The sequence below is a fragment of the Oncorhynchus keta genome, chromosome 21, assembly GCF_023373465.1.
Source record: "Oncorhynchus keta strain PuntledgeMale-10-30-2019 chromosome 21, Oket_V2, whole genome shotgun sequence".
Classification (NCBI taxonomy): Eukaryota; Metazoa; Chordata; class Actinopteri; order Salmoniformes; family Salmonidae; genus Oncorhynchus; species Oncorhynchus keta.
In genome coordinates this window covers 40,626,544-40,770,722 of record NC_068441.1, presented here as the reverse complement: position 1 = coordinate 40,770,722, position 144,179 = coordinate 40,626,544, and the positions used below count along the sequence as shown (strand labels likewise).

Below are 144,179 nucleotides of genomic sequence, written 5' to 3'. Positions count from 1 at the left end.
CCTCTAATTCCATAATTACACTAATGTACTCTGGACCTGATTACAGATCCAGATTAGATAAATATCTCAACATCAGGCTGAAATGACACACACTGAACAGTCCTCACACAAAATCTCAGTCAAGCATGCACGCTATATCAGAATATCTTGACCAAACTAAGAAAAAAGCAAAGGGTCATTTTGTGTCAGTGTATGTATCTGCCATTTGCAATGTGTGTGCTTGCGCATTCATTTCTCTCACTGTTGGCACGATAGAGTTGACATTGAATCTGATTAGTGCTGGACCATAGAAACACCGGGTTCTGCTGGCCCCCTAATCTCAGTGAATCTGATTTGTTGTAGGACCATAGAAACATCTGGTTCTGCTGGCCCCCTAATCTCAGTGAATCTGATTTGTTGTAGGACCATAGAAACATCTGGTTCTGATGGCCCCCTAATCTCATTGCCATAACCTCATCATCCAGTGGTCCTATTTTTAAAAAAAAATCAATTTCACCAACGCAGATGTTTGTTCGTTTTTGATCCAGCATTAAAACAGGGACTAAAGTCATAAATACTGGATGAAGAAGACTCAATTATCTATTAGGCCCGGGACGATACCAGTATCACAATGCTCGTTACTATAGTGGCAAGGAAACAAACAGGAAGCGGATTTCACTTCTTTTAAAAAATAGCCCGAATGTTGGAAAAAATATCGTTATGTTGTCATCCAGTCACATTTATTTATTTTCCATGCTTTAGCACACTATATTTTACATACAGCAGGTTTTTATAGGATGTAACGGTGTTCTTCGTTTGTTGAAAGAGAGTCGGACCGAAATGCAGGGTGGTGGTTACTCATGTCTTTAATGAAACAATCGCGATGAAATAACTATACAAATACAAAACAACAAACGGAACGTGAAACCTAATTACAGCCTATCTGGTGAACACTACACAGAGACAGGAACAATCACCCACGAAATACACAGTGAAACCCAGGCTACCTAAATACGGTTCCCCATCAGAGACAACAAGAATCACCTGACTCTGATTGAGAACCGCCTCAGGCAGCCAAGCCTATACAACACCCCTAATCAACCACAATCCCAATGCCTACAAAAACCCCAATACGACAATACAATAACCCCATGTCACACCCTGGCCTGAACAAATAATTAAAGAAAACACAAAATACTAAGACCAAGGCGTGACATAGGACCAATTGACTCTGCGTCGTGTTTTCATTTTTGCCATGGAAAAAATATTGCGATACTGGTATTGCTCTAGTAGCTATGTAGGCTTAGAGTGCTACCTTTAAAGAGGATAACACTGCCCATTACACTGTAATCCTATTGGGTGGCCCCCATGTAGTCGTTTAGACACCCCACATTTGCTTGGGTTTGTTCTGGGAACATTGCTGGGATGGTTTTCTGTGTTAATGTGATGTTTCTGTTTGAACAGGCTGAGATTTTTCTCCCTCACAAATCATCTTGTCTCAACTCTCAGTACGTGGCAGAACAGTCTTATTTTTGAGAATGTACTGAAATGAATGTATAGGAAGGCCTTATACACATCAGTTGCTATGGGGGAAAGTTTATTAGCATTAGGTTCGAGTTTTGTACCTAAATGGAGCAATGAGAGACACTCCTTGACACGCTCTGTTTATTGGTGTTGCATTCCCAATGCCCCAACAAACTGTGTGTGTGTAAGGGATTTCCTCCTCTTCTTCCGAAGAGGAGAGGCGAAAAGGATCAGAGGACCAATATGCGGCGTGGTAAGTGTCCATGGTTCTTTTAATATGTAAATGTACACATGAACAACTGAATACAAAAACAAGAAACGTGAAAACCCCAAACAGTCCTATCTGGTGCAAACACAGAGATAGGAACAATCACCCACAAACACACCTGCCTCTGATTGAGAACCATACTAGGCCGAAACATAGAAATACCCAAATCATAGAAAAACAAACATAGACTGCCCACCCCAACTCACGCCCTGACCATACTAAATAATGACAAAACAAAGGAAATAAAGGTCAGAACATGACAGTGTGCGAGTATCTGCCTGACTACCTAACTGTCTGTCTGTGTCTGCCTGCCTGCCTGTCTGTACCTGCCTGTCTGTACCTGCCTGTCTGTACCTGCCTGTCTACCTGTGTCTGTCTGTCTGTCTGTCTGTCTGTCTGTGCACGTGTGTGTCAGTATGACTCAATCTGTATGTATTCTTGTTATCTGCAGTGTTGGGAAAAGTCCGCAGTGCAGTGGGCAGTGCTCAGCTCCTCATGACCAAGAAATTTGAGCAGTTCAGAGGACTGTGTGAACAAAACTTGGTAAGTATCAACTCTCCATGTTACAACTCACCCATACACACATCACCAGACAAAACAACACCACCACAACACCATCACATCACCAGAAAAAAACAATACAACACCATCAACAGACAAAACAACACTACCACAACACCACACATCACCAGACAAAACAATACTACCCCACCACAACACCATTACACCATCACATCACCAGACAAAACTGCACCATCATATAACCAGACTGTCACGGTCTTCCTCCTCTTCATCTGAAGAGGAGAGGCGAGAAGGATCAGAGGACCAAAATGCGGCGTGGTATGTGTTCATAGTGAATATTTAATTAAAGAAAGTACTGAACACTGCATACAAAAACAATAAACCAACAACAACCGTGACGCTACAAATGAGACCTGTGCTGACACAAGCAACTAGCATAGACAATCACCCACAAACAAACAGTGCAACCCAGGCTACCTAACTATGATTCTCAATCAGAGACAACTAATGACACCTGCCTCTGATTGAGAACCATACAAGGCCGAAACATACAAATCCCCAAATCATAGAAAAACAAACAGACTGCCCACCCAACTCACGCCCTGACCATACTAAATAAATACAAAACAAAGGAAATAAAGGTCAGAACGTGACACAGACAAAACAATACTACACCATCACATAACCAGACAAAACAAAACTACACCATCACAACACCATTACAACACCAGACAAAACAAAACTACACCATCACATAACCAGACAAACAATACTACCCCACCACAACACCATTACACCATCACATAACCAGACAAAACAATACTACCCCACCACAACACCATTACATCACCAGACAAAACAAAACTACACCATCACATAACCAGACAAAACAATACTACCCCACCACAACACCATTACATCACCAGACAAAACAAAACTACACCATCACATAACCAGACAAAACAATACTACCCCATCACAACACCATTACACCATCACATAACCAGACAAAACAATACTACCCCACCACAACACCATTACACCATCACATAACCAGACAAAACAATACTACCCCATCACAACACCATTACAACACCAGACAAAACAAAACTACACCATCACATAACCAGACAAACAATACTACCCCACCACAACACCATTACACCATCACATAACCAGACAAAACAATACTACCCCACCACAACACAATTACACCATCACATCACCAGACAAAACAATACTACACCATCACATAACCAGACAAAACAATACTACCCCACCACAACACAATTACACCATCACATCACCAGACAAAACAATACTACACCATCACATAACCAGACAAAACAATACTACCCCACCACAACACAATTACACCATCACATATCCAGACAAAACAATACTACCCCACCACAACACCATTACACCATCACATCACCAGACAAAACAATACTACACCATCACATATCCAGACAAAACAATACTACCCCACCACAACACCATTACACCATCACAACACCAGACAAAACAAAACTACACCATCACATAACCAGACAAAACAAAACTACACCATCACAACACCAGACAAAACAAAACTACACCATCACAACACCATTACATCACCAGACAAAACATTACTTACACCATACAAAACAATACTACCCCACACAACACCATTACAACAACAAAACAAAACTACACCATCACATAACCAGACAAAACTACCCCACCACAACACCATTACACAATCATATAACCAGACAAAACAATACTACACCATCACATATCCAGACAAAACAATACTACCCCACCACAACACCATTACACATCATATCCCAGACAAAACAATACCACACCATCACAACACCATTACACCAGACAAAACATCACACCATTACACCATACAAAACAATACCCCACACCATTACAGACAAAACAAAACTACACCATCAACCAGACAAAAAATACAAAAACAATACTACACATAACCAGACAAAACAATACTACACATCCAGACAAACAATACTATACATGACCAGACAAAACAATACTACCCCACCACAACATCACCAGACAAAACATTACTACACCATTACTACACCAACACCATACAAAACAAAACTACACCATCACATAACCAGACAAAACAATACTACCCCACCACAACACCATTACATCACCAGACAAAACAAAACAATTACTACACCATTCACTACACCATACAAAACAATACTACCCCATCACAACACCATTACAACCCAGACAAAACAAAACTACACCATCACATAACCAGACAAAAATACTACCCCACCACAACACCATTACACCATCACATAACCAGACAAAACAATACTACACCATCACATATCCAGACAAAACAATACTACCCCACCACAACACCATTCACATCACCAGACAAAACAATACCACACCATCACATATCCAGACAAAACAATACTACCCCACCACAACACCATTACACCATCACATAACCAGACAAAATAATACTAACCACAACACAATTACACCATCACATCACCAGACAAAACAATACTACACCATCACATATCCAGACAAAACAAAACTACCCCACCACAACACAATTACACCATCACAACACCAGACAAAACAATACTACCCCACCACAACACCATTACACCATCACAACACCAGACAAAACAAAACTACACCATCACATAACCAGACAAAACAAAACTACACCATCACAACACCAGACAAAACAAAACTACACCATCACATAACCAGACAAAACAATACTACCCCACCACAACACCATTACATCACCAGACAAAACATTACTACACCATTACTACACCATACAAAACAATACTACCCCATCACAACACCATTACAACACCAGACAAAACAAAACTACACCATCACATAACCAGACAAAAATACTACCCCACCACAACACCATTACACCATCACATAACCAGACAAAACAATACTACACCATCACATAACCAGACAAACAATACTACCCACCACAACACCATTACACCATCACATAACCAGACAAAACAATACTACCCCACCACAACATCATTACACCATCTCATAACCAGACAAAACAATACCCCACCACAACACCATTACACCATCACATAACCAGACAAAACAATACTACCCCACCACAACACAATTACACCATCACATCACCAGACAAAACAATACTACAACATCACACATCAGACAAAAACAATACTACCCCACCACAACACCATTACACCATCACATCACCAGACAAAACAATACTACACCATCACATATCCAGACAAAACAATACTACCCCACCACAACACCATTACACCATCACATACACCAGACAAAACAATACTACCCCACCACAACACCATTACACCATCACAACACCAGACAAAACAATACTACAACATCACATATCCAGACAAAAACAATACTACCCCACCACAACACCATTACACCATCACATCACCAGACAAAACAATACTACACCATCACATATCCAGACAAAACAATACTACCCCACCACAACACCATTACACCATCACAACACCAGACAAAACAATACTACCCCACCACAACACCATTACACCATCACAACACCAGACAAAACAAAACTACACCATCACATAACCAGACAAAACAAAACTACACCATCACAACACCAGACAAAACAAAACTACACCATCACATAACCAGACAAAACAATACTACCCCACCGCAACACCATTACATCACCAGACAAAACATTACTACACCATTACTACACCATACAAAACAATACTACCCCACCACAACACCATTACAACACCAGACAAAACAAAACTACACCATCTCATAACCAGACAAAAAATACTACCCCACCACAACACCATTACACCATCACATAACCAGACAAAACAATACTACACCATCACATAACCAGAGAAACAATACTACCCCACCACAACACCATTACACCATCACATAACCAGACAAAACAATACTACCCCACCACAACATCATTACACCATCACATAACCAGACAAAACAATACTACCCCACCACAACACCATTACACCATCACATAACCAGACAAAACAATACTACCCCACCACAACACAATTACACCATCACATCACCAGACAAAACAATACTACAACATCACACATCCAGACAAAAACAATACTACCCCACCACAACACCATTACACCATCACATCACCAGACAAAACAATACTACACCATCACATAACCAGACAAAACAATACTACCCCACCACAACACCATTACACCATCACATCACCAGACAAAACAATACTACACCATCACATATCCAGACAAAACAATACTACCCCACCACAACACCATTACACCATCACATAACCAGACAAACAATACTACCCCACCACAACACAATTACACCATCACATAACCAGACAAAACAATACTACCCCACCACAACACCATTACACCATCACATAACCAGACAAAACAATACTACCCCACCACAACACCATTACACCATCACATAACCAGACAAAACAATACTACCCCACCACAACACCATTACACCATCACATCACCAGACAAAACAATACTACACCATCACATATCCAGACAAAACAATACTACCCCACCGCAACACCATTACACCATCACAACACCAGACAAAACAATACTACCCCACCACAACACCATTACACCATCACAACACCAGACAAAACAAAACTACACCATCACATAACCAGACAAAACAAAACTACACCATCACAACACCAGACAAAACAAAACTACACCATCACATAACCAGACAAAAAATACTACCCCACCACAACACCATTACACCATCACATAACCAGACAAAACAATACTACACCATCACATAACCAGACAAAACAATACTACCACAAAACCATTACAACATCACATAACCAGACAAAACAATACTACCCCACCACAACACCATTACACCATCACATAACCAGACAAAACAATACTACCCCACCACAACACCATTACACCATCACATAACATTTACATTTAAGTCATTTAGCAGACGCTCTTATCCAGAGCGACTTACAAATTGGACATAACCAGACAAAACAATACTACCCCACCACAACACCATTACACCATCACATAACCAGACAAAACAATACTACCCCACCACAACACCATTACACCATCACATAACCAGACAAAACAATACTACCCCACCACAACACCATTACACCATCACATAACCAGACAAAACAATACTACCCCACCACAACACCATTACACCATCACATAACCAGACAAACAATACTACCCCACCACAACACCATTACACCATCACATAACTAGACAAAACAATACTACCCCACCACAACACCATTACACCATCACATAACCAGACAAAACAATACTACCCCACCACAACACCATTACACCATCACATAACCAAACAAAACAATACTACCCCACCACAACACCATTACATCACCAGACAAAACAATACTACACCATCACATATCCATACAAAACAATACTACCCCACCACAACACCATTACACCATCACAACACCAGACAAAACAATACTACCCCACCACAACACCATTACACCATCACATAACCAGACAAAACAATACTACCCCACCACAACACCATTACACCATCACATAACCAGACAAAACAATACTACCCCACCACAACACCATTACACCATCACATAACCAGACAAAACAATACTACCCCACCACAACACCATTACACCATCACATAACCAGACAAAACAATACTACCCCACCACAACACCATTACACCATCACATAACCAGACAAAACAATACTACCCCACCACAACACAATTACACCATCACATCACCAGACAAAACAATACTACAACATCACACATCCAGACAAAAACAATACTACCCCACCACAACACCATTACACCATCACATCACCAGACAAAACAATACTACACCATCACATATCCAGACAAAACAATACTACCCCACCACAACACCATTACACCATCACAACACCAGACAAAACAATACTACCCACCACAACACCATTACACCATCACACACCAGACAAAACAATACTACAACATCACACATCCAGACAAAACAATACTACCCCACCACAACACCATTACACCATCACATCACCAGACAAAACAATACTACACCATCACATATCCAGACAAAACAATACTACCCCACCACAACACCATTACACCATCACAACACCAGACAAAACAATACTACCCCACCACAACACCATTACACCATCACAACACCAGACAAAACAAAACTACACCATCACATAACCAGACAAAACAAAACTACCCATCACAACACCAACAAAACAAAACTACACCATCACATAACCAGACAAAACAATACTACCCCACCGCAACACCATTACATCACCAGACAAAACATTACTACACCATTACTACACCATACAAAACAATACTACCCCACCACAACACCATTACAACACCAGACAAAACAAAACTACACCATCTCATAACCAGACAAAAAATACTACCCCACCACAACACCATTACACCATCACATAACCAGACAAAACAATACTACACCATCACATAACCAGAGAAACAATACTACCCCACCACAACACCATTACACCATCACATAACCAGACAAAACAATACTACCCCACCACAACATCATTACACCATCACATAACCAGACAAAACAATACTACCCCACCACAACACCATTACACCATCACATAACCAGACAAAACAATACTACCCCACCACAACACAATTACACCATCACATCACCAGACAAAACAATACTACAACATCACATATCCAGACAAAACAATACTACCCCACACAACACCATTACACCATCACATCACCAGACAAAACAATACTACATCACATATCCAGACAAAACAATACTACCCCACCACAACACCATTACACCATCACATAACCAGACAAAACAATACTACACCATCACATAACCAGACAAAACAATACTACCCCACCACAACACCATTACACCATCACATAACCAGACAAACAATACTACCCCACCACAACACCATTACACCATCACATAACCAGACAAAACAATACTACCCCACCACAACACCATTACACCATCACATAACCAGACAAAACAATACTACACCACAACACCATTACACCATCACATAACCAGACAAAACAATACTACCCCACCACAACACCATTACACCATCACATCACCAGACAAAACAATACTACACCATCACATATCCAGACAAAACAATACTACCCCACCGCAACACCATTACACCATCACAACACCAGACAAAACAATACTACCCCACCACAACACCATTACACCATCACAACACCAGACAAAACAAAACTACACCATCACATAACCAGACAAAACAAAACTACACCATCACAACACCAGACAAAACAAAACTACACCATCACATAACCAGACAAAAATACTACCCCACCACAACACCATTACACCATCACATAACCAGACAAAACAATACTACACCATCACATAACCAGACAAAACAATACTACCACAAAACCATTACACCATCACATAACCAGACAAAACAATACTACCCCACCACAACACCATTACACCATCACATAACCAGACAAAACAATACTACCCCACCACAACACCATTACACCATCACATTTACATTTAAGTCATTTACAGACGCTCTTATCCAGAGCGACTTACAAATTGGACATAACCAGACAAAACAATACTACCCCACCACAACACCATTACACCATCACATAACCAGACAAAACAATACTACCCCACCACAACACCATTACACCATCACATAACCAGACAAAACAATACTACCCCACCACAACACCATTACACCATCACATAACCAGACAAAACAATACTACCCCACCACAACACCATTACACCATCACATAACCAGACAAACAATACTACCCCACCACAACACCATTACACCATCACATAACTAGACAAAACAATACTACCCCACCACAACACCATTACACCATCACATAACCAGACAAAACAATACTACCCCACCACAACACCATTACACCATCACATAACCAAACAAAACAATACTACCCCACCACAACACCATTACATCACCAGACAAAACAATACTACACCATCACATATCCATACAAAACAATACTACCCCACCACAACACCATTACACCAGCACAACACCAGACAAAACAATACTACCCCACCACAACACCATTACACCATCACATAACCAGACAAAACAATACTACCCCACCACAACACCACTACACCATCACATAACCAGACAAAACACTACTACCCCACCACAACACCATTACACCATCACATAACCAGACAAAACAATAACTACACCACAACACCATTACACCATCACATAACCAGACAAAACAATACTACCCCACCACAACACCATTACACCATCACATAACCAGACAAAACAATACTACCCCACCACAACACCATTACACCATCACATAACCAGACAAACAATACTAACCACAACACCATTACACCATCACATAACCAGACAAACAATACTACCCCACCACAACACCATTACACCATCACATAACCAGACAAAACAATACTACCCCACCACAACACCATTACACCATCACATAACCAGACAAAACAATACTACCCACCACAACACCATTACACCATCACATAACCAGACAAAACAATACTACCCCACCAAAACACCATTACACCATCACATAACCAGACAAACAATACTACCCCACCACAACACCATTACACCATCACATAACTAGACAAAACAATACTACCCCACCACAACACCATTACACCATCACATAACCAGACAAAACAATACTACCCCACCATCACATATCCAGACAAAACAATACTACCCCACCACAACACCATTACACCATCACACACCAGACAAAACAATACTACCCCACCACAACACCATTACACCATCACAACACCAGACAAAACAAAACTACACCATCACATAACCAGACAAAACAAAACTACACCATCACAACACCAGACAAAACAAACTACACCATCACATAACCAGACAAAACAATACTACCCCACCACAACATCACCAGACAAAACATTACTACACCATTACTACACCATACAAAACAATACTACCCCATCACAACACCATTACAACACCAGACAAAACGAAACTACACCATCACATAACCAGACAAAACAATACTACCCCACCACAACACCATTACATCACCAGACAAAACATTACTACACCATTACTACACCATACAAAACAATACTACCCCATCACAACACCATTACAACACCAGACAAAACAAAACCACACCATCACATAACCAGACAAAAAATACTACCCCACCACAACACCATTACACCATCACATCACCAGACAAAACAATACCACACCATCACATATCCAGACAAAACAATACTACCCCACCACAACACCATTACACCATCACATAACCAGACAAAACAATACTACCCCACCACAACACAATTACACCATCACATCACCAGACAAAACAATACTACACCATCACATATCCATACAAAACAATACTACCCCACCACAACACCATTACACCATCACAACACCAGACAAAACAATACTACCCCACCACAACACCATTACACCATCACAACACCAGACAAAACAAAACTACACCATCACATAACCAGACAAAACAAAACTACACCATCACAACACCAGACAAAACAAAACTACACCATCACATAACCAGACAAAACAATACTACCCCACCACAACACCATTACATCACCAGACAAAACATTACTACACCATTACTACACCATACAAAACAATACTACCCCATCACAACACCATTACAACACCAGACAAAACAAAACTACACCATCACATAACCAGACAAAAATACTACCCCACCACAACACCATTACACCATCACATAACCAGACAAAACAATACTACACCATCACATAACCAGACAAACAATACTACCCCACCACAACACCATTACACCATCACATAACCAGACAAAACAATACTACACCACAACATCACCAGACAAAACATTACTACACCATTACTACACCATACAAAACAATACAGACAAAACAAAACTACACCATCACATAACCAGACAAAACAATACTACCCCACCACAACACCATTACATCACCAGACAAAACATTACTACACCATTACTACACCATACAAAACAATACTACCCCATCACAACACCATTACAACACCAGACAAAACAAAACTACACCATCACATAACCAGACAAAAATACTACCCCACCACAACACCATTACACCATCACATAACCAGACAAAACAATACTACACCATCACATAACCAGACAAAACAATACTACCCCACCACAACACCATTACACCATCACATCACCAGACAAAACAATACTACACCATCACATATCCAGACAAACAATACTACCCATCACCACAACACCATTACACCATCACATAACCAGACAAAACAATACTACCCCACCACAACACAATTACACCATCACATCACCAGACAAAACAATACTACACCATCACATATCCAGACAAAACAATACTACCCCACCACAACACCATTACACCATCACAACACCAGACAAAACAATACTACCCCACCACAACACCATTACACCATCACAACACCAGACAAAACAAAACTACACCATCACATAACCAGACAAAAATACTACCCCACCACAACACCATTACACCATCACATAACCAGACAAAACAATACTACACCATCACATAACCAGACAAAACAATACTACCCCACCACAACACCATTACACCATCACATAACCAGACAAAACAATACTACCCCACCACAACACCATTACACCATCACATAACCAGACAAAACAATACTACCCCACCACAACACCATTACACCATCACATAACCAGACAAAACAATACTACCCCACCACAACACCATTACACCATCACATAACCAGACAAAACAATACTACCCCACCACAACACCATTACACCATCACATCACCAGACAAAACAATACTACACCATCACATATCCAGACAAAACAATACTACCCCACCACAACACCATTACACCATCACAACACCAGACAAAACAATACTACCCCACCACAACACCATTACACCATCACAACACCAGACAAAACAAAACTACACCATCACATAACCAGACAAAACAAAACTACACCATCACAACACCAGACAAAACAAAACTACACCATCACATAACCAGACAAAAATACTACCCCACCACAACACCATTACACCATCACATAACCAGACAAAACAATACTACACCATCACATAACCAGACAAAACAATACTACCACAAAACCATTACAACATCACATAACCAGACAAAACAATACTACCCCACCACAACACCATTACACCATCACATAACCAGACAAAACAATACTACCCCACCACAACACCATTACACCATCACATAACCAGACAAAACAATACTACCCCACCACAACACCATTACACCATCACATAACCAGACAAAACAATACTACCCCACCACAACACCATTACACCATCACATAACCAGACAAAACAATACTACCCCACCACAACACCATTACACCATCACATAACCAGACAAAACAATACTACCCCACCACAACACCATTACACCATCACATAACCAGACAAACAATACTACCCCACCACAACACCATTACACCATCACATAACTAGACAAAACAATACTACCCCACCACAACACCATTACACCATCACATAACCAGACAAAACAATACTACCCCACCACAACACCATTACACCATCACATAACCAGACAAAACAATACTACCCCACCACAACACCATTACATCACCAGACAAAACAATACTACACCATCACACCATACAAACAATACTACACCACAACACCATTACACCATCACATAACCAGACAAAACAATACTACCCCACCACAACACCATTACACCATCACATAACCAGACAAAACAATACTACCCCACCACAACACCATTACACCATCACATAACCAGACAAAACAATACTACCCCACCACAACACCATTACACCATCACATAACCAGACAAAACAATACTACCCCACCACAACACCATTACACCATCACATAACCAGACAAAACAATACTACCCCACCACAACACCATTACACCATCACATAACCAGACAAAACAATACTACCCCACCACAACACCATTACACCATCACATAACCAGACAAAACAATACTACCCCACCACAACACCATTACACCATCACATAACCAGACAAACAATACTACCCCACCACAACACCATTACACCATCACATAACCAGACAAAACAATACTACCCCACCACAACACCATTACACCATCACATAACCAGACAAAACAATACTACCCCACCACAACACCATTACACCATCACATAACCAGACAAAACAATACTACCCCACCACAACACCATTACACCATCACATAACCAGACAAACAATACTACCCCACCACAACACCATTACACCATCACATAACTAGACAAAACAATACTACCCCACCACAACAACCATTACACCATCACATAACCAGACAAAACAATACTACCCCACCACAACACCATTACACCATCACATAACCAGACAAAACAATACTACCCCACCACAACACAATTACACCATCACATCACCAGACAAAACAATACTACACCATCACATATCCATACAAAACAATACTACCCCACCACAACACCATTACACCATCACAACACCAGACAAAACAATACTACCCCACCACAACACCATTACACCATCACAACACCAGACAAAACAAAACTACACCATCACATAACCAGACAAAACAAAACTACACCATCACAACACCAGACAAAACAAAACTACACCATCACATAACCAGACAAAACAATAATACCCCACCACAACATCACCAGACAAAACATTACTACACCATTACTACACCATACAAAACAATACTACCCCATCACAACACCATTACAACACCAGACAAAACGAAACTACACCATCACATAACCAGACAAAACAATACTACCCCACCACAACACCATTACATCACCAGACAAAACATTACTACACCATTACTACACCATACAAAACAATACTACCCCATCACAACACCATTACAACACCAGACAAAACAAAACCACACCATCACATAACCAGACAAAAAATACTACCCCACCACAACACCATTACACCATCACATAACCAGACAAAACAATACTACACCATCACATATCCAGACAAAACAATACTACCCCACCACAATACCATTACACCATCACATCACCAGACAAACAATACCACACCATCACATATCCAGACAAAACAATACTACCCCACCACAACACCATTACACCATCACATAACCAGACAAAATAATACTACCCCACCACAACACAATTACACCATCACATCACCAGACAAAACAATACTACACCAGACAAAACAATACTACCCCACCACAACACCATTACACCATCACAACACCAGACAAAACAATACTACCCCACCACAACACCATCACAACACCAGACAAAACAAAACTACACCATCACATAACCAGACAAAACAAAACTACACCATCACAACACCAGACAAAACAAAACTACACCATCACATAACCAGACAAAACAATACTACCCCACCACAACACCATTACATCACATCACCAGACAAAACAATTACTACCCTACACCATACAAAACAATACTACCCCACCACAACACCATTACAGACCAGACAAAACAAAACTACACCATCTCATAACCAGACAAAAATACTACCCCACCACAACACCATTACACCATCACATAACCAGACAAAACAATACTACACCATCACATAACCAGACAAACAATACTACCCCACCACAACACCATTACACCATCACATAACCAGACAAAACAATACTACCCCACCACAACATCACCAGACAAAACATTACTACACCATTACTACACCATACAAAACAATACTACCCCATCACAACACCATTACAACACCAGACAAAACGAAACTACACCATCACATAACCAGACAAAACAATACTACCCCACCACAACACCATTACATCACCAGACAAAACATTACTACACCATTACTACACCATACAAAACAATACTACCCCATCACAACACCATTACAACACCAGACAAAACAAAACTACACCATCACATAACCAGACAAAAAATACTACCCCACCACAACACCATTACACCATCACATAACCAGACAAAACAATACTACACCATCACATATCCAGACAAAACAATACTACCCCACCACAACACCATTACACCATCACATCACCAGACAAAACAATACCACACCATCACATATCCAGACAAAACAATACTACCCCACCACAACACCATTACACCATCACATAACCAGACAAAATAATACTACCCCACCACAACACAATTACACCATCACATCACCAGACAAAACAATACTACACCATCACATATCCAGACAAAACAATACTACCCCACCACAACACCATTACACCATCACAACACCAGACAAAACAATACTACCCCACCACAACACCATCACAACACCAGACAAAACAAAACTACACCATCACATAACCAGACAAAACAAAACTACACCATCACAACACCAGACAAAACAAAACTACACCATCACATAACCAGACAAAACAATACTACCCCACCACAACACCATTACATCACCAGACAAAACATTACTACACCATTACACACCAGACAAAACAATACTACCCCACCACAACACCATTACAACACCAGACAAAACAAAACTACACCATCTCATAACCAGACAAAAAATACTACCCCACCACAACACCATTACACCATCACATAACCAGACAAAACAATACTACACACCATCACATAACCAGACAAACAATACTACCCCACCACAACACCATTACACCATCACAACCCAGACAAAACAATACTACCCCACCACAACATCACCAGACAAAACATTACTACACCATTACAACCATACAAAACAATACTACCCCATCACAACACCATTACAACACCAGACAAAACAAAACTACACCATCACATAACCAGACAAAACAATACTACCCCACCACAACACCATTACATCACCAGACAAAACATTACTACACCATTACTACACCATACAAAACAATACTACCCCATCACAACACCATTACAACACCAGACAAAACAAAACTACACCATCACATAACCAGACAAAAAATACTACCCCACCACAACACCATTACACCATCACATAACCAGACAAAACAATACTACACCATCACATATCCAGACAAAACAATACTACCCCACCACAACACCATTACACCATCACATCACCAGACAAAACAATACCACACCATCACATATCCAGACAAAACAATACTACCCCACCACAACACCATTACACCATCACATAACCAGACAAAATAATACTACCCCACCACAACACAATTACACCATCACATCACCAGACAAAACAATACTACACCATCACATATCCAGACAAAACAATACTACCCCACCACAACACCATTACACCATCACAACACCAGACAAAACAATACTACCCCACCACAACACCATTACACCATCACAACACCAGACAAAACAAAACTACACCATCACATAACCAGACAAAACAAAACTACACCATCACAACACCAGACAAAACAAAACTACACCATCACATAACCAGACAAAACAATACTACCCCACCGCAACACCATTACATCACCAGACAAAACATTACTACACCATTACTACACCATACAAAACAATACTACCCCACCACAACACCATTACAACACCAGACAAAACAAAACTACACCATCTCATAACCAGACAAAAAATACTACCCCACCACAACACCATTACACCATCACATAACCAGACAAAACAATACTACACCATCACATAACCAGAGAAACAATACTACCCCACCACAACACCATTACACCATCACATAACCAGACAAAACAATACTACCCCACCACAACATCATTACACCATCACATAACCAGACAAAACAATACTACCCCACCACAACACCATTACACCATCACATAACCAGACAAAACAATACTACCCCACCACAACACCATTACACCATCACATAACCAGACAAAACAATACTACCCCACCACAACACAATTACACCATCACATCACAGACAAAACATCACATCACACCAGACAAAACAATACTACCCCACCACAACACCATTACACCATCACATCACCAGACAAAACAATACTACACCATCACATATCCAGACAAAACAATACACCCCACCACAACACCATTACACCATCCAGACAAAACAATACTACCCCACCACAACACCATTACACCATCACATCACCAGACAAAACAATACTACACCATCACATATCCAGACAAAACAATACTACCCCACCACAACACCATTACACCATCACATCACCAGACAAAACAATACCACACCATCACATATCCAGACAAAACAATACTACCCCACCACAACACCATTACACCATCACATAACCAGACAAAATAATACTACCCCACCACAACACAATTACACCATCACATCACCAGACAAAACAATACTACACCATCACATATCCAGACAAAACAATACTACCCCACCACAACACCATTACACCATCACAACACCAGACAAAACAATACTACCCCACCACAACACCATTACACCATCACAACACCAGACAAAACAAAACTACACCATCACATAACCAGACAAAACAAAACTACACCATCACAACACCAGACAAAACAAAACTACACCATCACATAACCAGACAAAACAATACTACCCCACCGCAACACCATTACATCACCAGACAAAACATTACTACACCATTACTACACCATACAAAACAATACTACCCCACCACAACACCATTACAACACCAGACAAAACAAAACTACACCATCATCATAACCAGACAAAAAATACTACCCCACCACAACACCATTACACCATCACATAACCAGACAAAACAATACTACACCATCACATAACCAGACAAACAATACTACCCCACCACAACACCATTACACCATCACATAACCAGACAAAACAATACTACCCCACCACAACATCACCAGACAAAACATTACTACACCATTACTACACCATACAAAACAATACTACCCCATCACAACACCATTACAACACCAGACAAAACAAAACTACACCATCACACCATCACATTACACCAGACAAAACAATACTACACCATACAAAACAATACTACAATCACAACACCATTACAACACCAGACAAAACAAAACACCATCACATAACCAGACAAAAATACAACCACAACACCATACACCATCACATAACCATCACACCATCACCAGACAAAAACAATACTACCCCACCACAACACCATTACACCATCACATCACCAGACAAAACAATACTACACCATCACATAACCAGACAAAACAATACTACCCCACCACAACATCATTACACCATCACATAACCAGACAAAACAATACTACCCCACCACAACACCATTACACCATCACATAACCAGACAAAACAATACTACACCATCACATATCCAGACAAAACAATACTACCCCACCACAACACCATTACACCATCACATCACCAGACAAAACAATACCACACCATCACATATCCAGACAAAACAATACTACCCCACCACAACACCATTACACCATCACATAACCAGACAAAATAATACTACCCCACCACAACACAATTACACCATCACATCACCAGACAAAACAATACTACACCATCACATATCCAGACAAAACAATACTACCCCACCACAACACCATTACACCATCACAACACCAGACAAAACAATACTACCCCACCACAACACCATTACACCATCACAACACCAGACAAAACAAAACTACACCATCACATAACCAGACAAAACAAAACTACACCATCACAACACCAGACAAAACAAAACTACACCATCACATAACCAGACAAAACAATACTACCCCACCACAACACCATTACATCACCAGACAAAACATTACTACACCATTACTACACCATACAAAACAATACTACCCCATCACAACACCATTACAACACCAGACAAAACAAAACTACACCATCACATAACCAGACAAAAAATACTACCCCACCACAACACCATTACACCATCACATAACCAGACAAAACAATACTACACCATCACATAACCAGACAAAACAATACTACCCCACCACAACACCATTACACCATCACATAACCAGACAAAACAATACTACCCCACCACAACATCACCAGACAAAACATTACTACACCATTACTACACCATACAAAACAATACTACCCCATCACAACACCATTACAACACCAGACAAAACAAAACTACACCATCACATAACCAGACAAAACAATACTACCCCACCACAACACCATTACATCACCAGACAAAACATTACTACACCATTACTACACCATACAAAACAATACTACCCCATCACAACACCATTAGAACAACAGACAAAACAAAACTACACCATCACATAACCAGACAAAAATACTACCCCACCACAACACCATTACACCATCACATAACCAGACAAAACAATACTACACCATCACATATCCAGACAAAACAATACTACCCCACCACAACACCATTACACCATCACATCACCAGACAAAACAATACCACACCATCACATATCCAGACAAAACAATACTACCCCACCACAACACCATTACACCATCACATAACCAGACAAAATAATACTACCCCACCACAACACAATTACACCATCACATCACCAGACAAAACAATACTACACCATCACATATCCAGACAAAACAATACTACTCCACCACAACACCATTACACCATCACAACACCAGACAAAACAATACTACCCCACCACAACACCATTACACCATCACAACACCAGACAAAACAAAACTACACCATCACATAACCAGACAAAACAAAACTACACCATCACAACACCAGACAAAACAAAACTACACCATCACAACACCATTACATCACCAGACAAAACATTACTACACCATTACTACACCATACAAAACAATACTACCCCATCACAACACCATTACAACACCAGACAAAACAAAACTACACCATCACATAACCAGACAAAAAATACTACCCCACCACAACACCATTACACAATCATATAACCAGACAAAACAATACTACCCCACCACAACATCATTACACCATCACATAACCAGACAAAACAATACTACCCCACCACAACACCATTACACCATCACATAACCAGACAAAACAATACTACCCCACCACAACACCATTACACCATCACATAACCAGACAAAACAATACTACCCCACCACAACACAATTACACCATCACATCACCAGACAAAACAATACTACAACATCACATATCCAGACAAAAACAATACTACCCCACCACAACACCATTACACCATCACATCACCAGACAAAACAATACTACACCATCACATATCCAGACAAAACAATACTACCCCACCACAACACCATTACACCATCACAACACCAGACAAAACAATACTACCCCACCACAACACCATTACACCATCACAACACCAGACAAAACAAAACTACATCATCACATAACCAGACAAAAAATACTACCCCACCACAACACCATTACACCATCACATAACCAGACAAAACAATACTACACCATCACATAACCAGACAAAACAATACTACCCCACCACAACACCATTACACCATCACATAACCAGACAAACAATACTACCCCACCACAACACCATTACACCATCACATAACCAGACAAAACAATACTACCCCACCACAACACCATTACACCATCACATAACCAGACAAAACAATACTACCCCACCACAACACCATTACACCATCACATAACCAGACAAAACAATACTACCCCACCACAACACCATTACACCATCACATCACCAGACAAAACAATACTACACCATCACATATCCAGACAAAACAATACTACCCCACCACAACACCATTACACCATCACAACACCAGACAAAACAATACTACCCCACCACAACACCATTACACCATCACAACACCAGACAAACAAAACTACACCATCACATAACCAGACAAAACAAAACTACACCATCACAACACCAGACAAAACAAAACTACACCATCACATAACCAGACAAAACAATAATACCCCACCACAACATCACCAGACAAAACATTACTACACCATTACTACACCATACAAAACAATACTACCCCATCACAACACCATTACAACACCAGACAAAACAAAACCACACCATCACATAACCAGACAAAACAATAATACCCCACCACAACATCACCAGACAAAACATTACTACACCATTACTACACCATACAAAACAATACTACCCCACCACAACACCATTACATCACCAGACAAAACATTACTACACCATTACTACACCATACAAAACAATACTACCCCATCACAACACCATTACAACACCAGACAAAACAAAACCACACCATCACATAACCAGACAAAAAATACTACCCCACCACAACACCATTACACCATCACATCACCAGACAAAACAATACCACACCATCACATATCCAGACAAAACAATACTACCCCACCACAACACCATTACACCATCACATCACCAGACAAAACAATACCACACCATCACATATCCAGACAAAACAATACTACCCCACCACAACACCATTACACCATCACATAACCAGACAAAACAATACTACCCCACCACAACACAATTACACCATCACATCACCAGACAAAACAATACTACACCATCACATATCCAGACAAAACAATACTACCCCACCACAACACCATTACACCATCACATCACCAGACAAAACAATACCACACCATCACATATCCAGACAAAACAATACTACCCCACCACAACACCATTATACCATCACAACACCAGACAAAACAATACTACCCCACCACAACACAATTACACCATCACATCACCAGACAAAACAAAACTACACCATCACATAACCATTACATCACCAGACAAAACAATACTACGCCATCACATATCCAGACAAAACAATACTACCCCACCACAACACCATTACACCATCACATCACCAGACAAAACAATACTACACCATCACATCACCAGACAAAACAATACTACACCATCACATATCCAGACAAAACAATACTACCCCATCACAACATCACCAGACAAAACTATACTATTCCATACTCTACACACACATCAAATAACCAGACTTAACAAAAGTTAACACAACCCAACACACTTACATTACCAGATAATCAACCCCACATACTTACATTACCTGAACCACTTACATTACCAGATAATCAACCCCACATACTTACATTACCTGAAAACCGCTTTTATTACCAGATAATCAACCCCACATACTAACGGAACATACAGAAAGTATTCAGACCCCCCGATTAAATACACTTTTTTCCCTCATCAATCTACAACAATACCCCATAATTAAAAAGCAAAAACAGGTTTTTAAAATGTTTTGCAAATGTATTACAAATAAAAAACAAGTACCTTATTTATAAATGTATACTTATTTATTTAAGTATTCGGACCCTTTGCTATGAGACTCAAAATTGAGCTCAGGTGCATCCTGTTTCCATTGATCATTCTTGAGATGTTTCTTCAACTTGATTGGAGTCCACCTGTGGTAAATTCAATTGATTGGACATGATTTAGAAAGGCACACACTTGTCTATATAAAGTCCCACAGTTGACGGTGCATGTCAGAGCAAAAACCAAGCCATGAGGTGGAAGAAATTGTCCATGGAGCTCCAAGGCAGGATTGTGTTGAGGCACATATCTGGGGAAGGGTACCAAAACATTTCTGCAGCATTGAAGTTCCCCAAGAACACGGTGGCCTCTATCGTTCTTAAATGGAAGAGGTTTTGAACCACCAAGACTCTTCCTGGAGCTGGCCGCCTGGCCAAACTGAGCAATTGGGGGAGAATGGCCTTGGTCAGGATGGTGATCAAGAACCCGATGGTCACTCTGACAGAGTTTCTCTGTGGAGATAGGAGAACCTTCCAGAAGGACAACCAGCCAGGCATTTATGGTAGAGTGGACAGACGGCAGCCACTCCTCAGTAAAAGGCACATGACAGCCCGCTTGGAGTTTGCCTTAAGGCACCTAATGGACTCAGACCATGAGAAACAAGATTCTCTAATCTGATGAAACCAATATTTCACTATTTGGCCTGAATGCCAAGCGTTTTCTGCGACATGGGACTGGGAGACTAAAACATTCCACGGGTAAAACGTTCCACGGGTAAAACGTTCCACTGCAATAGTGAAGGTGTAAACTTGGCAGTAGAAAATCTTAACACTATATTTGACCTCTCAGCTTCCCTATCAAATCTAAAAATCTCAAATAGAAAACCAAAGAAAATTAACAACAATTACAAATGGTTTGATGAAGAATGCAAAAATCTAAGAGAAATTGAGAAACCTGTCCAACCAAAAACATAGTGAGTCTACGCCTTCACTATGGTGAATCACTAAAACAATACAGAAATACACTACGGGAAAAAAAGGAACAGCACGTCAAAAATCAGCTCAATGTAATTGAAGAATCCATAGAATCTAACCACTTCTGGGACTACCAGAACCCACTGGATTCTCCAATTACCTTGAATGAGTTACAGGACAAAATAAAAACCCTCCAACCCAAAAAGGCCTGTGGTGTTGATGGTGTCCTTAATGAAATGATCAAATGTACAGACAACAAATTCCAATTGGCTATACTAAAACTCTTTAACATCCTCCTTAGCTCTGGCATCTTCCCCAATATTTGGAACCAAGGACTGATCACCCCAATCCACAAAAGTGGAGACAAATTTGACCTCAATAACTACCGTGGAATATGCGTCAACAGTAACCTTGGGAAAATCCTCTGCATTATCATTAACAGCCGACTCGTACATTTCCTCAATGAAAACAATGTACTGAGCAAATGTCAAATTGGCTTTTTAACAAATTACCGTACAACAGGCCATGTATTCACCTTACTCACCCTAACTGACAACCAAACAAACCAAAACAAAGGCAAAGTATTCTCATGCTTTGTTGATTTCAAAAAAGCCTTCGACTCAATTTGGCATGAGGGTCTGCTATACAAATTGATGGAAAGTGGTGTTGGGGGTAAAACATACGACATTATAAAATCCATATACACAAACAACAAGTGTGCGGTTAAAATTGGCAAGAAATACACAGATTTCTTCACACAGGGTCGTGGGGTGAGACTGGGATGCAGCTTAAGCCCCACCCTCTTCAACATATATATCAAGGAATTGGTGCGGGCACTAGAAAAGTCTGCAGCACCCGGCCTCACCCTACTAGAATCCAAAGTCAAATATCTACTGATCTGGTGCTTCTGTCACCAACCAAGGAGGGCCTACAGCAGCACCTAGATCTTCTGCACAGATTCGGTCAGACCTGAGCCCTGACAGTAAATCTCAGTAAGACCAAAATAATGGTGTTCCAAAAAAGGTCCAGTCGCCAGGACCACAAATACAAATTCCATCTGTTGCCCTAGAGCACACAAAAAACTATACATACCTTGGCCTAAACATCAGCGCCACAGGTAACTTCCACAAAGCTGTGAACGATCTGCAGGAGACAAGGCAAGAAGGGCATTCTATGCCATCAAAAGGAACATAAACAAATCCAAATTTGATAAACTCCCATATCTACTGGGTGAAATTCCACAGTGTGCCATCACAGCAGCAAGATTTTTGACCTGTTGCCACAAGAAAAGGGCAACCAGTGAAGAACAAACACATATATATAATATGACATTCTACCTCACTTGCTTTGGCAATGTTGACACATGTTTCCCATGCCAATAAAGCCCCTTGAATTGAATTTAATTGAATTGACTAGTCAGACTTGAGGGAAGATAAACGAAGCAAAGTATATTCGTGATAACTTGCTCAAGAGTGCTCAGGACCTCAGACTGGGGTGAAGGTTCACCTTCCAACAGGATAACGACCTTACAAAAAAACAGAGCAATCTATAATGCTATTTGGCCTTAAACAGAGAGTACACAGTGGCAGAATGGCACACAGCCAAAACATTGCAGGAGTGGCATGTCTCTTTGTATCACGCCACTCTACTGATCTCAGTACAGGGTATTCAGACTGACATCCCCAATTATTAGGATAAGACTAACCTCAGGTTGACGGTCTGCAAATGGCTGCATTTTGTTGGTAGCATTCTCTGACTGTTAGCTATTCTCAGTGGAAATTCAGTGTCATCATATTCGGAATGTATTATGTTCTCTGAAATGAGAGAGAGACCAGCAGTTATTCAGACAGAGGACCGACAATCTGTGGTTGTTAATGCAGTTTTAATGAATAATGATCATCTCGTCAAGAAGCTCAGTGTAAGTATCAGAGTAGCAAAGGCTACTGATTGTGTTGATTGAGTCGGTTATAATAGGAGTCTATTTTAATGCAGCTACAAGATTGAACTCATGTTTTGTATTAATCGTTGTGCAGTGAACCTTTTTGGTTAGCGATTAATTGTGAAATGATGTGGTATCCTGATAAAATTCAATGAAAGGGCACCTGATCCAAAATAAGTTGAACCATTGTACCATTGCAAAAAGAGTTTGACATCCAGAATAATGTTTTTCCTACATGTAAAAAAAACAAATATTTTGTATTTATGGACAATTTCCTATATTTCCCATATCATTACACAGAAAGTCACTCTTTGCATGCTAGTGCTACCATCTTTTGTTTTGTGTTTTGTTCTGTGTGTTCTCCTATTTGAAGATCCAGAATGCAGAATTAGCATGATAAAAATTTGGCGGAGAGTTGAGCCAAAAGGCTCTGGATAAGGGCTCAAACCCCAGTCTAGTTGCAGCTGCAAAGATGCTGTGTGGGCAAGAAACACAAGCAGACCCAACCATAACAAAGAGCATTAGTAACAGAATGAGTGAGTCAGGTGGGAGGAAAAACTATGGGTTTCCGTACGTGGCCCAGGTTCTCTGAAGGAAATTAGGGCGTTATCTCACTATGTGGAATGCTAGAGAGGGCGTGTCCCATAATGAGATGTCACACCGAGTCGACTGAAAGAGAACAAGTCGAAGTGTGACCGTCATCCCATCCATCTGCTCTGACTGACTTATTTTACATACTTTAAAGGGAGATGAGGTAAAACAGAGTCCCTCCCAATTCCCTACGGTTTATGTGAAGTGGTCAGTCCACCTTTTAAAAAAGTGTTGTTTTTTTCTTCACAGGGAAAAAAAAAAAAATCTATTAATAGTCCCAATAAAGCAGTATAAGTTTTTAACAGGCATACATTAAACGATAATACAGTAGCATCAACATCGGCACCTTCCAACATACACAATATTTACCCAGAATAGTCAGATGGAATTAAACTATTCAGTTTGATGAGGTCTCCTGTCATTGTGTTGTAAGACAGCTCCCTCTAGTGTCAAAAGTGGACAAAGCAACACTGAATTCATTTAAATCTCCTCTTTTCAATCTCCTCTTCATGCCTCTCTCCTTTTCTCCCTTTCTGTCCTTCTTCCATCCTCTCTCTTCACTATTTCTTTATTTTCTTCCACTTTCCCACACTTCTCTTTCTCCCCCATTTTCTCCTTTCTCCCTCCCTTCAGAATGTGAACGCCAACCTGAAGCCCACAGCCCAGGACCTGGCAGGCTTCTGGGACCTGCTGCAGCTCTCCATCGAGGACATCAGCCTCAAGTTTGATGAGCTCTACCACCTGAAGTCCAGCGACTGGCAGCCCCCTGCTGTGGCCCACTCGCCACCCGAGCGGAAGGTACTTCCCACCCCTGCTGCCCAGTGCACAGGCTGGGGTAGGAAAGCCGCTGTAATTGGCCTCTCTCCTCCCTCCCCACCTCCCCTCTCACTTCCCCCCTCCCTATGTGAAGTGAACACTAAAAGGGGCTTCCCAGCCCAATGTGAAGGGGCTTGGGAGAAGGCACCTCCCTTTACACATGCATGGGCCTCAATCTCAAAGAGGACAGTTTATGACTGTTTCTGCGGTTTAAGCCGCTCATTTAAAAATGCATGTTGGGGTACAAGACATGCTCTGCTCTGATGTCTCAAGTATGGTAATGGCAGAGCTGCATCACGTCACGGAATGTGGCCTGGCTTTACGCTCTCTCCTGTGTGTGTGTGCGTGTGCGTGTGTGTGCGTGTGCGTGTTTACCAGAAGTCCTTACAAGGATAGTAAAACAAGGAGAATTCGTACAAGGGGGGACATTTGGCTGGTCCCCACAAGGAAAAAGGCTATTTTAGGGTTAAGGTTAGGGTTATGTTAAGCCTCCTCCCTTGTACTTGAATGATGAATTAAGGTGTCTAATTAGTAAAGAACTCCCATCACCTGGTTGTGTAGGTCTTAATTTAAGGGAATAAACCAAAACTCACAGACACTAGGCCAGCCATGGAATGAATTTGACACCCCTGGTTTAAGGGTTAGGTTTTGGGGTTAGGAAAAATATGATTTTGAATGAGAATCAATTATTTTGTCCCCATAAGGATAGTAAAATGTGTGTGTGAGTGTGTGAGGGAGAGCTCTTTGTGACTGTGTGTATATGTGTGAATATATAGTTCATTTGTGTGTGTGTGCATGTCTGTTGTCTGTCTCTCTGTGTGCGACACTGCGTGTGGGGGTCGTAGGGGGGTGACTAGTTGGTATGATGCATGTGGGGGTCGTAGGGGGGTGACTAGTTGGTATGATGCATGTGGGGGTGGTAGGGGGGTGACTAGTTGGTATGATGCGTGTGGGGGTGGTAGGGGGGTGATTAGTTGGTATGATGTGTGATTAGGAGGATGATTTGGGAATGGTGATTAGTTGGGATGATGTGGAGGTGGTATGATGATGTGGGGGGGTGATTAGGTGGTATGATGCATTTGGGAATGGTGATTAGTTGGGATGATGTGGAGGTGGTAGGAGGGGTGATTAGGTGGTATGATGCGTGTGGAGTGGTGATTAGGTGGTATGATGTGTGGGGGTGATTAGGTGGTATGATGCATTTGGGAATGGTGGATGATGTGGAGGTGGTAGGAGGGGTGATTAGGTGGTATGATGCGTGTGGAGGTGGTGGGGGGGTGATTAGGTGGTATGATGCGGTTGGAAGTGAATAGGTGGTATGATGCCTTTGGGGATGGTGATTAGGTGGTATGATGCGAGTGGATGTGGTAGGAGGGGTGATTACATTTACATTTACATTTAAGTCATTTAGCAGACGCTCTTATGATGCGGGTGGAAGTGGTAGGGGTGTGATTAGGTTGTATGATGCGTGTGGGGGTGGAAGTGGTAGGGGTGTGATTAGGTGGTGTAATGTGTGTGGGGGGTGGTGTTTAGTTGGTATGATGCATGTGGGGGTTGTAGGGGGGGTGATTTAGGAGGTATGATGCATGTGGGGGTGGTGATTTGTTGGTATGATGCATGTGGGGGTGGTAGGGGGTGATTAGTTGGTATGATGCGTGTGGAGGTGGTGGTGGGGGTGATTAGGTGGTATGATGCAGATGGAGGTGGTAGGGGGGTGAATAGGTGGTATGATGCAGGTGGAGGTGGTAGGGGGGTGAATAGGTGGTATGATGCAGGTGGAGGTGGTAGGGGGTGAATAGGTGGTATGATGCCTTTGGGGATGTGATTAGTTGGTATGATGTGGAGGTGGTAGGAGGGGTGATTAGGTGGTACGGTGCGTGTGGAGGTGGTAGGAGGGGTGATTAGGTGGTATGATGCGGGTGGAGGTGGTAGGAGGGGTGATTAGGTGGTATGATGCATGTGGAGGTGGTATGAGGGGTGATTAGGTGGTATGATGCGGGTGGAGGTGGTATGAGGGGTGATTAGGTGGTATGATGTGGTATGAGGGGTGATTAGGTGGTATGATGCGGGTGGAGGTGGTAGGGGGGTGATTAGGTGGTATGATGCATGTGGAGGTGGTGAGGGGGTGATTAGGTGGTATGATGCATGTGGAGGTGGTAGGGGGGGTGATTAGGTGGTATGATGCGGGTGGAGGTGTTAGGGGGGTGACTATGTGCTAGGATTCGAGGGGGGGTGGTAGGGGGGTGATTAGGTGGTAGGATGTGAGTGGAGGTGGTAGGGGGTGCTTAGGTGGTAGGATGCGAGTGGAGGTGGTAGGGGGGTGTTGGGTTTGTAGATTGAGTGAAGTGGTACACTACCATTCAAAAGTTTGGGGCCACTTAGAAATATCCTTATTTTTTATAGAAAAGCACATTTCCCCCCCTTAAAATAACATCAAATTGATCAGAAATACAGTGTCTAGTTTGAGAATCAGATGCCTCACAAGTCCTCAACTGGAAGCTTCATTAAATAGTACAAAACACAAAATACCAGTCTTAATGTCAACAGTGAAGAGGCGACTCCGGGATGCTGGCCTTCTAGGCAGAGTTCCTCTGTCCAGTGTCTGTGTTCTTTTCCCCATCTTACTCTTTTCTTTTTTTTGTCCAGTCTGAGATATGGATTTTTCTTTGCAACTCTGCCTAGAAGGCCAGCATCCCGGATTCGCCTCTTCACTATTGACTTTGAGACTGGTGTTTCGCAGTACTATTTAATAAAGCTGCCAGTTAAGGACTTGTGAGGCGTCTGTTTCTCAAACTAGACACTGATGTACTTGTCCTCCTGCTCATTTGTGCACCGGGGCCTCTCACTCCTCTTTCTATTCTGGTGATTAACATTTTGCTCTATTCTGTGAAGGGAGTAGTACACAGCGTTGTACGAGATCTTCAGTTTCTTGGCAATTTCTCGCATGGAATAGAATTTATTTCTCAGAACAAGAATAGACTGACGAGTTTTAGAAGAAAGTTATTTGTTTCTGGCAATTTTGAGCCTGTAATCAAACCCACGAATGCTGATGCTCCAGATACTCAACTAGTCTAAAGAAGGACAGTTTTATTGCTTCTTTAATCAGAACAACAGTTTTCAGCTGTGCTAACATAATTGAAAAAGGGTTTTCTAATGATCAATTAGCCTTTTAAATTTTTTAAATTAAATTAAACTTGGATTAGCTAACACAACGTGCCATTAGAACACAGGCTATGGTTGCTGATAATGGGCATCTGCATGCCTATGTAGATATTCCATTTAAAAAATCTGCCGTTTCCAGCTACAATAGTCATTTAGAACATTAACCATGTCTACACTGTATTTCACTATGACTGCAGTGAATTAAGTGTGGTTCATCCAATGTCCGCATCATAAAATGTATTATTTCAGTACCAAACCAACCCCTAGCCCGTACCCACTAGGCACCAGGTATATTTGAGAAGAGGTTATTGTTGGTTTGTGATTCAGGGATCCAATATTAATTCAGTGTCTAGTCCAAGGAAGAGTTGCCATCAATGTCATATATTTGGCTACACAGTCATATGATGTATATCTTGTCGTAATTTGTCTAGATTGTCCATGTCAAGCCTACTTTGTACATATTTTGTAGAAACCATAATCAAACATCACTGTCAAAGATCCATGTCTACCAAATGAAACTCACTATGCTCTTTTTTTATAACCTCTGTGTTGCTTCGTTGCTTTCGGAAGAAAACCTTGCATCTCCAAAACTGAGCTTTTCAGGAAACAAAAAAGAGCTATATTTTACATACAAGCACAAAACTTCAGAAGTTGTTTTGAATACTTTTTCTTGGTCCTAAAGTCATAAAATATTCAAAGTGGGGAGTTACCCCTTTCAATTCATCAACAAAAAAAGGTTATTTCAACAGCAACAACGCCTTGCATCCTCTCACTCTCCCCCCCACATGTCTTTTCTGTTTCCTTGTGGTTGACGGTTGACTTCGTCCATTGCGGCCCTCCATCAACACCACCAGGAGGAAAAGAAAGAGCCCCCTCCTCCAGTGCCAAAGAAGCCCGTTAAGGGGAGGCCGATGCTGGGACGTGAGAAGAGCGTCGACTCCGCCTCTTCCACCTCTTCAGCGGAGAAGCACCGGACGGAGGCCCGCAGGCGACTGCTGGCCGCCAAGAGGGCCGCCTCGGTTCGGCAGAACTCAGCCACGGAGAGTGCCGACAGTATTGAGATCTACGTCCCCGAGGCCCAAACACGTCTCTGAGAGAGCGAGAGAGGGGGAGAGGGAGATAGGAGGAACTGCCTCTGAGATGGAGGGGAGGGTTGGGGTCTTCTCGCCATACACACACAGGGTAGGCTGGTCCTGGTGGCAGCAAATCTAGATTAAGTGAGAAAGAGAGGAAACAAGAAAATAAAAACTATTGGGCTGTAGACTATGGGGAACTCTCGTCTCCTCTCACGAGGCTGCCATGGAAAAACCTCAACCGCAAACTTTGTTACTATTGTTAGTACTCTTGATTACAAAAATTATAAAAATGGTTATTGATGATGATATTATCTCCTAAAGAACCTATATCAAGACTGTTTTAGATGTACCTGTATCTTGGCTGTAACAGATCTAATAAGCGGACAGAGTAAGCATTTGTGCTTTCCGCCGCTCCTCCCTGACTCCCTACCCATGCCTTGGCCAACACGTAGTTTGCACGACGCCACCATGTGGTTTAATGTACACACTTACTCAGAGGAGCACACACACACGCTTCAGACCCTCAGCTATCTATGTCTTCCTGGTGCTTTTTTGTTTGTTTTTATTTGTTTTGTAAGAGCCCCTTGCCTGCATTCAAAGCAGTTCTAGATTCTTAAGAGGTTTTGGAGAGCAAGGAACCGAGAACTAAGGGTGGAAATAACAAGTATCACCACTTGTATAAGTGAGATCTATTGAAAAGCACAATTGATGTTTACTTAGTTCATTTTTTGTTTAAAAAAAAGATGTATTTTTATTTTTTATTTATTCAACATTTTAGGTACTTTTTAACTGACTCAAAACATACTCAAAACATACTCACAAGTCACAATATTTTCTGGAATGTAATTTGGATATCCTATTATTCCATTGAGATTATATAGTTTTCTGCCATTTTAGTTTTAGGATGTATTCATCAGCCAATGTCCACAGTCCCATGACAATGGCCACGCTTTGTACATTAATTTCTTTGTATTGCTCTGTGAATTTATTTCTAGGTCATATTCATTATGCACTTAATCAGTTTCACCTTTTGCTACAGTGTGCCCTAATGAATAATATCATGGTGTGGGTATATCAGAGCAATTGAATATAATTCAGGTTTGAGTGAAGGATCAGGCCCCCATTGAGAACAATCCCACTGTGCAAAATGTGTTTAAGTCTGCATTGTTTCCTCGTTGTTTCAATATCCTTTACCAGCGTAATGATGTTGCATCATTGTGGCTATTTCATTGAACATTTAAAAAGCCAGTAGGTTTTTAAAGTAGGTACTTCCAGCAACTCAAGCTGGGTTGCAGCAGCAGCAATATCACAGGAATTGAAAGGTTAGAGGGCTTTCTTTCCCCCAACTTCTGCCCAGCGTCTCTCTCTGCAATGAACCTTTTGTTGTTTTGTCGTCACTGTATTTCAATGAGTAAATTAGTTGGCACGGATGCAGGTGCGTTTCCCACATGGGACCCTCACTCAATATACATGGAAAACATGTGGTCCATTCCACCGTGAAATTCCAGTCACTCCAACCATGATTTGAAATGCCCTCCTATAGAGAATTTAAATGGAATTACGCCCAATTTGGACTTGTAGTTAAGCATTAATTAACTTTGACTAATGGCTGCACACTGCACTCGGCAATGGGAATTTGATATTGATACGTTACACTGAATATTCGGTACTACTATAGGTATTTGCTACTGCAGGTAGCCGAGCGGCTAAGAGCATTTGGCCAGTAACCGAATGGTCGCTGGTTTGAATCCCCAAGCCGACTAGGTGAAAAAATCTGTCTGTGCCCTTTAGCAAGGCACTTAAGCCTAATTACTCCTGTAAGATTAAAATCATGTAAGTGTAATATATTTTTCCACATCATGGATCTTGACCAGACACCCTCTTGGAGACAAGGGAAGGGACTAGGAGAGGAAACCCTGTCTGACTATTGAGATGCTTCAGTGACACTGTGTGAAACCAGGAAGTTGTTATTTTATCTTCCTATTGGTCATATTTTGCACTACATCTCAAATGTCCATGACACTTTTGGAGGGAACAAATTCATCCTGGAATGAAGAAGAAACGCATAGTTTTTTAAAATTGTTCAACCATATTGCTATCTACCATTGTTGTTTTTGTTAAATATCATCCCCAAATGACTACACTTTTTTAAAATTGAGACAAATCATTAAATCTCTATTACATTACATAAATGTAATTTGTTTGCCATCCTTTGTTTTTGAAAATGCTGTTGTTGGTACAAAAAAAGAAATGCATTATCATTGTGCCTCTATGGGAAGTAAGTATAGTGATATCAAAGCTGATTCACTCTTTTAATAGGTCTGTGAAAGTGGAATGGGGTCTAATGCACTGCATCGTAGGCATCACTACAGACCTGGGTTCGATACCAGGCTGTGTCACAGCTGGCTGTGACCGGGAGACCCATGAGGCGGCGCACAATTGGCCCAGTATCGCCCAGGTTCGGGGAGGGTTTGGCTGGCTTGGAATTCCATGTTCCATCGCGCTCTAGCGGCTCCTTGTGGCGGGCCGGGCGCCTCTCTCGCCGCCTTCCTCCTACAAATTGGTGCGACTGGCTTCCAAGTTAAGCTAGCAATGTGTCAAGAAGCAGTGTGGCTTTCGGAGGATGCACTGGCTCTCAACCTTCACCTCTCCCGAGTCCGTAGGGGAGTTGCAGCAATGGGACAAGACTGTAACTACCAATTGGATATCACAAAATTGAGGAGAAAAAATTACAAATAAAAAAGAAAGTGGAATGGAAAATGGTTCCAGGCAAGTGATTAAAAAATTGTAATCTAACAAAACATTATATCAAATGTATGTATATAGCCCTTCTTACATCAGCTGATATATCAAAGTGCTATACAGAAACCCAGCCTAAATCCCCAAATAGCAAGCAATGCAGGTGTAGAAGCACGGTGGCTAGGAAAAACTCCCTAGAAAGGCCAAAACCTCAGAAGAAACCTAGAGAGGAACCAGGCTATGAGGGGTGGCCAGTCTTCTTTTGGCTGTGGTCGCAGTTGTAAATGAGAACTTGTTCTCAACTAGCCTACCTGGTTAAATAAAGGTGAAATATTTTTTTTTTAAATAAATAAAAATTACGACCTACACCGGCAAAACCCAGACCACACTGGGCCAATTGTGCACCACCCTATGTTACTCCCAATCAAGGATGGTTGTGATTCAGCCTGGATTTGAACCATGGTGTCTGTAGTGACAGCTCTAGGACTGAGATACAGTGCCTTAGACCACTGCGCCACTCAGAAGCCCCAACATGTGTGTTTGCACTTGTTCAATGGGGTGTAGTTAACTATATTGAATTCAGGAAATTAATATTCTGACACACAACACCATATTTGCGGACCAGCAGTGTATGGCAACAACCATGTGAATCCTCTTCAAATCAAATCAAATCAAATGCATTTATATAGCCCTTCGTACATCAGCTGATATCTCAAAGTGCTGTACAGAAACCCAGCCTAAAACCCCAAACAACAAGCAATGCAGGTGTAGAAGCACGGTGGCTAGGAAAAACTCCCTAGAAAGGCCAAAACCTAGGAAGAAACCTAGAGAGGAACCAGCCTATGAGGGGTGGCCAGTCTTCTTTTGGCTGTGCCGGGTGGAGATTATAACAGAACATGGCCAAGATGTTCAAATGTTCATAAATGACCAGCATGGTCAAATAATAATAATCACAGTAGTTGTCAAGGGTGCAACAAGTCAGCACCTCAGGAGTAAATGTCAGTTGACTTTTCATAGCCGATCATTGAGAGTATCGCTACCGCTCCTGCTGTCTCTAGAGAGTTGAAAACAGCAGGTCTGGGACAGGTAGCACGTTCGGTGAACAGGTCAGGGTTCCATAGCCGCAGGCAGAACAGTTGAAACTGGAGCAGCAGCACGGCTAGGTGGACTGGGGACAGCAAGGAGTCATCATGCCAGGTAGTCCTGAGGAATGGTCCTAGGGCTCAGGTCCTCCGAGAGAAAGAAAGAAAGAGAATTAGAGAGAGCATACTTAAATTCACACGACACTGGATAAGACAGGAGAAATACTCCAGATATAACAGACTGACCCTAGCCCCCCGATACATAAACTACTGCAGCATAAATATTAAAATGGTCAAATATCAAATGATCATAACATATTCTCTGTTTGTGGTTGAGAGATCAAGAAAGTTTGAGTCTCACTGTAGGTATTTGATTGTCCAAAGTGGTGTAGGGTGAAGTTGCTGAGTATACTAAACATTAGGACTACCTTCCTACTATTGAGTTGCAACCCCCCATCCCCTTTTGCCCTCAGAACAGTCTCAAGTTGTCGGGGCATGGACTCTACAATCTACAAGGTGTCAAAAGGGTTCCATAGGGCTGCTGGCCCATGTTGACGCCAATGCTTCCCACAGCTGTGTCAAGTTGGCTGGATGTCCTTTGGGTGGTGGACCATTTTTGATACACACAGGAAACTGTTGAGCGTCAAAAACCCAGCAGTGTTGCAGTTGTTGACACAAACCGGTGAGCTTGGCACATACTACCATACCCCGTTCAAAGGCACTAAAATATTTTGTCTTGCCCATTCACCTTCTGAAAGGCACACATACACAATCCATGTCTCAATTGTCTCAAGGCTTAAAAATCCTTATTTAACCAGTCTCCTCACAATCTACACTGATTTGAAGTGACATCGATAAGGGATCATAGTTTCACCTGGATTCACCTGGTCAGTCTATATCATGGAAAGAGCAGGTGTCCTAATGTTTTGTATACTCAGTGTATTTCTGTGTTACTTTCTTGGTTGTGCGAGAAAACACATGCGGTTTTCATGACTAGGGCATACACATGGCTAGGGCATACAGTAGTGGCTAGGGCATACACATGGCTAGGGCATACTCATGGCTAGGGCATACACATGGCTAGGGCATACAGTAGTGGCTAGGGCATACACATGGCTAGGGCATACAGTAGTGGCTAGGACGTACACATGGCTAGGGCATACACATGGCTAGGGAATACAGTAGTGGCTAGGACGTACACATGGCTAGGGCATACAGTAGTGGCTAGGACGTACTCATGGCTAGGGCATACAGTAGTGGCTAGGGCATACATATGGCTAGGGAATACAGTAGTGGCTAGGGCATAGTCATGGCTAGGGCATACAGTAGTGGCTAGGACGTACACATGGCTAGGGCATACAGTAGTGGCTAGGACGTACTCATGGCTAGGGCATACAGTAGTGGCTAGGACTTACTCATGGCTAGGGCATACAGTAGTGGCTAGGACGTACTCATGGCTAGGGACATACAGTAGTGGCTAGGACGTACTCATGGCTAGGACATACAGTAGTGGCTAGGACGTACTCATGGCTAGGACATACAGTAGTGGCTAGGACTTACTCATGGCTAGGGCATACAGTAGTGGCTAGGACGTACACATGGCTAGGGCATACAGTAGTGGCTAGGACGTACTCATGGCTAGGGCATACAGTAGTGGCTAGGACGTACTCATGGCTAGGGCATACAGTAGTGGCTAGGAATTACTCATGGCTAGGGCATACAGTAGTGGCTAGGACTTACTCATGGCTAGGGCATACAGTAGTGGCTAGGACGTACTCATGGCTAGGGCATACAGTAGTGGCTAGGACATACACATGGCTAGGACATACAGTAGTGGCTAGGACATACACATGGCTAGGACATACAGTAGTGGCTAGGACATACACATGGCTAGGACATACAGTAGTGGCTAGGACATACACATGGCTAGGACATACAGTAGTGGCTAGGACATACACATGGCTAGGACATACAGTAGTGGCTAGGACATACACATGGCTAGGACATACAGTAGTGGCTAGGACATACACATGGCTAGGACATACAGTAGTGGCTAGGACATACACATGGCTAGGACGTACTCATGGCTAGGGCATACAGTAGTGGCTAGGACATACACATGGCTAGGACATACAGTAGTGGCTAGGACATACACATGGCTAGGACATACAGTAGTGGCTAGGACATACACATGGCTAGGACATACAGCTTAATTTGTTTTCTTTACATTTCTTCTCCTTGTCCCCCCACATTTGTTGTGCTGCATCAAATGGCCAGCAAATGAACATTACCTTTCCCTGCTAATCAAATAGTGGTTCTTATGTTACAATGGTTCCGTCGTTTGGAAGATTGCAACACCAGGGTCTCTGCATGGGCCACATACTATGTGTTCACTTGAATAAAAAGGGTTGCTTGTTACCTAGTTGCTCCATGTCTCTTTTAAATTTGTCGTTGTATTTCCCCCCACCAATGCAAAGCTTGAGGCTTTGCATTGAAAAGGCCTGGCTGTATTGGCCATCATCCACTCCCTCCTGGGAAGAGATCTCTCTTGATTGCATGCTATTGTTTGCTGTTGTGTGTTTGCCTAAGCTGCTGATGGCCCCTTTACTCTGCTTAGTAAAAGGCTCTCAATGGCTCTGGCCCCTCCCTAGTTGAGGCATCTGAATGCTCCTCCATTTGAGCACGGCTCCAATCGTTAGCGCCTCCAGTCTTAGTGTGACAGTGGTCTGTCGTTGGTGTGATCCTTTACCAACGAGGGGGTTTGTGTGACTGCGTCTGTTAAATTGTGTTCTTGATTTGCTGTTGTGACCAACGAAGTTAGTACTGGCTATTTGTTTTTCCATTGCTAGTCCTGGAACAGTCCTAACTATTTTCTGATGTTCTTGTAGTCCAACGACATGTACTAGGATCTGGACACAATCTGTTATAACATATAACATGCTTTTTTTAACCATATATAGGATTCCCGCTAGATTGCAAAGAGATGATTTACATCGAATGGAGTTAAAAGAAAATAATGTAATTTCCATACAGGATTTACCCCTGTGTTTTACCCAGAAGGCTCAGACCTTTCTGTTTCCATCTACGTTGGCCAGCACCCGTGTTTCACTGAGTCATGGCTCCAGCGGACCTGCTCTCACTTGGGGCCAAAGCCCGGCCACTGGTACTTCTCAGCTGTCATTTACATAACAATGGTTAACTGTGGACTTTATTACCTTCTCATAAAGCAACAGTTTTGATTATACAGAGGTTGTTGATTCTGCTCTTCACAAGTCCTCACTGTCAGCCCTAGCTAAGGAAACAATTTCCCTAGTATAACATAAGGGTGTATACACTAGTGTAACGCTGATGTTACAGTCAAAAAGCAGACTGTATCCATATTGATAGCATTGGATGTCCCCATCACTAACCTGGGGAGTTCAGGGATCCTGAGTGGTGCAGCGGTCTAAGGCACTGCATCGCAGTGCTAGAGACGCCACTACAGACCTGGGTTCGATCCCGGGCTGTATCACTACCGGCCGTGGTCGGGAGTCCCATAGGGCGGCGCACAATTGGCCCAGGTTTGGCCGGGTTAGGCCATCATAGTAAATAAGAATTTGTTCTTAACTGACTTGCCTTGTTAAATAAACAAAAATATATAAAAAGTTGGTGGTACTGTTCTAGCCCTCCAAAAACCCTCTCACACATTGATAAAGGGCAGTTGGAAGTAGTGTTCCCAGGTGGTCTCCCATTGAAGCTCTAACCAGGCCCAATAGCTTCAGACGAAAGAGATCGGTTGACCCTATCAGCTCTATTTTGATTTGAGTTTAAATAATTCAATATGCATATGGGGAGATTGAGAGAGAAAGGTATGTCAAGGACAGAAAGCTATTACAGGGTGACAGAGAGACAGTTCGCTGCTGCTCTGAACTGCAAAGACATTAATATGTAAATGACAGAAACTATCTCACTGAGAGACTAAGGGGTTTGTCTCATACATTTAACAAGGCCCTGGTCCAATACACAAACCAGAGGGCCACCTAGGCCTATTTCATCAAGGTCCTGACTCTCTGTGAAAGATCATATCCTATGGCACACTGTTGAAGTGTTTTAAACCATAGTGACATGCATATAGTAACCCTTCATTTTGTTGTTGTATGCTATTGTTTTGGAGATATATGCCTAGCCTAAGAGCATTGAATTGCTTTATTTATTCACATACTGTCGCATTTGCTTAAAATTACAAGGCTATTTATTCACTTTCCTAGTTTCCAGGTGAAGTGGCTGTGGAATTTATAAATGGCAGTTGGAAGTACTCTAAAACCAACAACAATTTCATCATGGTCTCTTTGGTGTGGATTACACGATGTGTGTACTGTATATTGAGTTAATGTGTTCTATGAAACTGCATTTGGCCATGTTGTTTCTATGTGTTAAGTATTCACTTGATATTCCTATGCGTTATAGGCCTACCAAACAGTACATTTGTAGCAAACCTGACAAGGAAGAGATGTTTTAGACTGTCTTATAATTCACAGCTCTTATATTTTCAAGACTTACAAAATGTGTAATGTGTGGCCATGGTCTGGGTCCTCTTTATTTAGTGTTGCTGTTGGCCTTTCACACCCTAACTCCCTATACTTCAGCAGAGTTTTTTCACCATTTATTTTTAGGAGCTTTCACTGCACATGTTTTGACCCAACACACCTCTGCTGTTCGTAAGTGTGAAATATTAGGGGAGGAAACAATATTTTTTGGATGTGTTCACTATGGAATTCTGACTGCAGAAAAATGTCCTGTACATTTTTTGATAATTTCGAACTTCTAGAGGACATGACTGTTGTGGTGGACACTTGCCATAATCGCTTGGAGAATACAGCCAACTAATAGCAAACTAATTTCTGTGAGAGTGAAGTCCCTCTGAACTGATTTACAGTACATTACTCTCAACGCTAGGCTTTAACAAGACTTTTGAGGGGTTGTTGGGTCACAGCATGCCGGAAAGGGTAGCCCAAGGTAAGGGTACATGTCAACCCACTCCCCTGGTTCAAAGGCCTACAAAGTAAAAAAAAAAGAAGCCCCCTCCTGAATTGTCTGTGCACTGTGGTTTGTACCCTTGGCCTACAAGGGTTGGGAGTGTAGAAGAACCAACACTCTTAGCAGAAGAGATATGTAGCAATTCTTTTTACTATAACAAACAATAATTAAATATTTTATGAAACAAGCATATATTTTATTGACTAGGATTTGTTCAATATTGATAATGCTTTACAAGTTAGGCTGTGTATGTCAGGGTTTTGGTTTAGTATAAAGGGTTGAGATAAAATGTGAATGAGTGGTTGTTTTGTTCATAAAATGAGATTTACTATGATTCTTGTATTTATATCTACTCTGGTAACATTAATGCATATTGTGGAATACCAAATTAAGTAAAATTGGTATATGTTAAGATTTTATGATATAATTTTATGATAAAGCAATTCCATAGCCTGGTCTCTGCTTGTGCTGTGTCTTGGCTTGCCAACTACTATGGTCATTGTCAGGCAGCACAAACAGATCTGAGACCAGCTAGTAATTCCCCATGTGCTAATCAATTTATTTAATTTTTTATTTAACCTTTATTTAACTAGGCAAGTCAAATCACATTCTGTTGTAAATAAAAATGAAATCTGAATGCAGAGAACCACTCCATCTTTTACAATGCTGTAGATTTATTTATACAATTACAATGAGCTCATTTGTTAAAATATGTACTGTAAAATACTATGAAGAGAGAATATCATTCAATAAAATGCACACAATACTTTCTCAAACCGTTCACAATGGTCATTTTGTTAATCCTCTATCAGGTTGATGGTGTCAGAGATGATTTTATTATAGTGAGTAATGGGATTATTATAATCTACACTAGGCTATATAGGCTAGTCTATAATCTAATCTAGACAATCTAGAGATTGTAGTCTGTCTGGTGCGTCATTTGGTTAGTCTTCCACACCAGTGACTATTTACATTCTTGTCACATTGTATTATCACATAATGCAAATTCCTACCTACAAAAATTAAAATACTAAAATAATATTGCCTGAAATGTAGATATTTTGCAGTGGCAACCACAAGCTTTCCGAGGCAGCCCCACGTACAGCACCTAGAGTATTTTGCTGCATATGAAAGAGGATGGGCGCAAGGTGAGAAAGCTTCGACTTTCTCCTGCAGTTGTTGGGAAGATTCTGCTGTTCTATTGACCATACTTTTTACTGTTTTATTACTGCATCCATTAGTGGCCGTGGTCCACTGTTGCTGTCAAGATTTTTGATCCCGTTTATGTAACAAGAAAACATGATCGTTTCGGTTACATAATAAACGCATATTCCGAGTACATGAGGAAACCCCCTTGGTTTGCTGGCCACTATAATATCTTGGCAAAAACAATAGTTCGTGTGTGTTAATTTCAATAATGTCGGAAACAAAACAACATTATTCAATAAAATCTTGTACTGGATTTTGAATTAAATGCTTCGCCTGTCAGTCACTCAGGAATGATGACACGGCATGTCTACTGGAAAGAAAGAGCCGTGATTGGATCGCGCAGATACAGGAGGCGGGATCATTCCATCTTCTACTGTCAGATTGGTATAGAGTTGGCTTTGCTTCTGCAGGTAAAAAGAACTGAGCGACACAAATTATGAAACATTTGTTCTAGCAAGACATCGAAACGCGATAGAACAACAGCACGCGTATGTCGCAAGAAAAACAGATTTGAAGCCTTGAAAAGCAAAGTAAAAGCGTGCAACACCTTTGGCGCTTGGAAACAAAATCTCGCTTTGTCAACATTTAGCCGGGGCACGCATTTTACAAGGAACTTCGACAGCTGCGTGTTTTCGAGCAAGCCATCAACAAAGAATGAAACCCCTAAAACGAGGTAGGCAGAAATGAACCATGTTATTTTTATTTCCAGGTATTAATTGTTGCTCTGACCGTGTCTGACGGTTTGCCTGGTGTACTCGCCCCTTGGTGTTAAATGGAATGCAGTTTTTTGTTGCGAGCAAATGCAGCGTGTGTTTGTTTGAATTTGGAGGGACAGCTAACCAGCTAGTTATCTTTGGAAGCAAGCATGGTGTCCATCTGGCGGAGCGACAGAACAGTCCTACATGCGCTATGGCGTGCGTTCAAAGGGTTCTTTGTACGTTTGCTACGTGACGATGGGAAGATGGCTAGCAAACTTAGTCAATGTTTTCTTTGCTCATTTTTCGAGCTCTAACAGGATTTTCTTATTTTCGCTATTTTTTTGCATTTGGAAATTGATTGCTTTCAGCTAGATAACATTGTTCCAGAGAAATCAAAATTAACTGCACTAGACGAGATTGAATGGAACAGAACAGAATACCAATCACTGACGCGAACTTCATTGTTTGCTTTGTAGCCTGCTAGCCTTAACAGCTAGCTTGTTAACTAGCTAAGTTACGTTGGCTGTAATGCCCCTTTCGCCTTGAGGATTTTTGTGAATTTAGCAACTCGATTTCTACTCACGCCTTTGAAGTTTAACGCATTGAGTAATTTAGAAAATATCATTATTAGCTCTAAGATAAGAACGGCCTTTGGCTTTGTAGACAGTTGAGGTTTGATAGAGGAGCAACGTGTGACATGTAAGTTAACTGACTTCAAGCTAACCTCATCAAACTAGTTAGCTCAAATGATCCCACGTTTTATGACCCACCTGGAGTGCATTCATTCGCTACTAGCTAAAATACAGGTCATTACCAGCTGTGTAACGGGATCGCTAGTAACTTTAATTGCTACTTTCAAGCTGTTCATTGGACAAAATATTGACAGCACAACTCAAACCACTGAAAATCCAGTGTTTTTTAGACAGTATAAAAATAACTAGTTTACCAATTAAGTCGTTGGCATATTTAGTTTGCTATAATCAATGATCAGTTTTGCCCTTTCATGCACTTAACACTTTTAAAAAGATTATAGCCGCAACGTACTGTAAACAATTGGATGGACATTCAATTTGGGCATACCAACAAGTGAGGAGTGTCTCCAGGACTCTGAATTTCCCTGGCAAGAGGTGAAAATGGTCCCTTGCACGGTCTATAGCTCGCCCGCCGCTGGAGATGGTGATATGCACACAATCTCCTTTGTAAGGGCAGGCTGCCCCCCGGGGGTCAGATTTCAACCAGAGAAAGACATTTACTGCGTTCTATACCCTGGAAGAGAGCAGGCTCCATTTTGACTTGCCCCCGGGGTTCTGAATGTGTTTTAATTCAATTAATGGCACATCACTTTCATAGTAAGTTGTCATTGATTAATGCTTTTAGTTGTGCTTACCTGACTGCTTCACCCATACTAGGTCTCTAACTCTGGGCGGCATTCTGTCTTCTCCATACATTTCGCAACCATTCACTTCGACCCACGTGAACCACAATCGTCTGGATTGTAAACGTTTAGAAATGTAATTCATCGCCTGCGGTACGGCGTTTGAATATTATTATTATTGTACATCAGCGAAAGACTCCAAATAAAAAATATGCACTTATTGTAGCAGTTTTGGACAGATGCATACCAGCTATGGGTGCCTCCACCTGACAGCACTACACTTCAGAGTTAAGCTTACACACATGTGTTCAGAGCATACTAGGATGGCTAATTGGCACAGGTCAGCCCCTGTTTTCTCTTAACAAGCGTCTCAATTTCACCCTTCATCAAACCTATTTCTTTATAGGTTGGTGAACACAGTACATTGCATAACAAATGAGTGAATGTCCAACCCTGTGAACAGTGTCCACCATACAAACACTGGCTTGGCCAAACTGACCCCCCCCCCTTCCCTCCTCAGCTCTGGAAGAGGAGCAGATACGGGAGTTGTCGTCAGCCATGTCTGACAGCGACCCCTTTGAGGATGACGGCTTTCCCCTTGACCTGTCAGGGGGCGGCGTGGCCTCTGGTAAGCGGCGTCGCCGCGGCAACCTGCCCAAGGAGGCGGTGATTGTGCTGCGGACCTGGCTGTATGAGCACCGCTACAACGCCTACCCTTCAGAGCAGGAGAAACTCAGCCTGTCAGTTCAGACCAGCCTCTCCGTGCTACAGGTGAGTGGACCGGCCTAACATTGTTAAAGCAAAATTAATGAAGGAAAGCCTGCACATGGTAAAATGTCCCAAGTGCCTGTAAGGTTATACTATGTGATTACTGTTAATCATTGTGGCCTTCGTAGTTCATGTTAAGTTCTGATTATGCTGTGGGGTAGATCTCACACCGACCCTAACAAGGCTGGATAGATTTAAACTCGCACTATTTGAACTGTTACAAATGTTTTATACAATTTAGGTTCGGTTTCATCATGCTCCCTTTACAAGTGTAGTGTTGAAATGAATGGTTTACAATGTCCTCCAGTTGAATGGTTCCAGATATGCTGATTAGCTCCTGATCCAGTGTAAACAGTTGATCACAGCAGACACTTGGGGCAAGATGGCCATGACCACCTACTCGCCCTGTCAAAGATAGTTGTTTATCAGATATTGTGTTCTCTATTGGCCTCGTGTGCGGGGTGATAAATGCCGCAGCACCTATAGGCCTACTCCAGGTCGTTGCTAAGTATTCTATGAACAGCGATCCATCCCATGGTATTTACTTCGTACTTATCATCGTACTTCAGCCCTTGGGTGTTTCACAACAGTGTAGCAAATATCCCATGACTGATGTACTACTGTACAGATGAATTTGACACCATTACAGCAGCCCTTGTAGGCCAACCATGTGATGTTTCCTCTTCCCTCCAATACACACTCTCACAACCCAGGAGTTGGTGACATGAGCAGACAGAGCAAGAGGCTAGAGCAGACAGCCGGCCTAGTTTTAACTCTTTATTATGAGTCAGTTGAGCTAATTAATAGGCTCTTCTAGTTGACTTGAAGCAGGCAGACAACCGGGCTGCAGTGTTGTGCCGCTGGCTGTGCACTTCTCTGTGGCTAATTTTTCACCCGAGACTTCTTTAATGCCAACAGTCTGAGGCCCCTCATCTCACTGTGTGTGGGGGAGGTGTTTCCCACTAGAGGGCAGTAAACCAGGCCTAAACGTGAGGGAGACTGAGAATATGTGGACGGAAGTCTATTCTCAAACAACTGGCCTCGGCCCAGTTTTAACACTTTATACTGGTCAGTTGAGCTAATTATTAGGGTCTTCTAGTTGACTTGGCACACACACCAACAAACAAAAAACTTTCAGAGTGACTTGAGATTTATATCTGTAATTTGGCTCTTGATGGAAGCCTAGTTGGGCCCTTGAGATGTACCCAGTTTGTTTTTCCCAGTCATGCAGGCATTGTTAAAGGAACTTCCTCCACTTTCCAGATATGCAACTGGTTCATCAACGCCCGTCGCCGCCTCCTCCCTGACCTTCTCCGCAAGGACGGCAAAGACCCCACCCATTTCACCATCTCCAGGCGGGCAGGAAAAGGTGAGGGTCGCTCATCCACTGGTGGTGGAGGTAGCTCCCCTGAAAGCCCCACCTCGGTCCCCTCACCAGCCCTGCCCCCACTCCGGCCCTCGGTCATCCGGCCAGCCCCCACGCTGGACCTCAGCCTCCTGGGCAACACAGCCACGGCCATTCTGACGGGAGCCGGCTACCCAGGCCAAGAGGGCTGCTGCGTCCAGGCCCTTATGCAGCTGGACATGCACGTTCTCCTGAGGGAGGTCGAGGAGAAGGGCTCTACGGTTATTAGCGCCAGTCCCACTGGTGGGCTATTCAACACGCCACCCCCCACCCCTCCGGAGCTGTGCCCCGGCCAGGACTTCAGTGACCTGAGGCTGCTGGTGGACGCAGCTCTTCAGAGGGCCGCTGAGCATGAGAGTCAGACGCAGGCCACAACAGAGGCCACAGTCTGCAGCAGTGCTATGGGTCTGACCCATCCACCAGAGCCGAGCCAAGCGACGCTGAACTCGCCCAGAGAGCAGAGTCCCACGGAAAAGGCTGTGGTGTCCGCAGTTTCAGTCCCAAGCCCCGGCACGGTCTCTTCAGCACCTAAACTCACCCCAGCCTTTTCCTTCATTCCTGCGCCAAGTCTGCCTCCTCGCCAGGCCCAAATTCCAGCCCTAGTGCCAGTTTCAACCCCTGTCCCAACCTTCATCCCAGCACCAATCAAACCCCCTGTGTCAGCCCTAAGCCCTGTTCAAACTTTCCCCCCTTCACTAACTTTATCCCCTGTCCCAATCTCATCCCCAACTTTAGCCCTAGTCCAAGCACCTCCGCCAGCCCTCACCCCATTCCTAGGCCTTTCTTCCTCCATCCCCAGCAGCAGCAGTGTCCAGAGGGCCCAGTCGGTGGCCAGTGTGTGGAGCATGGTCCACAGCGATGTTCCAGTTCGACAGCCTGGTCCCGTGGCACAGACTCCCATAGCCACAGTGTGGGGGGCGCAGCACACCCTGCATGCTGTCAGCGAGACAGTCAACTAGAGCCATGGCCCACACCCTGGTCTGTATCTGAGAACATATTCCTTTCATCAACCCACTGATCCTGTATGTCTCTGCTCTGCAGTTTGAATATGACAGAACTGTCATATACATCAGACACAGGGATGGAAATACAAGTGTTTTAAAGACTATGCTTTTTTTTAAAGCATTTTTAAAATCAGGACTTTAACAAAATATTTTATCCAATAGAGCCTGTTGCTGGGCAGAAGCTGTCAACTTGTCAACATTCCAGAGTATAGGTTAAATGTGACGTCAACATAAGAACGACAACACAAAGTTCTATTATGTAGTTTTGAACTCTTACTATCTCAACCATTTCCAAACGAGGACGTTTCCTTCCCCTGTTAAACATTTTTTAATGTCTTGAAGCCAGCACCAGCAGATCTAGCCTCATCAGTAGCAGTACCGGACTTGGTTGAATGTATAAAGCGGGACTCGATGACTTTAAACCCTGGCTGTCTAGCCAGTCAATCATTCCCACCAAGGCTAAACAAGGGCGGACTTGGGGCGGAGACAACAGTGTTTGTTTGTTTCAAGCGCTAGTGTCGTGCTCCTCCAGTACAGTTTATGCACTTTAGATTTTAATTTTTTAGTCCGGCCTTCACAATCTCAAGCATTCCGACGCCCCCTTCCCCTCCTCACAATGCCGGAAGACAGGCGGAAGGGAAATTGATTGTACTGCAGTGTGCCTGACTGCACAGCTCCAATGTCCTTCTCTCCTTGCCTTAAAGCAACTGTAAACATGTGGCCACCAGGGATTCTACATTGAAGACACGCACCCAAAATCATCAGTTGCAAAGTATATGAACACTACCATTTTTGTTTTACTTAAAAAAAATATTCATTTTAACCCATTTCCAAAATAGTATCTCAGCAGGTAAGCAGTATTTGTGTGTATATATGAAAGAGGAATGTTTTTTTTTGTATTGCTCTCTGTTATCTTTATGTATTTTGTATAATTTCCTCAGATGGTTTTAGTGTGGATGTGAAGGAGGTGACATCCCTGTGTGTGTGAACATAAGGTCATGTAACAGAACTCCATTTCTGTGGTCGACGCTGAAGGCTTAGCCGGGTGATGCCGTCAGGCTGGTGCCCTACTATGCCATAGTTGATGGATGACGACTGTTAAACATTTTCAAGCTTTTGGGTCATCCTGTTTGGAGAGGGTTTGACCCAAGTAGCAAATCATTGGAGCCTTAAGATCTGGTCCTTGTATTTCAAACCAAAATGTCTTAATTGAAATACTCTTAGTTGTTCCCTCGGATGACAAAGGCTGGTCAGTGTTGTATTGAAGTCATTGATCAATGTTGAGGTTATTGAGAAGCAAACTGTCTGGAAAATGTGACTCTCCTCTCTGTATTTTGTCTCTGTTAGTGGACTATATCCTCTCAGTGTTACTCATTCTTATATGGTTGTAGTTTCCATGAAACGGTCTTAGTTTATATACCACATTTTATGGCTAAATCCTAACTTTTGACACAGCACAAACAGTAGTGAGACCCTACGTCAACACACTGCTGCTGCAAAGTCTTATATTCTGTCAGGTCAGTTCAAACAGGTCTAACTTAGACTTTTCTCTATTCTTTTCAACCCTTAAGCTTTGAAAAGACCATTGTGTTACAATTCCAGAACATGTTTGATCTTCCAGCTAGAAAGGAGCATGAGAAGAGCTTTTTTTGTTATTATTATTAGCCTGGGTTTGTGACGCGCACTGATCCCATTCTCTCCGTCATGTCTCCCAGATATGTAGGCTACCCCTGGATTTCTTTCATACGGCTGGATGTCGGCATTGTTTCCTGATTTGTCGTTGGGAAAGGTAGATCGTACAGGTACTCCACTAACGGAGATGTGCTGAAGAGTTTTAAGGCTCACACACGCTGCACCCAATGTGGATCTAGCATTCTGCCTGTCATTCAGCACGCTGTCTTTTGGGGACCTGCTGTATATTGACTGCCAACATGTTAATGTGTTTCTATGTGTAAAATCGGTGCGCACTCGGTTGGCAAATTATATTCACAGGTGCTAAGTATTCTCGGCCAGCAAACACTTTTGGTGCGTCTGAGCCCTTAACTCCTCCTTAAACAGTTTGGGGGGAAGGAAGGGTTCCTGGTCATAGTGATTTGTAAGAAATTATGGTGTGAATAGATATACAGTACAATTAAGCGGGTACGTGGTTTATTCATTACTACATGCCACTGACTACATGTTACTTGTTGCGATACTGGAAACAACCTGGATACTGGACATTATTTAGAAAGATATATATATATATCAGGTTTTGGATGCAGAATAAACTTGGGTCGTAGATGCCAATGTGAAAATGCATGTAAATTCATCAAGGTCAGGTGTTTTTCTTTTGGCATGAATTGTAGCTGAAATGACAGTGTGTATCTTCTCAATATGACCAATTGCATCCTAAAGATGTTTTTCCATTTCACTGTATGAATCATGGCTGATGTATTGAAAGTATAACTGGCTATCGTGCCTTAAACATGGGATTGAGGGATATACCCCTTCTACATAGAAACTTTTGAATAGTCTGTGCAATATATGCCTTAAACTTTAAATGTGTTTTGTACAAGCATTTCAGAGAATAAAAGTTCTTCTTTTTCATATGCTGATCCATGTGCTTTGTTTCTTTCTATTTATATATATATCTGAACTGTAGTGTCACATTACCATGTCCTTTTGTCTCGAAGCACTAAGATTAATGACACTGAATTTACATGCGCAAGATATTGTACCATGGATGCCCTCCCCCAGTTCTATCCAAGACAACAATTTTCATCTAAGTTGAGTCCAAAGGTCTACTGAACCTTTTTAGATGGTCACCTTCCTGCCACCCAGGACCGCTATACTGGGCGGTGTCAGAGGAACTCCCTAAGTCATAGACTGTTCTCTGCTACTGCATGGCAAGCTGTACAGGAGCACCATGTCTGGGACCAAAAGGCTCCTGAACAGCTTCTTCCTCCCAAGCCATAAGACTTGGCACAGTTAATCTGGATCCTGAGTGGAGCAGGGGTATAAGGCACTGCATCTCAATGATAAAGCGTCACTACAGACACTGGTTCGAATCCGGGCTGTATCACAACCGACTGTGATTGGGAGTCCCATAGGGCGGCGCACAATTGGCCCAGCGTCTGGGTTTGGCCGGAGTAGGCCGTCATTGTAAATAAGAATTTGTTCTTAACGGACTTGAATAGTTAAATTTAAAAAAATGATCAAATGACTACCTGCACTATTTGCATACCCCCCCCCCCTTCACACTTACCCTAGCACAGACTTGACGTACATTCACTGGACTCTAACCACACAATACCTGGATAAACACAAAAAGCAAATTAATTTATATTGATGCCAGACAGTGCATTTGGTCAGTATTCAGACCCCTTCACTTTTTCCATATGTTACAGCCTTATTTAAAAAAAAAAACACTACCCATAATAAAGCAAAAACTTTTTTAAGAGATGTTTGCTAATGTACATGTTTAAAAAAAAAAAAAAAAAAAAAATCACGTTTACATAAGTAATCAGACCCTTTACTCAGTACTTTGATGCAGCGTTTTACAGCCTCGAGTCTACTTGGGTGTAGTTAGGGTCGTTGTCCAGTTGGAAGGTGAACCTTTGCACCAGTCTCAGGTCCTGAGCTCTAGAGCAGGTTTTCATCAAGGATTTCAGTACTTTGCTCCGTTCATCTTTCCCTAGATTCTGACTTGTCTCCCAGTCAAGTGGGAGAATGCTGAAAAACATCCCCACAGCATGATGCTTCACCGTAGGGATGGTAATGGCCAGGTGATGAGCGGTGCCTGTTTCCTTCAGACGTGACGCTTGGCATTTAGGCCATCTTGGTTTCATCACTCCAGAGATTCTTGTTTCTCATGGTCAGAGTCCTTTAGATGCCTTTAGAAAAACTCCAAGCGGGCTGCCATGTGCCTTTTGCTAAATAGTAAAGGCCTGATTGGTGAAGTGCTGCAGAGATGATTGTCCTTCTGGAAGGTTCTCCCATCTCCACAGAGGAACTCTGGAGCTCTGTCGGAGTGACCATTGGGTTCTTGGTCACCTCTCTGACCAAGGCTCTTCACCGATTGCTGTTTGGACAGGTGGCCAGCTCTAGGAAGAGTCTTGGTGGTTCCAAACTTCAATTTAAGAACGGAGGCCACTGTGTTCTTGGGGACCTTCAATGCTGCAGAAATAATTTGGTACCCTTCCCCCGATCTGTGCCTTGACACAATCTTGTCTCGGAGCTTTACTGACAATTCCTTCTCATGGCTTGGTTTTTGCTCTGAAATGCACTGCCAACTGTGGGACCTCATGTCCAATCAATTTAATTTACCACAGACACACTCCAAGTTCAAGGATGATCAATGGAAACAGGATGCACCTGAATAGTTATGTAAACAAGGTATTTTTATTTTTTACATTGGCAAAAATATCAACCTGTTTGTCTTTGTCATTACAGGCTATTTTGTGTAGATTTAGGATTTTTCATTTAGAATAAGGCTAATGTAACAATGTGAAAAAAGTCCAGGGGTCTGAATACTTCCGAATGCACTGTACATTCATATTCCTTCACATGCTGCTGCTACTCTAGGTTTATATATGCAGTCACTACCCCTACCTACATATTACCTCAACCCATACCCCTGCACATTGACTTGGTTCCAGTGCCCCTTGTATATAGCCTCGTTATTTAGTTGATATTTTACCTTTATTATATTTAGCTTTTTTTGTTGATGCATGAGGTGAAACAATATTAATGACCTTTAAAGTTGATCTGCATTAGGAGAAATGTCCCCACTGGCTGCCCCAGGCGCATTTTTGGTTTTGCATCGTCATAAAACAAATCTGTACATAACACTTCTCTCACGTGCAATGATGGGGGTGTTCACTGTTTGAAGTAACATATTGTAATATCGCAAACGGGGTGGCACTTTCACTGCTACTGATTTCAGCTAAGACTCAGTGACTCAGTGGTGCTAGTGCTTTAACCTGGACCACTTCTTTTGATCATACATTTTTATGTCACATGCTTCTTAAATGACAGGTTGTAGACTAACAGTGAAATGCTTTCTCGCGGGTCCTTTTCCAACAATGCAGAGTTGAAGACATACAGTAAATATTAAGTATTCTTCTCAAAGTGGTGTGAAGTGTCACAACTGCAATGTAAGAGAATATCAATCAGTTTATATTTTATTTTCTCTGATAGAATATTAAAAGGTATTGAATGCTGCACTGAATGCAGCAGGACATTGAACTTACTCATCTGGAATAAAGGACACAGGGGAATGTCACTTCAGGGTCCTTCGTTAGTCCTATACAGGCATGATCATTTTCCCTAAACAATAATTCAACCCAAACATGATTATACCCGAACACAACCAAGCCCAACCTCTTCCTTCTGTTCTCTCTTATGAAAGAGCAACGAGTAAACAATTTCAAAAGGCTGACTTTCTTCACGACATCATCCCTCGCTTTCTTGTACAGGTCTGACCCTTCATGTTGAGTGTTATCTTGAATGAGGCTGTGGTGCATCAATGCAGGCAGTTGGAATAGACCTGACCAGATGACAAGGAGATATGACTAGCCCTGGGAAACATGTCCAACGAAAGAAGGGTGGAATGATAAGCATTTAAGCAATGAAGGTAACATACAACCTGTCAAAAACATTACATTAATAGAATAGAAGAGAGTCCATTACAATGTGGTTTTCCAATACAGCTCCTGGATAGAAGGTGCAGTTCTTTACAGAGGTGGTGCTGGTGTGAGGCAAGAAGAGGTACTTGGCTGGTACGTAGTGCGGAATGCTTTTTAGGGGGAGTGGGGCACACATACAAAGGCGTTCAGTGCATCTCAAGAGTCTAATATTGCTTCCTTTCACCTTGTCACCTTTCCTGGAATGGATTAGAGTAGAGCAATTTTCAGATCACTGGGAATCTCAGAAAGGATACAGAGAGGAAGCCACCACAGACTTATTGAGATGCACTTAGCTGAGATACACTCCTCAATGGATAATCACCATTGACTATAAAAGAGAAGTCCATTCCATCTAAAAAAGCACTGTGTGTGCGGGCCGCAAAGCAGTAGTCTCTCCCTACATGTCGTCCTTGTCCTTAGCTCCGTGTTTGAGGATGCGGGTGAACTCGGCGTAGTTGAAGTTGCCCTTCGTGTCGATAGGCGCCTCACGGAACAGCTCGTCCACTTCCTCATCAGTGAAGCGGTCGCCCATTGTGGTCAGTAATTCTCGCAGGTGGTCCTCGTGGAGCACTCCTGCAAACGGGAGAGTGAGGCGGGTCATCATCTGGCTCTTTCCTTGATTCTTCTCATCCTCTCTCCTTCTCTAAACATTGGAGAAGAAGGTCCGAGTGGGGGGACCTTGAACCTTCCCAATACGGTTGAGAAGGTGGTAAGAAGAGAGGCTGAGAAGAATCGAGGATAAGAATTTTTTTTTTTCCTTTTAAGTGTTTGACATTATTGTGAAGGTGAATGCTAGTGGTTGACATTGAAGAGTGGTTGACATTGAAGAGTGTTTGTGAGTGTGCGTGCTCGTGTGTCTCACCAGAACCCTCCTCGTCGAAGCAGGCGAAGGCGTTGCGGATAACGTCCTCGGGGTCGGTGCCGTTGAGGCGCTCTCCGAACATGGTGAGAAACATGGTGAAGTTGATGGGCCCCGGCGCCTCCGCCATCATCCCCTCCAGGTACTCATCTGACGGGTTCTTACCTGGGGACCACAACAGAACACTCACACCATAGTCAACATTAAGTGGTAAAATATGAATTCTGTTTGAAGGTAGACATTGAGGAAATATAAATATTATGATTCAATCCCCATTGGGACATACTTTCGATGTCCGTTGAACCAATATTAAATTGACTTATGTGCCCGGTTGGACGTTATTACCGGTCTGCATGCTTATTGTTAGCGCTCTATCTGACAGTACTGGTATTTAACTGGGAAACGTTCTGTTGCTATACATCTCTAAGGTTGTTTTTGGGAAGGATGTTTCAGTCGAGAATTGATGATTATACGCTCGTTAGGTTTTGTATATAGAATATAGTCAACCCACTAACAACAGGTTCCTATGCGTTCCCCTTTGGACTATGTCTTACCCAGTGAGGCCAGCATGTCATGAAGATCCTCCTTGTCGATGAAGCCGTCTCGGTTCTGGTCGATCATGTTGAAGGCCTCCTTGAACTCCTGGATCTGAGACTGGTCGAACATGGCGAACACGTTGGACGTGGCCCTCTGGGGCCGCTTCTTGGTGGTCTTCCCCTTTGCACGTTTGCTCGACATGATGGTGGTTGGATGGGCCTAAGGCGTGCAAAATAGGATATGGATGGTTACGGTTGGATGAAAGATACGACTCCCCAAAGTGGTCTGTTGTATTGGGGAAGAGGATGGTTCTCATCTCTCCCACGGGAAATGTCTCCCCCAAAAAAGATTGAATAAAGAAAAATGCCCTTAATTTATCATGGCACAAGAGTATAAATGCAAAAGCCTGACAGTGATGATTTAGTTAGGCCTACATGTCAACCTCATCAGCGTGATTGCGATATGCACTGAATAGGATCATACATGAGCAAAAATGTACATAAATTGTCTAGGTAAGGCTAGGGACTTCACTTGGTGTCAGAAAATTGGTTATTACTTAGTCTCAATTATTCAATTTTCAGTCTCTGCATTGGTGCCAGATGCCATCGACCTACAAATTACACTTTCTCTCCGCACCAAAGATTCAGGTTGTGCCACTGCTAACTGTCATCTGCAGTGAGCAGTGTGAAGAGGTCACAAGATAGCCACCTGGTATCCTGGAGAACAGGCCAAACTTAGACCCGTCACTCAGTGTGCGTCATTGACGATGTGTGCACAGGCGGGGATAGTGCTGCTGGGTGGTGGCACATCAGAATACAGACTGAGCGAGAGCCAATACCACACAGGAAGTAACATGTCATTAAGGTTGAGTCATTTAGAGGTATAATGAGTTCATTGACTGCCAGACTATGACATAATGCATTGAGAGCCACTGAAGCATGTTATTCATATCAATGATTCGCTTAGACTCAGGGACGCTCTCCACACAAAATCTCTTCCTCATGTTGGATGACTGACAGAGAAACAAAATATACTCTCTCTCTCTACTGGCATGTGGTACAGGAGATAAAATAACTGGTAACCAAGATATAAAGCAGGCTACCATAACATCATTTAGCAAGCCTTATTTGAGCATAGATGGGAACGACGTGTGTGTTTGCATGAGTGTGATAGAGGTAGATCACAAAATCATGGCCGTTTTCAGCAGGCACAAATTAGAGATTGTTTTTAAATGTCAAAACGTTCTCATTGGGGCAATGTCAGTTGGTACCAACATATTTTCTACCATTTCATCCCTACTGAACAAGACCCAGTTGTCCAGTGACATAACCCAGTCAAATGTTAGGCAATTGACAAGTCTCTCTCACTCAGTGTCTCCGCTTGCTATTGGAGGTAATAGAAGATGTAAGGGAGTTGTCACTGGCGAACTGCTTGCTCATTGTCCAGTTTCATTTTAAAGAATTAAGGAATTTTAAGATTTGGGCCTGGGGGCAAATGTTTCTTCTCAGAAGTTCTCTGTCCTTCTCTTTTCCATGCGTTTATAACACATCACCATGACTTGGGGGCTGTTCAAAAATGAGAATGTTAGAGGTGAATCTCTCAGGGTTGAGTTGCCTGATTTCATGTAATATTTCACATTCTTGTAGAGGGATGACTAGATCCCTATGTCATTGTAAGCACATCTTGCAAAACCATTTAAAACGGATCAATTAGTCTTGTCCAAACCCTCATCTCATTCTAACTAACTAGATCTATAGTCTGAAGCCACCTTGGAAATGTGTTTCCCAACTTCACTCTAGAATTAATTTCTAGGCCATTATTACTTCACTGCTTCTGCAACCAATTGAATTCCTCAGGTTTCTCGACTGATCATCATTGGTTTGTTATTCTCTGGGATGTACTGTGTGTTTATCAGTGTACCAACCACACCTCATCTCTGCGGTCAGGGCCCCACTGACCAGACACACACACGAGCAGTTATGTCAATCACTGTCTTGACCTAACCTCTCATCACGGACACCACTACTACTTCTGAGGGGTCAGCACTGGGGAAGTTCCTAAATGTGACATACTTCAACAGACCAAACCAACCTTTCGGTGTCTAAAAACAGGTAAACATAAGGCTCTAGATTAGAAGTGAGGCAGTTCCATTGCGTGTTTTCATTGTTCCCCTCTAATCATGGACTGATTTAGACCTGGGACACCAGGTGTGTGCAATTCATTATTAGGTAGGACAGAAAACCAGCAGGCTTCTGACCTCTTCGAGTAGGAGTTGAAGAGTTGAATACCCCTGCTCTAGTGTTTAAAAAGCTCTATACGGGGCACAGAGTGGTGACAACTGGTCAAATCTTAATTCCACAGCACCGCGATGAGTAGCTCCACCAGATGACCCTAGACCTGTGACTGGTTGCTTTAGGCATACAAAAAGAACTCAGAAACCCTATCCAGCCCTCACCTTTAACGCAGCTTTTACAAATGTTGACATTTTCCCATACAATTCTGACTAATGTTTTAAAAGTGCCACATCTAATACCAACATAAAATCCCTCTAAGATAAACAACATTAAGGAAAATGTTTTTAAAAATCCATCTCACCTTGGCTTCAGGTGAATTGTAGATGTTTTGGGGAGTTCTCTGAGGCCTTCTGTCTGGGTCTCAGTGCTTAGTTGGAAGGGAAGCAGGCAGTCCCACTGAAAAGTTTGTTTAAAGAAAGTCTTCAACCGGCCCATCCCACTCCTCCATTGGCCAATCGCCTTGCCCGGCTGTCCCAAACAGAGCCAGCCCTGCTCAGGCATTTACCCATACAAGGGAAAAGAATGTGCAGGCCTGCGGAGCCAGGGTTGTTTGGCAATGGGAATATGGCTGAAATGACAGGAACTCTGATAAGCTGCCTTATTTAGAGAAAAAGCTAAAGGGCCGCTGTGCGGACGATCTGTCTATGGTTTGTGGTTTTACATCTGGGAGGGAGGGAGACGATGATGATAGGAGCCGTGTTCTGAAGCTCCCAGTTGTTTGAAAAGCTGCCTGGGGGACTCCTTAATAAGGCAGTTTGTCTGGCCAAGCTACTGTCTGGATCTCTAGGGAACACCTTTTTATCATGTCATTGCTGTACAGTAGCATAAGTTCTTCTGTGGTACTGTTCTCTGCCATATTGAGAACAACTGTTATTCTGTTCCAATGAAATTACACATTTATATTGTCTTATTGTTCTTGAAAATACCTACCAAGAAACAAAATATCTGGTCACATTTGAGTTGCCCAGATGCACTTTTTGTAACTACACAGTAATTGTATTAACATAATTTGGTAAATCTCTTTCTTTTAACACCTGATTTACTTAACAAATGGCAAATCCAATAGGTGGTCCAGGTCGGGGGCTTCCTCTTTTATTCTCCATCCTCCTCTATTGTTCCTCAACCAAGGGGGACGGCTGATGACATCACATTTGACCATTGGACCAACTCCTTGAATGCCCTACTCCTTGGAAGTTTGCAGTTGTCTAAAAAACACTACTTGCTTTAGTGTGTGTACTTTACTGTACTAATACTTGGGATATTGCTTTTCAACGGGAGAAGTTCAAAAATGGCTGTAGGACATCTTTAAGAGAAGTATAAAAGAGTGTATTATGGATGTAAGTTTAAAGTGTATGAAGCGTTTGTCAATGACTTTTCAGGTTCTCTCTTTCAGTGGACTTGTGCAAATGATGTGTTTATGGAAATTGTGTTTTTTATCAATATAGATTTGCAATAAGAGTTTTGCTTTGACCACATTTTACATTTGCAGAATAACCTGTACTTCATATGTACAAATAAAAACAATTGTGTATTGAGCTTGCAAGTAAGCATTTCACTGTACTGTTTACACCTGCTGTATCCTGTGCAGGTGATAAATACACATTTGATTTGTTTACATGCAATGGGTATAAATGTCTGCCTGGAATGATGCTCCTATGAAACTCCTATACTTTGCTTTATATTGCCTATGCTACTACTGTGTGCAGAGCATACTGGAGTCCATTGCATTTCATGGCCTGTAAACAAGAAAAGGATGCCATCTGGTGGCCAGAGAAAGTTAGTTTTTTTTGTATAATCTACAATAATAATGATCGTTTTCTAATTCTATCATAAACTAGTGTTTCCAAAACTCTGTATTCGGGACCCCAAGGGGTGCACGTTTTGGTTTTTACCCAAACACTACACAGCTGATTCAAATGATCAAAGCTAGATGATTACTTGATTATTTGAATCAGCTGTGTAGTGCTAGGGCAAAAACCAAAACGTGCACCCCACCCAGTTTGGGAAACCCTGAAAAACAATACAGTACTATAATTGTGACAATTCTGATCTGTTATATAATTTTTAATCTTATTAATTAATCGATCCCATCATCCAAAAATTATACTTTTTATTTTATTTTTAATTTCACCTTTATTGAACCAGGTAGGCTAGTTGAGAACAAGTTCTCATTTACAACTGCGACCTGGCCAAGATAAAGCATAGCAGTGTGAACAGACAACAACACAGAGTTACACATGGAGTAAACAATAAACAAGTCAATAACACAGTAAAAAAAAGGAAAAAAATAGAGTCTATATACATTGTGTGCAAAAGGCATGAGGAGGTCAGCGAATAATTTCAATTTAGCAGATTAACACTGGAGTGATAAATGAGGGGGGGGCTGTTGGCCGAGGTTAGAGTAGCCAGGAGGAAGGCATGGCCAGCTGGTGAGAAATGCTTGTTCAAGTCTTTGATTATCATGGATTTACCGGTGGTGACTGTGTTACCTAGCCTCAGTGCAGTGGGCAGCTGGGAGGAGGTGCTCTTGTTCTCCATGGACTTTACAGTGTCCCAGAACTTTTTGAAGTTAGAGCTACAGGATGCAAATTTCTGCTTGACAAAGCTGGACTTTGCTTTCCTGACTGACTGCGTGTATTGGTTTCTGACTTCCCTGAACAGTTGCATATCGCGGGGACTATTCGATGCTATTGCAGTCCGCCACAAGATGTTTTTGTGCTGGTCGAGGGCAGTCGGGTTTGGAGTGAACTAAGGGCTATATCTGTTCTTAGTTCTGCATTTTTTGAACGGAGCATGCTTATCTAAGATGGTGAGGAAGTTACTTTTATAGAATGTCCAGGCATCCTCAACTGACGGGATGAGGTCAATATCCTTCCAGGATACCCGGGCCAGGTCGATTAGAAAGTCCTGCTCGCAGAAGTGTTTTAGGGAGCGTTTGACAGTGATTTGGGGTCGTCGTTTGACTGCGGACCCTTAGCGGATACAGGCAATGAGGCAGTGATCGCTGAGATCCTGATTGAAGACAGCGGAGGTGTATTTGGAGGGCCAGTTAGGATAACGTCTATGAGGGTGCCCTTGTTTACAAATTTAGGGTTGTACCTGGTGGGTTCCTTGATGATTTGTGTGAGATTGAGGGCATCTACCGTAGATTGTAGGACTGCCTGGGTGTTAAGCATATCCCAGTTTAGGTCACCTAACAGAACAAACTCTGAAGCTAGATGGGAGGCGATCAATTCACAAATGGTGTTTAGGGCACAGCTGGGAGCTGAGGGGGGTCGGTAGCAGGCGGCAACAGTGAGAGACCTATTTCTGGAGAGATTACTTTTTAAAATTAGAAGTTCGAACTGTTTGGGTATGGACCTGGAAAGTATGACATTACTTTGCAGGCTATCTCTGAAGTAGACTGCAACTCCTCCCCCTTTGGCAGTTCTATCTTGACGGAAAATGTTATAGTTGGGTATGGAAATCTCAGAATTTTTGGTGGCCTTCCTAAGCCAGGATTCAGACACGGCAAGGACATTTGAACGACATCTATTGCAGGATAAATCACTGTTAAAGTTTACATTGCTGGCTATATATGGATGTTAAATTTTACTTTATGTGTTGGTTATGTAGGCTTCTTCTAACCCATCGCTTTCTACTACATATAATAATATGACTAAAGTATATCTTTACATTAGGAACCAAAGTCTAACAGAATTCCAGTCATTCCAATAAATGTAATGCCCCTTGATCTGTTATCTTCAAGTATAGATTAGCCAAATTGTTTTACCTGAGCATGACCACAAAACTAAGGATTTATTAACCAGCCCTACTGTTGTTTATGATTTTGTTGTCATGGAGGACTGATTGGACTCATTGATTCCAGTTGAAAAATGCTGCACTCATGGAATGACATGCTTTGAGCACTACTGAAAAGTGCTATTTACATGTGAAAAATGAATGTCATATGCTGCATTTGCTATAGTCCTATTGTTTACCTTTTGTTGCTGACACTTGATAATATGCAGCTGTTTTAAAGGGCAAATCCACAGATGAAACAATAACAAAACAGTTGCCTTGCCTCTTGGTAAAAAACTGAGGAATGGGCCTGGAGAAATCTCTCAGATTAATATACAGAGCTATGGATGCAAGGACTGACCATCCATGATATAATTTGTTTTGTTTTAACCATGTTAGGAGGCTATTCAGTGCTTGTTTACATTTACAATGTTTACAAACATTGGAATAAAACAAGCTTATATTTTTGGTTCTCGTGAGTGTGACAGTTGAACTAAGCTCATGAAACATTTGTTATATTCTTCAAGAATCAATGAAGATATATATTTATATTACCGTTCAAAAGTTTTGGCTCACTTAGAAATGTCCTTGTTTTCTTTATTTTGACAAGGTTATAAATAATGTTTTTTAATAGAAATAATAATTGTGTCCTTCAAACTTTGTTTTCGTCAAAGAATCCTCCATTTGCAGCAATTACAGGCTTGCAGACCTTTGGCATTCTAGTTGTCAATTTGTTGAAGTTATCTGAAGAGATTTGACCCCATGCTTCCTGAAGCACCTCCCACAAGTTGGATTGGCTTGATGGGCACTTGTTACGTACCATACGGTCAAGCTGCTCCCACAACAGCTCAATAGGGTTGAGATCCGGTGACTGTGCTGGTCACTCATTATAGACAGAATACCAGCTGACTGCTTCTTCCCTAAATAGTTCTTGCATAGTTTGGAGCTGTGCTTTGGGTCATTGTCCTGTTGTAGGAGGAAATTGGTTTCAATTAAGCGCCGTCCACAGGGTATCGCATGGCATTGCAAAATGGAGTGATAGTCTTCCTTCTTCAAGCCTTCCTTCAACCCTGTACAAATCTCCCACTTTACCACCACCAAAGCACCCCTAGACCATGCCTGACAAATGGCGTTAAGCACTCCTCCAGCATCTTTTCATTTTTTCTGCTTCTCACAAATGTTGTTCTTTGTGATCCGAACACCTCAAACTTAGATTCTGTCCTTAACACTTTTTACCCCAATCTTCCTCTGTCCAGTGTCTGTGTTCTTTTGCCCATCTTAATGGCCCGTCTCAGATATGGCTTTTTATTTGCAACTCTGCCTAGAAGGCCAGCATCCCGGATTCGTCTTTTCACTATTGATGTTGAGACGGGTGTTTTGCGGGTACTATTTAATGAAGCTGCCAGTTGAGGACTTGTGAGGCATATGTTTCTCAAACTAGACACTAATGTACTTGTCCTCTTGCTCAGTTGTGCACTGGGGCCTCCCACTCCTTTCTATTCTGGTTAGAAACTGTTTGCGCTGTTCTGTGAAGGGAGTAGTACAGAGCGTTGTACGAGATCTTCAGTTTCTTGGAATAGCCTTCGTTTCTCAAACAAGAATAGACTGACGAGTTTCAGAAGAAAGTTGTTTGTTGTTTGATACTCAACTAGTCTAAAGGCCAGTTTTATTGCTTCTTTAATCAGAACAACACTTTTCAGCTGTGCTAACATAATTGCAAAAGGGTTTTCTAATGATCAATTATCCTTTTAAAATTATAAACTTGGATGAGCTAACACAACGTGCCATTGGAACACATGAGTGATGGTTGCTGATAATGGGCCTCTGTGACGCCTATGCAAATATTCCATACAAAAATCAGCCGTTCCAGCTACGATAGTAATTTACAACATCAATGTCTACACTGTATTTCTGATCAATTTGAGGTCATTTTAAAGGACAGTTTTTTAGTGACCCCAAACTTTTTAATGGTAGGGTATATATATCATTTAAATGTCCAAAATAATTGATGTAGCAACTACAGATTGGCCCTTTAAATCTATCAAAAGTGTGCACGTTTGAACATGTGTCCATTAGGCACATGGGCTTTTTTTTATCCGTATGAATTTGATTGAGCAATAAAAGCCCAATTTCTATTCCATAGATTTGGATCCGCACTATGTAGCGCATTTTTCATTGGCTGTCCACTGGTTTCAAAAACAATGATTGATAGGCAGCTACTATTTCTTGAATTTAACCATTATTGGGTTCAAATACACATTTAGATTTGTGAACAGCCATCCACAATAATACAATAATAAGCACAATAATAAGTGACATCCTTATCGACTTCACCACTGCTGTCATCCTTACCTCCAAGCGTTTGTTCTAATTGGATAATATGTGGATGCCGACAGCAGTCGCACCATTGGAAGACATTGCTTCGACTATAGCCGACAAAAACCTATTCCTGCTATTTTCCGCGATCCGTGGTGTGTCATCATACAGGTCTCTGATTTGTGGTCAGATTCGCTCAGGTGGAACAAATTTAAATGTGAGCCTTTTTTCTATGCTGATGTGAATGTCATTGAGAAAATAAAGAATTGTCAAAGATTTTTTTCACAAACATATTTTCTGAATTTCAAAGTAATCCTCGAAGTAATCATCTAGTTTTTCAAAAGTATCTGTAATCTGATTACAATATTTTTGCTGGTAATGTAACGGATTACAATTAGTTTTTGTAATCCCTTATATGTAAGGAATGACATGTAATTTGTTACTCCCCAACCAGCATTCGATAATATATGTTTTATTTATTTAACCTTTATATAAGTTCAATAAGAATTACTTTCATTTACAAGTGTAAATAAAGGCTATTGATGCCGAAGTTTAATACATTTTATTAAACTATGGCATGTTTATTGCGTTTGCCCCAGATGAACCCTTTACGTCTAAATACGTAGCTCTGGGTGCACGCATTGAGTACAAAACAAACCAGAGGCGTGTTCTTTGCTTTTTCCCCATATATTTTAATTGGTTATTCGAATGATTGACTTGCGTCTTCTTCCATTCATAGAATCGTGTGTGCATGCGCCTGAAGTAGGAAGTGTCACTTAATAATTTTTCGGAAACTCTGTCTGCCAGGTAAGATAAAATCAACAGAATCGTGACTTTAGTGTTGTTTAAGAGTTCCAAAATGCCAATTGGCGTTGATGTGTGAGACAATCATACGTTGATATGTTATAAAGCTTTGTTTTGTAAAGTGAACCTAATAGTTGCTATTTCAGCCAGGCGCGTCGCAAGATACGGAGTTGGGTCGATCCTGTTGTTATCCAGAATATGAATTCCCTGACAACTATCTAAATTAGCTATGATGGCTGGCTAGCTGGTAGCCTACCACCAACTGCTTTTAGCTACGCAACTGGTTTGAAAACGATAGATAGTTACCGAATGTAGTCTGTTTTAGACATGCAGACTGCCAGGCTAAGTGTCTGGATGTTCGTCATTATAAAAATAATAAATTAATCATAATTTGGAAGCGCGGTTTGTTTGTCTGACTGACTAGTTAGTTACTATAGCTAGTTAGCACAGCCACAATGTCAAATTTATTTTTGGAATATTATGGCTACATTTACACAGGCAGCCCAATTCTGAGTTTTTCCCACATTGGTCTTTTCACCAATCAGATAAGATATTTTTCCAACAACGGGCAAACAAATCAGAATTGGGCTGCCTGCCTCAAGGTCAATTCTGTTCAAGACATCTGACGTTCTCCCCCAGTGAGGCATGTCACAGTTTTTGTCCAAATAATACCTTGTTTGAAATCTGACCCATCCCTTAAATTAACAAACTCACTATTGAGGGAGTGAGGATTTTGGCATCAAATTTGATGCTATTAGATCATGTGACCATGGCAAATTTCACACCTGTTTTACAGGTCATGTCATGGCCATTATTTGCTCCACATCAGGGGCATGCTGGTAGCATATATGTCAGAGGTACACACACAGTAAGTGGATGACATTAACAGATGGGATGAGTCTATTAATTTTTTTGCCTCTGGGCTTGTTTGCCTTTGAATTATCTCTACCACTTAGGCTAATCTGAATGAATGGTTATCCATGACTATGATGCATGTCGTGGCTAAGATGCATGTTGTAGCCTGTCTGACACATCAGGACATGTTAGACAAAGCGTGCGATTTCTACGTTTGAAAGGATCAGCAGCAAAGTCAAGTCATTCGCATACCGGCCATTCATAGTGATCTGAGAAGCCTTACTGCAGTAGTACTACAGTTCAACTAGCTTAATCATGGATGGACGTCTTCATGTAAAATAATATGCCTACTCTTGGTTTGTAAGAAATGTATAATCAAATGTCAGTTTTCCCACACCCCCATACTCAATTTGCTCTACCTCCATTTTGTCCATTGTGGGCTTTGTGTCCAGACTCCATTTTACTTTAGGCAGTTAACCCACTGTTCCTAGGCCGTTATTGAAAATAAGAATTTGTTCTTAACTGACTTGCCTGGTTAAATAAAGGTAAAATAAAAATACTTCTGACCGCACGTATTATTTCACAAAATAGCATAATGTATCACAAAAATTAGCAACCACAACTAGAAAAGCCTGAAATAGCAAAGAGAAGAACACAATCACACCACCATCGCTCTAGCCCAGGAGCTTTCCAGTGACCCTGCCTACTTTTCTAGAAGCAGCATGGCTAGGTTATTAGGTCAATTGCACTGTGTGGACCTCTACTCACACCATACTTTCTTCCTCGCCCCCTTGTGAAGTGTGCACCAACTCACCTTTATTGAAGAATACCTACTGTAGCCTAAGCTGTTTAACATAGACCTATTGTCTGAAATTCTAGAAATTCTAAGTACAGTACCACTATCTCTAAATGTATTGATTTGTTAGGCCTAGAGCCTGTTACATTGTCATAACCTCAGACCTGTCTTAGTAACAAAATAGTTAGCAGTAATCTGCAGTTCAAACAATAACAAAGTGTCAACCAACCACTGATTTAAATGGACAAATATATAATACATTTAAGTGTCTAAAAATGGATGTAGCAAGTGCACCTATCCCCTTTGAATTAAGAGAGCGAGATCCATCATTATTTCACCCAATGAATAGGAACTATATAAGGTGTGTTTATTCATCATCATGTGTAGTTCAATTAAATCACATCACTAGATTGTTGTGTTGGTTCTGCAGTGCTGAACCTTGATCTTGATCAGAGCAGTGTATCTTTAACCTATTTCTTTCATTCCAAAGGTTAGTAAAGCTTGTTCGAAACACTTAGGCTAGCCTATTAGCATCTTTGTTTAGCATGACAAAAGATTTGACAGTGGAATTGATCCTTGTTCACAAAACATTAGGAACACCTTCCTAATATTGAGTTCCTTTTGCCCTCAGAACAGCCTCAATTCATCGGGCAAGGTGTCGAGTGTTCCACAGGGATGCTGGCCCCATGTTGACTCCAATGCTTCCCACAGTTGGGTCAAGTTGATGTTCTTTGGTTGGTGGACAATTCAAATAAAATTGTATTTGTCACTTACACATGGCTAGCAGATGTTAATATGAGTGTAGCGAAATGCTTGTGCTTCTAGTTCCGACAATGCAGTAATAACCGACAAGTAATCTAACCTAACAATTCCAAAACTACTACCTTATACAAACAAGTGTAAACGGGATAAAGATATATGAATGAGTGATGGTACACAACGGCATAGGCAAGATGCAGTAGATGGTATAGAGTACAGTATATACATATGAAATGAGTAAGGTAGGGTATGTAAACATAAATGTGGCATAGTTTAAAGTGGCTAGTGATCCATGTATTACATAAAGATGGCAAGATGCAGTAGATGATATGGAGTACAGTATAAACATATGAGATTAGTAGGGTATGTAAACATTATATTAAGTGGCATTGTTTAAAGTGGTTAGTGATACATTTTTTTTTTTTCACATCAATTTCCATTGTGGCTGGAGTTGAGTCAGTATGTTGGCAGCAGCCACTCAATGTTAGTTGTGGCTGTTTAACAGTCTGATGGCCTTGAGATTGAAAAACAGCTTCTGTCTCTCGGTCCCTGCTTTGATGCACCTGTACTGACCTCGCCTTCTGGATGATAGCGGGGTGAACAGGCAGTGGCTCGGGTGGTTGTTGTCCTTGGTGGTCCTTCTGTAGCTCAGTTGGTAGAGCATGGCGCTTGTAACGCCAGGGTAGTGGGTTCAATTCCCGGGACCACCCATACGTAGAATGTATGCACACATGACTGTAAGTCGCTTTGGATAAAAGCGTCTGCTAAATGGCATATATTATTATTATGATCTTTATGGCCTTTCTGTGACATCGGGTGGTGTGGGTGTCCTGGAGGGCAGGTAGTTTGCCCCCGGTGATGCGTTGTGCAGACCTCACTACCCTCTGGAGAGCCTTACGGTTGTGGGCGGAGCAGTTGCCGTACCAGGCGGTGACACGGCCCGACAGGATGCTCTCGATTGTGCATCTGTGGAAGTTTGTGAGTGCTTTTGCTGACAAGCCAAATTTCTTCAGCCTCCTGAGGTTGAAGAGGTGCTGCTGCGCCTTCTTCACAACGCTGTCTGTGTGGGTGGACCAATTCAGTTTGTCCGTGATGTGTACGCCGAGGATCTTAACTTACTATCCTCTCCACTTCTTGATACACATGGGAATTGTTCAGAAGGAAAAACCCAGCAGTATTGCAGTTCTTGACGCAAAACTGTTGCGCCTTGCACCTACTACCATACCTAATTCAAAGTCACTTACATGTTCTGATTTGTCCATTCACCCTCTGAATGGCACACATGGACAATCCATGTCTCATGGGTTAAAAATCCTTCTTTAACCGACCCCCCTTTAACCGACCCCCCCCTTTAACCGACCCCCCCCCTTCATCTAAACTGATAATTTTTTAATGGTTTTAACAAGTGACGTCAATAAGGGATCATAGCTTTCACCTGGTTCGTCTATGTCATGGAAAGACCAGGTGTTCCTAATGTTTTGTACTTTCAGTGTATGTAAATATTCTGCTTTGCCAACAAACTTGGATGATATATCTCAAATCAATAAGATTGGTAAAGAATTGTGTAAACATTGGACAAGAATTGCCCCTTGACCTGCTCTCTCCCTTCCAGTCCCAGACCATGAACTACGTGGGGCAGCTGGCGGAGACTGTGTTTGTGACGGTCAAAGAACTATACCGGGGCCTGAACCCGGCCACACTTACGGGGGCCATCGACGTCATTGTGGTGCGTCAGCCCGACGGCAGCCTCCAGTGCTCTCCGTTCCATGTGCGCTTTGGCAAGCTGGGGGTGCTGCGCTCCAAGGAGAAAGTGGTGAGTATGAAGAAGAAGATTGGAGTGTGTGGTGTTGTTTACAAATGGAGGGTGCATGTACTGTATGTAAGCGGATCGTCTCTCACACACACACTGCCTGTGACCGTGTGTTGCAGGTGGACATAGAGATCAATGGGGAGCCAGTTCACCTGCAAATGAAACTGGGGGACAATGGAGAAGCTTTTTTTGTGGAGGAAAATGAGGATTTTGAGGTATGGTTTTTAAACATTTTGTTTTGACTATCTGATCCTATAGGTTTGTTCAGTCATGGAGGTGAACCTCTCTTTTATAGTTGTGTTGAGCTAATAGGGAAGGTGACATGATGTAACCTATTTTGTTTCTTCTGTAGCTTATTGATGCTGTACAGTACATTCGGAAGGTATTCAGACCCCTTCACTTTTTCCGTATTTCGTTACGTTACAGCCGTATACAATTGGCTCATTCATCCCCTTCCTCTCCCCTGTAACTATTCCCCAGGTCGTTGCTGCAAATGAGAATGTGTTCTCAGTCAACTTACCTGGTAAAATAACGGATAAATAAATACATTCTAAAATGGCTGAATTTGTATCCCCCCCCCAAAGCAAAAACAGGTTTTTAGAAATTTTAGCTAATTTATTACAAATATAAAACTAAAATATAATATTTTACATAAGTATTCAGACCCTTTACTCAGTACTTTGTTGTTGCACCTTTGGCAGCGATTACAACCTTGAGTCTTCTTGGGTATGACTCTACAAGCTTGGCACACCTGTATTTGGGGGATTTCTTCCATTTGTCTCTCAAGATCCTCTCAAGCCCTGTCAGGTTGGATGGGGAGCGTCACTGCACAGCTATTTTCAGTTCTCTCCAGAGATGTTAAAGTCCAGGCTCTGACTGGGCCACTAAAGGACATTCAGAGACTTGTCCTGAAACCACTCCTGCATTGTCTTGACTGTGTGCTTAGGGTCATTGTCCTGTTGGAAGGTGAAACTTTGCCCCAGTCTGAGGTCCTGAGCTCTCTGCAATAGGTTTTCATCAACGATCTCTCTGTACTTTGCTCTGTTCATCTTTCCCTCGATCCTGACTAGTCTCCCAGTCCCCGCTTGTAAAAAACGTCCCCACAGCATGATGCTGCCATCACCATCACCATGCTTCACCGTAGGGATGGTTGGTACCAGGTTTCCTCCAGATGTGATACTTGGCATTCAGGCAAAATAGGTCAATCTTGGTTTCATCAGACCAGAGAATCTTGTTTCTTATGGTCTAAGAGTTTTTAGTTGTCTTTTGGCAAACTCCAAGCGGGCTGTCATGTGCCTTTTACTGAGGAGTGGCTTCCGTCTGGCCACTCTACCATCAAGGCCTGATTGGTGGAGTACTGCAGAGATTATTGTTCTGCTGGAAGTTTTTCCCCTCCCCACAGAGGAACTCTGGAGCTCTGTCAGTCACCTCCCTGACCAAGGCCCTTATCCCCCGATTGCTCAGTTTGGTGGTGCCAAACTTCTTCCATTTAAGAAGGATGGAGGCCACTATTTTTGGGGACCTACAATGCTGCAGACATTTTTTGGTAACCCTTCTCCAGATCTGTGCCCCGACACAATTCTGTCTCGGCGCTCTATGGACAATTCATTGGACCTCATGGCTTGGTTTTTGCTCTGACATACACTGTCAACTGGGACCATATATAGACAGGTGTGTGCCTTTGCAAATCATGTCCAATCAATTGGTGGACTCCATTCAAGTTTTAGAAACATCTGAGCTCAATTTTTGAGTCTCATAGCAAAGGGAATGAATACTTATGTAAGTAAGGTATTTCTGTTTTTTTTTATGATGAGGAACAACTTTGATTAACTTTAGAATAAGTCTGTAACGTAACAATGTGGAGAAAGTCAAGGGGCGTGAATACTTTCCCAATGTAATTCAAACCTTAGTTTGACATGTGCACCCCCCCACTAGTCCAGAGTGCCAGCCCACCTCTGCACGTCGCCCATCCACATGGAGCTGCTGGAGGTGGCCGAGGAAACCTTAGAGGGGCTCCCCAGTTCCGGAAGCACACGAAGGAAAAAGAGGCGGCGAGTGCGCATACGCTCCGACTCCCACCTAAGAGAAGATGGTAGCTCCTCGTCCGACGAGAGGGAAAGGGAGAGAGCGAGGGAGCAGTCAGGAGAACAGGAGAGCCACTCCAAAGAAGAGCCCAGCACGCCCATGCTTGCCAGGTCACTATCAGGGTTGTTCCACGAATAGAGTACATTTTGGGTAGTGTAACAGGTGTCGTTTTAGAGTTCAGAAATCAGCATTTGAAACTTTTTCACCTGTATTTTATATTGAAAGTCACTTTGTTTTTGTTGCTTCGATCAGGGGCGTGCAACTATAATTTTCCATTGATGAAAATACATTGCTGCAACACATTTGGCAGAAAATAGCTTCATTCATCAGATGCAATTTGACGCAAGTTGGCTAGCAGCCACAAAAGTAATTGAGCTTACAATGAAAAGGCAAGGTATGTTTTTGCAAAAACGATGCATATTTCTAATGTTTGTCATAGAAAGAATGTAGCCAGCTACGTTTGCTTGAAATTAGTCTTGCATTTTACCCGAGAAAAGTAGGCTACACCAAGAAAAGTAGCTACACATCTCTCTGCTGATAGAATGCCCATTCGTGAATTCTCATCCGAGTGCAGCTGAAGCACAAAATTAGTCTGAGCAGAAATTACAATGAGATCTGCATTTACAAAACGCAGCAAGATATTTCAAATGCGTTTTTATTTTTTTGTGTGAAAAACATGACACTTCTGAAACTTAATTTTTGTTTTTTTATATTCTATATATTATATAGAGCACACGTTCAACTTAATAAAACATATCTTTTTCCCCATCTCAAAATAAAATGACAGTTGAGGTTTTCCATCTTAAATCATCCATAAATAACCCTGTGACAGGGGGAATAGAAGCTTGGTGTGTGCAACAGGGAGAGCAATTGAATGCAAGCTTCACCAAAAAGTTTAAATTTTTAAAAGATTTCTAGACTATCTATTAGTGCTCAGCGATGAACCGAAATGTCAGTTATTTTTCGATGTCTAATTGTCCAAGTTTGGACACCTATTAATTTCACGTTTATTTTATTTTTACTATTTTCTACATTGTAGAATCATAGTGAAGAAATCAAAACTATGAAATCATACAGTAACCAAAAGTGTTCAACAAATCAAAATATATTTTACATTTGAGATTCTTCAAAGTAGCCACTCTTAAAAAAAAATGTTTAAAAAATACAATAGAAAAATAACAAATAATTAAAGAGCAACAAAATAACAGTAGCGAGGCTATATACAGGGAATACCAGTACAGAGTAAATGTGCGGGGGCACAGGTTAGTCAAGGTAAACAACAAATGTAAGATACACAACAACTTAAATATTTTAGTAATGTAAATAACTGATGGTTAAAAAGTGATAAGCAGTCACTACTGTCATGGGACTTTTATATAATCGAAAACTTGATAATTTTTGAATTTTCAAACCGAGCTGACCTCATGACTATCTGTGGGCAACGGTTGACATGATATGCCTGACGGGCTCAGTTTCCCACCACAAAACACCAGAAAATGGACAAAAAGATTACATCCAGCTGTCCTGCTTTTACAGTATAATTTGATTCCATGTTCAATGTTTCTTTTGAAACTATAATTTTAAAGGTATAATTTCATCATATTAAGAGTTAAGTTCATCTATCAGGGTTGACCTTAAAATGAGGGACTGAAGTAAAGTAATCACATGAAATAAATGATCATCTTCAGAAATGATTGTCAAAGCCAGAACATAAGTAGGGCCTTACAATGATGGTGAAAACGTGGACAAATGGTGGCGATAAGTGGATTACAATCTTGCTAGAAGTTTGAAAAACTAGAAGAGAGACAGATTTTTGGCAATAAAGTCTTTATTAATATAAAAAATCAAATTTATTGAATTTTGCATGTGGTCTATAATAAAGGGCACTTCATGTAAGATAACAGGCTTTTAAAAATTAAATATTGGTGCACAAATGTTACTTAAAATATCAAAGGAATGCAAAATGTACTCTTCGTTGAACAACCTATCAACTACAATTTGAAAACATTGATTTCTTTGGTTGAAAATTACTATTCTATCGGTTTCATTGTGCCGTCCAAGCCAAATCAGGCAGGTGGAAGGCGAATACATATTCAACCCAGGTCTAATTGTTAGATTTTGCATCCGGTATGTGGCTTTGAGTGATCAGCTTTAGTGTTCTGAAACCCTGTGGCTAACTTTTTTAATATATTTCTTTGTCTCCCTAACAGTAAGTCTGTGTACTTCTCGCTGTCAGAGGAGCCACATGAAGAGTTGGTGGCCGTGCAGACCAGGGATGTCCACCCTCACTCTGATGGAGAGTGGTCCCCCTCAGAGAGGTCAGACAATCAATCAATCAAATCAAATTTATTTATATAGCCCTTCGTACATCAGCTGATATCTCAAAGTGCTGTACAGAAACCCAGCCTAAAACCCCAAACAGCAAGCAATGCAGGTGTAGAAGCACGGTGGCTAGGAAAAACTCCCTAGAAAGGCCAAAACCTAGGAAGAAACCTAGAGAGGAACCAGGCTATGTGGGGTGGCCAGTCCTCTTCTGGCTGTGCCGGGTGGAGGTTATAACAGAACATGGCCAAGATGTTCAAATGTTCATAAATTACCAGCATGGTCGAATAATAATAAGGCAGAACAGTTGAAACTGGAGCAGCAGCATGGCCAGGTGGACTGGGGACAGCAAGGAGTCATCATGTCAGGTAGTCCTGGAGCATGGTCCTAGGGCTCAGGTCCTCCGAGAGAGAGAAAGAAAGAGAGAAGAAGAGAATTAGAGAACGCACACTTAGATTCACACAGGACACCGAATAGAACAGGAGAAGTACTCCAGATATAACAAATTGACCCTAGCCCCTCAACACATAAACTACTGCAGCATAAATACTGGAGGCTGAGACAGAGGGGTCAGGAGACACTGTGACCCCATCCCAGGACACCCCCCGTACAGGGCCAAACAGGAAGGATATAACCCCACCCACTTTGCCAAAGCACAGCCCCCACACCACTAATCACCCCACACCACCAATCAATCAATCAAATGTATTTTATAAATCCCATTTTACATCAACAGTTGTCACAGTGCTTTACAGAAACCCAGCCTAAACTCTCAAAGAGCAAGCAATGCAGGCAGAAACACCGTGGCCACGAAAAAATAACTGAGGAGCCAGGCTTTGGGTGGCCAGTCCTCTTCTGGCTATACCGATTAGAGACTTAAGAATACATTTGGCCAGACAACAGGTCAGACAATTTACCAGACCCTAAAAAAATTATCCAATGAGTTTGATTTTTGAACCAGGACTAGGATAGTCTAATCTGTGTCCTAGCAACCGCCCCTGGTAGTCAGTTAAAATAAGTTTGTATTTTCATTCTCTTTTACTGCCTGTCCCCCTCTTTCTCCAGTTTATGAACCCTCTGTCACTTTTTCCCTCCTGTCTTTTTTTCTCCTGCTCTCTCTAATTAGGAAAAACAGTCACACATCTGAGGTTAATTGTTGCAGGTGTGTGCAAATTATTTGTAATTATTGTTGAAATAAGAAAAAAAAAACCTGCACGCTCCGCTTGCCGCTATCAGTTGTTTATCTAGCTTGCGTATGCATGACCTTCATCAAAGCCTTCTGGGAGCTTCTTCTGACCCCCCCCCCATCTCTTTCTGTCTCTCTTTCTCAACAGTTTCTCTCTCTCTTTCCTTCAGTTAATTAGCCTCTCTCTGTGTCTTCTATTTCCAGTGTGTTCTATAGTCGTCCTTCCTCCCCCAAGAGTGACTCTGAGCTGCTGGTGAAGCCTCCGGAGTCTTCAGGGCCTCCGATGCAGTGGAACTGGGGTGGCTTTCCCGAGGTATAACAGGGCATATTGAGGCCCTAACTGGGTGTACAGGTGTCATAACAGGACATATGGGTATCATAACACGCCATATGTGTCATAATGGGATAGAGGGGTCATAACAGGAAGTACAGGTGTCATAAAAGGACATTAGGGATGTAACAATTCACTGATGTGCGTCCATCCCCAGTTCAAAAGTGGCATGAATTGGTCCGAAAATTATTTAACACATCATGAACAGCCGCTTCACTAATGTTTTTTTTTTTTACTCATATAATTGTATTCCCCCCCTCCAAAAAGATCTAATATTTTGTGACTGAGTTGATGTGTACTCTCCTTCAGTAGCCTAAGTAACTACGCATGTAACTGTGTATGAGTCATTGATCTTTAAGTCTGATAACAACTGCGCACAGAGTGCAGCTGCTCATGCCAACCAGAGCCTCCCTGATCTAATATTCCTAGCATCTTCAGCATTCAAATGTTTGTAAAATGGCTTTCGCAATGTCAACTCATAGGCGTTATTAGTTCGGTGACAACCAATGTTATTTGCTTGGTCATTGTTACCAAATGCACTGTAGAAAATATTTTTACCGACAGAGTTGTGTATGCTACCGGAGTGTCACAACTCACTGCTGCTGATTGGGGCTTTTCGATTGCCAGGTTCACCATTGGAAAGATGAAGGTAGTTTTGCTTTAAATAGTCCGTTTATTTGGTCATTTTTACATGGACAGGGTAAAGTTGTAATTTCGGCTGTACTTATTTTGAGCTGCATTGTAGGCCTATGGTCTGTGCGGGAGTCGGAGTAGAGCAGCTGTCAATGTTCTAAACATTTAGCAGATGCTCATATCCAGAGTGATTTATACAGGTGCAATTGGGGTTATGTGCCTTGCTGAAGGTCACATTGACAGGTTTTTTTTCACCAAGTCTGCTCGTGGGATTCAACACTCTTAACCGATAGACTACCTACCGCCCCAAATGGTCAAAACCGTTCACTTTTAAAACTGGGGTGAAATCCAAAGCTGTTCTATAATAATTGCTAATTTCTACAGATAAATATTGACATATTACTAAGCGCCCCAAAAAATGTGCTGCGAAAATGCCAAGTTAATTGGTGGGTGATGGGGATTCCCCCCCTCCCACACACTCACACAGTACAGTCGTTCCTGTACTGTATCAGAGCCCATGTATCTAGATGCGAATCGAATCGTGATTGAAAGGCACATCCCTGCATGATACAGGACGTACAGGTGTTATAAATAGTTTGTTCAGTAGCTCCCATCACCACACTGCTTTGTTTTCCCTGCTCCCTCTAGATGTGTCCAACGGAGAGAGGGAGGGTGGAGGTGCAGCATGTCTCTGCTGGCATCCACTGCTCGGACAGCTCCCACTTCCGCACCATCCAGCGGCAGGACTCCTTCGACATGGGCTTGGAGCCCGGGGTCCACTTTGTCCGAGAGAGCAGTAGCGTCACGGTGGTGGTCAGGCCCACGCCCAGGACCGGACCAGCGGTCCAACCCACAGAAAGTTCACGCATAGACCTGGAGAGAGCCTCCAATATGACCCACTCCACCCCGAATCACCACACCTCAGCGCTTCTCTCAGAACCGCTAACATTGGCATCGTTAGCGATGGCTAGCATAGAATCGCCCCAAGCCCCAGGGCCTAGAAAAACAAAAACGCAGCCACAAGTAGAGACCCAGCAGGCAGGGGATGAAGTAGCTGAGGAGTCCCCATCCAACCCGGAGCTGGAAGACTCCAGAAACTCCCTGGCTAACACAATTAGTATGGCTAATGTAGACAACACTGATAGACAAGCTAGCGAAGAAAGCACAGCAAATGTTGAATGTGTAGCTGACAACATGGTTAGCCAAGTTGAAAACGACTGTATAGACACACATATCCCATCCATAAAAGGTAGCAAAGCTGGCACAATCAGTGCAGACAGGCTAGCTAGCGACAGCACAGCTGCTTTAGATAACAAGGCTAGTTTGGCTAACGCAACTAGCTATGCCAGTGCAGCCAACTTAGGTCTCATTACCACAGAGTATCTGGGTAGCAGAGCACAACCAGAACAGCACAGTGCCTTTCCAGAACCCAATGGACAAGTGCCAGAAGTTGTCTTGAGTGAGGGTGACAGCGGGATTGAGCCCTGCACCGAGGGAGGGGAGAACACAGAGAATGGCTCTGTAATGATGGACAAAGCAACAGATTGCTCCCTGACCAATCAGGCTGCAGAGAGTGTCGGAGTGACAGACTTGTTAGCCACTGAGGCTCTGGGGGAGGAGCAGTCTAGCTCAGCAGAGCACCAGGACAAGAAGAAAGGTGAGAAACCGATCTCGTCTCACTCCTAAACCCTGGGCACGCATCCTGTAGATCTGAGAGGATTTGAAAGGTTTACAAATTATAGTAACATCTTCAAGAGGATTTGAGTGTTGGTTTTGACATGACATTGAATTGTGTGGTCTGTCTCTGCTGCTGTGCTGTGTGAACACAGGTAAACGCAGTCAGCACCTTGGACCCTCTGACATCTACCTGGATGACTTGTCTAACCTGGACCCAGAGGTGGCAGCTCTCTACTTCCCACCTAAAAGGTAAAGGGCTCCCAGCTCTCCTTCCGTCCGTCCTTCCTTTTCTTCCTCAATAGCATGCAGTGAATTCATATTAGACGAAAAGCCGAAACAAGTATGACATCCTAGCATTGAAAGTGCAGGTTGGCATTTATTGTCATGCATCTTGCACTGGAGGCAGCTCTGCAAAGTCAGAAAATCAGATTTTAAACTTAACCACAAACTTAACCACACTACTAACCCTAAAGTGTAACCCTAACCAAGACCAAAAAAGCTCCTTTTTGTTTTCAGGAATTTATATAGCCAATTTTGACTCAAATTGGCCCATCTAGTGAAAATTGCTCAGTTCTGCCTCCAGGGCAAGATTCATGACAGTGAACGTAAACCTGCGTTTAACCCTTGTCCTACAATTATCTCTCCCACACCCTCCACCCCGTGGAAATCAAATAATAAAATCTCCATTAAGAATTGATTTGCTTAAGCTAGAGAGATGCTTTTTTGTTGTTGCAATGTCTGCTTCTCAATCCACCACATCTGCTGATATCACCCTTCCACATCAGCAGTGAAATGAGGTAGAGCTGGAGCAGTGTTTGTCAGACCATGATACATTCCAAAAATCTGTCTTCTCACGAAAACGTCTGTAGCGTCCGAACGGTTTGGCCTGAACTATTATGAACCCTATATTGACAAATGACTCAATACGACCCCCACAAGCCTCTTGGGACTCCTCTGAAGCTCCCCAGTACTAGTTTAAAAAATGAATGGAAGTGCGTATATATGGAGATAAATGCATATAAAACAAAATAGAAAATCTTTCTTATGTCTCTCAGAAATAGGACTGACATTTCAGAACAAACTTCCTTTAGATTTTTTGGGGGGGACTATCTGTTGTAACATGTAGTGATTCTGTTATTCAATGCATTTCTATTGGCTAATAGCAGTAATGCAAAATTCAATGTTCCCTCTAGATGGTTAAAGCATATAAAATATTTAATGTCACATTATCTAACTTTCTATTTTTGTATATCCAAAATGCCTACTATTTAGAATGCAATTACAGGTATTCGGACATGGCCAGTGAGCTTACATAGTACATTTACATTACATTTAAGTCATTTAGCAGACACTCTTATCCAGAGCGACTTACAAATTGGTGCATTCACCTTAGGTGAGTACATGGATTCTAACATGGAGCTACTTATAGTTAGAACGGACATTACTCTTTATAAACTGGAGTTTTCATGCCCCACAGAATGGTATTTCCCATGGAATGGAGGTCAACAGGCAATGGATTTCATAATATGTAGCCCAAATTGTCACCTTTCCCCCACTTCTGTTGAGAAATGACCCAAGTTCCCAGTTGGCATACCTTCCGCAATCCACACTTACTCAGTGTCAAGGATGACACAAATCAGTTAACTATGTGTATAATGTAGCAGGATGCGTTCCCTAACCAGATCATGAGTAATGTTATCTTATCTTAGGCTTGACTGTCCTCACAAGGCAGGTCACACTGGTAGGGACTCACATAGACATCAGCAAACATAAGATGTCATAGACTGTATCACATCCTATACCAAATCAATAGTCATTTTTGAGTGTTTCTCAAAGTTAGAACCTATTGATCCCACTCCTGAATAGCACCTGATAAATGCAACAGCTTGGAACTTTCTATTCCCTCATAGTGATGAAATATTAGTGTTAGATTATCCATTATGTACATGGAATTAGCATGGGGATCAATTCCATTTCAACTCAGGCAATTCACTTCTCAAGTAAACACGTAAAAGGCATAGTGGTAGAAGATTTTGCTAATGGTTATGCCTCTCCACTCAGTGAGGCAGAAGGATGCTCGCGGCTCAGTGCGGAGCAAGGGTCCGGTTCTGGTAACCAGTCTCCCCAGTCGGTGGGCAGTGGGGCCATGGACAGCGGCACAGAGTACCTGTCTGACTCTACCACCGACCACATGGACGTTACAATGTCCCTCTGCGGCCATACCGGCCACACCAGTCAAATCAACAAAGGTGTGTGTGTGTGTGTGTATCCTAATTTGATCACCCTGTTGCAGAAGAACTTTCCTGCGATGTCTATTTCTGTGCAGCTGTGTATGTGTCCGATGGAAGGAACCACATCCGCTCACCATTAGCTGCTTCTAGTGATGATCTTTAACAAGCTAGAGAGAACAATGAAGACGGACCTTTTTTAGATGAAATATATGAACACGTGGTAACCTATGCATTCTTACCCATTTCTAACAGTTGGATTGATGAGACTTTTTCTTGACTTTCTCTATTGCCATTTGCCTCTGTTCCAGATCAGTTTATGGAGCACGTTGTGAACTACCAGGATTTGGTGAGCAACCCTGGAATCATCGAAGATCCAAACCTGGTTATCTGCATCAACTCAAAGTAAGTGTTAGAGTTGCATTTGGTGATGTATAATACGTTGTTTGCTTGTAGTTCTGCCATCATATTTTGAATGTCTGTCCATTGACAAATTCATGTTTTTTTGTGCTCTTTTAGGTATTATAACTGGGCAGTGGCTGCCCCTATGGTCCTGTCAATGCAAGTTTTTCAAAAGAATATACCAAAGGTTCATCTCTACCCTTGTTCACTTCCCTTCGTGAATTTGAAATTAAATGACGAGTATAAATAAATATGAAGGGAAGTTTCTCTCTGGCTCATACCTACTGACACCAATGTATGGGGAGTAGTGTACGAGTGCACACTTCAGGAGGAAGTAGGGAAAGTGGTGACAGGTGTTATCTTTAACATTGTACTGTATGTAGAGTGCCATTGACCAGCTGGTGAAGGACAAGATGCCCAAAAAGTCTGGCCGCTGGTGGTTCTCCTGGAGGAGGAAGGACATGGACACTAACTCAAACCAGGTAGCCAATCACAGGGTTTCTCAATCCATGCTAGGGTTGTGTTCAGTAGGCACAAAACGGAAGAAAAAAGGAAGGTACTATCTGAACTTGTCCAATAAGAAACAACCATTTTTGTTTTCAGTTGCAACAGGTTTTGCTAGGGTGTCACATAATTAACACGACCCAGGTTTTCTGGGAACCCCCAGCCAATTACACATGTTGTTCCTGTCCAGCACACCTTATAATTAACATTTTAGTCAGTTTGAATCATCATCGTATTTAATTAAGCAATAAGGCACAAAAGGCTGTGCTATATCATGAATATAGTCACAGATAAATGCTGCTGAAAGAAATTCAAGAGAAGGTTCGGACAGCATCGTGGACATGATGATATTCTTATGGCGGCGCAGTGATAACTCTGAAGGAACTGTTAGCAGGCATAGGTGTGCCAATTTCAGCAAATACGCCACAGGTTTGAACACTGCTCGTCCAATCAGCATCCAGGGTCCAAACTACCCGTTTTATAACGGTAAAGAGCCGCCTAACAACAACAATATGTTTCTTTGTCTTTCCCTATGGCAGACTGGAGAGAACTCTAAGCAGGACCAGGAGGAGGCACAGACCGAGAATGATGTCTCAACCTCTGTGTCTGTCACTGGTCCCTCAACAACCATACTGTGAGTGATTACACACATATATACACACACACACACAGTTCCTTATGCGTAACGCATATGACCGATTTGAGTTTATTTTAGCTGATGGACTAGTAATTCTGCCATGTGTGACTTTTCAGGGCGACTCTGGATGACCTGACTAGTGACGAGGAGGCGGGCCTAGGCAGAGTGGGCAACCTATCATCAGAGACCATAAAGACTGCCCAGTGTTTTAGCCAAATGTACCGCAAGTCCCTACGCCTCACCTCCGAACAGATAGTACGTCATCACTGCCACACACACACCAGTCATTTTTCTGCCATTGATATCCTTGGGCGGGCTGCCTAAGCATTTTTTCGGATCGCCTAAGTCCATTCCTTTTTTGGGATCGAAAAATGTTTTCCCTGTAAACTTAAATGACTGAAACCCGATATACAGGATATACAGTGCTGTGAAAAAGTATTTGTCCCCAGAGCAGAATTCATGGTTCCTTCTATTAAGGCAAGTCGTCCAGGTCCTGAGGCAGCAAAGCATCCCCAAATTAACACACTACAACCACCATGCTTGACCGTTGGTGTAAGGTTCTTACTATGGAATGCAGTGTTTGATTTTCGTCAGGCATAATGGGACCCATCTCATCCAAAAAGTTATTATTTTGACTAATCTTGTCTATAGAATTCTTCCAAGAGTCTTGATGATCATCCAGGTTATTTTTGGCAAACTTGAGTCATCTTTTTGGTCAAGCATGGTGGTGGTTGTGTGACGGTTTGGGGATTATTTGCTACCTCAGGACCTGGACAGCTTGCCTTAATAGAAGGAACCATGAATTCTGCTCTGTATCAGACAATTCTACAGGAGAATGTCAGGCCATCCATCTGTGAGTTGAAGCGCAGCTGGAACATGCAACAAAACAGACAGTGATCCAAAACACACAATCAAGTCAACATTAAATGGTTAAATCTAGACATTTTTAGTTTTGGAATGGCCTAGTCAAAGTCCAGAACTAATCCCAATTGAGATGTTGTTGCAGTCCATGCTTGAAAACCAACACATTTCACTGAGTTAAAGCAGTTCTGCATACAAGAGTGGGCCAACATTCTTCCACAGCGATGTGAAAGACTGATCAATAACTACAGTAAGCATTTGGTTGCTGTCATTGAGTGTAAGGGGGCAATTACTTTTTTACAAAGGGGAATCGGTTGTTGAATAACTTTGTTAATTTAAAAAAATATATATATATATATATATTTGTACGCTCTGGTTCCCTTTATCTACTAAGTTTTGTTTGAAGATCCAATTTAACATTCTGTAGCAAAAACAGAGAATCAGAAAGGGTGCAAATACTTTTTCACAGCACGAACTTGTATAGAAAAGGTAATGGATCTACAGTACCAGTCAAATGTTTGGAAACACCTACTCATTCAAGTTTTTTATTTTTTACTATTTTCTACATTGCAGAATAATAGTGAACACATCAACTATGAAATATCACATATGGAATCATGTAGTAAACAAGTCTAAATCTATTTTATATTTGAGATACTTCAAAGTAGCCACCCTTTGCCTTGATGACAGCTTTGCACACTCTTGGCATTCTCTCAACAAGCTTCACATGGAGTGCTTTTCGAACAGAGTTCCCGCATATGCTGAGCACTTGTTGGCTTCTTTTCCTTCACTCTGCAGTCCAACTCATCCCAAACCATCACAAATGGGTTGAGGTCGGTGATTGTGTAGGCCAGGTCATCTGATGCAGCACTCTATCACTCTCTTTCTTGTTCAAATAGTCCTTACACAGTCTGGAGGTGTGTTGGGTCAGTGTCCTGTGGAAAAACAAATGATAGTCCCACTAAGCGCAAACCAGATGGGATGGCGTATTGCTGCAGAATGCTGTGGTAGCCATGCTGGTTAAGTGTGCCTTCAATTCTAAATAGATCAGTGTCCCTAGCAAACACCATCACACCACCACCTCCATGCTTCACGGTGGGAAGTATACATGCAGAGATCATCCGTTCACCTACTCTGTGTCTCACAAAGACACGGCGGTTGGAACCAAAAACCTAAAATTTGGACTCCATTGCTCGTGTTTCTAGGCCCAAGAAAGTCTCTTCTTATTGGTGTCTTTTAGTAGTGGTGTATTTGCAGCAATTCGACCATGAAGGCCTGATTCACGCAGTCTCCTCTGAACATGTTGAGATTTATAATAATAATATAATAATAATAATAATATATAATATAATAATAATATATATGCCATTTAGCAGACGCTTTTATCCAAAGCGACTTACAGTCATGTGTGCATACATTCTACGTATGGGTGGTCCCGGGGATCGAACCCACTACCCTGGCGTTACAAGCGCCATGCTCTACCAACTGAGCTACAGAAGGACCCACCCTGTTACTTGAACCCTATGAAGCATTTATTTGGGCTGCAGTGTCTGAGGCTGGTAACGCTAATGAACTTATCCTCTGCAGCAGAGGTAACTCTGGGTCTCCCATTCCTGTGGCGGTCCTCATGAGAGACAGTTTCATCAGAATGCTTGGATGGTTTTTGTGACTGCACTTAAAGAAACCTAAGTTCTTGACATTTTGCACATTGACTGAACTTCATGTCTTAAAGTAATGGACTGTAATTTCTCTTTGCTTATTTGAGCTGTTCTTGCAATAATATGGACTTAGCCCTATTTGGTAATAGACCTATCTTCTGTATACCACACCTACCTTGTCAACTGATTGTCTCAAGAAGGAAAGAAATTCCAGAAATAAACTTTTAACAAGGCACAGCTGTTAATTGAAATGTGTTCCTGGTGACTACCTCATGAAGCTGGTTGAGAGAATGCCAAGAGCGTGCAAAGCTGTCATCCAGGCATAGGGTGGCGACTTTGAAGTATCTAAAATATATTGTTTGAATTATAACACTTTTTTTTGGGTTACTGCATGATTCATAGTTTTGATATATCTATACTATTATTCGACCAATGTAGAAAATATTTAAAATAAAGAAAAAAATCCTGGAATGAGGAGGTCTAAACTTTGGTGTTTTGTTAACTAACAATCACAAAAATAAAAGTTAGACCGTCAGGAAGAATTGAACATTCCAAAAGCAATGTATTTAGCAGTAAAAAAAAAAGAAGTTTGAGCAAAATATTAGCCATGGCAAAATTCATAGAATTGTAGGAAATTACCTTTTTTTTTAAATGGCCACATTCTCTCAGCTTCAGGCCAAAATATGTAGAATTGCAGGACATTTGCTTTAAAACTGCAAACATTTCTCAGGTCCATGGAGAAATGTGCAGAATTGCAGTAAATTTTAAAAATGCTAAATGTTCTCTACACCACCAAGATGGGGGCCTCCAAAATGTTGGCATGGCAGACGAGCCGACTGTGTCCCCCTGCCACTCCCACCACCTAAGCCCATTTGATCCAGAAAAAAAGCTGCACACACAGTCATACACACTGCCTCATAATCCCTACCCTGTGTTGTGATCAGGAGCGGTTGAACCTGCGTGAGGGGGCCAACAAGGTTATGTTCAGCGTAACCACTCAGTACCAGGGCACCTGTCGCTGTGAAGCCGCCATCTACCTGTGGAACTGGGACGACCACGTCGTCATCTCAGACATTGATGGCACCATCACAAAGTGAGTGTGTGTTTGTGTGTGTAAGAAAGGTACTACCCTGTGCTTTTAGAGACCGTTTAGCACCATCATGGCCCAGTATGATCCAATCTTTATGTACATGTGAATGTGTGTTCAATGCTTTATGATCTCTCTCCTTGCCCATTACAGGTCTGATGCCCTGGGTCATATCCTACCTCAGCTGGGGAAAGACTGGACACACCACGGCATTGCCCGTCTCTACCACAAAATCCACCAGTAAGTCACACCAGGGTCCTGTTCAGTAGATGTCTAGATAGTCCCTCTCTTTTTCAGTCTGTTTTCTTCTGTTAGGTTCATAATGAACAAGAAGCAGCCGTTCCCTCCACCATCAGTATTTTCTGTGCATGTGTTGGTTCCAAAACTCGTATTTTGAGCCAAAATGAGAACATTGTGAAAAAAATACTTCCCGCTCTAAATGAATGTGCCATTCTGTGCCTCTCATTGGAAGCCAGTGATAACTTACAAGATGCTTGTATCCAGTTGTTGTTTTATCAATGGGTAACCCCTCCCTCTCGCTCTCCCTTCCAGAAACGGATACAAGTTCCTCTACTGTTCGGCGCGGGCCATCGGCATGGCTGACATCACCAAGGGCTACCTGCAGTGGGTGAACGACAAAGGCACCGTCCTCCCCAAGGGCCCCGTGCTGCTGGCCCCCAGCAGTTTCTTCTCTGCCCTGCACAGAGAGGTGGTAGAGAAGAAGCCGGAGGTGTTCAAGATTGCCTGCCTCACCGACATCCGAGACCTGTTCAACCCCCACAGGAAGCCCTTCTATGCAGCCTTTGGCAACAGGACCAATGTGAGCCACACACAGTCACACACACACAGGCCTTGTCTGATTCCCTGACTTAAGTTTTTAGTAGTAGGCGCTTTGGGAAAATATAACAGGGGACGGGCTGTACCAAATGAACAAATGGCGGGAAATAACACAATTATGCATTTGAGCCAAGTGTGTTGTTTTTTGCTCACTGTATACCAAACATATTTTTGTACTTTTACCCCCTTTTCATGATATCCAATTGGTAGTTAGTCTTGTCCCATCGCTGCAACTCCCGTACGGACTCGGGAGAGGCGAAGGTCGAGAACCATGCGTCCTCCTGAAACATGACACTGCCAAGTCGCACTGCTTCTAGACGCACTGCTTGCTTAACATGGAAGCCAGCCGCACCAATGTGTCGGAGGAAACACCGTACAACTGGCGACAGAAGTCGTGCACCGGCCCGCCACAAGGAGTCGCTAGAGCGAAATGGAACAAGGACATCCCAGCCCGGCCAAACCCTTCCTAACCCAGACAACGCTTTGCCAATTGTGCACCGCCTCATGGGTCTCCCGGTTGCGGCCGACTGCGAGACAGCCTTGGATTTGAACCTGTGTCTGTAGTGACGCCACTAGTACTGCGATGCAGTGCCTTAGACCGCTGCACCACTCGGGAGGCCCACTGTATACATTTTTACTAAACAGTACTTTCTAAATAGTATGTAGTATGATTAGTCCACCGTATGTAGTTTTAGTAGGCAAGACAGATTTTAGACACTGCCACACACACACACCACTGACTCACTGTCTGTGTTTGGCAATCGTTTCTCAATCCATTCCCTGGGGGATGGATTTTTTGTATTTTAAATAAACCTTAAATCAAGTGTTGTCTGGGCTTTCCCAGGATGCCAATGCTTATAAGGAAGTGGGTGTCCCTGACACCAGGATCTTCACTGTGAACCCCAAGGGAGAGCTCATTCAGGAGAAGAACAAAGGGAGCAAGTCCTCGTAAGTACACTAGCCACAGAGGAGTGACGGTCATCAGTCCACCCCTCAAAAGTGCACACTAAATACATACAGTACAGTTGTCTTGATTTAATAATTATTTTAAAAATGTTTTAAAAAAATGTTAAAATGCTCCTGATAACAGCATACTTTGGTTTAGAGCTTGCTGTCATGTCTGTTCCAAGATGCAGAATCGATCACTCCTAATAATTACAGCTGGATTTATAGAGCTGTGATAGTTCCGGCACATTATTGTGCGTGTGTGTGTGCCACAGGTACAGTCACCTGAGCGAGCTGGTGGAGCACTTCTTCCCTATGATCTCTGAGGATGGGAGGTCGTCCTCCTTCGACTTCCCCGAGTTCAGCCACTTCTCCTACTGGAGAGAGCCCCTACCACCACTGGACCTGTCTACTCTGGATTAGACACACACACACACACACACACACACACCATGGGACCTGTCCACTCTGGATTAGACACACGCACACACTTGCCACTGGACCTGTCCTCTCTGGATTAGACACACACACACTCACCTCTGGATTAGACACACACACTCGCCACTGGACCTGTCCACTCTGGATTAGACACACACACTGTCTGGGGCGGCAGGTAGCCTAGCCAAAAGGTTGCTGGATCGAGTCCCAGAGAGGACAAGGTAAAAATATGTCTTTCTGCTCCTGAGTAAGCCAGTTAACCCACTGTTCCCCAGGCGCTGAAGACGTGGATGTTGATTAAGGCAGCCTTCCGCACCTCTCTGTTTCAGAGGTGTTGGGTTAAATGCAGAAGACACATTTCAGTAGAAGCCTTTCAGTTGTACTACTGACTAGACAACTGTACAACTGACTGGTTTTCCTTTCTCCTCTCTCATCACCCCTTTTTTCCCTCTTTCGATCCCTTTCTGAGTTCAGAAATATTTTTAATTGATAAGCATTGATGGCCAGGAATCTTGTAGATGTGCAAGGTTTTCATTTAATATACTCTGTTTTATGTTGATTCATCTGATGCAATTGAAAACTAAAGTTTCTGGCTTTCAGCTAAATGTACACATGCACAGATGACACTGCATTTTACTCAACACTATAGACTTCATATTGTGCAATACAAAAAGACACTGCACTGGCCATACCATATTGCCATTATCCAAATGATACTGGCGCAATGTGCATTTGTGCTGCTCAAGAATTCCAGTTATATTTACATTTTAGTCGTTTAGCACAGGGTTTTCCAAACTTTTTGACTCGGGCCCACCTTTCCAGTATTTGGGAACATCCCAAATACATTCCAGGGTTGAGTAAATTGACTGTTTGGGTAATTGAAATGGCCATGTTCTGGTCTGAAACGGTGCCTTTTTGCTTATGATTTATATGCTTTCATATTTAAAGGGATACTTAGGGATTGTATCTACTTCCCGAGGGTCAGATGAACTCATGGATACAATTTGTATCTCTCTGTGTACAGTTTGAAGGTAGTTGCTGACTAGCACACGTCGTCAGTTGACTGGATGTCTATTGGTATCTGCTACCACTTTGTGCTAATGCAAGTTAGTATTGGCTCACAAAACTACCTCCAACTTCCTTCATACTGGACACAGAGACAGAAGCTGTATTCGAATACCCATACTAACATACTTAATGAGTATATACTATTAGTTCATTTTAGTATACCTACTGTAAACGTCCTTTCAGGTGAGCGTACTAGCGCTTCCCCTGTCTACCGGAAGTTTTTTGGTGTTGCTATGCAACTTCTTGCTAGCATAACAAATTACGAGTAAATTCAATATGGAGTGCGCTCTGAGCGTTTGTAAATTCAGAGCGTTGTCAGATTGTCCTTTCATAAATTCAGAGCGTTTCACTCTGAGCTTCAGAACGCACACTGGATACAGGCCCGTTCTGACCACACAAGGGCAGTCAAGCATTCAAGCTAACGTGCTAGCTACTTCCAGACACAGATGAAAGAACACCTCACTCTGACCATTTACTCGCCCAAGCAGAGCTGGTTTTCCAGAGCGTTGGTGACTGTGCTGCTGGAAACAATCGAATTATGCCTTTTTTTGCCGATGTTCACTGTCAGTGGCTATATTCAACTGGGGGTTGAGCGTTAGTAAATGCATCAGTTATTCTGCGCTCTGCCACATGTGCACTCAGACGAGAGTGCTCTGGAATCAAAGTAGACGGCCAGAGCGAATTTATGAACGCACAAATGTCCATTGTGAACGCACAATGACTATACCACTAAGCTAAACTAAGAATAACGGGAGTAATCAAATCACTAAACGTTGGGTAGTTAGTTAGTTAGTTAGATAGCATATAGTAAATATACTGGCAAGTTCGATGTATTAGTAGCCAACTAACCTTAGATAGCTAGCTAACATACTGGTACATAGTGCTGTAATGATATGCTATGCGCATTGTAAGGATGGTGTCGCTAACAAATTGTCAGGCAATAAGGTAACTTATTTGAAAAGTAATTTATTACATTTCTAATTTTCTTGAACGTTTGTCATAATTAGTTAAACCAATGAATTTGTATCCGCTCTCGGACTTCGGCTGCTTATTTTCTTCAAATCTGAAAACGTTGAAGTCACGCCCATTTTCTGAAAAATTACATTATAGGCCCTTAAGCACGGAAAGAGTGTCCACTGCGTGTATACTTCGTATTTTGACAAATGTAGTATTCGAACACAGCTATAGACATGGTATCTACGAGTTCATCGGATTCTTAAGAAGTAGATAAAGGGCCTCATCGGCATTTTGGCAAAGTATCCCTTTAATTATATTTAGAAATATATATTTTTGTCATCCTAAGTGATACCAATTACTCTGTTTAGAGAGACATTGCATTGGACCCGAAGATCCTTGTTGTTATTTTCAAATGATCTACACTGAAGACAAAATGTAAAGTGTTGGTCCCATGTTTCATGAGCTGAAATAAAAGATCCCAGAAATGTTCCATGTGCACAAAAAGCGTATTTCTCTCAAATTGTGTGAACTAATTTGTTTACATCCCTGTTAATTAGCATTTCTCCTTTGCTAAGAACCCTTCCACCTGACAGGTGTGGCATATCAAGAAGCTAATTAAACAGCATGATCATTACACAGGTGCACCTTGTGCGGGGGACAATAAAAAGCCACTCTAATGTGCTATTTTATTACACAATGCCACAGATAGTTCAAGCATGCGGACTGCACGGATGTCCACAATAGCTGTTGCCAGATAGAGAAATTAACATTAAACTACCTTAAGCCACCTCCAATGTTTTAGTAAATTTGGCAGTATAAAAGCAACATGCAACAATTTCAAAGATTTTACTCAGTTACAGTTCATATAAGGAAATCAGTCAATTTAAATAAATTCATTAGGCTCTAATCTATGCATTTCACATGACTGGGAATACAGATATGAATCTGTTGGTTACAGATTCCTTTAAAAAAGGTAGGGGTGTGGATTAGAAAACCAGTCAGTGTGACCACCATTCGCCTCATGCAGTGCAACACATTTTCTTTGCATAGAGTTGATCATACTGTTGATTGTGGAATGTTGTCCCACTCCTCTTCAATGGCTGTGTGAAGTTCCTGGATATGGGCAGGAACTGGAACATGCTGTAGTACACGTTGATCCAGAGCATCCCAAATATAATCAATGGGTGACATGTCTGGTGAGTATGCAGGCCAATGAAGAACTGGGACATTTTCAGCTTTCAGGAATTCTGGACAGATCCTTGTGACATTGGTCCGTGCATTATCTTGCTCAAACATGAAGTGATAGAGGCGGATGAATGGCATGACGATGGGCCCAGGACCTTGTTGTGGTATGTGCATTCAAATTGCCATCAAAATGAAATTGTGTTGTCTGTAGGTTATACCTGCCCATACCATAACCCCACCGCCACCATGGGGCACTCTGTTCACATGTACTGCCAAATTATTTACTTAAAATGGAAGAGAAATGAACATTCAATTAACTGGCAACAGCATTTTATGACTTTTTTGTTTGCTTTGGTTTTCGGCAAGTGTTATTTCGGCTGCTAGTGCACACACAAAAATGTCTTGGGCAAGCCAAAGTCAGTAGCCGAAGTCTACGCCCCTACGTAGGTGATTGGTTAACAGTAGGGATTCTTCAATTAAGTGTTTACAAATCGTTTTTATATTAAAAAAAATTCACTTGAAATACTGCATCAAACATTTTAGTTGGATGTAAAATCTCCTTGACAAATGTCAAAATTAATGACACTTTTTTTGCGTTCTTACATTAATTCTGGTTATGGTGTTAAGCATGCGGAAGGTTTAAGCAGTCTATGGAACACCTTTGACAGCAAGCCATGCTTTGGTTTAGTTTCCCTGGCAATTTGAATATGATGGCCAAAAAATGATATAATGGGATTTATGCCACAAATGCTGAAACGTTAGCATGTGAAAACAGTTCCAGGGACTTCTAAGCATGGACTGCTTATACGGTAAGTGAACCGAAAATAAATGTTGTAATCTGGGTTTGCTATTCCTTTTTAATATTACAGGATAGGACTGTTCCACTTTATTGTATTGACTGTAATTACAGTGAACGCCTAGGTAACTTGCAACATAACAGGAAGTAGGTTAATAATTCATTTCACCATGGACAGGCACTTTTGATGTCACGGTGGAAGTAGGCTACGGCTAATTCAAGACAACTATCATGTTTCTAGTTTGTCTTCACTATTAGTATTGATCTAAATTACCATCCCCAGTTGTGCGGTGATGAACAGGTGCTGATCTGTGCAGTTCCTATCCGAATGCGCGTGAGAAAAAAAGTCGAATTTTAATGAAATATCAACAACGACAAGGTCTCCACGTTGAAAATATCGTGTCCTACTAAACAGGATTTTAGGTAAGATACTTTTGTTATGGTTAATTGCATGTTTTGTATTACAGCGACACCGGGAATAGAAACTTCCAAAGCCACCTAATCCCGCGAGGTTACGTGAATGTTGCGCGGCAGCGTGAATTAGAAACGGAATTCCCAGGAAATCGAAAGTTATCTGCGACTCCTCTCCTGTCGTAGACATATTGGACATTGAGCTCATAAGGGCCATAGTTTGGAGATTTCTGATATGTTGCCTATGTTTAGCCTAGTCACTCGGTATACATTTGGGATTGTGTTCTAAGATTTCCAAATGTCTGAGTTTCTTTATGAATTCTGAACTAATATAGGCTCTACCTCATTCAGAAGGGCTACAGGGCATGCGGGTAAGGTTTGTTTAATTTCTAGACTAGATCAAGTCAAATAAATTTCCCTGACACATCCACATATAATACGGCCTGCTCTACTGTACAAGAGGAAGTAGGTTTAATACTATTGTTTGATGGTAGCTGTTTGAGGTGTCAATTGGATTAATCAAATGATTAAACCTCTCCTGGCTGTAGGTTTTCTCAGTTGACAACCTCGAGACGTAACTGCATGTTTTGGCCATCCAAACATACTCTAAGGGACAGATCGAAATTTACTGAGGGGAGATTTAATTTTGGGGAAGGTTTTATTGAGCACAGGGGAGGGTTGTGTGTTTTTTGCCTGGTTTACTGTTGCTCTTCTGCTCGTATTTTCCCTATAAACAATAGCTTAACTTACTTTTTGATATTACCCTAATACAGTTTAGAAATGCTTGTGACAGTTTGGTATGGTGTGGCTATTATTAAGCTTTAGATCATTCAGGCCTATGATATAAAGGCAGACCATTGTGCTCCAATTGTCTCCGACAGTTGAACGTGACGCGAGGAAGACTGTTTCAGGATATTGCGGACAGTCTGAGCACTGATGGAGAGACTGTGGGTTCCTGGTGTAACTCGGGCAGTTGTTGCTGCCATCCTGTACCTGTCCCGCATTCTGATGTTCAGATGTACCGATCTTGTGCAGGTGTTGTTACACTGGTCTGCCACTGTGAGGACGATCAGCTGTCTGTCCTGTAGCTCTGTCTTAGGCGTCTCACAGTATGGACATTGAAATTTATTGCCCTGGGCACATCTGCAGTCCTCATGCCTCCTTGCAACATGCCTAAGGCACGTTCACGCAGATGAGCAAGGACCCTGGGAATCTTTCTTTTGGTATTTTTCAGTCAGTAGAAAGGCCTCTTTAGTATCCTACATTTTTATAACTGTGACCTTAATTGCCTACCGTCTGTAAGCTGTTAGTGTCTTTACGACCTGTTTCACAGGTGCATGTTCATTAATTGTTTACAGTTCATTGATCAAGCATGGGAAACAGTGTTCAAACCCTTTACAATGAAGATCTGTTAAGTTATTTGGATTTTTACTAATTATCTTTGAAAGACAGTGTCCTGAAAAGTTTTTTTACGTTGCTGAGTTTATGTATAGCAGACGCAGTAGCCATCCTGACTTAAAGACATGCATGTCTGTGTCGTAGAATGCCTCTGTCATATCTCTATCTCTGGGTTTAGGCCTAAGATTCTGTAAACCTACTCATTCAAGGGTTTTTCATAATTTTTTACATTGTAGAATAATAGTGAAGACATCAAAACTATGAAATAACACATGGAATTATGTAGTAACCAAAAAAAGTGTACAAAATATATTTGATTCTTCAAAGTTGCCACCATTTGCCTTGACGGCTTTGCACACTCTTGGCATTCTCTCAACCAGCTTCACGAGGAATTATTTTCCAACAGTCTTGAAGGATTTCCCACATATGCTGAGAACTTGTTAGCTGCTTTTCCTTCATCCCAAACATTTTCTGTATTGACTGACCTTCGTGTCTTTAAGTAATGACAGACTGTCGTTTCTCTTTGCTTATTTGAGCTGTTCTTGCCATAATGGATTTGGTTTTTAACCAAATAAGGCTATATTTTGTATACCAACTCTACCTTGTCACAACACAACTGATTGGCTCAAACACATTCGGAAGGACAGAAATTCCACAAATATACTTTTAACAAGGCACACCTGTTAATTGAAATGCATTCCAGGTGACTACCTCATGAAGCTGGTTGAGAGAATGCCACGAGTGTGCAAAGCTGTCAAGGCAAAGGGTGACTACTTTGAAGTATCTCAAACATAAAAATATATTTTGATTTGTTTAACACATTTTTTGGTTACTCCATGATTCCATATGCGTTATTTAATAGATTGTCTTCGCTATTATTCTACAATGTAGAAAATTGTAAAAAATAAAAACCCTGGTGTAGGTGTGTCAACTTTTGACTGGTACTGTGTGCGTGTGTAATACAGTGGACACCTAAGGTTTTGTCTACACTTGACACTTATATGCAACTTCTGCTATCAGAATACGAAAATTGCATTGAAAAGACCCATCTAGACGCACAAAAGTCACTTGGTCAGATTGTGTTCAGATCTGGCTGACCACTTCAGGAGGTGGTCATGGATGTGTTGTGTGTAGATTTCTCCTCAGTCTGGACCCAATCAGGCTACCGAAAAGCGCATAAAGTGACCGATGTCATCAGCACTCCTCCCACAAGTCTCGGGACCGAGTGGTACCTTTTCATTATAACGTTGGAGGAAATACACAAGGAACGTATTTGCTGGCCTCATAAATGCTAGCCAGCTAGATTAATATTTAGAAAAACATTTTTTTTTTTTTTGGAAGGAGTTATGCTAACCCTTTTGCAATCTCTTTAGCGTTGCTTGCTAGCTTGTTGGCTAGCTACAGACGTTAGCTTTCTAGTTAGTTACAGTAGTTCGCCACTGCCATCAGTTGTGTTATCATATTTTGCCTATTCCACCTTTTTGTAGATTGCATACTGGCATTTCAATATAGTGCGGGAAAAGGGAATCCAGACACACTAGACATGGTAGACACATTTAAATGTAGGTGTAGATGCATGTCTCATTTGGAATTCCATGATCATAATTCTATGATCAGAATACTAAAGCTGTTAAGTCTAGACACTGTCTAAGCCTATAGGCCTATGCATGCTGTGCCCTGAAACAGTTAGTGCTCAAATCTCTGACAGCTGAACTGTGAGATGGACAATTATTGTTTATGAAGTAGCCCCCAAAAAATAGGATTTAAGGTTTTGCATATACTACACAGGGAATAGTATTTTTGTAGTTTGTTATAGGCTGTTTTTAAGGACACGTGGCTCATTTGGCCAACATCCGTTGTTTACTAATGGTGCTGGCTGTACCAGGTTGGATCTGAATGCATATGGAAGTCTGAAAAATGTTTTTTTTTTTTTTTTTTTTTAATATCCATTAAATTAAATTCTTCCCTGTCATGTTGTCTGCCTCCAAATGTTCCTATAGGAAACTCTGAAATAGCATGTTGTTTTTATTAAGATTTTTGAATATTCCCATAAATCTTTTGCCAATTGGATGGAAACCTAGCTGTAGACCCCATAAAGACTCTGGCAAGTGCTCTAGTTCAGTGTCACTTTGATTATGCCTGCACATCATGCCTCACCAGCAGCTCCAAACATCTAAAGACTAAGGTACTAGACAAACAAACTTGTAAGAATTGTACTTAAACTCCCCCTCATACTCATCTGGAGGTTGAGCATTTTTTTCCCTCTCCATCTCTGTAATGTTACTGTATACAGCTGCACCATCAAGAGCATCCTGACTGGTTGCATCACTGCCTGGTATGGCAACTGCTCGGCCTCCGATTTATTAGTGTTTTGCCATCCAGGACCTCTATACCAGGTGGTGTCAGTGGAAAGCCCAAAAATTGTCAGACTCCAGACACCCTATAGTCATAGACTGTTCTCTCTGATACCGCATGGCAGCGGTACCGGAGCACCAAGTCTAGGTCCAAGAGGCTTCTAAACAACTTCTACCCCCAAGCCATAAGACTCCTGGGGAGTCTTTAGGAGTCTTTAGTTTTTATTTATTTTACTGACAAATAAAATCAATCAATCCATCCACACTGCAGCGGGAATTGATGAATGGAAAGAGACATCTGTTACAAAACAGCAAAAAGTTTAATGACATTCGGAGATTGACAGTCTATTTATTGTGTTGTTGAATATGCAAACCATGATATTGATGTCCCAGAAGTCGGTATGCTTTGAATTATTGGTTGTGTGGTACATTGCCACAGAAAGTTTTTGGTGGAAAATTTCTTTGATATATTTTATATAATTGTAAATATGGCATCAAAATGTTAAATCTCATTTCAAACGTAGCTGATCATTATCTGCAGCCAGCTCTGATTATATTGTAATGAAACAGGCAGAGAGAGTGAGCTTGTCTGTGGTGGTTGGCGAACCCTCAACCTTCTGGCCCGTAGCCCTGCGTGGCATTGGCTATGCCACAAAAGCATGCTGAAGTGGCAAAGTCAATATCCATGTTATTGTTATTTGTGGTGGTAAATATTATTTTGAGTTAATTATATGTGGGGGGAGTATTCAGTTTATTTTACAGTACAAAGGGAGGGTCATGCGAAAATATTTTTAACGTTGGGGGGGAGGGGTTGCATTTTTGTTTTTGACACCTTGAGTTGGACCAGCTCCCCCACAGTAAATTTCAAGCTGTCCCTAAAAGGCAGTGGTCACCAACTGATGAGATCAACTGGTCGATCTGATCTCCAAAGCATTCCTAGTCAATCACCAAACATTTCTATTAAAAAAAATTCTGCGCTTTTGGCAGTAGTTGCACTTGATTCAGCAGCGCTAGCGCCAGGAAGGCAAAGTGTTCACATTGTTAAGTGTACCTATAGTGCTACCACTGGCCAATCAGATAGCTTCGATCACCCTGTGTGCACAGTTTCCTCGAGCCATAGACTGTAAAATTGAGTATTGAATGTACCGCAAAGTTAATACTGTGACTGCAAATCTTTTAAAACCATGACTACAGAGACACTCAACGAATACAGCACAAAGCTGCTGTTTTTTTATTTAAGTTCACGTTTAAGTTGTTATTCATTATTATTCAGTTGTTATTATTGTCAACACTTCGTTCAACACTTATAAGCCATAAAATGTACATTCTCCCTACTTGCATCTGCAGTGCTGGTTGTAGTGTAATGAGTGAGTATGGCAAAGTGTTCCGATAAGCTTGCGTTGTTATTATTAGCGGCTTGTCTTTTGCAATATCAAGGAATATTTCACATTCTCTGGTCATTGGATTAACAACATGAATTGGTGCATGAGGCAGAAATAATGCAGTACGACTTGTTTCACCATCAGCTGGAAGACTGTGTCCACTTTGCTCAGTGTAGGGAGGGAAAGCGAGCAGCGGGATATGAGTCAGGTGAGAGTTAACCTCACCGCTGCGCCCGCCCTCCCCTCAGACTGACCATTAGATGCAGGTCATCAGTCCAGTAAAAAACATATCTGGAAATTATTATGCTCACTCAGCTGTGCCTCACAAGTAATACAACAAATGATCTATTACCAGTGTGATCCAATACCTAGCATGTTGAAATATAATTTCAAAATGGTCAGAGAAGAACAACATTGGCAGGGCAATTCAAGCATAGCCAATATGCCGTGCTAATGTATTGGGTCCACAGCCTACTCCACAAACCTCATTGCTACAGAACTGTTTTTAGTTGGTTAATGTTGCATAGGCTTAGGTTTATAAAGCCATGATATAAAAAAATTGGAGCGTTATGTTGTGGAAATTCTTACACTGGGACACTCAGTCAATCTTAAATTAATAATTCTTTATCAGCGCACTGGAGAGGTTCCAACCAACTCAATGCACCAAGTACACATGTCGATCAGGAGCTCTCACGGGGCAGTCCCGTTAGTTCTCTTATATACTTACACAAAAAGTAGTAATTGCGTGATTTAGCTTATTCATAACTAATTCATTATCATTCATGTTTGCTATCATTCATGTGACAGACCAATACTGGTTCATGCATGTGACAGACCAATACCTACCTCTTCTTCTCTCCAAGCTGAGACATTGAAACTGAGATATCGTTCTCAAAAAAAGGTCTGGGCGTACTGCCAAATTGCAGATACTATAGTGAGGATTTCTCCCAGGCGTTGCATGAACAATGACCACAAGAAATGGGTTATTAGAAAAGCACAAACAGAACACAGAAATTGTCTGTTAGAAAAGCCCAAATGTAAAAAATACACAGGTAGATCTTGGCTTGTATTATGACTCGGAGTGATCTTGACTCATACATTAAGGTCTCCTTCAGTTGTATTGAACTATATATAATGTAATTCAAAGTAAGAAATCCCTATATACTACTAATTGCATGCAAAGCTACATGAATTTTGTGTTTTTACAACGTTGTTGCTTTTTTATTGTGCATTCTAGAGCCTGCCACTGCCAGCATGTCACTGTTTGAGACTGAAGGACCCCTCGTTCTGGACCTGAGCTGCCCTATCTGCCTGCAACTCTTCTCCGACCCTGTGTCCCTACCCTGCGGCCACATCTACTGCTCTGCCTGCCTTGAGAAGTACATGGACACTGACACGGCCCACCACTGCTGTCCCGAATGCCAGGTTGAGTACCAGGGCCTCCAGGCCCTCGTGAAGAACTTCAAGATGTGCAGCATCATCGAGAGCTATAAAGCCACCACAACAGGAAAGGTCAGATCTGTCACAGATGGAGATGGTGGTGATTGCCAACAGGGGGTATTGTCACCTAACCAGAGAAATGATGGTAAGACCTCTGAATGTCTATTAGACATAGAGCAAGAAGAGTTACAACACACAGGCTTGGGAGATGCAGCTGCAGCGCCCCCTACTTTTCTGAAAAACCAACTGACCAAGATGGAGAAGTCTAAACTTCTATTAGCGTCTCATGTAACAGAGTTGACGGTGAGGCTGCAGATTGCTGAGGACCAGCTGAGGAGGGAGGAGGAGAGGGAGGTTGAGGTCCGGGCCGCCAATGCCCTTCTGAGAGGACAGGCAGCCAAGCTGCTGGAGCGGATGACTGAGATGACGATCAACTACGTTACTGGGATGACAGAGTTGATTGAAGAGGAACTGCGCCCCACCGAGGAGAGCCTAGGCAGTCGAGTACACCAAGTCTCCGAGATCCGAGTGAAGTTGAGGGATGCCCAAATCCGAGCCAAATCCCTCCTGACCGAGGAAGACAGTGGGGTGTTCAGTGAGGGGCTTCAGGAGGCACAACCGCGCATCATGGAGCTGATGTCCCAGCAACCTCTTGAGGAGCTGGACCACGACAACACCTGTCCTGAGTCGAAAGTTAACCCAGGCCGAGCTTGCGACGAGCTGGAACGGAGGAGCGCAGAGTTGAGGGAGGGACTCGGGACGGCCCAGCGTTCCCTACGCAATGTCCTCAACCCCTCAGAGGTGACCTTTGACCTAGACACTGCCCACCCCAGCTTGGTGCTGTCGGAGGACCTGAAGACGGTGACCTTCAGCACCAAAAAGCAGCCCTACCCGGCCCTGCCAACAAGGTTTAGCAACTTCCTCCAGGTGCTGAGCACCCAGAGCTTCTACGGAGGCGAGCATCGCTGGGAGGTGGAGCTGGACGGATCTTCTCCCTGGATCATAGGGGTGTGCTACAGCGGGGCGCTAGCACGCAGTGGGTTAGCGAGTGCCCTAGAGAGTAGCCGTGGCTCCTGGTGCCTGATGTGGTTCGATAACCTGCTCAGGTCCTTTGAGCAGGGCCATGATGTCCCATTGAAGAGAACCCCGGCAGTACATAGACTGGAGATCACGCTGAGTTTTAAGACTCAGAGGTTGAGCTTCTATAACGTCAGCCAGTGCAGTGGGAAGACTCACGTGTACACCTTTAAGGCAAACCTCACGGAGCCGGTGCATCTGGCTTATAGGATGATGTCAGGCCAACCGAAGGCACGCATAACAGTATGCTCTTGAACGGTCATTGGTACAAAAGAGAACCTAGCAAGATTACATACTTTTGTGTTATTAATCCTGTATTAATACCAAACATTTCTTGTTTACATTTAATGTTCATGGTTGTAGAGACATAGTTGTTTTGGTCTGTTACTAGCGGTAGGGGAGAGTGGAGTAAGTTGAGCCACCCCTTTTTTCTAGGAAACCATACACAAAATGTATAATAGATTATCATTTAATGGAGTCTTGAAACCACATGGAAACCCACATGGATAAAGTAGTAAGCAAGCTGGTCCAAAAAACTTTTCACAAAGTCAAATTAATATTTTGTCTTATAGGTTTCATGATTCTTGTATCTAAACCAGATAGTTTTAAGATTTGTTTTATAAATCAGTTTGGTTCTCTTTATGCTGCATGGAATAAACCCAGCATGAAAGTGCATCCTTGTAGCTGTGTGGGCTAATATGGTCAAAATTGTTGCCTTGGGGTAAGTTGAGCCAATGACCACCATACCCCATCCAAATGGTGATTAGAGTGTCCGGTTTATGAATAATATGTATATTATTTTTGCAATGTGTCATCCATACGGAATCAAGATGGTACATTTTTATTGTTGCAGATATCATCATACCCTGTGTATAGAAGTGTAAAACAAGCAGGGGTCTTGCCCCCCTTGAGGTTTTTAAGAGCGCAGCCAAGGAAGGGAAGTTCATTTGAGCAGCAGCAAGAGATTGAAAAAATGTACAGAATTGCACGAGGAGGTACATCCACAAAAAAAAGAAAACAAATATTTATCTGTGCGAAAGAGGCACACAACACAATTGATCTGATAACATGAAGTCCGAGCTTGTTAAACATATTAAGAATCTCGCACACCAGTTTCTTGGGTTTAATAGCTTCAAATGCAGAGAACTTCCCCACAAATTGGCACATCGAAACTACATCCCTGTCCCAGACAAGAAATGGAAGGTTATATCTGAATGTAGACATACATTTAAGATATACAATATACCCAGAGCCCCACTTTTTGTTGCCTGTTTTGCATGTTATTTTGGCATTGATATGTGTCACATCAGTTTGCAAACAATGTAAAAAAAAACATAATTGAGTTAATAAAGCTGCATTTGTATGCATGGTCTGTTTTTTGCTTTCTTGAGTAAGGCAGCTCCAAAATGCAGGTGTTTCAGCCTAGCTCAGTGCTTTTTGTGGTGGTGGGGCAGCCAGCAGAAAACACAGTAGGGGTTGATAATGTTCTCTAGTTGCGCTGTGATTGTCTCAGTATACTGTCACCACAAAATCTACCGGGAGAGCTCGACATTTCAAGCCTGTTGGGTGCTGCCATAGAGTTACATTAGAAGTGCCCATCCAAGAAGGCCACAAAAAAAATGGCATCAAGTCACATTATAACTACCATAGCTTTGATTGGACTGATCATGTCAACATTATACTTTAAAAATCTTAGCTAGCAAGCTAGACAAGCAGTCATAATCATGAATCACGTCGACAATCTATTGGAAAAATCCTTGTCATATGGAGAGAAATCATCGATAAAACGTATCGGTGCTCATTGGCCATTGGACATGAACATTACACAACAACATGGGTCAAAAAAGTTTCTGTCAATCCAGGGTGACAGTTCAAAACAACTGGGAACTCGAAACTGGAAAATCTCAAGACTTCAGTGAGTTCAAGACAACTGGGAACTTGGTAAAAAACAGTTCCAACTGGGGGGAAAAAGTTGCCAGTTGTCTTAAAAGCACCATAAATCCAGAGAATGACTGACTTTGATGACAAATCTTGATGACAAACTTTGCACACAAGGACCACCGCGCCACCTTTCAGTTTTTGTGAGCACAGCACAACCAGGTGAGTCCAAAAATATATTGTATGCTGCTGCATACAGTGCATTCGAAAGTTTTCAGACCCCTTCACTTTTTCCACGTTTTGTTACGTTACAGCCTTATTCTAAAATGGATTAAATAACAATTTTTCCTCAATCTACACACAGTAACCTATAATGACAAAACAAACAGGTTTTTAGAAAATGTTTACAAATTTATTACAAATATTTAAAAAAATCACATTTATATTTGTATTCAGACCCTTTGCTATGAGACTTGAACGTGAGCTCAGGTGGATCCTGTTTCCATTGATCATCCTTGAGATATTTCTAGAACTTGATTGGAGTCCACCTGTGGTAAATTCAATTTATTGGACATGATTTGGAAAGGCACACCCCTGTCTATATAAGGTCCCATAGTTGACAGTGTATGTCAGCAAAAACCAAGCCATGAAGCCCTGTCTATATAAGGTCCCATAGTTGACAGTGTATGTCAGCAAAAACCAAGCCATGAAGGAATTGTCCGTAGTGCTCCGAGACAGGATTGTGTTGAAGCACAGATCTGGGGAACCAAAGAATTTCTGCTGCATTTAAGGTCCCCAAGAACACACTGACCTCCATCATTCTTTAGTTGAAGCAAAACTGAGCAATCGGGGAGAAGGAACCCGATGGTCACTCTGACCGAGCTCTGTGGAGATGGGAGAACCTTCCAGAAGGACAACCATCTCTGCGTTTATGGTAGAGTGGCCAGACGGAAGCCATGACAGCCCACTTGGAGTTTTCCAAAAGGCACCTAAAGGACTCTCAGACCATGAGAAACAAGATTTACTGGTCTGATGAAACCAAGATAGAAGATGGACACTATCCCTACGCTGAAGCATGGTTGTGGCAGCATCATGCTGTGGGGATGATTTTCAGAGGCAAGGACTGGGAGACTAGTCAGGATTGAGGGAAAGATGAACGAAGAAAAGTACAGAAAGATCCTTGATGAAAATCCGAGTGCTCAGGACCTCAGACTGGAGGAAGGTTCACCTTCCAACAGGCCAACAACCCTAAGTACATAGTCAAGACAACGCAGGAGTGGCTTCGGTACAAGTGTCAATGTCCTTGTGAGGGCCAGCCAGGGCCCGGACTTGAACCTGATCAAACATCTCTGGAGAGACCTGAAAATAGCTGTGCAGCAACGCTCCCCATCTAACCTGACACAGCTTGTGACATTGCAGAGAACAATGGGACAAACTTCCAAAATACAGGTGTGCCAAGCTTGTAACATCATACCCAAGAAGACTTGAGGCTGTAATCGCTGCTAAAGGTGCTTCAACAAATAATTGAGTGAGGGGTCTGAATACTTATGTAAATGTTATTTTTCAAAAATGTTTTTGTTTTGTCATTATGGGTATTGTATGTAGATTGGGGGAAACTGTTTAATACATTTTAGAATAAGGTTATAACAAAATGTGGAAAAAGTCAATGGGTCTGAATACCTTCCGAATGCACTGTAAATGGTGTAATATGCCAGGGAGATATGTATTTTAAGGCAGCTCCAAAATGCAGGTGTTTCAGCCTCGCTCAGTGCTTTTTGTGGTGGTGGGGCAGCCATCAGAAAATAGAGTGTAGGGGTTGATAATGTTCTCTAGTTGTGCCGTGATTGTCTCAGTGTACTGTCACTCATGGGGACACAACGTCACCGCAAAATCTATGGGGAGAGCTCGAAAATTCAAGCCTGTTGGGTGCTGCTATAGAGTTACATTAGAAGTTCCCATCCAAGAAGGCTCAAGGTCATTGGCCACAAATAAGATGACATCACATCACATTATAGCTACTGTAGCTTTGATTGAACTGATCATGTCAACATCATACTTTAAAAATCTTAGCAAGCAAGCTAGATAAGCAGTCACCATCATGAATCAAGTCGATAATCAATTGGCAAAGCAATTTTCATTCCATGTCATATGGAGAGAAATTATGGATAAAACGTATCAGTGCTCATAGGTCATTGGACATAAACATTACACATCAAGTTGGAAATTGCAAATTCAACAATGATTAGTTTGGATGGAATCAGTGTGGCTAACTGAAAGTGTTGCAAAGCAATCACTAGCCTGCTATTCAGTGGAGTGGGTGTGTGGTCCAAGTCTGGGTTTAAGGGTCTCTTTTCCAAACTTAAAAGGATAAACATTCAACAACATGGGCCAGAAAGGTTTCTGTCAATCCAGCATGACAGTTCAAAACAACTGGAAACTCGGGTTTGGGAAATCTCAGACTTCAGTGAGTTCAAGACAACTGGGAACTCGGGTTTGGGAAATCTCAGACTTCAGTGAGTTCAAGACAACTGGGAACTCGGAAAATCTCAGACTTCAGTGAGTTCAAGACAACTGGGAACTCGGGTTTGGGAAATCTCAGACTTCAGTGAGTTCAAGACAACTGGGAACTCGGTAAAAAACAGCTCCGACTGGCAGAAAAAAAACAACATTTTGAATGGTCATCCAACTTGCGCCTCTTTCTAGAGTTCTGACCTGAAGATCACTGACATCCATGATTCAACTTTCTTTTCCCCCCCAGAGTTACCAGTTGTCTTAAAAGCACCATAAATCCAGAGAATGACTAACTTTGATGACAAAGTTTGATGACAAAATGTGCACACAAGGACCACCGCGCCACCTTTCTGTTTTTGTGAGCACAGCACAACCAGGTGAGTCTAAAAATGTCTTGTATGCTGCTGTAACAAAATGTGGAATGGCAAGGGGTCTGAATACCTTCTGAATGCAATGTAAATTATGTAATTTGCCAGGGAGAAATGTATACTGTAGCTAAGGAAGTAATACTAAGTGTATGTTGTGTAGTAAGCTGTTAGTAGCCCATGTGGTTCATCCTAATAATTGGGTCCCTTTCCCCCTCATAACGTAGCTTAATGTTCTGACTTGGTGGTGCACATGTAGCCTCTTTACATTAAAAATCAAAGTCTAACAGAATTCCAGTCATTCCAAGAAATGTTAATACCCCTTGATCTTCAAGAATAGGACTTGGAAATATTGAAGTATAGATTAGCCAAATTGTTTTACCTGAGCATGACCCCAAAACTAAGGATTTATTAACCAGCTCTACTGTTGTTTATGATTTTGTTGTCATGGGGGACTGATTGGACTCATTGATTCCAGTTGAAAAATGCTGCACTCATGGAATGACATGCTTTGAGCACTACTGAAAAGTGCTATTTACATGTGAAAAATGAATGTCATATGCTGCATTTGCTATAGGCCTATTGTTTACCTTTTGTTGCTGACACTTGATAATATGCAGCTGTTTTAAAGGGCAAATCCACAGATGAAACAATAACAAAACAGTTGACCTGCCTCTTTTGGTAAAAAGCTGAGGGATTTTTTTTTATTTTTTTATTTCACCTTTATTTAACCAGATAGGCTAGTTGAGAACAAGTTCTCATTTGCAACTGCGACCTGGCCAAGATAAAGCATAGCAGTGTGAACAGACAACACAGAGTTACACATGGAGTAAACAATTAACAAGTCAATAACACAGTAGAAAAAAAAGGGACAGTCTATATACAATGTGTGCAAAAGGCATGAGGAGGTAGGCGAATAATTACAATTTTGCAGATTAACACTGGAGTGATAAATGATCAGATGGTCATGTACAGGTAGAGATATTGGTGTGCAAAAGAGCAGAAAAGTAAATCAATAAAAACAGTATAAAAAGAGTATGGGAATGAGGTAGGTGAAAATGGGTGGCTATTTACCAATAGACTATGTACAGCTGCAGCGATCGGTTAGCTGCTCAGATAGCTGATGTTTGAAGTTGGTGAGGGAGATAAAAGTCTCCAACTTCAGCGATTTTTGCAGTTCGTTCCAGTCACAGGCAGCAGAGTACTGGAACGAAAGGCGGCCAAATGAGGTGTTGGCTTTAGGGATGATCAGTGAGATACACCTGCTGGAGCGCGTGCTACGGATGGGTGTTGCCATCGTGACCAGTAAACTGAGATAAGGCGGAGCTTTACCTAGCATGGACTTGTTGATGACCTGGAGCCAGTGGGTCTGGCGACGAATATGTAGTGAGGGCCAGCCGACTAGAGCATACAAGTCGCAGTGGTGGGTGGTATAAGGTGCTTTAGTGACAAAACGGATGGCACTGTGATAGACTGCATCCAGTTTGCTGAGTAGAGTGTTGGAAGCCATTTTGTAGATGACATCGCCGAAGTCGAGGATCAGTAGGATAGTCAGTTTTACTAGGGTAAGCTTGGCGGCGTGAGTGAAGGAGGCTTTGTTGCGGAATAGAAAGCCGACTCCTGATTTGATTTTCGATTGGAGATGTTTGATATGAGTCTGGAAGGAGAGTTTGCAGTCTAGCCAGACACCTAGGTACTTATAGATGTCCACATATTCAAGGTCGAAACCATCCAGGGTGGTGATGCTAGTCGGGCATGCGGGTGCAGGCAGCGATCGGTTGAAAAGCATGCATTTGGTTTTTACTAGCGTTTAAGAGCAGTTGGAGGCCACGGAAGGAGTGCTGTATGGCATTGAAGCTCGTTTGGAGGTTAGATAGCACAGTGTCCAATGACGGGCCGAAAGTATATAGAATGGTGTCGTCTGCGTAGAGGTTGATCACGGAATCCCCCGCAGCAAGAGCAACATCATTGATATATACAGAGAAAAGAGTCGGCCCGAGAATTGAACCCTGTGGCACCCCCATAGAGACTGCCAGAGGACCGGACAGCATGCCCTCCGATTTGACACACTGAACTCTGTCTGCAAAGTAATTGGTGAACCAGGCAAGGCAGTCATCCGAAAAACCGAGGCTGGGTGGGCTTGGATTAGTAGCTATGGATGCAAGGACTGACCAGCCATGATAAAACAATTATAGTTTTAACCATGTTATGAGGCTCCACAGTGTTTGCAAAGGGTGGCTACTTAGTCTTAAATATAAAACATATTTTGATTTAACACTTTTTTGGGGGTTACTACATGATTCCATATGTTATTTCATAGTTTTGATTACTTCACTATTGTTCAACAATGTAGAAAATTGTTTTTAAAAAATAAAGAAAAAGCCTTGAATGAGTATGTGTCTCCAAACTCTTGACTGGTACTGTATGTATTTTTCTTTTTTTACTGACAAATAAAATCAATCAATCAATCAATCAAAACTGTGCAGAGGCTAATTGATGAATGGATAGACTGTTACAAAACACCAATAAGTTTAATTACTTTCGAGATTGCCAAGCCTTCGAAACAAGGTTGGAGGGGGAATTGTCTGTTTGTTGAGATTGACATAGTCTATTTATTGTGGTGTTGAATACTCAAACCATGATAATGAAGTGCCCGAAGTTGGTATGCTTTGTTTATTGGTTGTGTGGTTTATTGGCACAGAAACCTGTTGGTGGAAAATATATTTGATATATTTTATATAATTATAAATATGGCATCAAAATGTTAAATCTCATTTCCAACCAAGCTGATCTGTATCTGCAGCCGGCTCTAATTGTAGTTTAATGGAACAGGTAGGGAGGTTGAGCTGGTCTGTGGTAGTTGGAAAACCCTCAACCTTCTGGCCTGTAAGCCCAATGTGGCTAGACTTTTCCACAAAAGCATGCTGAAGTGGCAAAATCGATATCCACGTTTATAAACACAGGGTCACTACATTTATTCGTGGGGGGGCTTGTTACAGCTTGTCTTCAAAGACAAGATGCAATACTGGCAACCTAAATAGTTTATTCATATAGCTGTAATACGAATTGTACAGTATCGCATATTACTGGTTACTTATCATGATAGGTACTAATAATTGCAATAATGATGCTTATTTGCATTTTTCACGTTTGCATATGGCGATACCTAAACTGAACCAAATCGAAGTGAAAGGGAGAATCTCAATCGCTCAATTTTCGCATCTTCTCAAAAACCCATTGTAGGAGAAATTCAGGGGGACGGGACCTCGCTTTCTCATCCAGTTTTGAGAAAGAGGCGAAGAGAGATGACGCGAGGGTATTGAAGTGAAAGCGGTTTGTCAGGTGACTAGCTGGCTCGGATAATTCATGAATTTAACAGTCGACAAAAGTATGATATCTTGGTTGTTTGTACCAACATTATTGTCCGCGAAAAGTCCTGCACAATAAACAATTTCCCCCTGAATTTGAGACTACTGAAACGGTAAGATGATTGTTAGCGTGCTAAGTTATGTTATTCAGTTTTGACGTTAGCTAGTTAACTTTTTTTTATCTACTAAAAGTGTAAATTGGCTCTCTAACGTCAGCATTTAACTTAGTAACTACTAACTTACTGTTAGATGCGTCAGTCAGCATTATACTTAACGTTAGCAAGCTAACGTTACTAGAAGCCAACTAAGTTAACAGCAAGTTTCGTGACACTGACCGGTCCTTCCACGGATACGTAATGTTTACCCGCCTGACGTGGAGAAAGACCAGATTGAACAGACAGACAGTAATTTAAGGTTGTGTGGCTACAGAGCGGACACAACAAGCGTGTCGAAGAAACCCTTGCTGAATAATTTCCCAATCTATCTGCATCTGTAAATATACCTACGTTAGGGAACAAGAAAACCGCTATTAATTGACCTTGAATAACAACAACCCATTGTGGCAATTGTATCCCCTGTAACACATATCTTCCCCTACTACTTACTAGGCTTTGAACGCATTATGTTTGACACCGTGACTGCGGGGGTGATGATTGCGCAATACAATGGCAGTGTATTGCCTACCTCAGTGGAGAACACATCAGCAACACCAACCTGGGGACCAGAGCCTCACAGATGTTTGCAGGTCCTATACGAGGACATTGGCGAGTTAAGGTAAGCCAGTTGGGGCTGTGTTGGTACTGTCACTATAATTGTGCTTCTTTTCAACGTACTGCATTACCTCAATGCAACATTTTGAAACATGTTAAGAGGAGGTGTCAGCTCATTCACATTGCTGAAACTGTTGAGTTGCGTATTTAGTGTGGTTGTAAAGACTGTAGTGTAGGAAGAACAACACTTTCTCTTTTGAAATAACAAGCATATACACTGTAGAAAACAAACTGAGTTTCCATGACAGACCAAGAAAATCCAGGTGAAAGCTATGATCACTTATTGATGTCACCTGTTAAATATACTTCAATCAGTGTAAAGGGGAGGAGACTGGTTAAAGAAGGATTTTTAAGCATTGAGACTGTGTGTGTGTGTGTGTGTCATTCAGAGAGTGAATGGGCAAAACAAAAGATTTAAGTGCCTTTGAATGTGGTATTGTGGTAGGTGCCAGGCTCACCAGTTTGTGTCAAGAACTGCAAAGCTGCTGTGGTTTTCACGCTCAACAGTGTTCTGTGTGTATCAACAATGGTCCACCACCCGAAGTTGTAGTCAACATGGGCCAGTATCCCTGTGAAATGCTGTCGACGCCTTGTAGAGTCCATGCCCTGACAAATTATGGCTATTCTGAGGCCAAAAGGGGGTGCAATTAAATATTTGGAAGGTGTTCCTAATGTTTTATACACTGTGTAGACTGCACAGCAGGTGACAGGGTTTGGATTGGTCAATAATAAGGGTTGAGTTTCACAGCCCAAGCTTCCAAGACATTTTCATGTCCTTTTGCCTGTCTCTCCCCATCAGAGTGCGGTTTTGGGACCTCATGCTGCTCATTCCCAATGTAATCTTCTTCATGTTCTTGATGTGGAAACTGCCCTCAGCCAGGGCTAAAATCACACTCGCCTCCAGCCCCATCTTCATTACCTTCTACATTCTGGTAGGTAACCACTTATATCCAATCTCTGGAAATTGGACTTGTGCAGATAAGATAAGTGGAGACATACACAAAAAGTAGGCTCTTGCTAGATTTTTTAAAAGGCTAATTACATGTAGTTTGACAGCTCTTTGACATGCTTCAGATGCTGAATATAGAATAGAGCAAAAATAAAGGGATAAATAGTGGGTTAACTGAATTCATATTGATTCATTTCACAATATCAGATGGTAATTGCTATCTCAAACATGTGTTTGAGATATTGGTTTTCTACCTTACACTGATATGAACACAATGACACTGACAAATATGGATAATGACGAACCTGTTTGCCCACAACCCCTCTTTTTTTAATGGATGTCTGACCCTTATCCTCCCAGGTTTTTGTGGTGGCAGCGGTGGGAATCACCCGTGCTATCGTGTCCATGACCGTCAGTGCATCAAGTTCTGCCACCATCATTGACAAGGTAAGGCCACATGTAGGGCGTAAATGGTGACACACTATGAACCACCTGTGCTCAAGCTACTTACAGTGCCTTCTATCCCACTTGTAGTGTGAAATAGACTTTCTGTCATCATTCAAGACAGCTAAAGGCTCTTTGCAACAGCTGTTGTAGATTCACAAAGACTTTGGATTTGTAATGCACTACACACAGATTAACGTTATATGGAGGTAGATCATAAGTCAATGAGTGTCCCCGCCTTCAGCCCATCTTGCGTGAAAAGGGGTACCCTGGGGGACTTTCAGATCCAGAAAAGCACAATATCACAGGACATTTCACAAGATGATTATCTCAGAACAGAAAGAGGGCAGTCAGATGTCTGATATGATCAGGACGAACATGGCAAATATCTGAGTGTTTCTTTCTTTTCTGAGATAGGACACTACAAGATGACTGAGGTAAAATGTGTTTTTTATAGGTTGCTGTGATAGAAAGGATAGAGGGGACAGGGGATACCTTGTCAGTTGAACAACTGAAATGTGTCTTCCGTATTTAGGGCTGTGAAGTGCTGTGGCGTACTGCATTAGCATCGAATAGCCCCCACGATAAGCAACTTTTCAGGGAGGTCAGGGACCAATATACACAGTCAGTTAGAAAAGCGAAGGCTAGCTTTTTCAAACAGAAATTTGCATCCTGTAACACTAAAGTCCATGGAGAACAAGGTCACCTCCTCCCAGCTGTCTACTGCACTGAGGCTCGGAAACACTGTCACCATCGATAAATCTACGATAATCGAGAATTTCTATGAGCATTTTCTACGGCCGGCCATGCTTTCCACCTGGCTACCCCTACCCCGGCCAACAGCTCTGCACCCCCCGCAGCAACCTGCCCAATCCCCCCCACCTCTCCTTCACCCAAATCCAGATAGCTGATGTTCTGAAAGAGCTGCACAATCTGGATCCCTACAAATCATCTGGGCTTGACAATCTGGACCCTCTTTCTAAAATTCTGCCGCAATTGTTGCAACCCCTATTACAAGCCTGTTCAGCCTCTCTTCAGTATCGTCGGAGATCCCTAAAGATTGGAAAGCTGCTGCGGTCATCCCCATCTTCAAAGGGGGAGACACTCTAGACCCAAACTGTTACAGACCTATATCTATCCTGCCCTGCCTTTCTAAAGTCTTCAAAAGCCAAGTTAACAAACAGATCACCAACCATTTCGAATCCCACTGCACCTTCTCCGCTGTGCAATCTGGTTTCCGAGCTGATCATGGGTGCACCTCAGCCACGCTCAAGGTACTAAACGATATCATAACCGCCATTGATAAAAGGCAGTACTGTGCAGCCGTCTTCATCGACCTGGCCAAGGCTTTCGACTCTGTTAATCACCGTATTCTTATCGGCAGACTCAATAGCCTTGGTTTCTCAAATGACTGCCTCGCCTGGTTCACCAACTACTACCAACTACAACAGAGTTCAGTGTGTCAAATAGGAGGGCCTGTTGTCCGGGCCTCTGGCAGTCTCTATGGGGGTTCCACAGGGATCAATTCTCAGGCAGACTCTTTTCTCTGTATACATCAATGATGTCGCTCTTGCTGCTGGTGATTCTCTGATCCACCTCTACGCAGACAACACCATTCTGTATACATCTGGCACTTTGGACACTGTAAACAAACCTCCAAACGTGCTTCAATGCTATACAACTCTCCTTCCGTGGCCTCCCAACTGCTCTTAAACACTAGTAAAACTAAATGCATGCTCTTCAACCCATCGCTGCCCACCCCGCACCTGCCCGCCCGACTAGCATCACTACTCTAGACGGTTCTGACTTAGAATATGTGGACAACTACAAATACCTAGGTGTCTGGTTAGGCTGTAAACTCTCCTTCCAGACTCACATTAAGCATCTTCAATCCAAAATTAAATCTAGATTCGGCTTCCTATTTCACAACAAAGCCTTCTTCACTCATGCTGCTAAACATACCCTCGTAAAACTGACTATCCTACCGATGCTTGACTTTGGCCATGTAATTTACAAAATAGCCTCCAACACTCTACTCAGCAAACTGGATGCAGTCTATCACAGTGCCATCCGTTTTGTCACTAAAGCCCCATATACTACCCACCGCTGCGACCTGTTATCTTTTCGTTTTCTGGCCCTCGCTAATGACTGGAATGAATTACCAAAGTCACTGAAGCTGGAGTCTTATATCTCCCTTACTAATTATAAGCGTCAGTTGTCAGAGCAGCTTACTGATCCCTTCACCTGTACACAGCCCATCTGTAAATAGCCCACCCAACTACCTCATCCCTATATTGGTATTTTTTTTGTTGGTCTTTCGTTGGTCTCCCAGTATCTCCACTTGCACATCATCATCTGCACATCTATCACTCCAGTGTTAATGCTAAAATGTAATTATTTCGCCACTATGGCCTATTTATTGCCTTACCTCCCTAACCTTACTACATTTGCACACACTGTATATAGATTTTTCTATTGTGTACGTTTGTTTATCCCATGTGTAGTAACTCTGTTGTTTTTGTCGCACTGCTTTGCTTTATCTTGGCCAGGTTGCAGTTGTAAATGAGAACTTGTTCTCAACTGGCCTACCTGGTTAAGTGAAGGTGAAATAAAAAATGGAAAAAAATCGACATTCACGTCTTCGGCGCCTGGGGAACAGTGGGTTAACTGCCTTGCTAAGGGGCAGAAGGACAGATGTTTACCTTGTCAGCTCGAGGATTCGATCCAGCGACCTTTCGGTTACTGGCCCAACGCTTCCAACTGCCAGGCTACCTGCCGACCTGCACACCTTTGAGAATGTGGATAAATCCAAAACAGAGGCTAAAATGCTAAAATATTAATAATTTATTTGGACGTCATGATGCCCAAAACGTGCGTGGTGCAGAAAAGAGCATACATAAAATGACACTGATCTGAGGAGAGCGGATAAGTAAAAGAGAAATGCAGATTAAGGAAAGGTGAAGAGCTGCAGAGGCGTTTTGAGACGACTGAGATTTACCTCTTTTCAATGTTGTCTCCTTTAGGTGCTGTGGGAGATCAGCCGTTTCTTTCTGCTCACCATGGAGCTCAGTGTTATTATCCTGGGACTGGCTTTTGGTGGGTCTTCCAATAACCACCACAGTATTTTGATTCATAACGACATCTCCTGCAACTCAAATCTACTGTACAGTAGCCTGGTCCCAGAATCAGCTTATGCTATCATGTCAACCGCTTGATAGCTTGGGTGCCAGTCTGTTTCTGCTAACTGTAAAATATATGAAAACAAACACTACCAAGCACATGCTAAATACAAATATTTCTTAGGACAATATGGAGAAGTACATGACTAATGTGTGTGTCCGGACAGGATACTAAAAACAGCACATTAGTTAAACAAATGTGCAAGGCACAGTCAAAATGTTTAATGATCTGCAAAACTAAAACACTTCCTGTCGGCCAGTCTCACTTCTGCTGTAAGACTAACACTTGGGATGACTTGGTCACCGCAACTACTACAGTCACACATATAGTCATGCACTGTATAAGCAGAGGTGGATATATGAGTTGTTTAAACTTAATGTGTCCTTAGAGGGGGGTGGGAATAGGCTGTTTATAGGCAGTATAAACAGTAAAGCTGTATGCAGTTTTTGGCATAGCCAGGGGTGTGAGCAGGACAACAGATTTGTATTATTGTTTAATCAGGAAAAATCACATCCCTGATTATTACTACAGCATGTAAAATTATGTTTTTATTTGAATTGGCATGGTGGAATAATCGTCATATTACATTCACTTTGTGTTCGTTTCCAGTATTAAAGACCAACTCACTCAACTCTTTAGTGGTGCTGTTGAAAGCATGGCTTCTAAACGTTTCCTCTGTTGACAGGCCACCTTGAGAGTCAGTCCAGTATAAAGCGTGTGCTGGCTATCACTGCTGTACTGGCACTGGGCTACTCAATCACACAGGTAAGACTAGAGTCCTGAATGCTGATTTTTTTGTTTGATGATGTTTTACATTTTTACAATGTTGTTCCCTACGGAACAAGACCCGGATGTTAGACGCTGAACCAATCACAGCTCCATAGATACCACGTTTCCTCTTAGCTAGGCCTATTCCCTTTGCACCCTCAGGGCACACTGGAGATCGTGTACCCCGACCAGCACCTGTCTGCCGAGGACTTCAACATCTACGGCCACGGAGGACGCCAGTTTTGGTTGGCCAGCTCTTGCTGCTTCTTCCTGGTGAGTGGCTAGTGGCTGCAAAGCAAATGCAGTGCTTTGAATTATAAAAAAAATAAAAATCTTATTAATGTAATTGTATAAAATATAAAGTTAACTTGTGTTCAAATAATACACGGACAGAGAGGATTTTAATCAGTCATGTTGTGAGAAAGGGATGAATTGAACATGCGTGTTCCACACATTTGGACATGCAATTTAGCCTTCTCATAGTTTGGATTGGAACGAAAATAAGCACCAATGTGTCCACCACTGTGAACACAAAGCACTAACTGAATAAACTGTTTGAGAGTACAAAAAGGATAACACTGGTCCTTTTCCTTCCAGGTCTACTCTTTGGTTTTCATCCTTCCCAAAACCCCGGTGAGGGAGAGAATATCTCTGCCATGTGAGTAATTGGGACATTTTATTCACCAAGCAAGCTACACAACATGGCCAAAAGTATGTGGACACCTGCTCGTCGAACTTCTCATTCCCAAATCATGGGCATTAATGTCCCCCTTTTGCTGCTATAACACAGGTCCCCCTTTTGCTGCTGAACCAGGAACAGGCCTTACCCAAACTGTTGCCACAAAGTTGGAAGCACAGAATCATCTAGAATGTCATTGTATGCTGTAGCGTTAAGATTTCCCTTAACTGGAACTAAGGAGCCTGTCACAAACCATGAAAAACAGCCCCAGACCATTATCTAAACGTTACATTTGGCACTATGCATTGGAGCAGGTAGTGTTCTCTTGACATCCGCCAAACCCAGATTCATCCCTCGGACTGCAAGATGGTGAAGCGTGATTGATTACTCCAGAGAACGCGTTTCCACTGCTCCAGAGTTCAATGGTGGGAAGCTTTACACCACTCCATCCGACGCTTGGCATTGCACATGGTGATTTTAGGCTTGAGTGCGGCTCCTCGGCCATGAACAGTTCTTGTACTGATGTTGCTTCCAGAGGCAGTTTGTGACTTGGTAGGACTGATGATTTTTACTCCCTTCAGCACTCGGTGGTCCCATTTTGTGAGCTTGTGTGGCCTACCACTTCACGGCTGAACCGGTGTTGCTCATAGACGTTTCCACTTCACAATTACAGCACTTACAGTTGATCGGGGTAGCTCTAGCAGGGCACAAATTTGGCCAACTCGCTTGTCAGCAACTGTTGTGGCTGAAATAGCTAAATCCACTAAGTTGAAGGGGTGTCCACATACCTTAGGCAATGTTTTTTTCCCGGGGTACTTTCCTCATCTACCGCAGTTCTTTTTGACTATCTCTTATGTTAATGTTTAGCTGGAGAGTGGCCTAGTGTTCTATACAGCTGTCAACATTCTACAAGGAAAGAGCCACATAATCAACATTATATAATCATTAACCAGATTACCCTGGATACCAGACATGGATGAGTGGTAACTCAGTTCTAGAATGTTGTCATTGATGATAATGAATCAAAAAATCTATTGACATATATTCACATTCAGAATTGTTTAATTGATTGTTTCGCCATCCAGAGAACAATGTTCAAATGCACAGTATCTAGTTTTTAGGATTGGTCTGCAGTAGATTCTACAGCTGCAGAGGTAATGCACACCTCTTGTTTCCTCTTGGTCCCCTCCCTCCACAGCTAAGAAGAGTTTTTATGTGTACGCTGCCATTCTGTCCCTGCTCAATCTGGTCCAGGGGCTGGGCAGTGCCCTTCTGTGTGCCGGCATCATAGAAGGGCTCTGGTGAGTGGCTGCTTCTGTGTGTAGAAGGATGTGCTGGAGATTCAAGAGTTTAAGCAAAAGCGTAAAATACTAAATCATCACACTACGATTTATTCTAATGAAGATCAAAACAGGCTTGAAAACATTCTTCTAAATCACACTTTGAAACATTTATCACAGCGTGGTCGTGTCCATGTTCTGAAAGCAATGTTTTTTTTATCTGTGGCCTGTTAGCCTAACTGAAGCCAAGTGTTATTCTGGTGCCGGCCTATGGAGCTCTTCAAATTGTATTAGTCACATGAGCCGAATACATTAGGTGTAGACATTACAGTGAAATGCTTACTTACGAGCCCCTAACCAACAATGCAGTTTAAAAAAAATACAGATAAGAGATAAGTAACAAGTAATTAAAGAGCAGCAGTAAAATAACAATTGCGAGACTATATACAGGTGGGTACCGATACAGAGTCAATGTGCGGGGGGCACTGATTATGTACATGTAGGTAGAGTTATTAAAGTGACTTTGCATAGATGACAACGGAGAGTAGCAGTGGTGTAAAGATGGGACGACAATGCAAATAGTCTGGGTAGCCATTCGACAAGATGTTCAGGAGTGTGATGGCTTGGGGGTTGAAGCTGTTTAGAAGCCTCTTGGACCTAGACTTTGCTTGCCGTGCGGTCGCAGAGAGAACAGTCTACACTGTTGTGTCATTGGCAAATTTAATGATGGTGTTTGAGTCGTGCCTGGCCGTGCAGTCATGAGTGAACACGGAGTGCAGAAGGGGATTGAGTACTCTGTGACCCCCACTGTGTTGAGGATCAGCGTGGGGGATGTGTTGTTACCTACCCTTAACACCTGGGGGCGGCCCATCAGGAAGTCCAGAATCCAGTTGCAGGGGGAGGTTTTTAGTCCCAGCATCCTTAGCTTATTGATGAGCTTTGAGGGCAGTGTGGAGGTCAATAGAGATTGCATCATCTGTAGATCTGTTGGGGCGGTATGCAAATTAGGGTTGGTCTAGGGTTTCTAGGATGATAGTGTTGTGAGTCATGACCAGCCTTTCAAAGCACTTCATGGCTACAGATGTGAGTGCTACGGGTCGTTAGGCATGGTGATAGAAATTTTGTAAAACGGATTTAAGTTTCCCTGCATTAAAGTCCCCGGCTACTAGGAGTGCCACCTCTGGGTGAGTTTTCTTGTCTGCTTATTGCGGAATACAGCTCATTCAATGCTTATTTACAGCCAACCTCTGACTGTGGTGGTATGTAAACAGCTACGAAGAATACAGATGAACACACTCTCTTACCAGATGCCGCTGCTCTATCTTCTAACCAGCCAGCTGTATGTTGATATTGTCGTCGTTCAGTCACAACTCTGTGAAGCATAAAATGTTACTTTTTAATGACCTGTTGGTAGTTTCATCTTCCGTGTAACTTGTAGATTTTAATTTCCCAAGGAATGCACGTTTACTAGCAGAATGGAGGGAAGTGGGGGATTATTCAAACACCTACGAATTCTCAGAAGGCAGCTTGCCCTTAAGGTACGGCTACTGCGTAGGGGTCACAGTCAGCCCCCTGTTAAAAGTTTGATGTGTTTCTGTGTCATTTGAGCAGCTGTGTGGATGTCACCACCTTCATCTACTTCTCTGTGTTTGCCCCACTCATCTATGTCATCTTCCTCAAAGGCTTCTTCGGGTATGTAGATCAAAGGCCAAAAACGATGGCTTTGTCTGAATGTTACTTGATGTCAAATCCTTGCTTCCGCTGTCCTTTTCGTTTTTGATCAATTCCTCGAGGCTCATTGAGGGGGGGTTCAAAGGAGGGGTCTTAGATCCTCCGATCCAATGCGTTTTGAGATTAATTGAGAAAAGAAGGAGGACACGGCAATGTTCTCAAATTTATATTTGGTCACGTTTTACTGCCACCTTGTGATACAATCTCTCTCTCCTGTTGTCTTTGGTCTCTTTATCCCTCACTTTCTCTCCTCTCCTCTCTCTACCATCTCTCTTCATCCTTCTCTCCTTCCTCTAGCTCAGAGCCCAAGGTCCTCTTCTCCTACAAGTGCCAGGTGGATGAGCCTGACGACCAGACGGATGTCCACCTGCCCCCCGCCTCAGGACTGGGCCACAAGGAGCAGCTGGAACGGGGCTCCTTCTACCCCGGCACCCAGATAGATGGCCTGACTGCTGCAACCATGGGCACCGGCATAGCTGCTTACCTGGACAATGTGGCCTCTGGTCCTTTCGGGCCGGGCAGCATAAACGGCGACCGCTGGAGAGCCATCAACGCCTGAGAGGAGAGGAAATGAGAAGGCTGGATAGGGGATGTTGGACTTGTTGAGTGGAGAAGTTGAAGTTTGCTATGGCTCTCTCTCCCTCCGGAGACACTGTGAATTGACTCATTTCAGCCCCTGTCTGTTCTCCATTTTGGATCTTGCTGCCTTGTCCATTCTGGCTCAAACATGACATTTTCCCCCAATACCTGCAGGGGATATTTCTACAACTTCAGTCAAGTATTTTCCCTCCTGTAAATGCGTGTGTGGCTGACCAAGATAAGAAGATAATGTAAAGGTAATGTCCGATACATTTCCATCGAAGGATTACAACTGAGATATAGTCCATTAACTGTGGCCTTGTATTAGATTTGTAATCGTCTCGTATTGAAAAACTGCCTCGCTCCCTGTAGGCCAGTCCTGTTCTTATCAAGCTAAGAGCCTTCTCTAAATTGTATCACTCATAATGAATCAAGTGTGCTTAATTATTTTTTAAATGTTTGATATCAGTGCTCCCCCCTCAATTTTATTGTTTGCTGTCGGTTTTATTTATTTTAGTGACTGCTTGGTTTTATGTCGATAGGTAGTTCCATCAGCTGATCATTCCTGGTATTAAAGGTGCTTAAAACTTTCCAACCACCAATCAAATGAGATGAAGGCAGGAACAGCACATGTGGCGAAACAATGTTTTTTTGTGGACATTTTTATTTCAAGAAATATTTATGCCCAATATACATTGGATTCAACCCAAAAGTGTTTATTTATTTTTTAAACGATGTAAAATGTGTTTTCACTATATGAAATTATCGATGAAGTCACCTTATGGGGTTTCCCTTGTGTTCTTTATAGTCGACCCTGATTTCATCACAAGAAAGAGCAACTTTTAAACAAAGTCCTTCTGCTTGCTCATGATGCTCAACGCAAACTAAATACAAATTTTCATGAAGCCCTACTTTCTTGCGTTAATTCCTACTTGTATGTCTGCTGTGAACTTAGTAGCCCACCACATATGGCTTGCTGGGAAACCAATTCTATTGGTGCCTGAAAACGATGTCATTCCAGTTTGTGTGAATTACGATGTCACTTTTTTGATTTTAGTTTTGTTTATGCCCCTCTTGATTTTGTCACTATATTCATTTCGCCAAAAATTATGTTTGCTATGATAAAATGTGAAGTTATTCATGTGACATAGCATCCAGTGGAGGCTAGTGAGGGGAGGATGGCTCATCATAATGGCTGGAACAGAGTAAATGGATTGGAGACCATGTGTTTGATGTATTTTATTCCAGTCATTACCACAAGCCCCTTCTGCCCAATTTAAAATGTCACCAATTTACTGTGATAGCATCACGACGTAATATAAGAGACATTTATTTTTTTCATAAGCGTAAGCCACCACAAAATAATCGTTTTATATTGTCATTGTAGTATTTTATATACGTCTTCTGCTTTGCTCTTCCCAATACCTGCCCTGCATCAACAAACTCTGTTGCTTGCTCTCAAACACTGCCTTATATTTCTAGAGAAATGTTGGAAGAGTTGCGTTTGAGGTACGAAATTATACTATACTCAAATCATCATGAGTAAGGTCTCTGGGTGTGGGTTTCAAATGCAAGTGCAGTCATGTTAAAGACTGAATAAAATATTTAAGATGGTAAATGAAATAACTTTGAAAAAGAGTGAGGATACGTGATGCCAGAAATTTGCGAAGAATTTATAGCTCAATGATCCACTATTAAAAGAAAAGAACGGTGATGATGTGTTTCAGCATTCCATGAGAGACTATTTAAAATATGCTTCCTTTTCATTCCTATAGCCTGCCCGTATGCATGGCATGCAGTGTTTCAGTTGTCTGGGGTTAGCCAAAGCTGAATGTATGGCATACAATTGTATATATATTTTGGACTAACCAATCAACTTTCTTGTACAAACATGCACAACATTTGGAGATTTAGATTTCTGGGAGGCAGGGGATGCCTATGATACATGATAACATATTATGGCATTCTGATTATTTTATCCACTTATACTGTGGAGAATACTGCATGTCCTGGAAAAGTGACCTTTCCTTTTGGAGGCCCTAAGCAAGATTTGGTTTGAAGGGGGGTCACTTTAGTGGCCCCCCTCTTGATGGTGGAGAGACATTTTTTTTCTTTTAAGTACATTTCCTGTAGTTCTACACATTTTGCCATGGGATCTCACATGACAAAATTCTATAGTATACTTTGGTATAAATACAGAGAATGGTATATTTTATACTATCGTGGTCACTGTAGTGTTTTAACTTTATTGTAGTGTTTTTGCGGACATGACTAGTATACTGTAGTGTGTTGGTGGACATTACTGTAGTGTACTGTATTTACTACAGTGTTTTTACTTTATTATCTTGGACATGTGGGCGCTTTCTCATTGAGGAAACCTACAGGACAAATACTAAAAGAACACATTTTCCAAAACCTGTAGGTAGGACTGGAGTCTGAATGGGTACTTCAAAGTTTCTGCTCTTTTCTATAACCTGTAGGGAACACAATATATACACAATATACTTGGCATGTAAGTTTTTTTCTTGCGTGTTTTTTTGAGGACTTACAGTATTATCCCCCCCAGAAAACACTAGTATTTCCAATAGTATACTACAACATTCTATAGGAAGTACTACACATGATCGAGGGATACTTGTGTGTTGTGTATTCTACTTTATAAACTGGGTGGTTCAAGCCCTGAAAGCTGATTGGCTGACAGCTGTGGTATATCACACTATACCACGTAAGACAAATGTACTTTTTACTCTTCTAATTACATTGTTAATCTGTTTATAATGGCAGTAAGACACCTTGTAGGTTTGTGATATGTGGCCAATATACTACAGCTAATGGTTTTTTCTAGGCACTCCACGTTGCGTTGTGCATAAGAACAGCCCTTAGCATATTGGCCATATACAAAAGTATGTGGACACCCCTTCAAATTAGTGGATTTGGCTATTTTAGCCACACCTGTTTGCTGACAGGTGTATACAATTGAGCACACTGCCATGCACAGCTCAGTGACTTTCAACGTGGAACTGTCATAGGATGCCACCATTCCAACAAGTCTGTTCGTCAAATTTCGGCCCTGCTAGAGCTGCCTTGGTCAACTGTTATTGTGATGTGGCAATGTCTAGCAGCAACAACTGCTCAGCCACAAAGTAGTAGGGCACAAAAGCTCACAGAACAGGACCGCTGAACCGCGTAGCGCCTAAAAATAGTCTGTCCTCGGTTGCAACACTCCCTACCGAGTTCCAAACTGCCTCTGGAAGCAACATCAGCCCAACTGTATTCTCTGTTCCCCCAGCCCGCTATGCGTCGTGGTCTGGCCAGCAGCTGGTAGGCTACAATAAGAAAATGAAACTTTTAACCGTAATAGAGCTCGCCAGCTTCTAGTCCTATTACCCTGAAATGGGTTACCTCTAGTTCGTTCAGCCATCTCTCGGGGAAAATTAATGGGGAAAGAACAGTATTTTGGAATAAACATCAAAAATAAGGTTTGAGTGTAATATAGGCTTTGGAGATTTTATTTGTTTTGTTCTATGATATAATAGCAGTTAACATGACCACTACATAAATGCTTGAAAATTCACAAAAAGTGACGTTAGCTGATTAATATTATCTCATAGAACAAAACATATAAGATCTCCAAAGGGTGAACTTCCCCTTTAATTATCTATAAAATATTGTACAGTTTTATATCCACCTATAAGTAATTATGCACCCTTCGAGTGAGTTTCAGAATACATTAGAAGTGTATTATAAGGCATTAAAAAGGATGTTATAAATCATTATACATGTACTTCATAGAAAGTGTTACCCTTAGATTTGATCAGGGTTTCCTTTTTTACACAACCTTAGACTTTGAACACCTACTTCATATATTCTTACTCACATTTGAGAAGGTTCATTATTTGATTGTTTCCATATTTAGGGGCCTAACCTAGGAACACATCTCTGTCCTCTCTTGAAGATGCATGCCGTTCTCTCGCTCTCCCTTACCTCCCTCACTCGCTCCCTTTAACCCTACTCCTTTTGCAGAACCAGGAAGTCCCTCCCCCTCCCACAAACTCTCTTCTGAGCAAACAAAACTGATCTGAGTCTCTGTGTCTGTCTGTTTGCGAGTGAACAACAGTTTACATGTCTCAACTGGGAGTTCTGCTAGACCAGGACCAGTTCTGTTCTGTCTGCCTGGAAATACTGAAGGAGCTGGTTACTATTAACTGTGAACACATTTACTGTAGGGGCTGTATTGAAGGCTGCTGTGATCAGGATGATGACAAAGGGATCTGCCCCCATTGCACACAGACCTTCACTCCAAGGCCTGCTCTGATGAAAAATAACATGTTTGCTGAGGTGGAAGAAAAACTAAAGAAGATGGGACTCCAGCCTGCTCCCTCTTCTGCTCTGTGCAATACTGGACCTGGAGATGTAGCATGTGATTTCTGCACTGGGACCAGAAAGCCCTCATGTCCTGTCTGGTATGTCTGGTGACTGCTGTGAGACTCACCTCCAGCCTCTCTATGATATTCCTTGACTAAAGAAACACAATCTGGTCAAAGCCACCGCACATCTACAGGAGAAGATCTTCTCTCGTCATAACTGCTGCATATTTATTGCCGTACCGATCAGCAGTGGGTTTGTTATATTTCTACATTCCCTGTTTTAGGTCAGTTAGGATCATCACTTTATTTTAAGAATGAGAAATGTCAGAATAATAGTAGAGAGAATTATTTAAGCTTTTATTTCTTTCATCACATTCCCAGTGGGTCAGAAGTCTACGTACTCAATTAGTATTTGGTTTGCATTGCCTTTAAATTGTTTAACTTGGGTCAAACGTTTCAGGTAGCTTTCCACAAGCTTCCCACATTAAGTTGGGTGAATTTTGGCCCGTTCCTCCTGACAGAGCTGGTGTATCTGAGTCGGGTTTGTAGGCCTCCTTGCTTGCACACGCTTTTTCAGTTCTGCCTACACATTTTCTATAGGATTGAGGTCAGGGCTTTGTGATGGCCACTCCAATACCTTGACTTTGTTGTCCTTAAACCATTTTGCCACAACTTTGGAAGTATGCTTGGGGTCATTTGTCTATTTGGAAGACCCATTTGCGACCAAGTTTTAACTTCCTGACTGATGTCTTGAGATGTTGCTTCAATATGTCCACATCATTTTCTTTCCTTTCTTTGTGTCATGACACCATCTATTTTGTGAAGTGCACCAGTCCCTCCTGCAGCAAAGCACCCCCACAATATGATGCTGCCACCCCAGCGCTTCACGGTTGGGTTGGTGTTCTTCAGCTTGCAACCCTCTCCCTTTTTCCTCCTAACATAACAATGGTCATTATGGCCAAACATTTGTATTTTTGTTTCATCAGACCAGAGGACATTTCTCCAAAAACTACAATCTTTGTCCCCATGGGTATTTGCAATCCGTAGTCTGGCTTTTTTTATGGCAATTTTGGAGCAGTGGCTTCTTCCTTGCTGAGTGGCCTTTCAGGTTATGTCGATATAGGACTCGTTTTACTGTGGATATAGATACTTTTGTACCTGTTTCCTCCAGTATCTTCACAAGGTCCTTTGCTGTTGTTCTGGAATTGATTTGCACTTCTCGCATCAAAGAACGTTCATCTCTAGGAGACAGAATGCGTCTCCTTCCTGAGCAATATGACGGCTGCGTGGTCCCATGGTGTTTATACTCGCATACTATTCTTTGTACAGATGAACGTGGTACCTTCAGGAATTTGGAAATTGTTCCCAAGGATGAATCAGACTTGTGGAGGTCTGCATTTTGTTTTCTGAGGTCTTGGCTGATTTCTTTTGATTTTCCCATGATGTCAAGCAAAAAGGCACTGAAAAATACATAGGCCTTGAAATACATCCACAGGTACACCTCCAATTGACTCAAAGGATGTCAATTAGCCTATCAGAAGCTTCTAAAGCCATGACACAATTTTCTGGAATTTTCCAAGCTGTTTAAAGGCACAGTCAATTTAGTGTATGTAAACTTTTGACCCACTGGAATTGTGATACAGTGAATTATAAGTGAAATAATCTGTCTGTAAACAATCGTTGGAAACATTACTTGTTTCCTGCACAAAGTAGATGTCCTAACCGACTTGCCAAAACTATAAATTGTGGAGTGGTTGAAAAACGAGTTTTAATGACTACAACCTAAGTGTAGGTCATCTTCCGACTTCAATGGGTAGGTTTCCCAGACACAGATTAAGCCTTGTCCTAGACAAAAAAGGATGATCCATGGATTCTTAATGGAGATGTCTGGGAAACAAGCCCCACGTTTGTCCTTTATGTTATTGACTAAATAATTAAACATTGAAAAATACTTCTTAATTTGCCACTCAGTATATCACTAATGCTCTGAATTTTACTATGATATCATTGGAGATTGACAGTCTTTTAAATCAACTATCCAGAGTGAGGAACATATTACGTTAGGTCTGCTACTGTTTAGGAATTAAATAAGGGCCATGGTGATGGCTGTTTTTAACTTGTAAATGTTCCAAATGGTTCCCTATACCCTACATAGGAAATAGGGTGTATATTTGAGATTTGCTCACAACCCATGTTTCCATCCACAGTTTTAAGCGAGTAAAGTTATACCATATATAAAATAAAAAACAACAGCTGTGATGGAAACAGGAAGTTTTAGTACAATTTTCTAAATGCCAACAGACAAATACAAAGGTTCTCGCGCTTATCCATAATAATTATCATCGCATAGACTTGCCTACTCACACTGTATCTGCCAGCTGTTGGCTAGAGTACACGTGCCAAGACCACAGTAAGCACATTTAGCTATTTAATGCAACAGTTTGTCACAAAACTATCGGTAGAGTTGAAAATGCTATAAACACATAGAAATGTAGATTTTTATTCAGTACATGAAAACTTTTGCGAAAAAGTACATTTTGTGTTCACTACATCATCACGCACTGATTTCACTGTTTGGTGGAAACTCATCACTGGTGGAATATTTTCATTATGCTGATTTTAGAACATTCACATGAATGGTTTACATCCAAATGGCTACAGACTATCTACTGTCATCAAAATATTGAAATATGGTGCTGTAACGTTAGTGGTCGTCCTTCGCCTTTTGTTTTTCATTTTACGTGTGTTTTTGTGTTCCCTGTTCCTCAAATCAATAAACAATCACAAAAAAAGGTTGGTCACCCCTGCTCTACAGATCTTCACTGTCACATGTGTTGTGTTTTTCACGTGTGTCATATGTCCTGTGTGTAAGTTTGAGCGGGAGCATGCCCAGGTTCAGGAGCAACTGTCTCGGCTGGCCCAGAGGGAGAGAGATGCAGCAGTCTAGGCAGCAGCAGCAACAGGGAGAAATGGGACACCCACGAAGACCTGAGAAGGGCAGGACCCATGATGGCCTGATGAAAGCCAAACTGGTGAGTCAGTGGGTTGCTCTCTGCTGCCCTCTACAGTTACTTTAGGGATATGTCTCACTTCCACATTTATCACTCTGTTATCATAGAAATGAAATACATAATTATGTCCAAATGGTGAGTGCTCGTTACTCTTATAGAAATGAAATGCATAATTATGTCCAAATAGTGAGTGCTCGTTACTCTTATAGAAATGAAATGCATAATTATGTCCAAATAGTGAGTGCTCGTTACTCTTATAGAAATGAAATGCATAATTATGTCCAAATAGTGAGTGCTCGTTACTCTTATAGAAATGAAATGCATAATTATGTCCAAATAGTGAGTGCTCGTTACTCTTATAGAAATGAAATACATAATTATGTCCAAATAGTGAGTGCTCGTTACTCTTATAGAAATGAAATACATAATTATGTCCAAATAGTGAGTGCTCGTTACTTTTATAGAAATGAAATGCATAATTATGTCCAAATAGTGAGTGCTCGTTACTCTTATAGAAATGAAATGCATAATTATGTCCAAATAGTGAGTGCTCGTTACTCTTATAGAAATTAAATGCATAATTATGTCCAAATAGTGAGTGCTCGTTACTCTTATAGAAATGAAATGCATAATTATGTCCAAATAGTGAGTGCTCGTTACTCTTATAGAAATGAAATGCATAATTATGTCCAAATAGTGAGTGCTCGTTACTCTTATAGAAATGAAATGCATAATTATGTCCAAATAGTGAGTGCGTGTTACTCTTATAGAAATGAAATGCATAATTATGTCAAAATAGTGAGTGCTCGTTACTCTTATAGAAATTAAATGCATAATTATGTCCAAATAGTGAGTGCTCGTTACTCTTATAAAAATGAAATGCATAATTATGTCCAAATAGTGAGTGCGTGTTACTCTTATAGAAATGAAATACATAATTATGCCCAAATAGTGAGTGCGTGTTACTCTTATAGAAATGAAATGCATAATTATGTCAAAATAGTGAGTGCTCGTTACTCTTATAGAAATGAAATGCATAATTATGTCAAAATAGTGAGTGCTCGTTACTCTTATAGAAATTAAATGCATAATTATGTCCAAATAGTGAGTGCTCGTTACTCTTATAAAAATGAAATGCATAATTATGTCCAAATAGTGAGTGCGTGTTACTCTTATAGAAATGAAATACATAATTATGCCCAAATGGTAGGTGAGTGCTCGTTACTCTTATAGAAATGGTATAATGGCGTCAATTGTAACACCTGAGTATGTCAAGGGAAATGCTACATCATAAAGATTACAGCGTGTTAGCCTGAAATAGGTTCCAGTACTCATTTTGGGTGCCGATAATCTGATGTGTTTGTTTAGGATTCCTGGCAATGTAAATAGTTTGTTTGTATGCTTGTTTGCATGTGACTATTCCTCTTTTGTTTGTTGATATTTTTTTTCAAGAATAAAAAAAGTGTAAGGATAATAATTTATCCGTAGTTGTTTAAATGTGTATTGCTTGCCAACATTTTACTCCCTCCTCTGTTTAACACAACACATACATTCATTATTCATTTAGTTTTCCTATCCTGACATGAAGTTTGTTCTATAGAAATGATATGACTCTGATGTGTGCCACAGAAAGTATTTGACTCTCGCCACAAAATTAACGATATTAGAAAGGGGAATGTGCCATGTAAAAAACCTAATGTTTAAGTTCCTTACTCAGAACATAAGAACATATGAAAGCTGGTTGTTCCTTTTAACATGAGTGTTCAATATTCCCAGTTAAGAAGTTTTAGGTTGTAGTTATTCTATGACTATTTCTCTGTACCATTTGTATTTCATATACCTTTGACTATTGGATGTTCTTATAGGCACTATATTACTTCCAGCCTAATCTCGGGAGTTGATAGGTTTGAAGTCATAAACAGCGCTGTGCTTCAAGCATTGCGAAAAGCTGCTGGCAAACGGAGGAAAGTGCGGTTTGAATGAATGCTTACGAGCCTGCTGCTGCCTACCACTGCTCAGTCAGACTGCTCTATTAAATCATAGACATAATTATAATATATAATCACGCAGAAATACGAGCCCTAGGTCATTAATATGGTCAAATCCGGAAACTATCATTTAGAAAACAAAATGTTTATTCACTTCAGTGAATTACTGAACCGTTTTGTATTTTATCGAACGGGTGGCAACCCTAAGTCTAAATATTGCTGTTACATTCCACAACCTTCAATGTTATGTCATAATTATGTAAAATTCTGGCCAATGAATTACGATCTTTGTTAGGAAGAAATGGTTCACAACGAGCCAGGGAGCCAGGCGACCCAAACTGCTGCATATACCCTGACTCTGCTTACACTGAACGCAAGAGAAGTGACACAATTTCAGCACCGCATTGATTATATGCAACGCAGCACAGGCTAGTTAAGCTAGTAATATCATCAACCATTTGTAGTTAACTAGTGATTGTTAAGATTGATTGTTTATTATAAGATAAGTTTAATGCTAGCTAGCAACTTACCATGGCTCCTTGCTGCCTGCACTCCGTGGGTTGCAATATAATCTGCCATAATCGGTGTCCAAAAATGCCGATTACCGATTTGTTATGAAAACTTGAAATCGGCCCTAATTAATCGGCCATTCCGATTAATCGGTCGACCTCTAGTATCCAATTGGTAGTTAGTCCTGTCTCATCGCTGCAACTCCCGTACAGGCTCGGGAGAGTCGAAGGTCGAGAGCTGTGCGTCCTCCGAAACAAATCCCAACCAAGCTGCACTGCTTCTTGACACAATGCCCGCTTAACCCAGAAGCCAGCCACACCAATGTGTCGGAGGAAACACCGTACACCTGGCGACTGTGTCAGCGTGCATGCGCCCGGCCCGCCACAGGAGTCGCTAGAGCGCAATGGGACAAGGACATCCCTGCTGGCCAAACCGTCCCCTAACCCAGACAACGTTGGGCCAATTGTGTGACGCCCAATGGGTCTTCCGGCTGCGACAGAGCCTGGACTCGAACCAGCGTACACATATTTTGCTAATGTTATTGCGGGTGTAGAGAAATGCCTATGTTCCTAGCTCCAACAGTGCAGTCATACCTTACAATACACACAAATCCCAGAAATAGAAATAAAGGAATTAGAAATATGGAAATATTAAAATGAGCAATGTCAGAGTAAAGAATATAAATGTATATAATGGTGTGTATAGACATTATGGACAGTATATGAAAAGGTGTGTACAGTAGTAGTTATATAGAATGAGCCTTCACTAGAATACAGTACAAACATATGAAGTGGGTAAAACAGTATGTAAACATTATCAAAGTGACCAGTGTTCAATGACCATGTACACAGGGTAGCAGTCTCTATGGTGCATGGTTGAATACCGGGTGGTAGCCGGGTGGTAGCCGGCTAGTGACAGTGACTAAAGTTCAGGGCAGGGTACTAGCTGGAGATAAAAGCTGTCTCTCAGTCCCAGCTTTGCACCTGTACTGTCTCCTTCTAGATTGTTTCGGGGTGTCTTCTTGAACCATTTCAGGTCGTCAGTGAAGTACACGCCGAGGAACTTGATGCTTTTCACCCTCTCCACTGCGGCTCCTCTCTGCTGTCTCCTGTAGTCCACGATCAGCTCCTTCATTTTGTTGACGTTAAGGGAACTATTTTCCTGACACCACTCTGCCAGGGCTCTCACCACCTCCCTGTAGGCTGTCTCGTCATTGTTGGTAATCAGGCCTACCATTGTTTTCTGGTGATTGAGTTGGAGATGTACGTGGCCACACAGTCATGGGTGAATAGGGAGTACCGGAGGGGGCTGAGCACGCACCATTGTGTGCCCCCCTCCCCCTGTTGAGGATCAGTGTAGCAAAGGTGTTGTTGCTTACCCTCACCACCTGGGGTCGGCCCGTCAGGAAGTCTAGGACCCAGTTGCATAGGAAGGTGTTCAGACCCAGGTCTCCGAGCTTAGTGATGAGCTTGGAGGGCACCATGTTGTTGAAGGCTGAACTGTAATCAATGATCATACTTACACAGGTATTCCTCTTGTCCAGATGGGATAAGGCAGTGTGCAGCTCGATGGCAATTTCGTCACATGTGGATCTGTTGGGGTGGTATGAAAATTATAGTGGGTCTAGGGTGTCGGGCAAGATGGAGGTAAAATGATCCTTAGCTAGCCTCTGAAAGCACTTCATGATGACAGTTGAGTGCTATGGAGCGATAATGAAAAGTGCCCTCTGCTGGTTAGAAAATGCATATTTCTGTTAAAACACTGTATTGAAGTCAATAGTACTTGTAGTTATCTGTGTGGATGTAGATATGGTAGGCATATTCTACAACACACAGCAGCTGTTCTCTGCTTGACTGTTGGAGTCTCATCACTGACACTTTTGTCTGGGGTTTGCCATGCTCTGGACCTGTGTGTGTGTAGAATGCATGATACGTTTCAATTGTGTAGCAGTATTTGCAGTCCATCAAACTGCTTCTGGTACCTATCTGACTCCTTTGCTGGCTATGTCCACTGTGTGTGCACCTGCTCGTGAAACTCCTGATTTTTTTTTTTAATAGACACTCCTGACAATGTCCTAAGTGTTAAGAGAATGTAATGTTGTAACTGTGATGTTTAAGATCTTTGTAATTGTTGTACTGTAAATGTTTGCTTTTGGCTAGCTCCGGGTCAAGTACAGTCAACTAACGTTACATAATTATAACCTAAACAGGTTATTTACAGTTAAGAGGAAATGTGTTTGGGGTATAAATCTAAAGAATTCTAGGATGTGAATTGGTTTGGAATTTAATATTTTTGTTGTGTGAATTTATGTATTTTTTATATATTTATGAAATACTATCAGGGATTTGAGACAACTGATTAAATACACTTTAAAGAAAACATTGAAATACAATGAAAAGACAGAAAAGGATGATTTGTACTTGAGATTTGTGAAACGAGGCTCACTTGAGACAACAGCGCACCGGCCACCTCAGGCAGACCGCCACCGCAGTGAGGCTCACGTGTTCCATCCTGGGGATTGTGTCTGAATCTCTACCAGGAACCTCCCACTCTGCCTGCCCTTCAAGAGGCTGAGCCCCCGTTTTGTGGGGCCGTTCAAGGTCAACTAGGTGATGTATAGATTACAGCTTCCCAGTGACTACTGTATCTCACCTTTTCATGTCTCCCTTCTCAGGCCAGTGGTTCCTGGTCCCCTAGCTGATGCTGTCCCCCACGACACCCCTCCCCCCCGGACATTCCGCCTATGCCGTCAGGTCCCTACTGGACTCCCGAAGTCGTGGGGGTCGGCTCCGGGTACCTGGTGGAGTGGGAGGGCTACGCCCCAGAGGAGCGGTTTTGGGTTTCGGTAGAGGACATCCAACATCATCCGTGATTTCCATCTTCGCCACCCGGCCTGCTACTCGTTGTCCTGTGGCTGGGGCCGCGTGTCGGAGGGGTACTGTCATGCCTCCCCTCCGACGTTTGACTTCGCCGGTTTACTAACCATCGATCATGTCAACCATCATTACTTGCACCTGGCATCAATCATTATGCACACCTGCGCTTCATCATGAGGCACACCTGGTCTCCATCATCACCATTAACCTCCCCTTTATCTGGCATTCCCTTAGGTTCTTTCCCCAGGCAGTATTGTTTCTGTGTTATATGTCGAGACGCTACTCGCTACGTTGTATCGTTCTTTGTTATATTAATAACGAGTTTGGAGGGTACTATGGTGTTAAATGCTGAGCTGTAGTCGATGAACAGCATTCTTACATAGGTATTCCTCTTGTCCAGATGGGTTAGGGCAGTGTGATTGCGTCATCTGTGGACCCATTGGGGCGATAAGCAAATTGGAGTGGGTCTAGGGTGTCAGGTAGGGTGGAGGTGATATGATCCTTGACTAGTCTCTCAAAACACTTCATGATGACAGAAGTGAGTGCTACGGGGCGGTAGTCATTTAGCTCAGTTACATTCGCTTTCTTGGGAACAGGAACAATGGTGACTCTCTTGAAGCATGTGGGAACAGCAGACTGATAAGGATTGATTGAATATGTCCGTAAACACACCAGCCAGCTGGTCTGCGCATGCTCTGAGGACACGGCTGGGGATGCCGTCTGGGCCTGCAGCCTTGCGAGGGTTAAACTTACTTCTCGACTCCCAGCGTCTATGTTAGTTTTCCTAGGGTTACCTCGGTGGGTTACCTCGGTGGAAGCCAACAATCTTCTACAGTTGGAGCAGTTGGCCGGTCGCCCACTGAAAGCACCAGTACCTAGTGGAGTGGGAGGGCTATGACTCAGAGGAGCGGTGTTGGGTTCCGGTGGAGGACATTCCTGGATCCCAACATCATTAGTGATTTCTATCTTTGCCACCTGGACCGCTACTCATTCCTTGGAGGATGGCCCCGAGAAGGGAGACATGGAGAAGGGAGACATGGAGAAGGGAGACATGGAGAAGGGAGACATGGAGAAGGGAGACATGGAGAAGGGAGACATGGAGAAGGGAGACATGGAGAAGGGAGACATGAAAAGATGGTGAGATGCGGTAGTCACTGGGAAGCTGTAACCTATACGTCACCTCGTTGACCTTGAACGGCCCCACAAAACAGGGGGCTCAGCTTCTTGCAGGGCAGAAGGAGTGGGAGGTTCTTGGTAGAGATCCAGACACAATCCCCTGGATGGAACGCCCTACACTTATGTGAAGCCCAATAGACAAAGTATGTTAAGCTTTGGTTGACATTAGCAAGAAATGGTAGTTTATAAAAATGTACCTCTTCAATTTACCTCTTCAAATTACTTTAGGATCGACTGTCTGATTCCCCCAGGAGGTATCCCATCCACCAGAACCAGTGAGTTCGAATCAGTCTGATTGTGCTCTGAGTTGGAGGGGGAACAGCTTGAGGTAGGCTGTACCTTCCAAAAGTGTTAAAGTACATATAACACTGCGCTAGTCCATCAGATTTTCTCACAGTAAGTGTAACCTGTGTGTTTGCTTGTTTACGTCTCTGTCTCCGACCCTGTTCCCTTTAACTCTGCTCCTGTTCTCCAGGACCTATGGGTTCTGCCCAACACCCAGACATGGATCCACCTGATGTCCTCCATTATCAACCACCCTCCAACTTTTCATTACATCAGTTACTGTTATTGTCATGTTGTCATTATCTGCTAAGAAAGAGCAAGAAAACTATCATACTGGGCATATCATGTGAGATACACAGATGAACTAAAAACAATAGCACTGCAAACACTCAGAACAAAGAGAGCAGCAGCGCCTGGACTTTGCAGTCTCCCTCTTCGAGTCCCGCTTCAGAGGCTGGCTGCCTGTTGAGAACAAGTGACAGGCAGAACCTTCCATCCACACAGCAACCACCTCCTCTATATTCCACACACCAAAACTTACTTAAATATTGGCAGGTTGGTTTTCACAGCTGTTTCACAAGGTGGTCATTGTAAGTTATCCTTTGATGGTATATAATTGTTCCACATTATTCATTGTTGTAGGGTGTACTAATGAGCTATACTAGAGGACTACTGAAATGATATTACTTCAGTATAGATGAGGGAAACACAGGTTACAATAAGAACATGTCAGCCAGACAAGCCAGTGTATGAATCAAACTGATTTGCATATGAATGGAGTGGAAATTTGCTGACTTTGTGATCTGTAAGGTAAGTAACAATGTCTTAAGTTGATTACTCATTTTCTTTGCTATTTCTGAAAAGTAGCAATGTTTCGGACATGGATGTCATGTTGTAATGTTAACAAGGTACCCAAACGTATTTAGAAGTAATTTACATTTTGTTAGCTAAACAAAACTTGACTAAACAGCAACATTTTTGCGGAAGTCAGCTTTGTTTGCATAACGATGATGAAAATAATGTAATTTACACTAATGATCTCCAAAATTCTAATCATTAGGTCATCACACCGTTGATATAGCAACGGACGCTAATAGTTTATTGATTCCCATTGTGACGCAGTGACACAGGTTTTGAGGGAGCATGTAATTGGCAGGCTGACTGAAGGAATGTCCACCAGAGCTGTTGCCAGCGATGTAATTTCTCTACCATAAGCCACCTCCAACATCTTTTTAGAGAATTTGTCAGTATGTCCAATTGGCCTCAGAACCGCAGACCACGTGTAACCGCGCCAGCCCAGGACCTCCTTACTGATGTCAACGTTGTGAACAGAGTGCCCCATGATGGCGGTGGGGCTATGGTATGGGCAGGCATAAGCTATGGACAACAAACACAATTGCATTTTATCGATGGCAATTTAAATGCACAAAGATACCGTGACGAGATCCTGAGGCCCATTGTCGTGCCATTCGTCCTCCGCCATCACCTCATGTTTCAGCATGATAATGCATGGCCCAATGTTGCAAGGATCTGTACACAGTTACTGGAAGCTGAAAATGTCCCAGTTCTTCCACAGACATGTCACCCATTGAGCATGTTTGGGATGCTCTGGATCAATGTGCACGACAATGTGTTTCAGTCAGTTCCCACCAAAATCCAGGAACTTCGCACAGCCATTGAAGAAGACTGGGACAACATTCCACAGGCCACAATCAACAGCATGAGGTAAATGGTGATCACACCAGATACTGACTGGTTTTCTGATCCATGCCCATACCTTTTTCAAAAAGGTATCTGTATTCCCAGTCATGTGAAATCCATAGATGAGCGCCTAATGAATTTATTTCAATGGATTGATTTACTTATATGAACTTTACCGCCCTTGCTGTCTCTGCCTGGCCAGTTCCCCCCTCTCCACTGGGATTCTCTGTCTCTAACCCTATTACAGGGGCTGAGTCACTGGCTTACTGGTGCATTTCCATGCCGTCCCTAGGAGGGGTGCGTCACTTGAGTGGGTTGAGTCATTGACGTGATCTTCCTGTCCGGGTTGGCGACCCCCCTTGGGTTGTGCCGTGGCGGAGATCTTTGTGGGCTATACTCGGCCTTGTCTCAGGATGGTAAGTTGGTGGTTGAAGATATCCCTCTAGTGGCGTGGAGGATGTGCTTTGGCAAATTGGGTGGGGTTATATCCTGCCTCTTTGGTCCTGTCCGGGTGTACCGTCGGGTGGGGCCACAGTGTCTCCCGACCCCTTCTGTCTCAGCCTCCAGTATTTATGCTGCAGTAGTTTGTGTCGTGGGGCTAGGGTCAGTCTGTTATATTTAGAGTATTTCTCCTGTCTTATCCGGTGTCCTTTGTGAATTTAAGTATGCTCTCTCTAATTCTCTTTCTTTCGGAGGACCTGAGCCCTAGGACAATGCCTCAGGACTACCTGGCCTGATGACTCCTTGCTGTCCCCAGTCTACCTGGTCATGCTGCTGCTGCTCCAGTTTCAACTGTTCTGCCTGTGGCTATGGAACCCTGACCTGTTCACCGGACATGCTACCTGTCCCAGACCTGCTGTTTTCAACTCTCTAGAGACAGCAGGAGTGGTAGAGACACTCTCGATAATCGGGTATGAGAAGCCAACTGACGTTTACTCCTGAGGTGCTGACCTGTTGCACTCTCGACAACCACTGTGATTATTATTATTTGACCATGCTGGTCATCTATGAACATTTGAACATCTTGGCCATGTTCTGTTATAATCTCCACCCGTCACAGCCAGAAGAGGACTGGCCACCCCTCATAGCCTGGTTCCTCTATAGGTGTCCTCCTAGGTTCTGGCTTTTCTAGGGAGTTTTTCCTCGCCACTGCGCTTCTACACCTGCATTGCTTGTTGTTTGGGGTTTTAGGTTGGGTTTCTGTACAGCACTTTGAGACATCAGCTGATGCAAGAAGGGCTATATAAATACATTTGATTTAACTCAGTAAGATCTTTGAAATTGTTGCAATTATTTTTGTTCAGTGCAGAAACAGCAGAGGTTGTGTTATCCATAGCTGTTTTCAGAGTTTGAACATAAGTGAGAGAGATCCTAGAGATAGTAGTGTTGGCATAAAATCTGATATACCCCCTCTCTCTTTCTTTCGTGCTTTGTTTTTCTTTCACTCTTTCTTTTTCGCTCTCTCTTTTTGTGCGGTGGATGAGGGGGGCTTGGTTTTTAGCTTTCTAGTCTGTTCAAATGAAATAAAGTCTTAATTATGTTTTAATTATGTAAGTATTTGTGCCAAATTTGTAATTTAAAAGAATCACACACACAGGAGGGATTCTGACAGCATGACTCTTGCTCCAGGGAAATTGCATTCTTTCTGAAAGGTGTCACCTCCAAACCTTCAACTATTTCTCACCTTATCACAACTACACTGTGTTTACAGCTTCTTGGTTTGGATTGTGTGTGGAATTGGAGTCTGTGTGCACGTTCGTGTGATAAAGGGACCATCTATTTTAAATTTCTTCTATACGCATAATTTCGTTGCTCTCTTGCCTCATCTCAAAGTTTCATTCTCATCTGACTCCCATTGTTCCATGAATCCAGTCAACAACAACATCCTCCACTCTCAAATGCAAATCTTATTGTAAGTGGAGTGTATTAACTCCAGGAGGGCACTTGCGAGAGAGAGAATAGAGAAAGGTAGAGAGTGATTGGAAGAAGAGGCATAGCAGGTCTACTCTCAATGTAACTATATTAACCTTAGGAGTGCACATTAAGTATATACGACAAAGGTACATTAGCATAAAACTCTCCTCCACCACTCTTCTTTCATTAACACATGCTTTCATTCCTTTCACCCCTCTCTGCAAATAAACTCTTCTTCTTACTCACAGACACCATGCACGCACATAGGCACAGACAGAGAAAAACACACACGGACAATTGGGAAATGCATTACAAGCTCACATATACAGGAATAACCATCTGCTTCAAACACATGTTTATTCAATTTGGAGTCATTAAGTGTTTGAAGATCTAGTTGGTGCTGACAGGTTGTGTGTGTATGCGTGTGTGTGTACACAACTATGTAATCCATATTCATTTATTTCCAGTATACTTTATCTTGTAGTTCCTAATCCTGAAAATCCTCCCTTCTGTGCTTTAACACCTCAATCCTGGACTTGTGTTTCACCCCAACAGCAGTCCTGTCACGTGGTTTGGGGGTTGGGCTGGGGAAATGTAACGATTCTATTAGATGGTGATTGTTGGACTGACAGTCCATTAAATCGTCATGATCCTTTTAAACATAAAAAAAGGTAAGCTCCTCTCTTCACCACTAGATGGCAGTAGTAGATCTTATCATATCCAGGATATGAGCAAGGATTGATCTGTACCCAGCACAGCAACATGTGCTGTCTGCTAACCAGACTTAATTTTTCATTCCCCTCAACTCTCGTGTGTGTGTGTGTGTGTGTGTGTGTGTGTGTGTGTGTGTGTGTGTGTGTGTGTGTGTGTGTGTGTGTGTGTGTGTGTGTGTGTGTGTGTGTGTGTGTGTGTGAAATGGACGGCTAAAGATGAGCCACTGCAGTGCTTCTGACACTGTCCAAAAGAATGATGTTGAAAGCCGTCATGAAAGGCCGAATGTTCATTAAATTCAAGGCTGGGAAAGACACACAGACACAGACAGACCCACCCACCCTGGCTGGCATCTATCAGCAGCTCATGCTCTGCATGTTAACACAGACTCCCCGCTACAGGCTGGAGAATGGGCTGGTTATGACTATGTCATCTCTCCTGTCTACACATGACAAAAAACAGGATTTCCCATAACTTTATAGTTCTTTAGGTGGAGCGGGCTCCGTCGAATAGCTCTGTCCTCCCTATACCACAGAGAATACAGCTTTTTTTGCAAAATGTTGACTTCGTCAGCCCTTTGTAAGGAACCTACAATAACAACCAACCTAACTCCATATTGAAATTCCCTCACCCACACAATATCAAGCATCAGTGTGGAGTGCCACCTGAACGAAAAACCCCTCATTTACAATGAAACACCTGTTTACCGTTGTTGGCAGACTGAAAACAGCGGAATGTGAAGCAAATGGTGGAATTATTGTGACTGCAGTTTAGGAAGCGATATTGAGATGAGAGGTTACAGGAGACTCTGCAGACGATATGATAATGAATTCATTCAGTCGTCTGGCGCTAGGCACTAGCGCTCCTTGTTAGCTGTGTCTTTGGAAGAACACTAGCGAGAGACGGCTCCAGGCTTGAGCGGGAAGGGAGGACGGGAGGCATCTTGTCAGTGGGTATTGGAGAGAGTGGGGAAAAAATAAAAGGTGAGACAGAAGAGGAATAGTGAAAGAGAGAGTAGGAATAGAATGAAAGAGAGAGGAATAAGAGTGAAATAGAGAGGAGGAATGAAAGAGATGAGGAATAGAATGAAAGAGAGAGGGGCATTAGAGTGAAAGAGAGAGGAGGAATAGAATAGAGTGAAAGAGAGAGGTGGCGAGAAAGCTAAGTGTATTGAAATATGGTCTCAGGGCACCACTGAGAATGAGATCCTGGTCTCAATTGGGCTGTATGTATATTTATTTATATTGATTATATATACAGTTTTAGTCAAGAGTTTGGACACACCTACTCATTCAAGGGTTTTTCTTTATTTGTACTATTTTCTACATTGTAGAATAATAGTGAAGACATCAAAACTATGAAATAACACATATGGAATCATGTAGTAACCAAAAAAGTGTTCATTAAGTAGTCATCTGAAATGCATTTCAATTAATAGGTGTGCCTTGTTTAAAGTTCATTTGTGGAATTTCTTTCCATCTTATTGAATTTGAGCCAATCAGCTGTGTTGTGACAAGGTAGGGGTGATATACAGAAGATAGCCTTATTTGGTGAAAGACCAAGTCCATATTATCGCAAAAGCAAAGAGAAACAACAGTCCATCATTACTTTAAGACTTGAAGGTCAGTCAATCCAGAAAGTTTCAAGAACTTTGAATGTTTCTTCAAGTGCAGTCACAAAAACCATCAATGAGCTATGATGAAACTGGCTCTCACGAGGACAGGCACAGGAAAGGAAGACTCAGAGTTACCTCTGCTGCAGAGGATAAGTTCATTAGTGTTACCAGCTTCAGAAATCGTCAATTAGCTGCACCTCAGATTGCAGCCCAATAATTAGAAGAGACTTGCTTGACCAGTGGAAAGCTGTCCTTTGGTTTGACGAGTACAAATTACATTTACATTTAAGTCATTTAGCAGATGCTCTTATCCAGAGATTTTTGGTTCCAACAGCCTTGTCTTTGTGAGACGCAGAGTAGGTGAACGGATGATCTCCGCATGTGTGGTTCCCACGTGAAGCATGGTGTGAAGCCTCCTGTCTCAGCCTCCAGTATTTATGCTGCAGTAGTTTGTGTCGGGGGGCTAGGGTCAGTTTATTATATCTGGAGTACTTCTCCTGTCCTATTCGGTGTCCTGTGTGAATCTAAGTGTGCGTTCTCTAATTCTCTCCTTCTTTCTTTCTCTCGGAGGACCTGAGCCCTAGGACCATGCCCCAGGACTACCTGACATGATGGCTCCTTGCTGTCCCCAGTCCACCTGGCCATGCTGCTGCTTCAGTTTCAACTGACCTGAGCCCTAGGACCATGCCCCAGGACTACCTGACATGATGACTCCTTGCTGTCCCCAGTCCACCTGGCCATGCTGCTGCTCCAGTTTCAACTGTTCTGCCTTAGTATTATTTGACCATGCTGGTCATTTATGAACATTTGAACATCTTGGCCATGTTCTGTTATAATCTCCACCCGGCACAGCCAGAAGAGGACTGGCCACCCCACATATGCTCTCTCTAATTCTCTTTCTTTCTCTCTCTCGGAGGACCTGAGCCCAAGGACCGTGCCCCAGGACGACCTGACATGATGACTCCTTGCTGTCCCCAGTCCACCTGACTGTGCTGCTGCTCCAGTTTCAACTGTTCTGCCTTGTTATTATTCGACCATGCTGGTCATTTATGAACATTTGAACATCTTGGCCATGTTCTGTTATAATCTCCACCCGGCACAGCCAGAAGAGAACTGGCCACCCCACATAGCCTGGTTCCTCTCTCGGTTTCTTCCTAGGTTTTGGCCTTTCTAGGGAGTTTTTCCTAGCCACCGTGCTTCTACACCTGCATTGCTTGCTGTTTGGGGTTTTAGGTTGGGTTTCTGTACAGCACTTTGAGATATCAGCTGATGTACGAAGGGCTATATAAATAAAATTTGATTGATTGAAGGGGCTTTGCTGGTGACACTGTCAGTGATCTATTTAGAATTCAAGGCACACTTAACAGGCATGGCTACGACAGCATTCTGCAGCCATACACCATCCCATCTGGTTTGCGCTTAGTGGGACTATCATTTGTTTTTCAACAGGACAATGACCCAAAATACACCTCCAGGCTGTGTAAGGGCAATTTGACCAAGAAGGAGAGTGATGGAGTGCTGCATTAGATGAGTAGGTTTCCACAATCACCTGACCTCAACCCAATTGAGATGGTTTGGGATGAGTTGGACTGCAAATTTAAGAAAAAGCAGCCAACAAGTGCTCAGCATATGTGGGAACTACTTCAAGACTGTTGGATAAGTAATCCTCATGAAGCTGATTGAGAGAATACCAAGAGTGTGCAAAGCTGTCAAGGCAAAGGGTCTAAAATCTAAAATATATTTAACACCTTTCTGGTTACTACTTGATTCCATATGCGTTATTTCATAGTTTAAATGTCTTCTAATATTCTACAATGTAGAAAGTAGTCAAAATGAAGAAAAACCCTTTAATTAGTAGGTGTGTCCAAACTTTTGACTGGAACTGTATGTAAAATCCTTTCTATGTTTGGGGGCTAGGGATTGATTTGTGATTGGGGTGATTGACCGATTGACATATAGACACACACATCATCGAACTACATTGCGAGGTGAAGAGAAAAGCACCAATGGGCCTCCAGATCCACCCGGGCTTTATCAGTCTATGTAATCACCAGACTTGACATATTTTGTACATGTTAAATCCGTTAATCTCCACTCTCTCTCAGCTCTTCTCCCATCTCCCCCACGCTTCCCACCCCTACCAACGACAGCCTCTGTAATTATTGAAGAGTTGACCACACGGGCTGAGGACATTGAGAGTGACGTCTGACGGTAATCCTGGCAGTGTAAACGTACTAGGAATACCGTGGGCTCAGATCTTATTGTGTGACTTAATGAGGCAGTGGGATGAGGAGAAGCGTTTTGAACCATGTCGTCGGACACTGTCTGTGTGTTCTAGCCAATTTTGGTTCTGTTCCTGAGACAATGGTTATAGCAATCAAATATGGGGACGGATAGGGGATAACGTTTTTTGAATAAATGTGATGTGTATTTTCTCCTGTTCGTGGTGTAGTGGTATGAGTGGCTAACCGTACTCCTAGAGAGCTAACCAGACTCCAAGAGAGCTGACTGTCCTAGAGAGCTAACCGTCCTCCAGGAGAGCTAACTGTCCTCCCGGAGAGCTAACTGTCCTCCCGGAGAGCTAACTGTCTTCCTAGAGATCAACTAGGTGTGTGGGCTTTTCTTCCAGCCCTGTTGTAATGCACTTTATTCTACTAATCAGCTGCTCATCAGGAACTTGATTGCTGAATCAGGCTGTGTTAGAGCAGGAATGCACACCCAGTAGCCCTCCAGGTGGAGTGATGGCCACTGGTTAAAGCAAGCAATACAACGACTTGGGGCCCAATTGGGTCACAACTGGTTTCTGATATACACTACATGACCAAAAGTATGTGGACACCTGTTCGTCGAACATCTCATTCCAAAATCATGGGCATTAATATGAAGTATGAACAGGGCTCCGGGCAGCCGAGCGGAAATGGAGGAAAACTCGCCTCCCTGCGGACCTGGCATCCTTTCACTCTCTCCTCTCTACATTTTCCTCCTCTGTCTCTGCTGCTAAAGCCATTTTCTACCACTCTAAATTCCAAGCATCTGCCTCTAACCCTAGGAAGCTCTTTGCCACCTTCTCCTCCCTCCTGAATCCTCCCCCCCCCTCCTCCCTCTCTGCAGATGACTTCGTCAACCATTTTGAAAAGAAGGTCGACGACATCCGATCCTCGTTTGCTAAGTCAAACGACACCGCTGGTTCTGCTCACACTGCCCTACCCTGTGCTCTGACCTCTTTCTCCCTCTCTCTCCAGATGAAATCTCGCGTCTTGTGACGGCCGGCCGCCCAACAACCTGCCCGCTTGACCCTATCCCCTCCTCTCTTCTCCAGACCATTTCCGGAGACCTTCTCCTTTACCTCACCTCGCTCATCAACTCATCCCTGACCGCTGGCTACGTCCCTTCCGTCTTCAAGAGAGCGAGAGTTGCACCCCTTCTGAAAAAAACCTACACTCGATCCCTCCGATGTCAACAACTACAGACCAGTATCCCTTCTTTCTTTTCTCTCCAAAACTCTTGAACGTGCCGTCCTTGGCCAGCTCTCCCGCTATCTCTCTCAGAATGACCTTCTTGATCCAAATCAGTCAGGTTTCAAGACTAGTCATTCAACTGAGACTGCTCTTCTCTGTATCACGGAGGCGCTCCGCACTGCTAAAGCTAACTCTCTCTCCTCTGCTCTCATCCTTCTAGACCTATCGGCTGCCTTCGATACTGTGAACCATCAGATCCTCCTCTCCACCCTCTCCGAGTTGGGCATCTCCGGCGCGGCCCACGCTTGGATTGCGTCCTACCTGACAGGTCGCTCCTACCAGGTGGCGTGGCGAGAATCTGTCTCCTCACCACGCGCTCTCACCACTGGTGTCCCCCAGGGCTCTGTTTTAGGCCCTCTCCTATTCTCGCTATACACCAAGTCACTTGGCTCTGTCATAACCTCACATGGTCTCTCCTATCATTGCTATGCAGACGACACACAATTAATCTTCTCCTTTCCCCTTCTGATGACCAGGTGGCGAATCGCATCTCTGCATGTCTGGCAGACATATCAGTGTGGATGACGGATCACCACCTCAAGCTGAACCTCGGCAAGACGGAGCTGCTCTTCCTCCCGGGAAGGACTGCCCGTTCCATGATCTCGCCATCACGGTTGACAACTCCATTGTGTCCTCCTCCCAGAGCGCTAAGAACCTTGGCGTGATCCTGGACAACACCCTGTCGTTCTCAACTAACATCAAGGCGGTGGCCCGTTCCTGTAGGTTCATGCTCTACAACATCCGCAGAGTACGACCCTGCCTCACACAGGAAGCGGCGCAGGTCCTAATCCAGGCACTTGTCATCTCCCGTCTGGATTACTGCAACTCGCTGTTGGCTGGGCTCCCTGCCTGTGCCATTAAACCCCTACAACTCATCCAGAACGCCGCAGCCCGTCTGGTGTTCAACCTTCCCAAGTTCTCTCACGTCACCCCGCTCCTCCGCTCTCTCCACTGGCTTCCAGTTGAAGCTCGCATCCGCTACAAGACCATGGTGCTTGCCTACGGAGCTGTGAGGGGAACGGCACCTCAGTACCTCCAGGCTCTGATCAGGCCCTACACCCAAACAAGGGCACTGCGTTCATCCACCTCTGGCCTGCTCGCCTCCCTACCACTGAGGAAGTACAGTTCCCGCTCAGCCCAGTCAAAACTGTTCGCTGCTCTGGCCCCCAATGGTGGAACAAACTCCCTCACGACGCCAGGACAGCGGAGTCAATCACCACCTTCCGGAGACACCTGAAACCCCACCTCTTTAAGGAATACCTAGGATAGGATAAGTAATCCTTCTCACCCCCTAAAAGATTTAGATGAACTATTGTAAAGTGGCTGTTCCACTGGATGTCATAAGGTGAATGCACCAATTTGTAAGTCGCTCTGGATAAGAGCGTCTGCTAAATGACTTAAATGTAAATGTAAATGTAAGTTGGTCCCCCCTCTTTGCTGCTACTATTCTGGGAAAGCTTTCCACTAGATGTTGGAACATTGCTGCGGGGACTTGCTTCCATTCAGCCACAAGATTATTAGTGAGGTTGGGCACTGATGTTGGGCGATTAGGCCTGGCACGCAGTCGGTGTTCCAATTCATCCCAAAGGTGTTCGATGGAGTTGAGGTCAGGGCTCTGTGCAGGCCAGTCAGGTTTTTCCACACCAATCTTATTTTTGTATGGACCTCACTTTTGTGCATTGTCATGCTGAAACAGGAAAGGGCCTTCCCCAAACCGTTGCCACAAAGTTGGATGCACAGAATCGTCTGGAATGTCATTGTATGCTGTAGTGTTAAGATTTCCCTTCACTGGAACTAAGGCACCTAGCCCAAACCATGAAAAATAGCCTAAGGCTATTTTTCTACTCGAGAGAATGTTTTTAAATGTCAAAATGTAAACAAGCATTCTCATCGGACAATGTCAGTTAGTATCAAATGTTTTCTACCGTTTAATTCCTACTCAACAAGACACAGTTGTCTAGTGAAAGTAACCTCGTCAAATGTTAGATTTGTCGTTTGCCTATCTTCACAGTCCTTTATTTCTCGCTCTCTCTGAAACTCTGTTGCTTTCTCTTTCACACCCCTTTCTTTCTCTTCATTTTTCACTCACACTCATTTGCTTTCTGTTTCTCCCCCCCTTTTATTCCGCAGTCTGTTCTCAGGATAAGCTGATGATGAGGTGCTAAGCAAGCGTATGTTTGTGTGTGAGCAAGCAAGCATGACTGCGTCTGAACTTGCAGGTCAAATCAAATTCTATTTGTTATATGCTTTGTAAATAACAGGCGTAGTCTAACAGTGAAATGCTTACTTATGGGCCCTTCCCAACAACGTAGAGAAAAAGAAAATAGAAATAATAAAAGAAGTAAAACATTTCAGAATAGAAGTAATAATGAATAAACAATGAGTAACTACAACTTGACTTTATACATAGGGTGCCAGTACCGAGTCGATGCGCAGGGGTACAAGGTAATTTAGGTTGATACAGTACCAGTCAAATGTTTGGACACACCTACTCATTCAAGAGTTTTTCTTAATTTTGTACTATTTTCTACACTGTAGAATAATAGTGAAGCTATCAAAGCGATTAAATAACGCATATGGAATCATATAGCAATCAAAAAAGTGTTAAATATATTTTAGATTTTTAGATTCTTCAAAGTAGCCACCCTTTGCCTTGATGACAGCTTTGCACACTTTTGGTATTCTCTCAACCAGCTTCATGAGGATTACTTATCCAACAGTCTTGAAGGACTTCCCACATATGCTGAGCGCTTGTTGGCTGCTTTTCCTTCACTCTGCGGTCCAACTCATCCCAAACCATCTGAATTGGGTTGAGGTCGGGTGATTGTGGAGGCCAGGTCATCTGTTGCAGCACTCCATTACTCTCCTTCTTGGTCAAATAGTCCTTACACAGCCTGGACGTGTGTTGTGTCAGTGTCCTGTTGAAAAACAAATGATCATCCCACTAAGTGCAAACCAGATGGGATGGCGTATTGCTGCAGAATTCTGTGGTAGCCATGCTGGTTAAGTGTACCTTGAATTCTAAATAAATCACTGACAGTGTCACCAGAAAAGCACCCCCACACCATCACACCTTGTGGGAACCACACATGCAGAGATCATCCGTTCACCGTTCATCCGTTCACCTTCTCTACGTCTCACAAAGGCATGGTGGTTGGAACCAAAAATCTGAAATTTGGACTTATCACACCAAAGGACAGATTTCCTCTGGTCAAATGTCCATTGCTCGTGTTTCTTGGCCCAAGCAAGTCTCTACTTCTTATTGGTGTCCTTTAGTAGTGGTTTATTTGTGACAATTCAACCATGAAGGCCTGATTCACGCAGTCTCCTCTGAACAATTGATGTTGAGATGTGTCTGTTACTTGAACTCTGTGAAGCATTTACTTGGGCTGCAATCTGTGCAGGGTATTCTAATGATCTTATCCTCTGCAGCAGAGGTAACTCTTGGTCTTCCTTTCCTGTGCCGGTCCTCATGAAAGCCAGTTTCATCAAAGCACTTGATGGTTTTTGCGACTGCACAAGAAGAAACTTTCAAAGTTCTTGAAATGTTCCTAATTAACTGACCTTCATGTCTTAAAGTAATGATGGACTGTTGTTTCTCTTTGCCTATTTGAGCTGTTCTTGACAAAATATGGACTTGGTTTTTCACCAAGTAGGGCTATCTTCTATATACCACCCCTACCTTGTCACAACACAACTAATTGTCTCAAACGTATTCAGAAGGAAAGAAGTTCCACAAATTAACTTTAAACAAGGCACACCTGTAAATTGACATATATTCCAGGTGACTACCTCATGAAGCTGGTTGAGAGAATGCCAAGAGGGTGCAAAGCTGTCATCAAGGCAGAAGGTGGCTACTTTGAAGAATCT

The 144,179-nt window shown here is 42.4% G+C and overlaps 6 protein-coding genes, 1 long non-coding RNA gene and 1 other non-coding gene across 18 annotated transcripts in view; 5 read left to right on the top strand and 3 right to left on the bottom strand.

The window, feature by feature from the left end:
• Positions 1-34,661, top strand: part of LOC118400563 (disks large-associated protein 4-like) — a 238,377-nt gene extending 203,716 nt beyond the window's left edge. For both annotated transcript variants that reach the window (XM_052473932.1, XM_052473933.1), the window contains 3 exons: positions 2,223-2,314; positions 28,044-28,208; positions 32,243-34,661. In XM_052473932.1, the coding sequence (XP_052329892.1) occupies positions 2,223-2,314; positions 28,044-28,208; positions 32,243-32,482 (497 nt within the window). In that variant the 3' untranslated portion in view covers positions 32,483-34,661. The remainder of the gene's footprint in view (positions 1-2,222; positions 2,315-28,043; positions 28,209-32,242) is intronic.
• An 8,182-nt stretch (positions 34,662-42,843) lies between these two features.
• LOC118400562 (homeobox protein AKR-like) lies at positions 42,844-50,354 on the top strand. The gene is made up of 3 exons (XM_035797540.1): positions 42,844-43,183; positions 45,104-45,354; positions 46,615-50,354. The coding sequence occupies exons 1-3, from the start codon at positions 43,165-43,167 to the stop codon at positions 47,713-47,715; spliced, it is 1,371 nt and encodes a 456-aa protein (XP_035653433.1). The 5' UTR covers positions 42,844-43,164; the 3' UTR covers positions 47,716-50,354.
• A 1,762-nt stretch (positions 50,355-52,116) lies between these two features.
• Positions 52,117-57,531, bottom strand: LOC118400561 (myosin regulatory light polypeptide 9-like). Its single transcript, XM_035797539.2, has 4 exons — positions 57,418-57,531; positions 54,840-55,041; positions 54,289-54,450; positions 52,117-53,999 (listed from the first exon to the last, which is right to left on the bottom strand). Exons 2-4 carry the CDS (start codon positions 55,021-55,023, stop codon positions 53,824-53,826), a joined length of 522 nt encoding a protein of 173 aa, XP_035653432.1. The 5' UTR covers positions 55,024-55,041; positions 57,418-57,531; the 3' UTR covers positions 52,117-53,823.
• A 6,337-nt stretch (positions 57,532-63,868) lies between these two features.
• Positions 63,869-88,582, top strand: LOC118400560 (phosphatidate phosphatase LPIN2-like). Of its 2 annotated transcripts, XM_052473934.1 has the most exons (20): positions 63,928-64,019; positions 66,299-66,401; positions 68,039-68,239; positions 68,356-68,451; positions 70,172-70,431; positions 72,532-72,639; positions 74,034-74,142; positions 75,442-76,450; positions 76,623-76,719; positions 78,532-78,719; positions 79,010-79,103; positions 79,218-79,287; positions 79,484-79,582; positions 80,144-80,238; positions 80,358-80,496; positions 83,705-83,853; positions 84,001-84,087; positions 84,400-84,667; positions 85,529-85,632; positions 85,905-88,582. In XM_052473934.1, the coding sequence occupies exons 3-20, from the start codon at positions 68,048-68,050 to the stop codon at positions 86,050-86,052; spliced, it is 3,312 nt and encodes a 1,103-aa protein (XP_052329894.1). In that variant the 5' UTR covers positions 63,928-64,019; positions 66,299-66,401; positions 68,039-68,047; the 3' UTR covers positions 86,053-88,582. The 2 variants fall into 2 exon arrangements, with proteins under 2 accessions (XP_035653429.1, XP_052329894.1); XM_035797536.1 differs by lacking the exon at positions 66,299-66,401 and having other exon boundaries at positions 63,869-64,019.
• Positions 88,583-89,098: 516 nt separating this feature from the next.
• On the top strand, positions 89,099-99,507 carry LOC118400559 (E3 ubiquitin/ISG15 ligase TRIM25-like). 5 transcript variants are annotated; one of them, XM_052473935.1, is made up of 2 exons: positions 89,099-89,288; positions 96,856-99,507. In XM_052473935.1, exons 1-2 carry the CDS (start codon positions 89,273-89,275, stop codon positions 98,388-98,390), a joined length of 1,551 nt encoding a protein of 516 aa, XP_052329895.1. In that variant the 5' UTR covers positions 89,099-89,272; the 3' UTR covers positions 98,391-99,507. The 5 variants fall into 5 exon arrangements, with proteins under 5 accessions (XP_052329895.1, XP_035653424.1, XP_035653425.1 ...); XM_035797531.1 differs by lacking the exon at positions 89,099-89,288 and adding an exon at positions 89,312-89,441; XM_035797532.2 differs by lacking the exon at positions 89,099-89,288 and adding an exon at positions 89,908-90,086.
• A 6,567-nt stretch (positions 99,508-106,074) lies between these two features.
• LOC118400555 (transmembrane protein adipocyte-associated 1 homolog) lies at positions 106,075-118,351 on the top strand. Of its 4 annotated transcripts, none has more exons than XM_035797528.2 (11): positions 106,075-106,231; positions 106,866-107,031; positions 107,827-107,959; positions 108,337-108,423; positions 111,444-111,516; positions 112,286-112,365; positions 112,531-112,641; positions 112,966-113,026; positions 114,246-114,348; positions 115,939-116,019; positions 116,356-118,351. In XM_035797528.2, the coding sequence occupies exons 2-11, from the start codon at positions 106,880-106,882 to the stop codon at positions 116,615-116,617; spliced, it is 1,143 nt and encodes a 380-aa protein (XP_035653421.1). In that variant the 5' UTR covers positions 106,075-106,231; positions 106,866-106,879; the 3' UTR covers positions 116,618-118,351. The 4 variants fall into 4 exon arrangements, with proteins under 4 accessions (XP_035653421.1, XP_035653423.1, XP_035653420.1 ...); XM_035797527.2 differs by having other exon boundaries at positions 106,093-106,370; XM_035797529.2 differs by lacking the exon at positions 106,075-106,231 and adding an exon at positions 106,534-106,749.
• Positions 113,933-120,852, bottom strand: LOC118400558 (uncharacterized). Of its 2 annotated transcripts, none has more exons than XR_004829038.2 (4): positions 120,515-120,852; positions 115,632-115,699; positions 115,175-115,311; positions 113,933-114,381 (listed from the first exon to the last, which is right to left on the bottom strand). It is a non-coding gene; the product is annotated as an uncharacterized LOC118400558 (long non-coding RNA). The 2 variants fall into 2 exon arrangements; XR_008074562.1 differs by having other exon boundaries at positions 113,933-114,362.
• Positions 118,991-119,045, bottom strand: LOC118400641 (U7 small nuclear RNA). The gene has a single exon (XR_004829057.1). It is a non-coding gene; the product is annotated as a U7 small nuclear RNA (small nuclear RNA).
• Positions 120,853-144,179: the final 23,327 nt, after the last annotated feature.

Coding starts and splice junctions, on each gene's coding strand:
- LOC118400562 (XM_035797540.1), top strand. Junction 45,355..46,614: donor CCAGCCTCTCCGTGCTACAG/GTGAGTGGACCG, acceptor TCCACTTTCCAG/ATATGCAACTGGTTCATCAA.
- LOC118400561 (XM_035797539.2), bottom strand. CDS start 55,023: ATGTCGAGCAAACGTGCAAAGGGGAAGACCACCAAGAAGCGGCCCCAG. Junction 54,451..54,839: donor TGACATGCTGGCCTCACTGG/GTAAGACATAGT, acceptor TGTGGTCCCCAG/GTAAGAACCCGTCAGATGAG. Junction 54,000..54,288: donor CTTCGACGAGGAGGGTTCTG/GTGAGACACACG, acceptor TCCCGTTTGCAG/GAGTGCTCCACGAGGACCAC.
- LOC118400560 (XM_035797536.1), top strand. CDS start 68,048: ATGAACTACGTGGGGCAGCTGGCGGAGACTGTGTTTGTGACGGTCAAA. Junction 72,640..74,033: donor GAGTGGTCCCCCTCAGAGAG/GTCAGACAATCA, acceptor TTCTATTTCCAG/TGTGTTCTATAGTCGTCCTT. Junction 83,854..84,000: donor ATTGATGGCACCATCACAAA/GTGAGTGTGTGT, acceptor TGCCCATTACAG/GTCTGATGCCCTGGGTCATA.
- LOC118400559 (XM_035797531.1), top strand. CDS start 89,405: ATGAATGGCATGACGATGGGCCCAGGACCTTGTTGTG. Junction 89,442..96,855: donor GGGCCCAGGACCTTGTTGTG/GTATGTGCATTC, acceptor TGTGCATTCTAG/AGCCTGCCACTGCCAGCATG.
- LOC118400555 (XM_035797528.2), top strand. CDS start 106,880: ATGTTTGACACCGTGACTGCGGGGGTGATGATTGCGCAATACAATGGC. Junction 108,424..111,443: donor CTGCCACCATCATTGACAAG/GTAAGGCCACAT, acceptor TGTCTCCTTTAG/GTGCTGTGGGAGATCAGCCG. Junction 113,027..114,245: donor GGAGAGAATATCTCTGCCAT/GTGAGTAATTGG, acceptor CTCCCTCCACAG/CTAAGAAGAGTTTTTATGTG.